This window comes from Aptenodytes patagonicus, chromosome 8 (genome assembly GCF_965638725.1).
Source record: "Aptenodytes patagonicus chromosome 8, bAptPat1.pri.cur, whole genome shotgun sequence".
NCBI classification, from domain to species: domain Eukaryota; kingdom Metazoa; phylum Chordata; class Aves; order Sphenisciformes; family Spheniscidae; genus Aptenodytes; species Aptenodytes patagonicus.
This window is the reverse complement of record NC_134956.1, coordinates 14,171,816-14,311,216: the sequence shown is the minus strand read 5'-3', so window position 1 is coordinate 14,311,216 and position 139,401 is coordinate 14,171,816. Positions and strand designations below refer to the sequence as shown.

Sequence of the window (139,401 nt, the reverse complement as noted above, 5' to 3'; positions counted from 1 at the left end):
GCAGGAGGAAACAATCCATCTCACGCCCCACATCACACAGCTGGGACTCTCACGGCAAAGCACTCGGTCTCTGGAGCGACATCCAGCTCCTCGGCCGCACGGGAGGCGAGCTCACTGGGTGAACGCTGACCGCAGCTGCGAACACCAGCGCCCTGCCGACTCTCCCCAGAGGCAAACGCACACCAGGCTGCGGCTGTTCCAGACGCAGGAGGCGGCCTCCTTCGGCTGCCAATCCCATCTGCTTGGCTGGTACGGCTCAGTACCAACTACCCAGTGGGGTACAGTCCTCGGACGGGCACGCCGGCAGGGAGCCCGGGGAGGCGCAGACGTTGTACTCCGCACCCACCCCTACCTACGGGAGGCACTACGGGAAACGAGGAACCCTCGCAGGGGAATGGGAGATAAGGGACTGCCCCCGGAGAGGCCATCTGCCCTGCTCCTAAGGAGGAGCGAAGAGCGAGGTGTGTGCGGGGAGCTGCCTGCACAGCCCTCCTGCCTCGGGAGGTGCCTGGCAGGGCAGCCTCTCCCCCAGCCAGCCTGTCCAGAGGTGATTCTCCACCGCTCCCCAAAACCAGCAGTATTCTGGAGGGACCAGTACCTTTGCCAGTCTCCTGGCTGCTGCTCTCTTCTGCAGCGCTGTCTGTCTGCAGGTCCTTCTCGCAGGGGTTGTGCGACTGCAGGACTCCCCTGGCAGAGGAGCCGTGCCGCTCCAGCCCGTCTCGGCCCAGGTCCCGTGGGTGAGCGAGTTTCCGCCGTAGGACTGTGATCTCCTTCTTGATCATCTTGGCCCGGCGGGACCGTCCTATGCTCTGCTTGCCAGCATTGACCTCATCCAGCCGCTCCAGCAGGATCTTCAGCTGCTCCTCCAAGGGCAGGTGCTTCTGATTCTCTGAGAGCAGCAGCCGCACATCTTCTGGGGGAACAAAGAGGAGCAGATGGATGAAAGAAATCGGGAACTCTTTGGAGCTCCTCTACGTGAAAGGGCATGGGGCAATCCAGGTTCCCCGCAGAAGGGAACCAGCTGACACGGTACCAAACACCTGTGAACATGGGAAGTTACCCTTGGACAGGCTGGATCGATGGGCCCAGACCAATTGTATGAGGTTCAACAAGGCCAAGTGCCGGGTCCTGCACTTCGGCCACAACAACCCCATGCAGCGCTACAGGCTTGGGGAAGAGTGGCTGGAAAGCTGCCTGTCGGAAAAGGACCTGGGGGTGTTGGTCGACAGCCGGCTGAACATGAGCCGGCAGTGTGCCCAGGCGGCCAAGGCCAATGGCATCCTGGCCTGTATCAGAAATAGTGTGGCCAGCAGGAGTAGGGATGTGATCGTGCCCCTGTACTCGGCACTGGTGAGGCCGCACCTCGAATGCTGTGTTCAGTTTTGGGCCCCTCACTACAAGAAGGACGTTGAGGTGCTGGAGCGTGTCCAGAGAAGGGCAACGAGGCTGGTGAAGGGTCTGGAGAACAAGTCTTATGAGGAGCGGCTGAGGGAACTGGGGTTGTTCAGCCTGGAGAAAAGGAGGCTGAGGGGAGACCTCATCGCTCTCTACAACTACCTGAAAGGAGGTTGTAGCGAGGTGGGTGTCGGTCTCTTCTCCCAAGTAACAAGCGATAGGACGAGACAAAATGGCCTCAAGTTGCGGCAGGGGAGGTTTAGATTGGATGTGAGGAAAAATGTCTTTACTGGAAGAGTGGTTAAACATTGGAACAGGCTGCCCAGGGAAGTGGTGGAGTCCCCATCCCTGGAGGTATTTAAAAGACGAGTGGATGAGGCGCTTAGGGACATGGTTTAGTGGGCATGGTGGTGTTGGGTTGACGGTTGGACTCGATGATCTTAGAGGTCTTTTCCAACCTCAATGATTCTATGATTCTATGATTCTACCCTAAAAGACCTGGAGAAGGAGCCCTGGGGGAAGCAAGCCAGTTGGGACTGCTGGGGAAGGCAGGCCGATCAGCAGCTTGGCGAATACCAGGGTTCCCATCGGCTGGGGCAAGGACACAGCAGGAAAAAGAAAGGGGGTTGTAACAGGAAAAACAAGAGTCAAAGGGATCCTGAAGCATTACAGAGCAGGGAAGTTCCCCTCACTGAGCCCATCCCGTGCTGGAGCAGGGAGAGGGGGACCCTGAAAGGATCCTTCTCTGACAAGCTGTTCCTGGCGGTGCTCCCCACTGCCCAGCAGAGACAAGCAGATCTACAACCACGGAGCCAGTGAGGTCTGGTTGAGGGGTATCAGGAGCTGTGTGGCAGCCAGCAAAGCCCACAGCTGGGGAGAGAGGGGGGAGCACACAGCTCTGACCAGGGGGAGTCAGTCCTTCTAGCCGGGCGGCACAGCAGGAGCCTCAGCAGCTCACGGCCAGTGCTGGGGACGGGGCGAGTGACGGTACCCACGTCCCAGGCAGCCCCCTGCTCTGACCAAGAGGAGGACGAGGGACCGAGGGACTGGCAGGACACACAAGCCACTGCCTAGAACCAACCTAATGGGGCCGATAGGTACCTGGCTAGCAAAGCCCCCACCTCTCTGGGGAGTGGGCACGCACCGCCCAGACATCCAACTGAACCTCCCGCGGGAGGCAGCTCCAACAGACTCCCAGGTGCCCTGACTCTGCCCAGGCTTTTCCTCCGAGTAGCCCTCGTACCCCGGGACAGGGTATGAGTACTCACCGTCCTCGATGTCTTGGACCTGAGCCTCTTCCACCGTTACACAGTGAGGGAAGTGCATGCCTGTCTCAAAGTCAATGCCCATCTTCTCTGCCTGCCGGCGAGCCTGCCGGAGAACGGCGCCTCCCTGCTCCCGCAGACGGATGGCTGCCCGGTAGAAGATTGTGTCTTTGGCATTGTATTTCAAACAGTTGTTGATAATCAGGTTGAAATCCTCCTCAAAGTCATCAAAATTCAGATAGCGATAGGCTTCCAGGTTTTGTTTCATTGTCTGAAAATCCATCGGCTTCTTGATGTGATCCAGGTAGTCTGGGACCTGCACGAAGAAAGAGCCAGAGCTAAGAGCCCGGGAGCCATCAGTTAGCATTACCTGCTCCAAGAAAACAGTCGTTAGAGGAATCAGGTATCGCTCCCTGCGCTCTGCCCAAATGCACATCGGGGAATGCCGTCTGCTTTTGCAGCTTGAGGAACAGTAACGCCTCCGGACTAGGGAGCCCATGTGCTGTACTCAACATGTTAGAGCAGATACGCACTCTGAAGCATTTTTAAGGCTCCAGCGCACATGCCAGCATCCCGTCCTCTCCTCCTGTCTGCGGGCAGCTGGGATCCAGAACGCTACACGGCATTCCCCGGGGGAGGAAGCCACAAGCGCAGCCCCCGGGGGCGAGGCTGAGTGCAGACAGGTAAAACAGAACCGTCCAGGCAGCAGCAATGGCTGCAGGTGGGACCGTGCAGCCTTCCTCCCCACCTCTGCCAAGACACCTCCATGCCGACCTGCTGCCAGAGCCGTGCAGAGCCAGCACGGCCTTTCCCCACCTCCCCAGGCGGGCACTCGGGGACGGTCTCAGGAATCATTTCCCTTGCCCCCAGCAGTGACAGTCTTGGGGTCAAACCCGTTTCTGTGCTGTGCTCAGTCTGTCGCCTAGCAGAGGCCTTCACGGGAGGACAGGTAAGAGCGTGCCGCCTGCCAAGGGCCGGCATTCTGCCTTTCCCAGCGGGGATCCCCAACCGCTCGCAGACGCTGGGGAGTCACCAGCAACATGCGCAGAGAAAGAGCCGAGTGCTGTGCTCCTGGCCGGCACCAGCTCAGCTGTTCCGCATTCAGCTCGCCCGGGAGGGGCATCGCTGCACAGCCCCCTTGGGTGAGTGGTGCTGGGATGCGCGAGCCAGCACCAGGCTGCCCGGGGGAGCTTCCGGACCAGAGAGCACCCGGGGCAGCCCTTGGCACGAGCAAGGGACAAGTTTGAGTGAAGTAGAAATCTGGGGGAGGGGGTTCTTACTTCGTAGATTTCTGTTACCTCAGACAGAGGGACCGGCTCGCTGAAGATGTTGCCCGTGTCTTTCTCCTGCAGCTGTTCAAGCGTCTTGCGGAGGAGGATGAGGAAGGGGGTCAGCTGCATTTCCAGTGCCACCTGCTGCACTTTGATCTGAAACAGAAGAACAGAGCGGGGCTGAGACCCCTGCCCGGCAGCGGGGACAGTCCCCAGGGAGCAGCAGTGCAGTCCTGTAGGACAGCGACACCTTTCCTGGCGCGAGGGGCAGGGACTGCACCTCACCCCCATCTCTGGGGAGCAGAGGTGAAACACCGGCTCCAGCACCTGCGCGTGCCACCTCAGCCTTGCAGAACAGCCACCTTTGCTCAGAGCCGCTGGGGCAGGGCGCAGCACGGCCGAGGGGACCCCGGCACATGCCCTACAGCACTCTAAAGAGCCCATGCTCATGCCCACCCCAGCAGCTCCCCAAGGAGGGGCAAACAATCGTTACCGTCTCTCTCTTGAGCTTCTCCCGCTTGCGTATCAGCTCCACCAGCAAGCGTGCACGCTCTAGGTCATGGCGGAGGCGCTGCCATGACTTCAGCTGCTCCTTCAGGGCCCAGTTCTTATCCTCAGTGTCTCTCTGCGGGAATATCAGAGACCATGAGCCGATAGGAGATGTGTTCCCATCCCCACCTTCCTGACTGTGTGCTGGGGCTCCTCCCTGGCAAAGGGAACCGGCACGCCTGACCCGCTGGTTCAGCGAAGGTCCTGGTTCCCTTGTTGTAACCAAGGCGGGTGACTCAGAAACAGTCTGACCTCTGGCCAGAGCTGAATACCTTGGTCACCAAGCCCTTAGGATGCCAGGAGGTGGACATCCCGAGCCTCTGGAAATACTCTTCCTAACGTGACCGACTACCTGCAGCTGCCCAAGAGCACAGATCAACAACACCAGGGTCTGTGCTGCTGCTCAGAGCTCCAGCAAAGGGCAAAAAAGGAACACGGCTCTGGTTGCTTTCACTTCAGGAGCACCAAAAAATGCCAACTTTTATTCTGCTGTAGCCAAAGACGAGCAGAAGCAGTCTCAACTCTTCTCCAGCAAGTAAAAATGAGAGGGAGCAAAGGCAGGAGAAACCCCTGCCCGGCCACAGTCCTCAAAGGGCTCAGAAAGAAAGATTTAGAGCTCAGACAGGGAGCCAGAAGAAAAATCTTCCTCTCTGGCACCAGAGACTTCACATCTGTGAAGTGCTGACTAAGGGCTGAGGCAGACAGCGGGCTGGAAGCAGCACCCACAGGGAGCGCTCCTGGAGTGGTTTCAGAAACTGGAAGCGAGGCCTTGGTTCCTTCCAGACTGTTTCTGGAACCTCCGGCCACCTCTCTCGACACTTGCTGACACAGCAGCCTCAAACTAGAGCCATTTCTGACAGCTTTGCCGCCGCCACCGGCTAAATGTGGGCACGAGGAAGGAGCTAACTTCTGCGCGGCAGCGTGAGAGGGCAGGATTCCCTTCCCATGGCAGGCTGCCAACGGCGTCACTGCCTGGCAAATCTCTGAATGCCGAGAGTGGAGGAGAAGGTGAAGCAGCAAAAGCAGCTGGGGCTGCCCTTTCCTCATCCGGGAGCTTGTACCCCTGGCACCCCTTCTGCGCCTGCAGGCACCGCATGCAGCAAAGGCTTTGAGCCCGCAGCTCCGAAGGCGCAAGAAGCATGCGCGCGCAGCCAGGATTGCCTGCAGCACCCCAACAAGCAGCCCTTACCTGGTCACAGTTTCTTTGTGACTGCAGGTGTGTCTGAAGGCGGCGGAGCAGAGGGACACCGTTGCGGGACTGTCTCTTCAGAGTCCAGTAGCTGTGCAGCCTCTGCATGAACTGGCTCTTCCTCTGGATGGTTAAACGGTTTGTAATCTTACTGAGCCTGAGGAAGGGAGAGGAACCACAGACCCCATCAACAAGGCAAGCCTGGCCACTGCAGGAGAAGCCCTGGCTGGGGTGATGTAGCAGCAAGGCCGCCCGAAGGCAGCTGAGAAGCTCCTCAAGCAGGGAACACCCTTTCCCATGGCAGGAATTTCTGTAATACCAAGTCATGCAGGGCAGCCGCCCCCCCGAGTCAGCCGCAATGGAGGATGCCAGGAAACATCCAGCCTTGCCTCTCCAAAACAGACTTTTCCTTTCTACCTCCTGCCAACTTTCGGGCAAAAGCCCGGGGCAGGCTGCGCCAGGTCAGGGTATAACACGGCCGCATCAGGGGCCAGACCTTTAACAGCTCCCACAGTCCCCAAGACTGCAAGCATTACGGCGCTGCTATCCCAAAACCATTATTTACCCGGCTGAGGGCCGCTCACGGTGACAAAGGCCCTAGCCAAACGTTACCAGACAAACCTGAGCCCCAGGCAGCCCATAACTTGACCAAACCTGGCAAAGCGTGAGGAGGGAACAGGAGGCACGAGCACAACAGAGCTCCTATCCGGGCTAATGAAGGACTACCCTAAACAGCCCAAGACACCACAAAAGGGATTTTCCTACTCTCTCTACAACAGCAGAAAGCCTGGAGGGGCTGGGACAGCCTCGTTCAGCAAAGCTGGACAGAGATGCCCTGCTAGCGGGGAGCCGAAGGGACGAACCCCCAGCATCTCCACGTCTCACAGGGACAGCTCTTCGCAGGGGATGACCCGACCTGCATCAGCCTCAGCTGAAGAGGCTGGGGAGAGCAGCCTCATGTGCCATCGCTGGCCAAGCACAGCTCCCACAGGAAGACATTTGGCATTCTGGCAACAGCCCTGGAAGAATAATTAATCCCAACAGGAAGGCCTGGGGAGAGGTTAACAGCTTCTAGCTCAGTGTGGGTTTCGCTGCGAGCACAATGATAGCAGCAAGAGCCTACAAACCGCCTGCCAACACGTCCACACGTAAGAAAAAGAGGCTCCGGCTATAGAGCAAGCCCCGAGTGAGCAAAAACATAAGGTTAGGACACAGAGCGTGGCAAAAAGCCAGCAGCCTTGTAGCAGAGACCTGCCTCCACAAGTCACCAGAACGCTGTCCAGAAAGCAAAGCCCATGGTTTCTGCGTGCTCCCCTCCGACTGCACAGGAGGTACTCTCGAGGGTCCACAGGGAAGCAGCTGTCCCATATCCCTGCTCTGTCACAGCCGTGCTTGACGGGCCGGCAGGTACGGTGCCGGGGTGACACAGGGTTACATCCCTGGCACAGCTCCCGCCGCGGGGAAGAGGAGAGCTCAGCTGCTCAGGGGTGGTGGTTCACAACCAGGAAAGCAAACGCTTCTGTGCCCAAGGTGACGGCAAGATCCAAAACCGTCCTAAGATGCTTCTACGTGCTTTTGCATGCTGCTGAGGACACCCAGGGTTATAAACTACACTGACAAATTCTGGCAAGGCTCTTAGATGCTCTTGTTTTGGGATTTGCACGCCAGCCCAACAGTCAGACCAGAGCGAGACAGAACGATCCGCTCCAGAGCCAAAACAAGCCCCGGGTTAGCCCATTTCCCAGGCCTGAATTGCTCCCACACTTCCCAGCAGGACCGTCCCTTTTTTCCCCGGCACAGTCCCAGGAGGAAACGAACCTCGGCAGAAAGGAGAGCAGCCCCCTCCTCCCTCCCCAGTTTACTCCAGCACCTGAGGTCAGCACAACAGGAAAGGAGCGCTGGGAACCCCCAGCTGCTTCCTGACGTGTCCGGCCAAGTTCGCTCTCTGCCGTTAAACTAACAGCAGCTATTTCCTGCCCCACCGAGGGCCCAGACACCTTTGCGGGGCAGCGCATCGCCCTGCCTCTCTGCAGGACTCCAGAGGAAACCACCAACAGCCCTCTGCGAGAACAAAGTGAAAAGTACCTGTGCAAAAAGCTACGGAGAGGAACAAGATAACGCCCGCATGGAAAGCAGGACACCAGGCACGGAGAAAGGGAGAAATTTCTCCACAGCCAAGGGAGGGCAGCGGGTCGTACCTGTGCGGGGGGATGCAGGGCACAGAAACCACGGGCGCTGCGGCTCGTTTCTCCGCCAGGATCTTCCGTGCCTTCTTCATCTTGATTCTAGACTTGGCCTTTGCTTTTTTCACTTTCTCGGAGCTCCAGCCCTTGCCCTCCTCCTCCTCCTCCTCGTCCTCCTCTTCCCCCTCGCTGTGGGAGAGGGCGGGAAGCCTGCGCACGGAGCCCGGCGGCGTGTGGATGTCGCAGTAGGCGGTTTTGCGCACGCTGAAGGAGGTACCATTGGCCCCCGTCTCCCGGACGGGCTCCATCTTCATGTACAGCCCGGCCTGCTGGGCACAGGTGACGTGGAAGGCAGTGTAGCAGTTGGCTTTGTGACACTGGATGCAAGCCCCGGAGCCACGCTGCTTGCAAATGTAACAAGTCAGCTTCCAGCGCGCGGGCGGGATGTGCTCGATGCTGTCGATGGGCTCCAGGAAGACGGTGTTGGCAAAGCACACCTCCGGGATCCAGAGGGCACAGACCACGTGTGCCCAGCGCCCGTCGTCTGTCTGCTTGAAGGCCCCCCCCTTGTTCGGGCAGAGGGCGCAGTCCACAGCTCGCGAGGGTGACTGCAGGCACCGTCTGCAGAGCCACTGTCCCTCCGGGATGTAGGGCACCCCGTAGCACTCCTGATGCACAGCCAGGTTGCACATGTCGCAGAAGAGGATGACGTTGCTGTTCTGACACTCCCCGTCATTGCAGATGCAACAGACGGCATCCTCATCCACCAAGGCATTTGGATCCCCCTTGTTGTGGCTCTCGAAGTAGGACTCCTTCTCCAGCCGGTCCATCAGGTACTCGAAGATCTCCTGGGGAATGGGACTCACGCCTTCGGTCTTCCGCCGCTCGTTCATGATGTCCAGCCAGATGTAATCTTCCTCGTCCATGTCGTACTCCACCTCCTCATCCAGCTCCTCTGCTGACTTCTCGATGTACCTGGAAGGACAGCACGGGAGGGTGAGAGCACGGCCGGCGGGGTCTCAGAGCTGCTGAACCTTAACTCCCACAGGCCATGGCTGAGGGAACGTTTAAATGCTACAGCCAAGCCGTAAGTCAAAATAAAAAAAACAGGGACAAGGCAGGAACGTGCAGAAGCGGGAGGTGCTGCTGCACCCCGAGCAGTGCAGCGACACAACAGCGCATTGGGCACGACACAGACAAAATAACACTCGTCTAATGGGCGAGGTACGGGCCTTGGAGACTCATCAGCGCAAGATGGGAGCCTGCACGAGCCACCAAGCAGTGCCAGATGCTCTGGAGACAGCAGCCTCATGCCCAAGACACAACAGCAACCAGGCATGGAGGCACCACGTTTTGTTTATTCTGGCGAGGGCAGCTGCGCCCTCTTCTCTTTCACTCCCAGTTGCGGGTGAGGGGATGTTATTTAGAGAGGAAAGAGCTCGAACCCCGAGGCTGCTGCTCCAGTGACTGACAGCAACCACCCCCCGCCATCGCCACGAGCAGCACTGCACACACCTCAGGGGGAGGTTTCTTTTCTAACACCCTGACACAAAATAACGTCATTATCCTGTCCCTAGAACACGGTGCCGGTTTCTCAGGGCACGTGGTGACTAGGAAGGCAGGGGTGACCACACAAGCCTTACTTTGGTTCAGTATTAACTCCCTACTTGAGGTATTATTTTAGGCCACTGCGCTTGCCAAACCACTCACGGAAAATCCGTAGGACAGCAAAGAACATTAAGCCCGCAAACACACACATCTTAGGGGTAAACCTTGGTGCTGGGGGGCTCCAGAGCTATCCCAGAATACCTCTGAAGAGCAGTGGGGAAGGCAGGAGGATGCATTTGGTTTTTGTTATAACTGTACCTGCCGTCCCAACAAGGAAGGAGCGTGGCAATCCAACTGCCGGCAATGACCTAAGCAGCGACCGAGCGCTCTCCAGGCGCACGGACCCCTCAAAACCGGGGCGCAACGCCAGACAGAGCTCCGAGAGCCTGAAGCCATGGGATGGCCAGCTCCACGGGACCCGGGAGAGGCAGACGGAGGCCATTTCCACGGGCCACGGACAAGCCGCCCGCACAGAGCAGGGCCAATTCTGCCTCCAGACCCAGGGCACAAGTTAGAGCTGCCTGGGAGCCTCCTCGCGCCCCGGCCACGGACAATACCTGTAGTAAGAGGTGGGACGAGGTGGGGCGTCGGGGGTGTCCTGCTCCAGCTCCCGGTACACCACCTCAGGGAGCTTGGGGGTGGTGCCGGCCGAGGCGTTGTGGTGATGGTGGTTGGAGTCCTTGCGCTTTTCCTTGTTCTTGTGCTTGCCGGATTTGGGCGGGACGCTCTGGGTCTCCGTGTTCTCCTTATTGCTCCCGTTCTCGGGCACCTCCTCGGGCACCTCCTCGTCCTCGGACACCACGTCGAGGTTATCGAAGATGCTGATGCGATGGACGCGGCCGTGCAGGTCCACCTCCACCATGCGTTGGGCCTGGGCGTAGGTCATCACCTCGCGGCCCGGCGACTGGGAGGTCTCGGAGGGGCTGGGCGACTGCTTGTTGGCGGCGCGGGCCTGGCGCCCCTTCTTCTTGTGCTTGCGCAGGGGGGTGTGCTGGGGCGGGGGGGGGTTGTCGTGGTCATAGTGGTAGAGGTGGTACTCGATCCCGCTGTAGCTCTTGTAGATCTTGCGGCAGGTGCCCACCGGACACTCGTAGGGGGGTTTGGTGGCCCGCAGGTTGTGGCAGAAGGTCTTCACGTCGAAGTCTACGCCCATGGCGTCGCCCGCCCGAGCGGGGCCGAAGGGGGCTGAGGCGAGGCCAGGCCAGGCCGGGCCCCCCGCCCCGCCGCCCCCTCCCCGGGCCCCGGCGGCGGCGGCGGCGGCCCGCCCGCCCTCCCCTCCCTCCGGCCGCGCTCACCGGCCCCGGGGCCGCGCTCAGCGGGCGGGCGCGGGCGGCGGCTCCATGGGCGGCGGCGGCGGGCCCGGGCCGGGCCGCAACAATGGAGGCTGCGGCGGCGCCTGGCGCGGGGCGGCCGCTGGGTAAAGCGCCGCGCCGCCCTTAGCAACCGCACTTTCGGCACGGCCGGGCCGGGCGGCGGGGGCGGGGGGCCGGATGGCGGCGGGGACGGCGGGAGCGGGGAAGCCCCGGGAAGGCCGGCGGGGGGCGGGCCGCGCCGCGCCGCGCCGCGCCGACTGAGGCGAATCTGCCGCCCGGAATCACAGGCGCCGCCGCCGCCGCCGCCGCCCGGGAGCCCCGCCCCGCTCCGGCCCCCCCCGGCCCCAGCACGGCAGCAGGCCCGGTTGGAGCAGTTTATTTACAGTCGGTAATGCGGTACAGACCCCGCCTGCCCTCCCGCCGAGCCGCCCCGGCACCCCCCGGCTGTGGGGCTCAGCCCTGTGGCACCCCCCGGCCGTGGGGGCAGGCTGTGGGGCAGGCTGTGGGGCAGGCGGGCCGGCGCCGGGGCACCAGAGCCGGAGGACCGGGGTGCTGGCGCTCTGCTGAGCGGCAGGGTGCAGGCAGGAGCAGGGTGCAGGCAGGAATGGGGTGCAGGCAGGAGCGGGGTGAGGCCCCCTGCCCCACAAGGAGCTGGCGGGGCTGGGACCCCCGGCATGTACCCAGCCCCAGGGTCAGCCTCCTCCCCGGGGAAGGGTGCCAGGCTGCTCTCCCGGGGCGGGGGGACACGCCGTGGCCCCCCAACAGCCTGTACCCTGCCGCCGGCCCTGCCCGCGCTGCCACGGCTGAGGGACGGTACAGTCCGAGCCAGCCCCGCTGTGCCGGGGCATTGCTGCCTGGAGGAGGGGGCGGCCAGGGACGTCCAGCCCCGTGGTCTCGCTGCCAGAAGAGGAGGGTCCCAGCCACCTTCACCAGCCGCAGCAGCCGATTATCGCCTTTGGGGGGGCTACATCTCCATGGCTAAGCCCTGGCCACAGGCAGAAGAAAGGTGACGCATGTCCTTGCCCCACCGGCCGGCCCCACGGCCCACGGAGGAGCTACTGGGGGTCCGCCCGGCGAGGCTTGATGTCGCGGGTCTTCATGTAGGAGAGCAGCTGCTCGGGGATCTCAGCCAGCACGTCCTTGGCCAGGCGGGCCATGCTCAGCACCTGGTTTCCCGAGTCGTCCACGTAATCCCGAAACGGCACAAACTTTTGGGGGAAAGAAGTTTGCAGCCCGGTTGGAAACAACCCTGCGGCTGCGGGGGTCAGCGAGGGGCTGAGCATCTCTCGCTCGCGGTGGGACTGGGCTCAATGCCGGTGTTACCTGTACAATGTCCCTCTCGGCGTAGCGTCCCCGGGAAGACACCCGTACTTCGTCACCATCCAGCTCCTCCATGGCTGGGGGGTGACAGCCGGTGTCACTGAGCCTCGGTGGGGTGGCCACCGGGGATGGAAACACCGTCCCTTCCTCCGGGACGCCAAAGGCGTCCCGGAGGAAGGGACGGTGTTTCCAGTCCCCTTCCCTGGTGTTCCCAAGCCCCAACTCACCCTCAAACTCAGCCGGACCCACTCCCACGATGATGATGGACATGGGCAAGGCGGAAGCCTGTGGAGCAGAGGCAGGGTGGCAGCCGGAGCAGCACCCAGCGTGGGGTGAACTCACGGCGACGAGGGTGCACTCACGGTGACGATGGCTTCCTTGGTCTGCAGCATGTCGGAGATGACGCCGTCGGTGATGATGAGGAGGACGTGGTACTGCGAGCCGTCGGTCACCTGGGCGGCTGCCCTATGGGGACAAGGAATGGGGTCCCTCCAGCAGCCCCACCGGTGCGGGGCAGCCGGCCCTGCTGTGGGACCGGTGGCATTTGTGGACAGCAAAGGGGGCAGAGGCCCCTGGCGCTCACCCAGCCACCTGGTTGATGACGGGGGCGAAGTTGGTGGGACCGTAGAGCTGGACAGTGCGCAGGCTCTGGAGGTAGGACTCCAGCACGCCCTCGATGCCGGCGCAGCTGGGGTTGTCCACGTTGTTGTTCTGGGGGACGGGGACGGGCGCTTGGAGGGGGACCACAGCTCCCGGTGTGCGTCCCCGGCTGCGGGATGCTGGGGCTGGATGCAGCCAGGGCGGGTGCTTTCCCCCCACTGCCAAGCTGCTGTGGGCACCCCCACCCCGGTGTTCCCCCCCCACCCCAGGGCGCACCAGGGGGAACTGGTGGGAGATCTTGCCGTCGGGTGGGAGTTTGGCGCCGAAGCCGTAGGCAGGGAAGAGCTTGTCGCTGTCGTAGTCCTGGATGATCTCCCCCACTGCCTTGAGCGCCAGGGCGTAGGCGCTCAGCTGGTAGGGGCTCGCGTAGTGCAGCGAGGTGGGCTGCGACGGCATCCCTGCAGCACAGCGCCCATCGGCACCCGCCCCACAGACGGCCCCACGGCCACATCGACGGGGACCTCCCCCCCCCCCCATCGGCTGCACTCACCGTTGGAGGCCGTGAAGTCAATGGCGACGGTGAAATTCAGCTGCGTCCTTGGGAGGAGAGCGAGGGAGGCTGCTGGACCCATGGCACAGGGATGCCGTCTTCCAGCCCCACGGCGTGGCGTGTCCTTCCCGCCCCCGGGGACCCATCACCTGGGCCCCCCCTTCCCCAGCCAGCACCCCATGGCCCAGGGCTGCCATCCTTGCGCCCCCTCCCTAGCCCCACCGCCTCCTTGTCACCCCCAGGCTGCACCTGCACTGTCACCGCCGTCCTCGCCCCGAGACCCTCGCCCGTGGGGGGTCTCGGGGAGCTGGGGGGCACCCGGCCCCCCACTCACCCGCCCCGGATGTAGTCAACAAAGGTGAACTCGGACTCGACGGAGAAGGAGAGCAGTGTCACCTGCGGGCATGGGGGGGTCAGACCCGGACACCCCCCCCCCAGCAGGCACAGAGGGGGGGTCAGACCCGGCCCCCCACAGGCAGGAGCCCCAGGAGCACCCCAGCCCCACTCACGGTGCCGGAGTTCACATATTTCTTCTTCTTGCATTTCTTCCTGGGGTTCAGCACCTGCGGGCGCAGGGGTGGGTCGGCCCCGGTGTGGGGTGGCCCCCTGGCCACCTGCCCCGGCCCCCCGCCCTACCTCGTACACCGTGAACTGGCTCTGCGCTCGGGAGAGCTCCCGGTAGCTGGTGGCAAACTCCCCGATGAAGTCGTGGCTGCAGGAGGAGCGCAGGGTCGGTGTGGCCAGGCACCCCGGTGAGGGGCACACCAGGAAGCAGCGGCGGCACCCCGATGTCCCCCGCCACCCCAGGGGCACGGCCTCACCTCCCGTCCCGGTCCCAGTCGTACACATCTATCTTCACTGTCCTGGAAGAGAAGGCGGGCAGAGGGTGAGCTGCCAGCCTGGCTGGCACAGCCCCCCCTGGCCCCCCTGGTTTGGGGACACCCAGCCCCGCAGCACCCCAGCAGTGAGCACCCTGCCTGCCAGCCGCCGGCAGAGCCGCCCCGCCTGGCTGGCCCGCGTTTCTGCAGGGAGGGAAGCGGGAAATTTGGGTCACGGCGGGGGCCCTGGAAAGGAGGGGGATGCCTTTATGTAATTTGGGTTGCAAAAGAGGAAAAAAAAACTGGTAAGGACCCAATTCTGAGCTGCCTGCTGCTGTGGAGCCAAACCCGCAAAGCAGATGCTCATACCCTTGCTCTGGCCCCACGGCTGCCCCTGTCCCCGTCCCCGTACCGGTCGTAGTCGCCGTTGCAGAGGGCGCGCACGGGGATGGTGAAGGGCTGCCACACCGGGTTGAGCGTGTTCTTCACCACCTCCGTCTTATGGCAGATGGTGAAGCTGCAGGGACAGGGCAGGGTTGGGGCGCGCCGTACAGTGACGCCGGCACCCTGCCCGCCCCGCCGGGCCCCGCGCTCACGTGCCGTCCTCGTTGCTGCGGTAGAAGACGAGGAAGGGGTCGGATTTTCCGAAGAAGTCCTTCTTGTCCAGCTTGTTGGCGCACAGCTGCATCGTGACGATGTCCTGGGGACAGGGACCATCACTGTCGGCCACCTGTGCCGGGGGGCTGCGCAGCCCCTGCCTTGCCGCTGCTGGGACACGGGCACTCACCCGGCAGTTGCTCAGCTCCTCGGCCAGCAGCAGGATAGTCCCGCACCGCTTCCCCGGGACCCCCCTGGGACCAGAGGTGCCGGGTCAGCTTGGGGACAAGGAGGATGGGACAGGGGCAGGAGGTGGGGTCGGGGTTGGGGCTCGTGCCCCACGGCTGGCGCTCGGCAGCGTGGCCAGTGTCCCCGGCAGGGGATGTGCAGGGAGGGGTCCTGTGGGGCGGGTGGCTGGGTACACGGTGCAGGACCCCCCTCCTCGCCCTGCCATGGGGTGTGACTCACGTGAGGGCTCTCTCCAGGCGGCCCCGCTGGGACCCGATCACCTCCCCCAGCGCCACAAACGCCTGCCCCAGGAAGTCCTGCGCCCCAAGCACAGCATTGTGAGGCCCCGGGGGCTCCTGCCCCAGCCCCCCCCCCTACACACACCCACCCCTTGCCCTCCCACTGCACCTGTGGGACCTGCAGCCACCCTGCCCCAGGCCCACCCCAAGTACCCTGAACCCACCCTGTGCCCCAAGAGCCACCCCCCCCAGCGCAGGACCCATTCTGCACCCCCAGGACCACCCCAGGTGCCCACTCCACGTGCCCTGGACTCATCCTGTGCCCCCCCCTGAACCGCCCCATGTGCCCTGGACCCATCCCTCCAGAGCCACCCCACGTGCCCTGAGCCCATCCTGCACCCCAAAAGCCACCCCCGTGGTGTGTCCTGGCCCCATCCTGCCCCACCAGGCACCCCCACGAGGGCTGGGTTCTCGTGGGCAGAGCAGGGGCTGGTGCGTGGCAGGCACCTACCTTCTGCCAGTCCCCAAGGGGCACGGAGAGATGGAGAGTGGGTTAGAGCCCCCCGAGGCCGGGGGCACCTGTTCCCCCTGACAGCACCCGCACAGGGTATGGCCTCGGGGCACCCCACCATGGCGTCACACCGGGGCGTCACCGCGCATCCCCCCGGCACGGGCTGCGCTCACCTGCTTTAAAATTGAGCAGCTCTTGGAGTCCACGTTGTAGCTGGTGATGGGAGAGCAGAGCCCTGAGCCAGTGCCTGTGGGGGTGCCTCGGCATGCAGCCCCGCTTCCCCCACCCGTCTGTGCTTTTTGCTGCCATATCCTTATTCATTATCCTTATTCATTATCCTTATTCATTATCCTTATTCATTACCGACTCGGCGCTTTGTTCCACCCCGAGCTGGGGCCGAGCCCTTCCCCGGCCGCCCCACTCACACGTCAAAGCGGAGGTTTTGCTTCTCCTCGAAGTAGTAGTCGAGGACAAACTTCCGGACGAAGTCGGGATTCAGGGTGTTGTCGATCACCTCGGTGCGCCCGAACTGCGGGGAGAAGGGTGAGGGCAGCCCCCCCTGGGACCCCTCCCCATCACAGCTGCCCCGGCGCTAATCCCAGCGGGGGGATTAGCACTGCCGGTGGGGCCAGATCATTAGTGTGGACACGGAGGGATCATTAGCGTGGACGTGGGTGGCCATATGGGCCCGTTTAACCCCACTGGGGATTAGCCAGGAATGGGGGCACTGGGGGCGGCAGCACCCCCGGCACGGGGCTGGGAGCCTCCCCAGGGACCTGGCGAGAGGGGCTGCGCTCACCTCCTTCCACTCACTGCTCCCTGAGCCCTGCACAAAGAGGACCACCACTGCGGAGAGAGGAGCAGAGCTGGGCGGCCGTGCCATGCCATGCTGCGCCCATGCCGTGCCACCCGCCCGGTCCCACCACCCACCTGGGTCAGATTTGGAGAAGGTGTCCATGTCCAGCAGGTTCCTGAGGGGACAGAGCCAGAAATGAGCCACCCTGGGTGCCACCCACCCGGCTCCGTAGCAGGTCCCCATATCCTCCCCCCCAGTCAGGGGACAGCACCACGCAGCAAGGCCATGCCAAGGCCAAGAGCCCTGGCACCCTGGGAGGACGCGCTGGCTCCCACCGCAAGGTTCAGTGGGACAGCGGAGTGAGCGGGGAGCAGCATCTCCAGCACTGACGATGATTGAACATGACAGGGAACCCATTTAGAGGATGAAACCTTCTCCCCGTGCTGCTGGCGCTGGCTCAGTGCCCGCCGCACCCCGGGAGCGTGGCTAATGGTGGGGTGCAGAAGTGAGAAGAAAGGAGACAGAGCAGGGGCTGGGCAGCCGGTGGGGACCAGCTCTGTGCCCCTGATGCAGCTGCTAGCAAGAGCAATTGATCCTCGTCCTTTGCACGCTGTGACACTGGGAAGTGCCGGGGGCTGCAACCAGCTCCGCTGGGATCCTTCCCACACCCCCCGGGTGGCTGCACAGGGTGGGCTGGGGCACGGCCGGAGGCTGTGGGGCTCAGCCAGCTCCGCTGGCCCCAGTGTGCAGGGCTGGGAGTGCAGGGGAGAGACCCCCAGGGCTCCCCCAGCAGCCCTGGACGGGACCGAGCTCTTGGGGGGCTCCAAAGGCAAAGCCTGCCCCTGCCCCTGCCCCGGGCCGTCTCCAGGAGCGAGCACCCGGCCCCTGCCCGGAGATGCCAGGCCCCACGGCCCCTCCGCCCGCTGCCCAGAGGGGCTGGCAGGGAGGGCAGGGGCTCAGCCACAGGGAGGGGGCATGGCAGCCCCTGGCCCAGACTGGAGTTAGCAGAGCTCGGGGCCATGCCAGAGCTGCCCAGCCGGGCAGGGGGCTTTGCGGGGCCGGCCACAGGCCTCCCCTGACCCCCCGGCACGGGGGACGCTGCTGCCCAGGAGGCCGCTGGTGCCGGCCCCTGCGGGCAGGATCCCCCCGGCCGCGGGCAACGAGGGCAGCGGGGTGCCTCTGCGGGGCTATATTTAGCCACCGACAGACTGGCTCAGCAGCCGCCGCTCGCCCCGCGGACCCCGCCAGGAGCCGGAGGCACCGAGCAGCACCTCTCCCGTAGCCCCCGTCCCGCCACGGGCCAACGCTGACCCGCTCCTGGCCCTGCTGCCTCGCACGGAGCTCCCGGAGCCGGGCAGAGCCGGGGAGCCTGCCCGCAGCCAGCACCGGCGCCCTGCGCTCCGCCAGCATCGCCCCGTGCCCCGCCAGCATCGCCCCGAGCGGGGCCGTCCCGCGTCCCAGCCCGGGGTAAAGGCAGCGGGTCCCTCCAAGCAGCCGTGCCGCGGAGCCGTGCCCGGTGCCGGCATCCCCCGGGACCCCGCGGAGGGGACGGGACCTCTCCCCACGGGTAGCAGCCGGGCAGAGGGGCGTTGGGCACACGCCGTGACACCGAGCGGTAGCCGGGGAGCGAGGGGGACCCGCGGCCCACCCCCCCCGGGGCCGGGGGCTGACCGGCGGGCAAGCGGGACGCTGCGGGACACGGGCATCCCGCAGCGCATCCCCGTGCGTTTCGCGCCCACCCGTGTCCGGGCACCAGCCCCCGCCCGCTCCCCCGCCCCGCTCCCGGCTCACCGGCAGGACACGGTGAGCTCCACCTTGGTGCCCGGCACGCTGCCGGCCGCCGGTTCCAGCGCTCCCGGAGACGCCATCCCCGCCCGGGCACCGCCGCTGCTCCGCGCCGCCTCCTCCCGCGCCGCCGAGGCGGGCGCGCCCGGGGGCGGGCACGGCACGGCACGGCACGGGCACGGGCACGGCGGCCCCGGCCCCGCCGGCAGCGCCGCCCCGGGCACCGGAGGGGGTCGGCCCCAGGGACCGGCCCGACACGCGACGGCTCGGCCCCGGGGGCGGGGGCGGCGGGGGCTCAGCCCCGGCACCGCGTCCCGGCCCGGCCCGGCTCAGTCCCGACTCCCGGCACGGCTCAGCCCTCCCGGGACCTCCCGTCCGGGGCTCAGCCTCCCGCCCCGCCGGGGGCTCCCTCCCGGTCCCGGCTCAGCCCCGGCCCGGTGCTATTTCGGTGCCGCCGCTCCCGGAGCGTGGGCCGGGTTATTTATAGCGAGCGGCGCCCCCGGCGGAGCGGCTCCCGCCGCCCGGCTCCTGCGCGCCGCCGCCGCCCCCCCCCCGCCCCGGCTCAGCCCCGCCGGCCGCCTCCCCCCGCCCGCAGCCCAGAGAGGAGGCAGGAGAGGGCACAGCTCGGGTGTCTTTACTGCAGAGACTCGCCGGAGCCCCCCGCGCTCCCCCAGCCCCAGGCAGGGGTGGCCGGCGGCGGGCGCTGGGCGCTGCAGGTGCCCGCACCGGGAAGGGGGTCCCGGGGTTCAGCCAGGGGGACCCGCCAGGTCCCACGGGTCTCCAGCCAGCGATCCGGGAACGCTGTGCTCAGAGCGTGCTGCTGCCTCTCAGTCCCACGCCCCGCACGAACTGCTCGAGGAGGCCGCCGATTGCCCCTGAGGGGCTGGGGGGCACGGCCTTCAGACCGATGGTCCGGCTGTAGCTGGCCAGAAAGGCGGAACGCACTTCTTCCAGCCGGGACTCGCGGTCGCTCGACGACACCAGCCTAGGAGAGAGAAGGGGGAGGTCAGCGACTGCAGCCATCCCTCTCCCCATCCCAGTTCTCACTCCTGACATGGGGCAGGAGGCTGGCGGCAGGGCTAGGGCTCTGTCCACGGCATCAGCGGGGCCGTGGTGTTCAGCTGGCTCCAGTGGCCGCGGCAGTGCCAGCCCCAAAAGGCTCCGGCTACAGCAGCTGGTGCCACTGCCTCCTTGCCCAACCCAACCCAACCCAACCCAACCCAACGCTCTCCCATGGAGCCTCTCACAGCCCCAGCTCTCCCCTAGGTCTCCTCCTTCACCCCCGCCCCAAGCTTCTCCCACCACCACGGTGCTTACGAGGCCGCGGTTCATACAGAAAGCGCTGCTTTCGCCAAGCGGGTGCTGGCTGACGTCAGCCCCCGTGCCAGCTTCCTCCCCTCCTCGCACAGCGTTCCCAGATGGAGCCTGTCCACATCTGCCATGCCTGGACAGTCACTTCCAACCTATTTGCGACCGTCCCTTGCTTCCACCGGCCCCAGCCTCTCGCGCTTCTGCCAGCACAGACAGCTTTGGGGAAGGGGGGATGAGAGGGGGCAGATAAGCTGACAAAAGCCCCAAGGAGCGCTCCAGCTGCGGAAAGAAGAGAGCTGAGCAGCGTTTTACTTCTGCTCCCCAGCACGGCTGCTCTCTGCAAGCAGGAGGGCTGCGTGCAGAGTAGGACATGGCTTCCCCCGGGACCTGCTCTCCTCTCCAACTGATCCACGCACCTGGTTAGAGGTGGGGGGAAGAGAGCAGAGGGAAGGCAATATTTCAGCCGAGGGAGCAGGGGAAAGCAAGACTAGGGTTCAGAGGCAGCTGTTCCAAGCGCTCCAGCCTGAAGCGGTCCTTGCTGTGGTGCCTCTGCGATGTCCCGGTGGTTCCCAGAGAGAATAAGACATTCCTCAAAGGTCACTCCAAGGGCACAGCGCGCACCTTCCCCATAAAAAATTCTCTTTAATCTCTCCCGCGCCTGGGCTGGCTATAAATTGGCACAGCTCATTTGAATGGAAGTGTTAACCACCCACAGCCAACAGCTTCGGTCCGGAAACAGCAGCAAGAGGATATGGTGGGAGGCCTATAAACAGCAAGCGATGCCGAGGCAGCCAACCGGGCCGCTGTTTACAGTGTCTGATAATAAAGAGAAGCCAGAGAGCAAAGGAAAAAGGCAACATATCTAAACACATTAAAAAGATGCTTTTTGGCAACCTAATTAGGACGTGGAACTCGCAAACCTGCTAGCATTAAAAATAAGCTACATGAAAGCAGGACTTATTTGCACCCGAGTACAGTGATCTTAAATGTCACATGCAGAGGTAAGCGAGGGCGTGCAGCCGTTAGGTCCTGCGTCTTCTGGCTCTCGCACCTCTTTACAGGGCAGGTTTTGTACTTAGATTTTTAGGTTTCTTTCATGGAGTGAGACACTCCAAGGCGCAGGGTCAAGCAGCCGGCCAGTGCCCGACACCAAGCCCTGCAGACCGGCTGCACCATTTCACTCTGAGCAGTTCAACCACGGAGGCAGGTCGCGCTTCCTTGCCAAATTCACGGCGCTCTGCCCCGCTACACTTCCTACAGCCTGCCCGCTCGTCTGCAGCTTGGGGTGCAGGATGAGAGGAGGCTGTCAAAGCCCCAGCTCAAAGTAAGCCCTGACAAGCCCCACACAAGCACAAGAAGTAGGCTGTGAAAAGCATACCTTCATCGAGCTGCTGCCAGCTGAGATGTAAAGTGGGAACTTAAATGGAATTTAATTTTCCAAAAACTCATACTGTGCTGGGCTGCGAAAAACTAGGATAAAACCACAATGGGCTCCTGAGCAAATGGAGCTGATGCAGAGCAGAGAGAGAGTGGAGGCCCTGGGTTAAGCTCAACACAACCACCTTGGGAACTCTTCATCCCTTCCAAACGGCGCCTGGTCCCAGCACCCGCAGTCGAGCGGTCCCCAGCCTCCGAGCACCCCGCAGCTCCAGTGAAGAGCTGAACAGGGCAAAGCACTCGCAGCATCTGCTGCACACCCGAGGGAGAAGCACCACCGCTGTTCCCCTCCCTTTGAACCCGGCTGTCCCAAGCAGCCGGACTCCAAGCCGCATGAGCCTATGGTCTCAGCACAGGCAGATTCAGAGCTCAACTTCAAATCACATTTCTCTCTACTGAATTCCCTACTCTGACGTTAGATCCAACCCCAAGAAGGGCAGCAACAACTTGCTGGTGACCAGCAGCCACCAAGCACGGCCAGGTTCAGGGCACAGTAAAGCAGTCGCTGCTTCAGCCACCCATCCTGCAGTCCCTTCTATTCCTTCAACGATCTCCAAACAACTACAGAAGCAGCACAGCGTGTCCTCGTGAAAGGAGGAGAGCAAATCTCAGCCAGGCCATGTCCGACATCCCTCGCAATTCTTCGATCCGCCAATTCATGGGTCTTGTAGCTTAATCATAACTTGGGAGCGGCTGCTCTGCTCAGCAGCACAGCGCACAGCCACATGAGAGGGCGAGCTAGGGCAGCTAGCCTGTCTCACAGGAGATGGTGGTTTTCTCACTGCTTGCCCTCTGCCTCCCAAGCACGTACTCAGACCTCGGTAAGGGACCTCAAGCGTTTGGCAGCACAGCTCTAGCACAGCTAGCTAGCGGCAGCCCCTGATCTGCCATTTCAGTTTCTTGATTGAGAGTTTGCAGCCTGAAGGCACAAGCCTCTTCTCTAACAGCAATTAAAGCGCATCTCCTGTCTTTCAAGCTTCCACAAAGGTGACTTTCTATTTGGGGAGGAACATTTGCCTCCCAGCCAGTTTACGTGGCAGGATGCGGCAGGATGCAGGGTCTCCGCTGCTCTGCACTGGCCAGACGCAGCGCCTGCAAATGATGCTCCACGTGGTCAGACAAAAATCGGGGTGACAGAAGGAAAGCCCCTCTCTTACTGCAGCAAGGATCTGACCCCAACGGGAAGATGGAGATGAGCGAGATCCAAAAGCAAGAAAATCTGGGATACCAGTCCTGTCCTGACAAGCATGCATCCTCAAATGTACTCAGTTATGCCCAAATTATGTGTCTTCAGGGAAGAGAGGAAAGCCTCTTCTTCCTACAGAAAGCAAAGTTCCCCCCCCCATCATTAGGCAGAGAAGATGCCGGTTTCTTTCTGAGTTCAGCATAAGCAAAGAGCGCTCAGTGACTGAATTTGTGGATGGAAAGCATCAAAGAAGGGAAGACGGGACAGCTTGTTACAGGCTCCCAGGCTTCTTCGAAAGTGCCAGGGTGATAAAGTTCCAGTGCTCGCAGCCAGCCGAGGGACCCAAGGAGAGATCCTGTGTTTGAGACACTTACAGGCAAGTGCTAGGGAACTCATCCGGGAAGCTGCAAGGGAGAGAGGCGTCTGCGCTCAGGATTGCCTGCTCCCGAATACTGCCACACCCTGTCACCATCTGCCAGCTGCCAAAGTCTGTGGAAACGGAAGATCCGGGCAGAGAATGGTCCGCCGATCTGGGGCAGAGAGAGAGGGAGACGGCGCGATCAGTCAGGTCATTCAGCCACGTGCCTTTCACTGACACTGGTGCCAGGGACCCTCTGGGCTGACCACCAGCAACGCCTGCGCCAGCAGCTTTGAGACTCGGGGACCAGGGTGCAACATGCAGCTCTGGCTGGGCCCCAGGCCAAGCCTTTCCTTTGAAAGCGAGGGGAGAGCCAAGCTGCCTGGGGCCGACAAAGCAGCAGGAGCGCAGCGGGAGCCGGACAGGACGTAGCCAGCAAGCAGCAGATGGCCATGCAGAACTGTGAAACCCATTAGCGAGATGCAACAGCATGTCCTGCCCTGAATCCCTCACAGATGTGGACACCGTGCTTGTACAAGGGGCATCCCCGTTCCTTGTTGTAGCTCTTAGCACATCCCAGAGCAGCGGCAAGGTCTGACGGAGAATCAAGGTTGTGACTTGGTTAGTGCTGAGAAAGACTTAGAGATCCTTGGTCTGGCAGCTGTTAGAAAGCAGATCACTCCTGAGGCATTAACGCCAGACCTGGACAGAGCCAGTCACTGCTCAAGACGTCCCCAGGGCAGCCACCCCCCCCCAGCATCTGAAGACCTTTTCATTCCTGTGTTAGAAGAATGGACTGCACCAGAAACCAGGTGGCAAAACATCTTTAGGATAGGAGAAACAGCCAAGGGAGGATAATTGTTTGATGTATGCAACCTCCCACCAGGAAAGGAGGAAGCATGAAATCTGAGAAGTGAATCTGAGGAGTCCATCCAAAATCTCAGAGAAGAGGGCACAATCACTTGAGACGAACCCAGAGCTCTTGGCTTCTGGGGAGCAAGCAATTACTGTGCCCCGCTGCACAGCAGAGTGTACATAGCTGGAAGCACAGCCTGTGGCAGAGCTACTCAATTACACACTACCAAGATCTTCTGGATAATTTATCTGAGATCTGCTGGGCAGATAGCAGTGCACCAGCTCCAGCTCTGCTGGGCCAGGTACTTGCACGCTGTCTTCACAGCTAAGAATAGCAGTGGCGCACTGCAGCTGCTCCCCAAGAGACCAGGAGAACAGCTAGAAAGACAGGATCTCCCACAGCAAGAAGGACCTCAGCGAGACTGGAAGGCAAGGGTGGAGGGAGATGCACAGTGGGAAACCTATTTGCAATCTCGATCTGATTCCAAGCCTGCCATTTAACTAGTCTGATCAATACCGCCAAGTTTGAGAAGTCTGAAATGCAGTCCTGAGCTGGCTGCACAAGCGGAGAAGGGGACGTCACACAGCTCCTTGCATGTCAGCTTCCCATCACAGTGCTAACGTTCCCGCAGCTGCAGCTTGGGGGTAACACCACTGTCTGGAAGTTCAGGCTCTGGAAAGGCATCACAGCAGAAAATGGGAAGAGCAGAGCTTCACCTGCCACGTATAGCTCTTGTTCTCTGGTTGCTCGATGACTGAGGAGTGAGGTTCAGAGAGGTGCTGCGAGCATTAAGTATTGGGAGAACGCCTTCTTGCAAAAAGGTGTTTTTCCTAGAGCATGTAACACTGTAGTCAGAATGAGGGCATTTCATTGAAAGCAGAACTGCAGCATACACTCTTAGAAAGACCTTTTGGAGATCAGACAGGGATAACCTTCCCTGGGATGCAAGGAATTCGTAAGGGAAAGGGCTCAGCTGTTCAGTGACATCTACCCCTCTCCCCGCCTTTGGAAGATAAAGCCAAGGAAGTCACCGTGATGGACGAGAACAGGCAGAGCATTTGGGCCCAGAGCACGGTGCCGTGCTGGAAGCACAGTGGGAACAGTGCAGGAAGCCAGGGAGAAGCATAGAGGAACACTGCTTCAGTGCAGAGGGAAGAGGAGGATGTCACCTCCCTGAGAGTACAGCACAGCCAGACAGGAAAAACAGGACTGTCACACGCAGTTACAAGAATTTGAGCTAAAACTGTAAAGAGGTCTGTAGGCAATGGGCTTGGGCTGAAAGTAGACAGGGACATCATTGCTGCCAGAAAAGTAATGGGTTGCTGAACAGAGGATAGGTTTGGGGCCAGGCAGAAACAAAGGTTTTGAAGAGAGAGACTCTGGATGGCAGAGGGGGGCTTGGACTATGGCAGGATCTCCAGGTGAAGGTGAAGAGAACCGAGCAGAGCTCTGCAGTTCTCGCAAAGGGAAAGTAGTATCAGGAGTCTGCCTAGGAGACTGTGCCCCCGTGGCAAGCGAAGGAACAAGACATGATCCAGGGCCCCAGGGACAGTAAAAATGTCCCTCTGCCCAGTATCATCAACCACGCTGGCCAGATGAGTCTGTGCTAAAGAAGGTGAGCAGAAAATTCTTTCCTGCTTTGGGTGTATAACCTCAGCTTCCAGCCGCTGGTCACCTTCCATGGTTGTCAGCTAAGATTAGACTGATCTTACACCGCCTCTTGGAGGTGGATCAAGTAATCTCTTGAATCCTTTCTTGGACAGGCTGATAAAAGCGTCATGTACCTCCTGCAAGACTGACTCTCAGAGGCTCTCTAGCTCTCTAAACCTTCCTGGGGTCCCCAACCCTGTCAAGCAGCTGTGCAAACTTAGTCAAGTTACATCTAACCTAATAGCACAGGAGCCTAGGAGTTCAAGGCAGCCAATTCTGTGGCTTGCCTCCAGGCAGCAGAATAAACACTTGTCAATTAATTGAATAAACTGATTAACTCTGCAATGAGTCCAGGTCATCCCTCTCCTGGCTTAGATATCTGAGCCTAGCCAGCAGAGCTAAGATATCGTGGCAGACCTTCCCCTCTATCCCCAACGCCGTCTCAAGGGAGGCCCCTGAGGAAGTGTCACAACCAACAAGCATCTTGAACAGCCTCGAGAGACAGCAGGGGCCAGGGCTGGGTGAGACAGGCAGGGAAGGCATGGCATGGGAAATCCTGCGTTTGCACTGCAAGGGCAGCAGAGCTTCTTAAAAGCTAAGCTTGGCTTGAGACCAAGACCATATCTCTAGGGTGATTGTATCCCAGTGCAATCCAGTAAATGCTAAAGGTGAAAGTCGTCTTGTTATTTCTACCCCTGAAGGCTCCTTGTAAAGTCTTGCTGCAGAGGCCCAAAAAGGGCTTCGGTGCAAGTTGGGGCTGCTGGGGCACCAGGACCAGTCCCCAAGCCTGTAAGAACAGGTTTGCAACACGTTACAGCCATGCCAGAGGCTGGCTAGCTGCGAGGGCAGCGTGGAGGGTCTTGGGAAGCAGCTGGACGACTACAGCAAAGCCGATGTGGTTAAGAGAGATGAGATACAGCAAGTCTTCAAGTCACTGTCTCTGCCACAGACATCTAATGGCAGACAGAAAGAGAATGAAAGTGAGCTTCACACACCCGCCTCTTCAGGTCCACGAGTGGGAAGAAACTCCCTCAAAAGTGCAAGATTAACAAAATTAGATTAGCAAAACAGAGATGAGCTGCAAGCTGTTCCTTCACACAAGGAAGGGCCTCTAGCAGGCCACAAACTGGCAACTCCTAGCCTGGAACGGTTCCTTTTAATTAGGTCAGTACTTCCCATGCAACATGCTGCACAAGATAGAGTATTTCAGAGCACACGAACACTCGCTTACCAGAGGAGAGCCAATACCGGAGGCAGAGCAACAGTCAGGGATCCTTCCCTTTCTTAATACGTAATTGAGACGAGTGCCAAGTGCCCAGCAGCTAGGCTCTCATCCTGCCCTGTGCCACCTCCGCTCACCTGACATATTTCTACACACCTAGGACTATTTGGGAAGCAGCTCATTTGCCAGCATATGCTCTGTGCCTCAAATTGAAGCGTTAAGTAGGTACTGTACGCGCAGACAGACTGTGGCAACCTGGAGTAAAGGGCAGCCCTTCCCACCTTTGCGTGGGAAATGTTGGCAAGGAGTACTTGGCAGAGCGCTGTACTGAGAGCCCTGGCTGAATCCCAGGCAGCTATCTACAGGCTGTGTTAAGTGCTGTAACAGCCTAAGCAGCCAGTCCTCTGCGAGCACAACCATTTTTGATTGCAGCACAGTCATGTGCCAGCCAGCAAGCACATTTTGTGGCATAGTCGTGCAGTAATTCCAGAAAACATTCCTGTAAACAATTCCTGTCCTGCTGCGGTCGCTATCCCAAGTTGTCACATCGCAGATACACCTTCCAAGCCAGGTGGCTGTAAGGAGCAAGACACGTAGTGCGCATGCAGTCTTATCACTACCAACAAAACACCCGAAGCCAAGGGACAGCAGCTTCCCTGTCCCTCTCTGCGCTCACTGCACTCCCTCCAGACCCACACCTGAACTGCCTGCAGCCCTTAAGGTAAGGCAGTTCTCTGTGACTGTTGACCAAAGGAGATCCTCCACAATTTAACTCTTGCAGATCTCGACTCTTCGGATCACAGTACTTTGGATTTCATTTAATTGACTTAGCGAAAGCACATTCAACCAAAGATTATCCAGCTGCTAATCCACATTAGTGCTATGTGCACACACACTAAATCCCTGACACAGATACAGGGTTTTTCTGCAGTCATGGGACGCTTAGACTATTAGTGTCAAATGCAAACACAGGACATGGTTTGCAAGCCGCTACCCACTTGCACACAGGGAGTTCAATTCAATGCACGCTATCTGCCATACTCGGAGCTCTCCGTTTGTAGAACAACGGACACCTTGTCCTGCTCTGCAAATAATCTATGCAGTATCTTCATGCATGTTTGCCCTCAGCAGATGTGATCTTACCATTGCATTGGGATAAGCTAGGAAGACTGCTAGGAATTTGCCTTTGTACTGCTTTGCCTAACAAGAACCATCCCGGGATTTACAGGTACCCAGGACCTCTGGATCACAGCAGGACTCAGGAGGCAGGCTTGCGAGGCGATGGCAGCAGCAGACTGCTGACGTGGCCCGTCCAGGAGAGGGGCTCGGCTCCCACCCGCTGACTCAACATTTGTGACTCCTTCCTTTAGGACACCCCAGTTCCCCTCCCAGGCCCTGCTCATCTCCCTCTGCCGGCTTGCCTTCCCATTCCCTCCAGAGCTCCCCTGCCTGCCAGCACACAGGCTGAACTGAACTTAACTACCTGAAGGGTGCCTGCTGGCATTTTACAAGCAACCATTTCTCCTCAACTGCTGCTGCAGTGGTTAAGTGTTTTGTTGCTATGGCCACACAGCCAGAGGATTAGGAAGTCAAGTACAGTAGTTTCTTCATCTTAACAGCCTTGGCTGTTAACCTGCCAGCAGCACTGTAGAGATAAAGGTATTTTTGGCATCCTGATCAGTCTCTGTGCTCCAGCCTTTCCATCCTAGTCCCACCATTTTTCAGGGGGTGAAGGAACAGAATTTACGTCTTCCTTCCATCACAGATACACTCCTTCTCCACCCAAAATGGGACTCTTCCTTCAGGATGGAAAATGGTGGCTGAAGGTACTGTGATAATCCATTACCTGCATGGAGCTCACCAGACAAATTCAGACGAACATAGTCCAAGCAGGGAGACCAAAGCCAAGTGGGGTGACATAACCTCTCTCTCTGGAGAAAACATACCATGTCCAGACCCCAAAAAGTGCAAGCCATGTCAGCGTCTGACAAGGCAACGCATTGCTCAAGTCCTTAGCTAGCAGAGCTGTTAGCAGTGTTACCCCAGGGAAGGCAGGCAGGGCAGTCTGACTGATCTGGCAATGGACTAGGAGGCAAAGGAGCATGAGTGTGCCAGAAGACTTGGTTTGAAAGAGCAGCTCAGTTCAGCTGTTGCCTTGACAATTCCACCCACTCCCTAGGGTGGAAGGGTCTAGGTCTCTATTATTATTTCCTCCAGCCTGCACACCAAGAAGAGCAGGGCAAACCTAGGTGACTCCAGAGACGGAGAGCATACAGGTGTATGGTCTCCACCCAGCACGAGTGTAGCAGGCTAACCATCTTTGCGTGCAGCTGATTTCACCACTTTGGCTTCACAACTCATTCCCTTCTTCTGTCCCCTTGGTTCCAGGCTGTGCAAGGGGTTTGCTCCCCCTTTTATCCCCTATTCCCCCATCATGTACTTTTTTCTAGCCCAGCCTTTCACAGCGCCTTGTTCACAAAAGTTAACAGGGATTGGGAGTGGACTGGTGCAACCTTGCTGTGTTGAAGGGTTATAAAGGCTTTGTGCCATGGTAGAAGATATCATAAAGGTCAGAAAAATGTTTATAGCGGAATTCACAGAACGTTTACCTCTTACAGTGACAGAATACTGCAACTCCTTCTCAGGGATATTTATTGGGCATAGGAAAAAGCCACCCCCAGGGACTCTGGCCTGGAAGTAACAAGCTTCCCCACCATGCTTGCCTGCTGCCTCAAGCCCTGGGGGTGCCAGTTCTGAACACCTAACACCAATGGGCACTAATCACCCAAAAGCTTATAGACACGTCATCCAGACACAGCCAGAGGAAAGATAATTGCTGGCTTTACCAACTCTGAGCCCCTGGAACGCAAATCCCAGGGACTGTGTGCTCAGCCCCTTCCCGTGGTGCTCTTCCGCCTACTCCGTTTCTCTTCTTCGCTCTCGCAGAGTCCGGCTGAAGCATTATAAACCGCTTCTTCCACAGCATTGCTGCAAGCTCACCACCAGCCCAGCACTGAACGGCCTCTCAAGTCTTGGGAATGGCATGAGATCACACACAGGAGTTATGGCATTACCGTCATGAACAAAAGCAGCCCCCAAGACAAGCTGCTTTCTCTGCTGTATTTTCTTCTCTTCTCGGGAGATTTATTTCATCTTACAGAGAATGTAGAGGTGGGCCCCAGCAACAACTCAGAAACATCCTATTGATCTCTTTCCCCAGGGAGAACAGTTAGCATCATTTATGAAAACTGTCAGACAGTGATTTTTCTTTGGAATCAAGAAACTTGGTAAGAAAGTCTTACAAATTTTCAATGCTTTACTTGTTTGTCATTTTATTTTCCATGTGATGAGAGAGTACTAAAATTTGGCTGGTGGCTGTTTTTGAAGGGAATCACTAGAAAAAGACTCATCGGAAAGCCTGCAGAGACTACACAAGTGTTTGATGCTGCTAACAGCAACCTCTTAGCTAAGAGCCTCTTTATCCCCTGTCGGCCTAAACACATGGTGTTTGCTCCACAGGCTCTGCTCTTTCTTCCCTAGCCTCGCTCACCACTCTGCTTTGCCCTACCACAGCATCAGACTCCAGAAGGGTGCCAGAATATCCTTTGTTATGGCATGAGATCAGGCTCAGGTCCAGGGTCCTCATTCCCCGGTTGCCCAGCGGGAACACACAGCCTTCCAGGCGAAATCCTTTGCGCTGGCACAGCGCTCGCAGCTTGCTCCCAACTTGCTCCCAGCGGATTCTACCTCTGCTTTGCCACCAGCACCCAGAGTTTTTCCACCCTGCAGCGTCAGGAAGGTCAGCAGGTGGAAAGGGGGACAGGATAGATGCAGAATGAGGTCTGCTTGGTTTGAAAGGCTTCCTCCCCCACACAACACAGCCACTTCAAACCCCTGTGGATGCATTTGACAGAGAAAGTGCTGTGAGCTCCAAACATGCAGGATGCAGAGATGCCGGAGCTCGTGGAGTTGAGGCATGCGCTGAGGACAGGCAGAACAAACACCTAGCTGTTATCGGCACTGTTTCTCACTCCTCTAAATGGGCTGAGGCAGGAGTTTCTGTGTTTAATGGCCAGCACTTCACACAAGGTCAGGCTAGACAGGAACAGGCGTCCTGAGGCCTGTTTGCAGATACAAACCCATGTGCTCCAGGGTTCTCAGAGCCACAGAAGTGCAGCCCTGCACTCTCCTTACCAGACACTCATTTTGCTGAGAAATGCTCTACTCCGTCCCATCTCACCTGGATCTGGGCACTTCCAGTGGGCTGCTTCCAATCCTCAGGAAGTTATCAGAATGGGTTGATGAGGAGGAGCTGGAGGACTTGACTTCGACCATCCCTGCAGAAGGCAGCCTGTCTTCAGACTGCTGTGCCCTGCTCCAGAGCATGGCTTGTGGTGATGATGCACAGCTCTTCCTCCTGTGGGATGGAGGACTTGGGTGACAAAGCTGGCTTTCCCACACACTCCAACTAGGAAGCCTTTCCACAACAGGCTGGATTTTACCCCAGAAGCTACAAGCTCTTGTTCCCAGTGAACCTGCCCTCCTCCCTCCCAAGGAACCATGAGTCACGGGTAACCGCTCAGTGACGGGGGTACACTGAACTCAACCCATCTTAGCCCATTCTTTTATAGAACACCATCCACGTGACCTGGAAATCAAGAGACAGGAGAATGCATCAGCCCACACACATACAGTGATTGCTTTGTTTAGTCTAGCTGTAAAAATGCCTCAAGCAAGGGGCCTCCCAGCAGGGAAAGACCATTTCAATCTGCTCTAAACTCTACAAAGTGTATCAGCCAAGGAGCTCAGCCCAGGTGGGCGTTCGTGCGCACTGATGAGGGTGACAGGGACACACCACCAGTGTTATTTTCCCTTTTAGTGATTCCCTTCAGGCACCGCTGACCACACTTCTGACCATGTGCACAGAGCTGACAATCACTCCAGATGTAGGCGCGTTTCAGCCCTCTCCCTGTCTGTGCCGACAGCCCAGAACTGCTCTGGCTTCTTTTCCAGCCAGCACATTCAGACTTGGGTGCGATTCACTGTCCATTGCTGCGTCAGGCCTTAGCTCACAGCACCATCCAGCTACATGCCAAACAGGCACACATATTTGGGACTAATTCACATCACTGCTGCTCCACGTTCAGATTTCCTTTCTTACATCAGTTTTTTTTGTGGAAGAGTCCCAAGAATTTTTCCCCTTCCAAAATCACAGTGAATTGGACAAAGACCTCCCTATGTGCACAAGTAAAAAGGAAAAGTCTAAAGCAGACAAACTCAAGGAGAAAAGATGCTGTTCTTTCTGGAATCTGGAAGGGCATCTCAGCTTTGACTGAGATCTCGAGCACTGTCAGCAAGTGCAGCTAAAGACAGGCTCATTGTACAGTGGAAAGCACGATATCCTCTCTTCATTTCTTGAAGGTGTCCACCCTCAAACATCACACCACAGCCTCTCTCAAGCATTATTTATCTCATGTTATCATAGCTGCCAACATCTCCAAGCACAGCTTGCAGAAACAGGCTTGTTTCAAGCTAAAAACCAAATGACTCTCCCTGCAAGGAGACCTCGAGGCCACTTGTTTTCAGGACAACACAATGAAGCACATCCCCTCCCCACTCACGCTACGCACAGTCCAGCTCACCCAGCTTGTAGCAAGCCCTACCTGTTCTCCAGACTACACAGCCACAACAGCCTGCAGCAAGACATCCGAGAGCAGTCCCCTCACTAAGCACTCGTGGCAAGGCTCACAACCTTCCCTTTCCCAAGCTCATGCCCACAGCATGGGCCCAAACCATCCCCATGGTAGCAGCAGCTAGCCCCAACACAGCCTGATGTCTCCAACAAGGAATGAAAGCAAACCAGAGTTAGAAAACACGTCACAAAATCAAGCCCTGATACACCCAAGTGCAACAGATCTCTTCCAGCATGCTCTGGCCGCTTCACATCTTGTGAAAATCACATGTAGGTTTTGTGCTGCAGGATCTCATCTGTATGTCCTGAGCACTCAGAGCAACGTAAACGCTTCCAGTTTACTACCCTGCAGCCAGGCAAGTGGAAAGTTGTCCTCTACTTGCTGCAGTCACTTTGCTGTGGATAGGTAGGGTCTGTGTGTTAAAAAGGACTCTGCGCTGCTTACTTGGCAAACGCGGTTTGGGACTCCCCATCTCCATTTTGTGATTCTGCAGAAAGATTCTCTCTTCCCCTCTTCAGCATTTTATAAATTGAATCACAATGTGCTTTAGAAAGGCTGCTGCCCCTAGCATGGCTGCAGGCTCAGTCCCAGAGGACTTCCAACTGCCTCCAGCACAACCCAGATTTAATTTAAAATAATTGCAATATAAAATAGCATTTTCACATGTGCTGAGGGAGAAGAGAGAAAAATTAAACTGAGAGGGGCAACCCTACAGCAAAGTTCTGAAATCCCCAAACAGCACCAGAAACTCCACAAGCAAGCACAACGCCCGCCCCAGAGCAGCAGAGTTGCCAGACACCTTCCCCAGTCCCTGCTTCCAGCCAGCCACCAACATCCCCAGGCAAGTCCTATGAGATCTTCTACCAATAGGGAGCACTGAGAATTTCATATTCTCCCCCAGAAGTATCTCTAAGCAGCGCTGCAGGCAGCAACCTGCTTTCAGCTCACACACCTCGTGCTGTTAGAGGGGCTGAAGTTTAGAGGGGATTCTTGGCCACCCAGCCCACCTACCACTAACTGCAGACACTCCCCTGTATAATCTCTTCCATAAACTGATTAAGCTTCATTTTAGGGCAGCTAAACTGCCTCCACTTTTCCCTGGGGAGGCTGATGCCAAATGTCATTTTTCTTGTAGTTTGGAATCATCTTTTAAAAGTAACGAAATCCTTTTGTGGATGAAGTTTAACAGTGAAACTGGTGAAAATGGAACAAAGCTGCTTTACTCTCATCAAGGGACAAACTTCAGGAGCATCCCCGCAGGAGCATCCCCGCAGGAGCCTGACAGTCTTTAACATGGGGCGGTCTCCAATTTTTGGTGCAGAAGTTCTGTAGCACAAGTTGCAGCAAAGCCTCTCAGCCAAATTCCTCTTTCCACCATAAGGAACCCATGCCAAAGAGAGCAGACCCGGAGGGCGAGGGACTTCAGAAATAGCTTTTCTACTGTGCTCAGAGCCTGCGCCTTTTGTTCTGCAGCCCATTGAGTGGTTATCTCCTCACCATGCTGCTTGAGCCTGCGCTCCTGCTGGCATCAGCTCCACTGCTTCATAGGTGAAGCTCCCAGCTGCTCCAGGGGAACTTTCCATCCCCAGGGAGAAGTCACTGCTCAGACTTGTGGTGCTGCCTCGGTCTCTCTGCTCTAGAGAAAACAAAACAGAGCTACCTGAAGACCATCTCGATCTTGCTCACTTTCTCTTCCTTTAAGCAATACACTTCCCACATGCCCTGGGGCCGCATTCTCGTGAGGCCCCAAGGAAAGCATACCCATTTGTAGTCACCTGATGCTGGGAACCCAAGCCCCCAAGCGATCAACCATTACCAGCACCCAGGGGTGCTGATGCTCGGCAGCAGCACTCACTGAGCATGCAGATCTCTTCCAGGGTGAAGCCAGGTGGCAAACTCTTCCTTCTGGGGAAGGAAAGACAAAGTTACCTCAGCCACGCTTCAGGGCTGCGTGGAAGCTGGCCATAGCCAGATCTCTGTAGCACCCAGCAGATCAGAGTGGTGGGGAAGTTAGCTGTGGAGGGGCAGAGGGGAGGGGATGGGGCTGGTGTGCAGTATCCGACCCTCCTAACAGTCCCAGCCCACACACCCTGTGCTTTGAGAGGGTGGCAACAGGCTGCCAGCAGACATGTGCTTATTCAGAGCCTCCAGGGTGAGCTTTGTTTCTTTCTGACCCTCCTGAAACAGGAAGGGGTTAATGCTTAGCGGTCTGTTAAAAACCAGCCACCCCCGCTCCCCCCAGCAGTGCCTCACGGAGCTTGCTGCGCAGCCTGCTTGAGCCAGAGCACACATCTCTGGGTTCATCCGTGCTACAGCAGCCACGGACAGTCATTAAGCAGAGAGCATGTTTCAGCATGGACAGTTTTTCAGAGCACAATGTGGCACCTCGCAAGCCTTGGCCCCATTTTGCAGCCTTCAGAGTTGCAGAATAAATTAAAGAAAACTGGGCTAGGACACCAGGGCTTCTGTCTCCCCAAAGGAACAGCACTAACAAGCTCCCGGGCTCTGCAGCCCATGCAGCAGCAGGCACAGGCTCCTTACCTCTGTAACTTCACAGCAGAGAACTCTTCAGAGGTGATGTGCTTCAGAAAATTGAAGCAGAAAAAGAAAATCTGAGCAAAGGGAGAGAGAAGAGCGGTTCAGGAATGAACCCAAGGCTCCATGCAGCCTCTTATCTTGCTGGGGAGGTGCTGGCAGGAAGGAGATAGCAAGAAATCTGCAGCTACCAGCCTCCAACGCGCCATGGGCTGCCACCATCCCATCCTGGGCCTTCTCTTACACGTTAAACTGACCCTCTGTTCCCTGTCACGGGGAGGCCCGGAAAGGAAGGTGTATGACAAGTCTCCTTATCAATGCCTTGCACACATGCCGCAAGCACACGGCAGGTACTTATGCCATCAGTGCAGAAGGGAAAAGAGATGGCCCCCAGCAGCTGCTTATACACCCAGGCAAGCAGCAGACCCAGCAGGACTATCAGGGTTAGAGCTGCATGCTCCACAGCTGTATCACACCTGGAAGCATGCGGTACCTGCAGCGTCCGTAGTTCCAAGCTCGTGCCCTGCCACGCACCAGTCTGCTCTGCGGCATTCACCCTGCTGTGCCTCTGCCACCCCATCTACCTGCACAGAGCTGAGCCCTTCTCCTCCTGCAGAGGGGAGCAGGGAGTGCTAGAGGCAGCCATGCACCCCCTCTCCTGTTGGAGCTACTGACTCCGCCCTTGGCCAAGCAGGCACCAGAGCAGAGCAGAGCTGCCAGGCTCGAGCCAGCAGAGCTCTGGGAAAGGAATGAATGGGAGGAACGATACTAACAGAGGGGCCCTGGACCCCTGAAAGATGGAAGATAGGCCAGGGTCCCGGCTCTGCTCTTCAGAGGCAGGGGATTCCCTAGAGAGGTTAGAGTCTGAGGAGCAGGGGATTAGCAACAGGGTTAGACATACTCCCCACCTCTTGATTTCTATCCAAAAATGATATTGCAGTGTACTGCAACTATAGTCAGAGCAATCATTTTTTGCTGTTAAACAATGAAAGATTTGAATACAGTTAGTTCCACTTATCTTAACTGCCTCCCAGACCCATCTGTGCACCCACAGATACACCCTGCAAATACACACACTGGAACCAGCACAAGCCATGAGCCTGCAATGACATGCAAGCCACATGCAGCTGCAGCACCCAGGCAGGAGGGCTGGCACCCAGGGCAAGCACACAAGACTGTACAGCTTTATTTCCACGCTCCCAGGAGTCACGCGCCTTAAGCACCCCTTCTCATTGCTGAGCTGAATAGCAAGTCCTAGCACCCTTTCACCAGGGGCCTGAACACTAACGGCACAGCAGGGGAACTGGCAGGACTGACACCCACCAATCAAACTGTAGCCTGACAGAAAAGCATTCCTACACCTTATGCATCAGGAAGTGACGGGGCAAGGCTCCTACCTCATGTTTCCAGCACCTGAACAATCTTTTTAGAGCCCAGCCAGACCACTGATAGTACCAGAAGCAGGCAGTGAATGCTGCCACCGTAAACAAGTACCCTGAGAACAAAAAGCAGTGCTCAGCCACTGCCCCAGACCAGACACTCACCTCTTCTCCTTTACTGAGTCGATCGACTAACATGTGCCTGGAAAGAGAGCAAGGGAAGCTCAGTCACAAGCTGGAAGCCAGAATCAGCAGAAGAGCACGAGCTGTCAAGAATGGTCAGATGCCTGAGCCTCCAGGTAAAAAAAGGCATCAGCCCCTCTTGTCACAGCTCATTGGGAGCTGCCCCAACATCCACCTTTGGTTGTGAGCAAACATCAAAGATGACCCCCTGAAGGCTTCTCCCCTGCTGCGCAGGGATGCATATGCAAGTAAAACTTAGTGTGCCTACCCAAAGAGAAACCAGTCATAGGCCACTGTCAGGTAGAGAATCTCAGATGGCTCCAAGGACGCGTGGATCAGCCCATCCTGCAAAGCAAATGAGAACAGCCTTCAGGCAGCAGCCCTGGGGATCAGGACTTGGGAATTCATGGTCTACTGAAAACTGTCATGGTGATCCATGGTGAGCATCTCGCTCTACCTGCCTGTGATACCGTGTCTGATGGCAGGACAGCATGTTGGGCTCCACATCAAAGCCAATCCACACCCTCTCTGAAGCCAAGATAGTCAAAAGGAACGTTAACTGTTCCGCCACCACTTCCTGGTGACACAGTCACTCACCCTCCAAGCAATCACCCCCAGAAGCAGAGCAGGTCAGCCAGGTACTCACAGCCCATAAGGAGAGGCGCAATAAGGAGATGAAGAGAGGAGTTCGATCCCAGCCGGATATACAGTGCACCAGGAGCCCGCTGTCATCTGTTCCAGGCAGGGGTAGGAAGGAGAAGGAAAAAAAGGATGTTGCAACAAGAGCAATGACTTTTCTTTATGGTAAATCTGTAGAGACAAGCTACCCTCCATCCCCACAGCCCAGGCTCAAGAGCAGAGCTCAGCCACCAAGCCAGAACATTTTGTCTTGAATAGAGCAGCCAACAAATTGCTCAGTGTCCTGGGTTGTCAGCAGCCCCAGCTGATGTGCTGTCCTGGTCCTGACACCTGCTCAGGACATGAAGTCACTAGGTATGAACATCACTTTGCTACCCAGAAGATATACCTACCCAATTGCAACCCACTATCACAATCTATCCCCACATCAGAGAGAAACCTGCTCCAACTGAACACTTTTTCAGTCTCACTGACCTTCCTACTGATACACATTGAGCAGAGGCACGCACAGGGCACAACCCCTGTGCTCTCCAGAAAATTCGCAGTGTGTCCCAACACAACTACTGCAGCAGAGTCTGTAGTTGGCCGTGCTGGCGGAGCCAGCCACGGCTCCGTCTGTCCAACAGTGCTAGGTACAAAGTCACAGTGCTCAGAGGGAACAGGGTGCCAACATAAAGCAATACACCCCCTTCAAGGAGCTGGCGTGGCTGTGATGACAGAGGGTGAAAGGGGCTCTTAAATAGGCACCTAATGAGACCCTGGGTTGGGGGCACAAAACACAGATGTCCAGTAAAATAAGAGCAAGAGTCAACAAGCAGAGGAACAAATGTTTCTTCTCTTCAGCTTTAAAGCAGTAAAACTTTAGGTAAAGTGTTCAGACATCCCTCCACTCTTGGGAAGAGAGGGTCTTCAAGGGATCAGCAAGTCCCTCTCTAAGAAGGGAGCTGGAGCCCTGAGATGCTAGGACCATCACCCTGTTTTGAAGGGAGAGAAGTGAAGCTCTCTACAAAGAGTGGCACTAATACCATCAGCTGTTCTTCTGGAGACAGCGACTGCTCCAGTTAGACCACTGGGAGCCAGGAGTTTGCCTTACCATCACTATTGATGATGGAGATCAGCAGCTTCAAGTAGTTCTGTGTCTGTTGCACAAGGTCCCAGCTCTGCAGAAAGAGAAATGTTGATGGTAAGGGTCTGCCCACAGCAAAAGGCTGCTCTGCAGTTTAGAGCCCACCATGCTCTTGGCTTCGCTATCCAGAACAAGAGCAAAGCAGAAATAACCCTGTGGCCATTCCTCAGAGTGACAGACTCCCTTGGTGCTCTAATCAATCCCCCCATCCCCTACAAAAGGCACTCTGGGACAAGAGACCAAGCAGGGGGAAAAAAAGTTTTTTATATATATATATATAAAAGGCCATCTCTCCTGCTGCCTGGCTGGCACAAAACCTGCTTGCCTGCAGCCCCAAAGCTCCTAGCAGACCATGCTCAGAGAGACTAACGTGAGCCAGCAAACACCTGCGGAGCACTGACCCAGTTCTGCAGCCCCCCCGCATGCGTGCACTTTACCAAACGGCTCAGCAGCCATCTTACAGCTGTGTACGTGATGCAAGTAGCATGATGGGGTGAGCAGGCCAAGGTCAGCAGCCTGTTCCCACAACCCAAGCACTTTGCTCAAAACTCTCTGGCCCTTGTAAATGGCCCCAGCAGGCTGCCTGCAGAGGGCTGACCCGCTCCCAGCTGCTCCAGACAGGCACTGGGCTTCTGCAGTAAGGCCCAAGTAGCAGCAGCACCACAGAAGGGCTCTGAACTCAGAGACCTCCAGCACTACAAGAGATGCAGGTGAAAAACATCAGAACAAGCTCAAGCATGTCACTCTTGACCACTGCGTCCTGAGAAGATGCAGGGAATTTCAGCGATCCGATCAGAGCCAGAACTAGCTCAAGGAAAACAGGATAGCACTGGGAAGGAAAAGGCAAGGAGAGGGACACATGTTTCATTGTGACAGTGTTAGTGGTATAAGTGACATCTGACCACCAGCAATAGAACCCTTGCTGTGTGCTTGCATGTGTGCACATGTGCATGTAACCACACTTAAGACTACTGTCAGACAAAGAACATACTGCTCTGCTGTGAAGCCTGCACAGCAACAAAAAAGTAGGGAAATGGGGAACACACTCAGCCTGGGGCAGAAAAACACATAATTCCAAAGCCTTTTATCTGCCCAATTCAACCCAATCTTGTGCTTATGCCAGAAGGAATTGACTAATCATCCAGTCTGATCTCTCTATACCACAAACCAGGAAGTTTTGTTCAGTTGCCCCAAATACAGCCTGAAGCTCGCACTTGGCAACATCTCTGCCCAGAAAAACACCTCAACTAGGGGTGACAGTTCATCGCTCCTTTAGCAGCATGTTCCAACAGATCATCCTTAAAAATAACAGGCAAGACTGCTTTTCCTTATTTGACGGTCTGATTTCAGACTGCAGATATTGCTTCCTGTGCAGCTTTTCTTCCCCAGATCCAAGAGTGCTTTAGAATTAGTATTTTCTCCCTGCAAATGTACTTACACATTAATCAAGTCAACCCTCCATCACCTTTGTGATTAGCTAAATGGACTGAGAACTTCAGCTTTAAGTGAAGCACCTTCTCCAGTCCTCAGATCATTTCTGCATCTATTTATTACACCCTCTTCAATTTTTAATATCCTATTTAAAATACTGGCTGCTCAGTATTCTAGTGAACAAGTCTCTAGCCATAAACAAGCTGTGGTCCCATTAGTTCTGCTTCAACACTGCAAGCTACTTTCCGTGATTCTGCTTATGCTGGCACTTAAACATTATTTACATCACTGACTGACAAACACTGGCCCAGCACGGGGAGCTCTGCTAGTTCTGTGGTGCTTCCAGCCACAGAGCATAGGAGTGTGACACGCTCCAGCACAGTCAATCATCACAAAACCTGGGGGGATTGGTAGGGCCACTGATGTGTGAAATGGAGCACGCTAATCAGCAGTATAAGGTGGTGCTCCCTGGTATGAACAGACAGAGGTAAACCTTGAAGCTTGGGCAAACATAAGAGTTCAATTATCATTTGTGATGCTGTCACAGTAATAAGGAATGGAGACATGCTACGGTCAGTTATGATTTTCTTCTCTCACAGGACAGGTACCTTGCACACCCATGAAGAAGGTGCCTAGTCACTTGGCTACTGCTCACATAAGGGAAGGCTGATCTCTCTCAAGACCCTCCACAGCCAAGGAAGTCTACCCACTGCAGGGACATGCCTAGCTAAGATTGTGAACAAGTAATACCGCTTTCCGTTTGCTGGCATGTTCCTTACCTTTGTTACTGACATATCTCCCTAATGGATTGCAAGCTTTACGCAAGCTACAGAAAAAGATTTGCTGTTACAGTCAGCTGCCTTGGGACACACCAAGCCAGGAAGCTTTTGGGTAGCGCATTTCCACTGCTATTCTGAACAATCAAGTCTGCAGCCCCACTCCCAGTGGGGTGGTATGAAGTGAGCCAGATTACTGCAACAGGAGCAAGTCAGACTTCAAATCTTTACTGATCCTTCCTGACTGAATCTCTGACCTCCCACAGAGAGGGAGGTTTGCTCACCTGGTACTCGCTCCAATCAATATTCAGAGACTGGGTCAGAGAGACTGGGATACTTAATGGAGCATCTACATAATCCTGAAAAAAACCCCAAACACAATTGGTCAGAGAAAAGCCATGACTTGAAGGCAGCGAGTTCCAGAAAAAAACAAAACAACAAATGCCAAATGGTGCATCTAGAAGAAAGCACCTCAGAAAAGCATCTTTGAATGCAAAAACCTGCAGTGGTAAGAATTAACTCATAGCCTCTTAGAAGGACTAATGGACAAGAGGAGCTTTTCTGTGCTCCCAACAGTGAAAGCCAGGGACAAGGCATGTTAGTTTCTGAACTCCTGTAGGGCTGCTCCACTCAACCATCTCCCTCAGCAGGAGACAGAATACAAAGACAGAACTGAGAACAGAGGCTATCAATAAGATATCAAATTCAAAAACAGGAGCAACCCATACCTCCCATGAGAGGCCAAGCATCCTGGACTTCAGGATAACGATTCATTTATTTTACATACGAATTTTACAATGAATGAGTAATTTAGTACATTCACTATCTGCTTTGTTTGTCCTGTTGGTTTCCTCCCTGTGATCAGAAATAAGCACATGACATACACGCCATCGCTCAAGAACTCTGAGGCAAGAATTAAGCCCAGTAAAGCCCACAGCTCTCCATTTTGTAACATCCATGTACCTGTTTCCAGTTAAATATGAGACCCTCAGCTGTATAATCCCGGTCTTTGTACTCCTTAAAAAACTCACAGCCTGCAAGAAAAAGAAATAATGAACAACCGTTCAGCTAACTGATATCTAACAACTGAAGTGCCTTGTGGGACTGGAAGTGCTGGCAGCTCTGGGCTCCAGAGCACCAAACCAATCAAAACTGCTGCCTGTGGGAAGAGAAGAGCAGTAATCATCAGTACAGTGTGCAGCACAGCCTCTCAGCAGCAACAACCCAGAGCACTCAGCAGTGAACACACTCACACAGCAAAGGGCAAACTCCAAACACACAGCAAATGTGGAGTTTGAGGGACTGATTTCATTCTATCCCAAACAAGAGGTTTCACCAAGGAGTTACGCTTTCCAGGGCCACTGGCTTTTGCGCAGATCTAAGGCATCAGCCTGGCACACTAAGTGAGAAGGAACCAGCAAAAGGAGCTGTTGGCAGAGCCCTGGGGAAAGCCAACTTTCACAGGGCATCTGCTGCAGGTAACAAGAAAGGGCTCTGTCAGAGGCGGCTGTGATTTCTCTCACATTTAAGTCTCCTCTTTCAAACACACAATTGCCCTATCTGAAGGAAGCAGATACATAACCACTTCCAAGGTTTCCCCCCAAGCCTTCCCATCCAAAAGTTTGTCCTTTGGCTCTGTTCTTCTCAAACAACTATTTGAAGTCTCTGCAGCAAACTGCAGTCACTTAGTCACAGCTGAGCACCACCATTAGCACTGCGGCTGCCTGCAGGCTACAGGGAACAGCCCTCCCAATGTACTGTGTATGCCCCAGCAGCGCCAGGGCACCCACATTACGAAGACACCCCTGTGCCAGGCACTGAACACAGGCACCGATTCCTGCCCAATGGCAAAAAAAAAAAAAAAAAAAAAAAAAAAAATCTTTGTGCAAAGACAGGACTAGCCCTCAAAAACACAGAGTCAGGAAGCAATCTGTCAGTTGAGATTTAACTCCAATTAAACAACGGCTTAAAGCAAAGAATGGGGGATTATGGCAGTAAGTATTGGCATCTACAAACGCCAACTACCAGTCAAATGGAAAAAAAGGTTTTTCTGCACTGAAGGGCACAAAAGCTTCTGCAGATACCCCGTTTTAACCCAAGTCTTTCACCCTAGACAGTCATGTCTGGACACTGCCTCGCTCACCTAAGACAACAGGATCCCAGAATAACTTTAGAGACAAATGACAAACCAGAAATTCTTTCAATGCAAACCTGGAAACATCAGTAAGAATGTATCACGGCATTTGGCCAGTCACTAGAGGGGCTGCTGATCCTTAGATGTGTATGCCTTAGATTTACTAGAATGACAACATTCCCCTGCGGACCAGCGCTGCTGAAATCAGACAACAGCTGCAGGGAGAATTTCCCGTTTTGTAAGGTTTACCTCTAGCGTGGTAAAACTCTCACTAGAGTGAAGAGCTGCTAAAAGAAAGCAGCTGTCCCAGATGGCAGAAGAGGAAGGACCATCACTGAATATTGCACACAATATGCAGATCCCCATACAGTAACAACTCTACAGCTTAACTCTATAGCGTCACTTCTTCCTCATTCTTTACAAACCCTACAAAAGACCTGTGTACACTGCCTCTCTCATGTTCTAAGTTTGGTGAGGCATGCGGCAGCAGCATATACCTGTGCCATGTGCTACAGAAACCAGTAATACTCTTATTTCTGTACACCTCGGCAATCTCCATGGCAAACTTGATAGAAATCTTCATGCAGCTTCTCTGAATTATCACTAATTTATCTATGAAAGGAAATACACCCTTTAAAAAAAAAAAAAGAAAGAAAATATGTTTAAGGGCAACAACTAGTAATCAAGGAAAAATCTGGGTTTGGATCATCCACAGTTTTGTTAGTTTTTGTTTTGGTTTTTTTTTCCTCCTCTCCCTTTCTTTGTACACAAGGGAGAAAGAAAAGTCCCTTTTTGCAGACAGAGCTCAAGCACAGCAGTCTCACATCCAATGCTGTCACCGAGCCTGACATCAGCAGGCAGGCAGCAATATTCAGCTCATCTTTAAGAGTGCAGCAAGTGACCCAGCAGTGGTTGCTAGGCACAGGGACTAATATAGCCAGGGAGACGGGCTGGAGTGGTCTGCATCTCAGCCGTACATTGCAGGCTCAGGTTAAGTTCTGCCTAGCACTGAGGATATCTTACAGTGGTGCTCTGGAACACTAGGACGAGAAAATACTCTTAAGAATTGGGGTTTTACATAACACAGAGCAAGACATATATTTAGCATCAAGTAGTAGTTTGGAGTTGCAGGGGTGTCAAAGGCCATCTTAACCCCAGCTCCACCTCTGGGACTTTTTCTCTGCGCTTGAATTAATTAGAACTGCTGAGAAATTATTTTACCACCTCAAAGAGTGCCTAATGCTGACTCATACCGCCAGAGCATCCAGATTCGTTGAATTGTTCTCAGTTTAAAAGAGCTTCTCTCCAGAGGGAGCATAGGAAACATTCAGCAAGCCACAGTCATTTCACCACACACACACACACACACAGAGGTAGTTCCCAGTCCCCAGAAACGGATTGTCACCTGTCCCTTGGGAGTCCCTCTGGACATCAGTCCTGTACCTGGATATGGGATGGAGAGAAGCGTGAAATCAGCATAACGTTGAGCTTTGTCCACCTTCTCAGAAGACGTCACACTGCACGGGACAAGAGGAAAACAGCACACATTTGTAGAGTATTTTTCACAGAGATACTAGCACTCAGAAAGCTACCTGTCACATCTCCCTGCACAATGACTTGACTCAGTAGTGAGCAGGGGCACAACTTACTCAACACATCCAAATAAACAGTATAGCCCCAAACCACTAAAGCTTTCCTCTGAGAGAAATCCCAGGAGAAACATCTCCCTCTGTTCCTATACGCAAGCAGAGGGCTCCTTTACTCTCCCTTTCTGAAGGGGTGACTGTCACATCACTGCAAGCTCTACAGAGAAAACCTACTCAGGGTGCAGAAGACAGATGAAAGCAGCTGTCTTGCCCATTGATACAGCTTTCTCTGGCCTAAAACCTTGGGGTTCTCTGTACAACATCGACTAACGGATCCTGCTGTAGGACTCTTCCAGGGACTGCTCCCAGGTTGCTGAATCATAGAATCATTAAGGTTGGAAAAGACCTCTAAGATCATCGAGTCCAACCGTCAACCCAACACCACCATGCCCACTAAACCATGTCCCTAAGCGCCTCATCTACACCTAATTAAATACTTCCAGGGATGGTGACTCAACCACTTCCCTGGGCAGCCTCTTCCAATGTTTAACCACTCTTTCAGTAAAGAAATTTTGTAATTTCAGTAAAGAAATTTTTTTGCAGTAAAAAATGCATGCCTGATAACAATTCACGTGTAATGGCTACACTAGCTGCAATCCAAAGCCTGCAGAAAAACAAATGAACCCAGACTCACTTCAAGCCAAACTTCACCTTCTTGTTTTCCACCATCAGGTCACAGATATATCGGACAGACAGGTATCGAAGCAGCTTGATGTCGTGCCCTCTGACCTTGTCAAACAGCTGGGAGTCTGCATTTCTGCAAGACAGAACAAGACAAAGCAAGATGAGCATGGAAGACTGGCCACGTTTAGTCTGATTCTCTGTGCAATACTGCCACAGTTCTTCCCCGAACCACTTCTGGAGACAGCACGAGCCTTGTCTCCACAGGTCAGAGTCAGACTCTGCAATGAACTGATACCACAAACTTCATGCTTAGGGTGCCTCTCCACGTCTCACTCTGTGTTGCAACAAGCACGTAAGACACAGACCAACTTCTCCAGCCTGGAGATGTACTTTTTGATGAAGTAAACACGTCTGTGTAATTCAAACACCTTTTTAAATGGCTCTATATATTCCTGTCTCCAGCCCTTCCCTCTGGCAAGAGATTAGCAGGCTTCAGTTATGCTGGGTTCAGCCAGCCATTAGTATTCAAGACTCTTTTTCAAAAGCAAGGAAAGTAAGACTCCGACCTTGGTGAGGGTCTCAAGCCTGTACCCAAAGCCCAGCCTAGGAAAGAGCAGAACTGAGTGGCTGAGCCAGTCAGCTTTGGTCCAAACTCCCTTTTCCCCACCCCAGTGATGCATAATACAAACCTAAGTGCAGAATCTTCCTCTGAAATGTCTTCTGCATCTGCCCAAGCATCATCAGAACCTCCTGCAAGGAAGGCATTAAGAACTGAAGCTTGTGTAAACCAACTGAATCCCCAATCCGACAAGACGTGCACACGCCCAAGAAGGTCATGGTTTGGCGCCCTCTCTCCACTCGTAAGTGCTCTCAGTTGTTCCCCACATTTCCCCTTCCTGGAAAGCCCGTTTTCTAATATAGCCCACTCTTCCCTTGTCATTGCAAAGGACCTAGGCAGGTCAAACCCATTACTGACAGACAGAAGGACACCCTGGCAGTGCTACACAGTGCTTTGTTAAGCCAAGCTTCAGCTCCCACACTACAGACACCCAATGCTCTCCTGAAGAGCTTTCCCTAGAGTTCACTATATCTCACCATTAGCAGGATTTGATTCCCAACGATTAGCCAAGCTACAGCAAGTTCTTATCCTCTTTCTTCCATTATTCCCCACCCCCGACGTTTGGGAATCAGTACCCTGAATCCTTTGGGCTGCCTTACTTGCCTACATGCTTCCCCTAACTCACTCTTCAGCCTCAAGTTCTTTTGTCACTGCTTCTTATGACCTATGGCACTCTGTGCTGGTGCTTGGAAACGGGCAGGAGATTTCAGTCTTTGCTCTATTATGCAAGGCCTGATGCAAGCAGGTCCATGCTAGAGCGCTGCATCGGCTCTCAGGAAGAGTTTGCTCTCGTGTGTAGGTCACTGTCCCAGCACTGACCAGCCTTACCAGGCAGACAGCGACAAATGGCTCCTCACTCACCTGAGAAGATATAGTTGTAGCCAGTGCGCCCATAGAGCTCTCCCCAGCCAGCCAGCGTTGCTGATCTGCAAATATGCTGAAGGAAGATTTTATTATTAACCACGTGTGCTCCAGGAGTCTTTCCCTTATCAGGTCTTTGGCCTATTTGCTGTCACGTTACACAGAAATGGTTGGTACCTACAGCTACTGCCTCTCAGCAGTCTCCCCTGCAACCCTGGTCCAGATCAAGTTCTCCAAACACATCAAACTCCCAAGTAGCTAGTCTTTGAATCACATTTTCATCTCCAGTTCTCCAATTCACTAATACAGTCAATTCCTGCCAAGTTAGCAACATCCATGCTCCATTAATACCCTGCTTGAGCCTTATTTCCACATTCCTGTGGATGAGATTATGGATGGTCCCAGTACGACTCCGGGCAGTTCGCTCCTGCGGAAAAAGGTCAGCAGGTTCAGCCCACGATGGCTTCAGTCAAGCTAGATTAAAATTGTCACAGGTACGATTTTGCTATTCATACAGTCTTCCTAAATTGAACTAAGAAAGCTGAATTAAGCCACTTAAATTCTAAATGAGACTACTCCTACAGGGCTTCAATACAGTTTAAGTAATCCACATAAAAATTAATCTAATTTCACCTTCTTACAGATCCCCTTGCAGATAAGCCCACACATTCATAAGACCATTTATGCAATCTTGCCTCCCCAGGGAACAGACAAGGGAAACTTCTCTTTAGAGAGAGAAGTTATTCAAAGGGAGCTCACTGCTGGGAAGAGTAAGGGGCAGAAAGTGACAATAGTTGTCTTTCCCCTCTCAAAGACCAAATATCTCTGGTCCTTCAGAAGGGACATACATATGGAGAAAATGTTAGCTCTTTGGTGCAATGCTCATGACATGGCAGGGTAAAATAGCCCAAAGTCCCCAGAGATGATTTATGCAGCCTAGACAGCAAATGCTACCTACTACTACAGGCTGCCTGCTTGTACCTAAGAACAGATTTTTACAGCATTCAGAAAGTGACAACCAACTGAAGATGTGGCTGCACAGTTCAAACGGCAGGGAGAAAGGTCATTTTCTAAGTTAAGACAGGTAACCCATGAAGCTTTACCTTTCCCTTGTACAGAATGACTGGGCAAACAAATCGTCCTCTACACCTCGCCATCTTACTTCGGTTGATAAGGTCCTGCAGTTTGCCAACCTGCACAGTGCTCTCAAACCTAGTGGACAGAGATTCGGTTCAGTACACAGAGCATCTTCTCACACGTCTTTCAGCGAAGCTGCTACAGACACGCTGGGCCGTAATCCCCATCCCTTTTGCCTAGAAGCCAGCTCTGAAGTTAGCGAGCAAGAGGACACTTCTTTAAGAACCGCTTCCGCTGCTATACAACATGTATGGACGCTTTTCTGTCTCCTTTTCTTTATTTTGAAAGACCAGCTGCACAGTACATGACAGCAAACATCTTCAGGGGCTGGCAATATGAGTACCGTCAGAATGGTCTGCTACAGACTAACGTTGGATTACTAATGAAGGACTACCAGAGTAAGCCAGTGTCTACAAAAATATATGTTCTGCCTTCCTCCCCACCACCTTTCCATCAAAAAGAAGCTCAGCACTACCATCAGAGTGAATTCGCTATCAGAGTGACAATTTTGCAAGGAAAAATAAATAAAATAGAGAATCAAAGCTTGAACACTCAATGAACCTTAGTTCTGGTCACTTGAGCATTTGTGTTGCCAGGTAATTAGACAACTGCCTGTAAATCAGCTAGTGGGTTGAGCCGGGTAGTTAGATTAATGTCAGCTGCATCTGCATAACTAAATTTCGTTTGGTTTTCTGGTTGAAGTTAAAACAGAAATGTGTTCCAAGTTGGAGACATTTTGGAAACAAGTTAAAATTGCTGCAATTTGTCCGAGTACCAGTCTACATTTGATAGGAATCCAAACTGACTTCTGAACTACACAGACCTTCAGGAGGAACCATCAATGCAGGGAGGACTAGAGTTTCCACAAGGAATTGGAGAAGCACCCAGGCTGACATAATAGAAACTAGATGAAGTCTGGACACACAAAACTGCATGGCCATGCACTTAGAGATGATTAACAAGAATTTCCAGTTAGCCCTTTCCAGTAGTGGAGCTCAGCAGAAGAGCCTAGATGAACTGGTTGATCGCCAGATGCTCGTACGTTATCAACACAGTAAGTCTTGAAAAAGGGACAAGTAAGATCACGGGAAACTCTCCAGTGGGATGGAGAAGAACCAGCATTACTGTGCAGAGCACAAGATCTCAGCTGAGATAAGGCATCTGATGCTAGTATCTACCCACGCCTGAAGAGGCACAGCAAGATGATTAGGATGGCCAGGGGACAGCCTACGCTGCAAGAGAAACCACCACGGACTGATCGGCAGAGCAGATGAAGATGAAGTGAGGACACAACAATATATGCATTAGGGTGAAGGAGAGAACTTACGGCGGGGGGGGGGGGAGAAGAACTCAAAGGTGAAGGACAATGCTGGCCTAAGAACAAATTAATACCCTTATGCTGGAAGTTAAAAGAAAGTCGCTAAGCTTCAGAATCAGCGAGAGTGTGGAGCAACCTACATGCAGCTGCCATTCTGGGAAGGATTAAAAAAATTAATCTATTAACAACATGGAAATTGATCTGTTTATGGAAAAGATCATACGAGGTGGTGCCAGCGGAAGCAGGGAAACAGCAAACGAGACCTTCAAATCCTACATTTTTTTTTTTTTAAAAAAAAGGATTCAATTCTCAGAATTCATAGTGGAGGCTTAAGATTTTTTACGTGTTTCCCTACACACACAACTATTTTGGCTGTCCAGCTCCAAAGAGCTTTGACATATACCAGAATTTAAAGAACAAGAACCCAAGCTAATCTTCTTTGAACGCTGTGGACATGAGGGTGCTAAGTGCAAAGACAGGAAAATGCTAACACAATATACTTTACACGGGAGTACGTGAGACTGCGTGCAGGCAAGAGAAGCACACGCTTGATCGACGCAACCCAAACTCCGCTCATCGCTGTCACTGCAAACAGCCAAGAGCTCCGCTCCGCAATCTGCTTCCCTCCTCAGAGAGCATGTGAATAACACACACCGCAGGAACGGCCTGTGAGCAGTTTGAGAAGAGATGCCTTCATGTATAATTCCCAATACTAAACTATTTTGAAACTTTGAGAGATTCTGACGTACAGATTTGGTTGTGGGTTTGTTTTTAAATGAATGCACGCAATTAAGGGACACGTCCTGCACTGTGCTCCAGCTGTCTTTACGTTTCCTTTGCAAAAGCAAATACAGAGGGAAACAAGAACTTTAATACGGTGTTACCAGAACAGCTCCGTGGCACCGCTTCTAAGTCCAGAAGATGGGATTCAGCAAAAAACAAAGGCCTGGAAGATCAGAAATTCTAAGAGAAGCACCTCCCCAGGAGCTGAGACAAGACAACAGGTTTCACCTCTCAGCACACGAACTGCGCTTCCCCGGAGAGGCATCACAGCACTGGGGAATGAGTCTGAGCAGCTCGGCAGGGACCTGGGACACGGGGCAAGCAGGAAGCCCAGTGCCCCACACGGAAGGATGAGCCCCTCTCCCAGGCTCCCGTGCCTGTTCCCTGGGAAGCCTGCACACGCACTGAAGAGACCCGCTCTGCTATCCATCACGGCTGTGCCACAAACAGGGCTCTCAGACCTTCTCGTCTCAAGAGCCATCATCAGTAAAGCTAGAGATAAACACGAGCTAGAGATAAACACGGTTAAGTCGTACCGAGACTACTGTAGTGAGGGGCAAGGCTGCTCTGAAGAACGGGTGCAACGCTCTTAAAGGGACAAGTGATTAAATGCAGCACAGGTAGGAGTTAAATCTACTGAAAAAGGTTCAGAAAACAGAGCGCTCTTCAACAGCAGCGTGAAAGAACATCATTCAGGCTGCTTGGGACAAGGTAGAGAACGAGGTGGAAGGAATAACGTGTATCTTAACTCTTTAATTTTTTGGACTTTCGGGTGTTTGGGGGTTTTTTTTCTTCAGAACTTTGTTTTCCAGAACATACTGCTGGGCAACCTTACTTCTGTATTAATTCCCCGCCCACCTTCCCCCCAAAATCAGACCCCAAACCTGAATTCATCTTTTTAAACACAAGGGAAACATTTCCTGTAAGAGCAAGCAACTGTTTTGGCAACGTTATATTTTATGCTGGCCTGAAGCAGCGATGCTTCTCTTTGGGTAGCCATAACACCATTGGAACCAAAGCATTCCTCTCACATCGTTAGACTACGTGCAACTGTGATCATATTTGCTTGGAGTGCAGACACATAACAGGATCGTCAGGTGAAACCAAAGACATGGCCCGTGTCTGAGATCTGGACATTTTCAGTAAGCGCAGTCACAGTAACCCTAAGACAGCAAGTAAAGAACCTCCGTTTCCATTCCCTGCAGCACCTGCCCACTCCTTCTGGGGGGACGTCAGAGTTCTCCAAGCACAGGGAAGGTGCTCCTGGCTGTCAGACGCACTCTGATACTTTCTGTGGCTCCTCGCAAGCAGCACCCGACCAAGGGGCGTACAGCTACCTTGGTTGATAGCCAAAAACACACAGCAAATTCCTCCCGCAACCTCCTGCACCTGCCTGGATTTGAGAGTACTGTTAGCAAAGTTTGATGAAGCAACATCCTTTCTTCCCCCAGCTGCCCAGCCACAGAATGAACAAGATCAGGAAACCGATGATCTGGGTTAAAAATATCCATTTTTTGCTGGTTCCCCACACGGCTTCAGAAGCAGCTGTACCAGCAGAACCGATGGGGCAGCGCAGAGTTTGCGTAAGCGAGAACTGCTTCCAAAAAACCCTGGTATTCTCAGAGGTGTGAAGTGTCCTGCGCACTTCAAGGAGATCTTACCAGCTGATTTAAGAACATTACAAAGATGAAAGGCAGCCAAAGACACCCGGTCCTAGAGGGAGTGTCCCATTCCCTGGAAGAGGTTCTTGCGTTCTGTAACACAAGAAGCGCGACAGTCTCTATTTCTTAAGTATTCCATAGAGTACAACGGCGCAACTAAAAACGGGATTGGTGTAAAAATTATTTAGCGGCTTTTACAGAGATTATCACCCAGAAATCAGGGGGAGGGGGATGAAGAAGGGTAGTCTCTTTCCGTGACTCCCTGGGAGAGCAAATCAAGACCTGGAAAGAATCAGTATTTAAAGTGTTAATTGCCACTGCCTGCTTGCAAAAGTCCTGGAAGAAGACGGGGCACCGAGTGCAAGTACACTTGTTTTGAATGCTCATCAGAAAAATTAAGCATTCCTTGCTCTTACAAGAACAGGAAAAGCCGAAACATTTGGTTTCTCTTCCCTAAAGACACTCCTAGTTACATTTACAGCTTCAGACTTCAGTTTCCCTTTTTTTGCAGCGAGTGGTTTAATCTTTTCTGATCTGATCTAACCTTCGAGCAGAAATTCTCCCACCCGACAATCAGTTGTGGCTGTTTTCCAAAGACCCCCTCCTACAGCACCCGGCCCGCGTGCCAGCATGGCAGCTGACCGTTTGCCTTCCTAGGCAAAGCAGCTGGACACGTCACTGCCACGAGGGGAACACGGTGACCACCGTCCTTTTGAACGTGTTACTCTTGTCATGGACACAGTTAAGACTGCAAAATTGCTTTATCTTTTGTTGGAGGAGAAAAAAAACACGAGAGGCTGTCGCTAGAGCCGCAGGGAGCGGCTAACGCTCAGCCAGAAGCGAGACCAACACGATTCTGAGCTTGTGGGTCAAAGTCCAGAAACGCGTTGGCTTAGACTTGCACTGAACTGCAAGCCAGCGTTTCCCGTTAACTCACTAAACCTCAGCGCCCACTCACCCGCATACCATGGCGGGGGCAGATTATTTCTGTCGAGGTTGCCTCGTCTGTCCAGCCCCTATCAGCCCCCCCCACCCCCGACGTGCTTTCCAGACTAAAATTCCTCTAATCGGAGGCCTTCCAGCAAGACCACAGGCACTCCATCAAGGCAGGGAGAGCATCGTGCAGGCCTGCTCCCAGCCACGAGCTCTTTGAGTCTCTGGGCGGGCTGCAGCGCAGCAACCGTTAGGGTCCGACGCTGTGCCCAGGTGCACTCGAGGACGGGGTGCAGCGGAGCTGGCGCTGCCCCGGAGCGCCCCGTTTCCTTCGCACCCCTCAAGTTACCGGCTTAGCCCAGCAGCTTCCACCGAGGAAACCCAAGAGACCTGGGGAGCTCGGAGGAGCCCCGCGGGAGCCCGGCGGCGAAGCGCAGCCCTGGCGGGCAGCGAGGGGTGCGCCCCGGGAGCGGCGCCCCGGGCGGCTGACACCGCCGGCTATAATTAGCCGCAGCGCAGCCTGGCGGGGCTTCCCCCGGCCGGCGGGGCGTAAGCTCCCCGGGGTAAAACGCGAAGCCGCCTCCGCCGGCTGTCAGCCGCGCGGGACGGGGGTCGGGGGGACCGGGGGCCTTACGGGTCGCGGCCGGCGCCGGCGTCGCGCTCCAGGAGGACGATGTGCCGCGGGTAGTGGGCGCAGACCTCGCCGTGCGCGTTGAGGATCACGCTGTAGCGGTAGTCGCGGCCGAAGAGCTCCAGGCACCGCCGCTCGATCCGCTCCGCCTGCACACAGCCACCGGTCAGCGCCCGCCGCACCGCCACCGCCACCGCCACCGCCACCGCTCCCGGTCCCGGTCCCGGTCCCGGTCCCCTCACCTTAGCGGCGGCGCCGCCGCCGTCCTTGGCGCGGTACTGTGCCCGGGAGAACTCCAGCAGCAGCTCGGCCAGGGCGCGGTCTCCGGAGCCCGCCGGGGGGCAGCCGCGGGCCGCCGCCATCCCCGCGCCGCTCACCGCCGCCGCCGGCCCATGGCCCCGCCCCGCCCGCCGTTTCCGCCCGCCGCCGCCGCCGCTTCCGCCCGGCCGGCCAATCACCGCCGCGCGTGCGCCACGCCCCTTCCGCCCGCCCGCCGGCGTCATCGGGATGCGACGCGCTCCCGCTCACCGCCCCCCGCGGGGTTCTCTCCGCTCCGGGGCCGCCGAACCCCTCCCCGCCCCGGGGGCCCGGTCCGGCCCTGTTCTGTTCTGTCCTCTCCTCCCCTCCCGCACCGGGCAGCGAACGGCCCCCACTGAGCCCCCAGCGGGTGAGGAGCCGCCTGGCTCTCGGTGCGACGGGAGGAGCGGGGCCCGGCGCGAGGGCTGGGCACGGCCGGGGCACGGCAGGCCGTGGGGCGCCCTCCCGCACCGGAGCTGGGGGGCGCCGGGGCTTTGCATAAACCGCGTTTAGGCCCGCAGAGGGACGGGGCAAACGCTGGCGGGCAGGGCTGGGCGGGCCCGACCGGGGCGCCGTGCAGCCGTGCCCGGGGCGCTGCTCTTCGTAAAGCGTCCCGAGGCGGGTGTCAATTAAAGAAGCCCCTCTCGGGGCGTGACCGCACGCACGGAGCCGGTCGCAGTGGCGGCTGCGAAGTGAACGGTGGCGCGGGCCCCCGCAGCGCGGCCGTGCGCGCCCGGGAGCGGCAGCGGCTCCCGTGCCCGGGATGGGAGCGGGGCCGGGGCCGGCGCCACGGCGCAGGCACCTGGTGCCGTTTGTGCCGGGGTTCGCGGGCGCCCCCGCCACACCGGCGGAGGCGGGGGGCGGACGGCTCCTTCGCCCCGGCGGGGGAATAGGAAGTTTTTGTCACCTCCATACGGCTGATTTGCAAATCGGCTGCGAACCTTGACAGGGCTCGGGAGAGAACGAGGCCTCCGGCCTCCGGCGCGCTTGACGAAAGCCGAGTCCAGCGGCGGCTGCAGCTAACGCGGTGCACCTTAACCGCCTCGGGAAGAAAACCGGCCCGAGGCGGCCCGGTCCCCGCCGGAGTTTCGGGGCCAGCGCGAGGCTGCCGGGGCGGGGGGAGGGCTGCGCAGGGCACCTGCCTCAGGCCGGCGGCCCGCGACGCCGGGCCTGGCGCGGCCGTGCGCCCCGGCCCTGCGCCGTCGGGGCACGCGAGAGGCGCCGGGTCGGGCCCCGCTGCTCCCAGCGCCTGTGCAGCCGCGTTGGCGGCAACTTACTTGCTCCGGCCCCGCCAAGCGGGTCGGGAAGGCCTGCTGCCCGCCTGGGGGGGCTCCTCCGCCAACCCGCGGGTCTCCCCCGGGGTCGCGGAGGGGCCGGGAGGATGAACGCCCTCCCCGCAGGACCGCTTCGGCCAAACGCGCCCACGCGTGTATCTGCTGGCATTGACCGGGGCGGCCTCGGGGGGCCGGGGCCGCGCCCAGGCGCTGCCCCGGGCGGGCCGGGCGCGGCACGGCGGGGCTGAGCAGCCGCCGCCGGGCGGGGGCGGGCCAGGGAGCGGCCCCGGCGGGCCGGGGTACGGGAGACGGGCCCTCCGCCGCCTCAGCCCCGCCTCGCCGACCCGCTCCGAACCTCGCCGAGGCGGCCCGAACCTTGCCGAGGCGGCCCGAACCTCGCCGAGCCGCCGTGAGGCGAGCCGAACGCTGCCGAGCGCGCTCCGAACCTCGCCGAGCCGCCGGGGAGCGGGCCGAGCCTCGCTCCGAGCGTCGCCGAGCCCGTCGCGGGGCGAGCCGAACCCGGCCGAGCCCTCGGCGGGCGGAGCCGAAGGCGGCCGAAGCGGCCCGATCCCCGCGGGGCGCGCGCGGCGGGCTCGGCTCGGCTCGGCTCGGCTCCGCAGTGGCGGGGGGCGCGCGCCCGCGCGCGCGGCGGGGGCGCAGAGGCGGCAGCCAAGATGGCGGCGCGGGTGGCGCAGGGGCCGGCAGCCCGCGGGCGCGCCTAGGCCGCGGCCCCCCCCCCCCACCCCCCCCCACCCCCACCCCGGGCGGGCTCCCCGCCGTCGCGGCCCCCCACCCCCCCCACCCCCCCCCCGGCAGCGCGGCGGCCGGCAGGATGCTGCCCTCGCAGGAAGCCTCCAAGCTCTACCATGACAACTACGTGCGGAACTCGCGCGCCATCGGCGTGCTCTGGGCCATCTTCACCATCTGCTTCGCCATCATCAACGTGGTGGTCTTCATCCAGCCCTACTGGGTGGGCGACAGCGTCAACACGCCCAAGCCCGGTTACTTCGGGCTGTTCCACTACTGCGTGGGCAGCGGGCTGGCGGGCCGGGAGCTGTCGTGCCGCGGCTCCTTCACCGACTTCAGCACCATCCCCTCGGGCGCCTTCCAGGCGGCGGCCTTCTTCGTGCTGCTGTCCATGGTGCTGACGCTGGGCTGCATCACCTGCTTCGCCCTCTTCTTCTTCTGCAACACCGCCACCGTCTACAAGATCTGCGCCTGGATGCAGCTGCTGGCAGGTACCCGCCGGCCCCGGCCCCCCGCCGGGCCTTCTCCGGGGCGTTGGGGCGGGTGATGGGCGTGGGGGATGCGGGACGGCGGCGTCAAGCGGGGGCAGCGGGCGCTGGCACCCGGGGAGACCCAGGCACCGGTAGCAGGGCCCCCGGCCACAGGGAACACCGAGGTTGCCCAAGGAAGCTGGGCTGGGTCCAAGCGCTGCGGGGCCGTGGTTCCAGGAACCAGCCCCAGGGCTTCCTGGGGCGCCCAGGCCAGGCGCTAGCGCTGACGGAGCATCAGGAATGGGCACCAGCTCGGGGCACTGGCACCCAGGGCTAACCCCAGGCACTGGTATCGGGGCCCCTGGCCGCAAGGAACACCAGGGTTGCCTGAAAAAGCTGGGCTGGGTACAAGTACTGTGGATCCATAGGACGTCCCAGCCGGGAACCGGCCCCAGGACACCCCAGGGCTTCCTGGGACACCCAGGCCAGGCACTAGCACTGACAGAGCACCAGGAACAGGTGCCGGCTCTAGGCACCGGCACCCGAGGCTCCGCGGGCAGAGGTTGGCCACAGGGAACACCAGGGTTGCTCAAGGAAGCTGGGCAGGGTACAAGCACTGCAGGGCCATGGGGCATCCCAGCCAAGAACCATCCCCAGGGCACTCCAGGGCTTCCTGGGACACCCAAGGCCAGGCACTAGCGCTGACAGAGTACCAGGAATGGGCACCTGTTCTGGGCACTGGCACTGGGGGCTCCCCAGGCAAGATCTGACCCCAGGGAACCACAGGGATCCCTGGGGCACAGTGTGAAAGCGGGATCAGGGACCCACCTCAGGGGATCCCAGAACAGGCACCAGCCCTGGGGCACCTGGACAGCCTGGAGCACCCCAGGACAGCCAGGCCGGGCGCTGGCCTTGGAGCACCCCAGGACACCTTGGGGCAGGGACCAGCCTCGGGGCACCCCAGTACAACCCAGTCAGGGACCAGCTTTGGGACACCCTACAACAAGGACTGTCCCACAGAGCCAAGGACCAGCCCCAAGGATGCCCTAGGACACCTGGACCTCAGACCAGCCCCCTGGGGACCCAGACCCCCCAGGGCACCCCACATCAGGGACTAGTCTCTCTGTCTACCCATCCCCAAGGGCATCCCTGAGCAAGCCTGCCCCCAGGGGATACCCACTTTAGGGGAACCCCCAGCCCCTGAAGGGACCCCATCACTGGCAGGAGCCCATGCATGGACCCCCCCAGCCCTGTAAAAGCACCTGCGCACAGACAGACCCTCCAGCTCCCCCTTAAAGAGATGTTGTGCCCAGGACTCCTCCCTCCCTCCAGCATCATGAAAGGGCTGTGAGGACAGACCTTCCCCACCTCTCTGCATAAAGAGACCCTGAGTACAGTGCTTCCCACAGAGGGACACCGTACATTTACCTTGATGTCTCCTCAGAAGTGACCACAGGCTCAAACCCAGACATTCCCCCCAAAAGTGGCCCTGTCTATAGATCCTCCTTAGCTCCCTCCACAAAAGAAACCCTGCCATAGATGTACCCCAACACCCACATAGACTCACTGCTCAAAGGGACACCATACAATAACCCAAACTTTTCCCCAGAAGGGGACCTGATGCATCTATTGATAAGGATCCCAAGTATCCCCTTGTGCACAGACCTCCAAGCTGTCCTCACACAGGGTCTGTCTTTTTGGGAGAAAGACCTTGAGAAGAGGTGCTGAGCTTCTCCCGGTAGTGGGACCCTTCACTTCCTTCTCTCTCCAGTTTTACCACGTGTGGAAAGACATTGTGTTACTCCCCACTGCATACAAAGTGTGAATAGACCCCGAGCTTCTACCAGAAGGACCCACAGCCCCCCATATTCCTAATGAAAGGACTCCAGTCCGCCCTCCCTGGGAGAAGGGCCCGAGTCGTTGATGTGGGAGGATACAGCCCCCCCATGCTAGGGGCTTGCAGCTAGCCTGGCTCTCTCCCTTGCAGCTGGCTTGCGCTGGAAAGCCTGACATCTCTTCACCCAGCTCAGGACCGCAGCCAGACCTGGAGCTGCCTTGGCTTATCGGGAAATTCCTTCATCTTTAATTTTCCCTGTCCTGAAGATTTATCCGTTTAAGGCAAGCTCAGAGCCCAAATCCTACCAATTGTCAGCAGCTTAATCAAGTGGCTTGGAGCGCCTGGCCAGTGCTGCTGCTGCACAGGGAGCCATGTGGTGGAGGGTGCTGCACCGAAGGCAGCCCCAGGCTTCCTCCCCGGTGCCGCCTGTCCTGCCCTGTCTCAGGCTTGGGTGGCCACGGCAGCACCCTGCAGCTGTCACCTCTAGGTGCCCCTCACCCTGCCCTAGGGCTTGTCCCTGCTCACACTTTGCACCTCGAGGCTACGCTTGTGTTGCTCACAACTGCGCTTGTGAGAACCCTGAGTGTGCGGCTTGCTGGGGCCATGGGCCAGCTCTCCCGGCCCCAGCTGGCCCAGGCTCGGCTCGGAGCTCTCCCAGAGCAGCACGGCTACACGGCCTTTCTGTGTCGGGGAAAGTCCAAGGCGGCATTAACAGAAACTGGCCATCCACCCTGCCCTGAGACGGGGCAGCACAAGAGAGCTTCTGTCCTGCAGGAGAGGCTAGTGTCACCATCAGGGAGGGCCAGGACGCAGAGGCAGTGGGGTGGTGCGTCCCGGCAAGAGGGAGCCTCCTCTGGGGGGGCCAGGCAGGGCTGAACTTTGCTGGGCATGTCAGAGGCAGCCACAGGTGGCTGTGTTACCTTGTGCATGGAGAAGAAGCTGCTCTGACCCATGGAGAGGACACCGTGGGCCAAATCCCATGGGTAGGGCAGGGATGTGGCCTGATGCAGGTTCCAGCACAGCATGACAGCAAGCTTTGGAGATTCACCTGCCTGGGAGGTCGGAGGGTCGTGCCAGAGCAGAGGGCTTGGAGGGGCAGAGAAGGGAAAGGCATTCCTCCTGCCTCAGTGAGGTTTTAGCTGAAGGAAGACTTGCACCACTACGGCAGAAGCAACAGCGAGGCCCAAAGTTTCATGGCCTCACTGGTGAAAACCAGGTAAACAAGGTGAGAGGCAGAGAGATGGGGCAGAGGTGGGTCCACCCCGTCCCTACGGGATGGCTGGTGCAGAATACAGGGCTGCTGAACGAGGGCACGAACGGGCTCTTCAGAGGAGAAAAATCAAGAGCAGGAAGGTGGGGAAGGAGGAGAGGAGGAGGATCAGGAATTCGGTATCTCTTTCAGAAAAAAAAAAGTTTAAATCGTCAATGTCTAATTAGTGGATGACAATCAAGGAAGGGTTTAATTAGAGCTTCACAGAAAGCTCCAGCTCAAAAGCCACTGCCCCCCTAGGAGGAAACTGGATCTAATTAAGAGGAAAGACTCTGCTTTATCGCAAATAGAAATGTAGCCATCTGCCCTGTTCGAAATCCCAGTAATGCAAAACTGGAGATTTTGCTAAATCCTTCTGTTATAAAACCAGAAATGGGCCTTTAACATGCGCACGTCAACAACTGGATGACTGACAGCACCCTGATGCCACCCCAGTCCTCAAAACTAGCAGAGGAGCTCCTTCAGAAAGTCCCATGGGATGATGCCTACTTGAAGAGAAATGGGCTGCGTGGGTGAGCCCTCTCGTCCACCCTCCATGGAGGGGAGGTACAGGAGCGAGATGAAGGCAGCTGGGCTGATTTTGTGGATGCCTCAGTTCCAGCGACCACACAGCAGTCATCTGCCGGAGACCAGAGCACAGGAATACACCACCACTACCACGCACTGAGGCGGCTGCCCAGGAGCCTGAGCATTTCCTCCGATGCCCTGATTCTCTGCTGTAACGTAAGACGCGGTCACCCTGTGAGTTGACTCTGAGCTTTGAACAAAGTTGTCCTGGTGTCCGGCACTAATGCCGGAGCGAGAGACCCCAGCCACCTCTGCGTGGCACCGCACCCACACGCCTCCCGTGAGGACGATCACTCCGAGCGGGTCCGGGGCTCTGTTTTCAGGGGAGCTTTGGTTTTGTACTTACAGTCTACTGAGGGTCAAAAGAGGCAGCCAAGCTGAGCACACAGCCCCTCTTGCGCGGAGGAGGTGACTGGCCACGTTTGAAGGCGTTTCCCCGTGCTTCAAGTCCGGCAGTCAGTGTGGTGAGACCTTCCAGCTCCCTTAGGCCAGGCACAAGCACGACACATGGGGTGCCTTTCCACCCGGGGCCGTGTCGTTGGCCATGGGGCTGGGGTTTGTCTTTATCAGTGGCACTTTGGAGTTAGTTATGCCATGTCCGGGCACCTTGCCCGATGGAGCATGTGATAATACATATCCATCTCAGCCCTTTTCTCCTTTGAGAGACCCTCTTCGGAGCTACACTCACCTCTCGGATGGGCCCTTCCCACCCACCAGCGCGTGAACCGGGACCAGAGGCAGAGCCTTGACCAGCGGCTTCATCTTCTGCACCTGAGCTGCGTTTGCCACCGTCTGAGTTGGGACCCCTCACACGGTGCAGCTGCACGGCGTCGTTTTGGCGCGTCCGTGGAGAGGGGTGGTTAGGAAGCCCGTTGCCAACTGCCACGGCTGAGCTGCGTGGCGTGGTGGTGTGGCTGCAGCCTTAAGGGAGAGCAGGATCTGGCCCGAGCGAACGCCGCAGTCCCGAAATGCTCCCTGGTGCTGGCGGCGATGCGGTGGCTCTGCTGAGCCATGCCAGGATGGGCTCGTCTTCCTGACTGGGACTTGCTGGAGAGCCAGCTCCTCTCGGAGAGAGTTTGAGGTTTCAAAAAAATTGTTTTGGTGGATACAAAAGTAATTTGTTGAAATTCTTAATGAAAAAATGAGAGACAGATACCACTGCTCCAAAGCAGCTAGGAGCGTAACTGGGATAGCTGCTGGGAATGAGGATGAAGTAGCCTCGAGCCCTTTCTCTGCCCAGGGGAGAAATATTGCCAATATACGATCTTCCAGGTGAACTGCTTCCACCTGCCGACCTAGCAGCAAAAAGAAGACATCACTGCAAAAAAACCTTTGCATTTGCTGAATTACCAGCTTCTGCCCGCCCCCCCCAAAAAACTTTCCTGAAGATTTCCCCTCTCCTTCCCCTGCCACTCCTGCCGTGCAGCAGGGACAGGAGCAGCGACGCAGCGCAGACCTTGCATCCGTCCAGCGCCTTGTGCTCGGCAGCAGCCAGCCCCGGGCTTTGGAAGGCAGCGTAACCCTCCCGTAGTAGCTGTTAATGGGCCTGTGGACCCGCAGGGAGGGGCTGAGCCAGGCGTTTCAGAGCCGCTTGTGTCCTGGAGCTTACATCCCTTAAGTGTTGTTCCAGATAAAGCAACTGTCAGTTCTGATTCATACAAACTCGTAACTCTATTCTGAATCCCGCTGATTTTCTGGCTCAGAAAGAGCCTGTGGAGCAAAATGCCATAAGGGAGCTCCTGTCTGTGTAAATGGCTGGTGCTTGCTGTCCCGAGCACGCTGCCTTTAATTTTCATTTATTTTTGAGGGATTTCTATTTTTAGGAGAGGGGGGCTGTGTTTGTTCCCTTTCCTTTTGGTGCTCAGCTCTCAGGAGGTTTCCTAATAAGAAGCAGCCACTGCAGACCCCAAAGGCATCTCACAGCCCCTGTTCCCCTGGGGGTTCGGGGCTGGTGTGCAGTGCCCGGGGGGACCATGTTGGGGATCATAGAATCATAGAATCATTGAGGTTGGAAAAGACCTCTAAGATCATTGAGTCCAACCGTCAACCCAACACCACCATGTCCACTAAACCATGTCCCTAAGTGCCTCATCTACACGTCTTTTAAATACCTCCAGGGATGGGGACTCCACCACTTCCCTGGGCAGCCTGTTCCAATGTTTCACCACTCTTTCAGTAAAGAAATTTTTCCTTACATCCAATCTAAACCTCCCCTGGCGCAACTTGAGGCCGTTTCCTCTCGTCCTATCGCTTGTTACTTGGGAGAAGAGACCGACACCCACCTCGCTACAACCTCCTTTCAGGGAGTTGTAGAGAGCGATGAGGTCTCCCCTCAGCCTCCTTTTCTCCAGGCTAAACAACCCCAGTTCCCTCAGCCGCTCCTCAGAAGACTTGTTCTCCAGACCCCTCACCAGCCTCGTTGCCCTTCTCTGGACACGCTCCAGCACCTCGACGTCCTTCTTGTAGTGAGGGGCCCAAAACTGAACACAGTATTCGAGGCGCGGCCTCACCAGTGCCGAGTACAGGGGCACGATCACATCCCTACTCCTGCTGGCCACACTATTTCTGATACAGGCCAGGATGCCATTGGCCTTCTTGGCTGCCTGGGCACACTGCCGGCTCATGTTCAGCCGGCTGTCGACCAACACCCCCAGGTCCTTTTCCGACAGGCAGCTTTCCAGCCACTCTTCCCCAAGCCTGTAGCGCTGCATGGGGTTGTTGTGGCCGAAGTGCAGGACCCGGCACTTGGCCTTGTTGAACCTCATACAATTGGCCTTGGCCCATCGATCCAGCCTGTCCAGGTCCCTCTGCAGAGCCTTCCTACCCTCGAGCAGATCACCACTCCAAATTGCCGGTGGGGACCCCGATGTGCCATCAGCGTCACGGCGAGTGGCCGTGGGCACAGCGGAGGATACTAGAGCTTCCTCCCCTTCAGCACAAGGTAGATAGCAGGGGCCAGGGGGGTCATTGAAGTACTCCTGGCAGAGAGGCACGTCTGCGATGAAGGTGGGAGTGATGTGCATGAGAGCAGGGGACAGACAGCTCGCTGAACCCGAGGGAGGGTGAGCCGCTGCCCACGGGGCCAAACACCTCGCTATCCCCAGGCCGGGTTTAACAAGCCCCTTTGGGACCCAGCAGTTGCTGGTTTTCCCCCCCGTTACCTCCACATTTTCCGGTTTTCAGTCCTTCCTGTGTCCTGTGGCAGTGCGATGCTCTGCCTGGCCGTGCTCAGGGGGAGGCCACGTCTCTCAGCTGCAGGGCATGGCCTTAACCCCTTCCACCTGCAGCAGGTGAGAGCAGTAAAAGCCAGTCTTCACCCAAACCTGCAGACTAAACTAGACAGCAAAAGTGATTAAAAAAAATCAGATTTGAATCCTGCAGGCACAACTGCACGGGACTGGGGCGGCACTGGGATAACCCTGGTACTTGACAAACACACGGGTTACTCAGACGGTCCAAATTAGCTAAATGCACTTTCTACCGGGGGATGTTATCCTGCCGGGGGGAGCCTCCTCATCTCCCTCTGCTAAAATCTCGCTCTGGTGTTGCAGCCTGAGTCGTAACATTGAAGTCCCTTCAATTAATTTCTTTTGCGAGGATATCAAAAGCCCTTGAGATGCCCATTTCATTTCTAGGGGACCGTGACAAGGGAGCGCCGAGGAGTGGGAAGCCATGAACCGGCTGCAAAACCAAGCCGAGAAACACCGGTTTTCCCCGGGGCCAGAGCCCCAGCCCCAGCAGGATCCCGTGGGCAGTCCTGCAAACTGCAGCTGGTTCATCTTCCTTCCACGTACACCCTGCCCCGGTGATCACCGAAATGCCTGTCTCAAATCCGTCTGTCCAACTGGGAAAACTCTGGAAGAGGGAGTTGGAGCCCAGGGCCTGGGGGAGGGATGGCAGCTGTGGGGTGTGATGAAGCGACCGGCTGTCCTCGGTGCCACCGGCAGTGGGGACTGACACCACACCCTCAGAAGAACGGGAATTAAAACCAAAGTGGATGGGAGTTGGGTTATTTTTTTCCTTTTTAATAGCGGCTCTTGTAGGAGTCATCACTTGGTGTTTTTCATGCGGTTGCAAGGTGTAGAAATAGGCTGTTTTAAACAAAACCCAACCTTTTTCTGCAGGTCTGCGAGGGACCTCGGGGCGTTTGGAGGCAGGTGCTGGCAGAACAGTGCTGCGGGCAGAGGGACTGGCAGGCAGAGCCCCGTCCTCGCACCCCTCAGACCTGCTGCGAGGGGCTTGTTGAAAAGGGCAGGGCCGAGGCCCGTTGACCGTGTGGGGATCCCCTCCTTGTTCTCGCTCTGCACTTCCATGTTGCTCCTTGCTGCAGGCACAGGAAGGTGTTTCCAGGACGTCAGGCGGCCTGGGGACACGCAGGAAAGGGAATTGCTTGTGACAGAGCAGAGGACTCGGCTTGCTTACGGGAACACGTAGGACAGACGGGAAGAGGAGAGCGCTGCGCTGCTCTTCGCTGGGAGATGACCTGCCTTCGGTGGCAGGGCCCCGCCACGGCCACTTCCCGGGGAGCTGCACAGCAGTGAGGGGCTCATGGGAAGAGGCCGGTCGCCCTCGGGCAGAGGCGTTTGGGTACACACAGTGGCTCAGGAACGCTCCTTTGCCCTGGTAGTAAATTTGTAGCTTAATTCTCTCTGGCAAACAGGGGCTGTGAGATCTCGGGCAGAGCTCCTGGAGCTGCTCCGCAGGCCAGGGCACAGGCTCCCCTTGCCCCGGTGCCAGTGCAGAGCGGGCACGTGGGGAGAGGAGGACGAGGGCAGGCAGGTGCAGGCTAGAGCCAGCACCGGTGGTCCTGGCAGTGGCCATCGCTGCCTGTCCCCCATGGCTGTGTTGTGACAACCCGCTGCACCGGTGGCTCACATGCTGTGTGTTTTTCCCATACCTTTTTGAGCCCCTCCCTGCTTTCACCTTAAACCCTGTCTCTCGTGTCCTCCATGAGTGCCGTAGCCCACCAGCACGTTAATCCACTGCCTCCTGCGTCACTGCCCTGTCCTGCCGTGTTTGGGACCTGCAGATGTCCTGGAGGACCCTCACCCGTGCAGCTGTGGTGTTTGCAGAGCGGCGAACTCTCGGCGAGCTCCTGCTTTACCCGGGCAGCCGGATCCACCTGGAGCCCAAATGAATGCCCAGAAATGCAGAGGAAATACTGATGCTTGCAGGGAAAGACCCAGGGGCTGCTGTTCCGCTCCTGCAAAGGGCTGACCGAGGGCCATGCACAAAAGCTGGGAGCCCACCCGAGCCCCTGCTGGCGCGGGTAAAATTGGCATCTGATTTTTGTTTTTCTTTTTTCACTTAAATTTGCCTTCTCCTACAGCCCTGTTCTCTTCTGGGATGAGGGGCTGTCACTGAGGGCTTGCTGCCCCCCCAGGCAGCTGGAGCGCCTGCCTCGCCCCTCGCTGTGCTTTCCTCTGTCCTCACCACGCTCTTTTCTCCTCCTCACCAGTTTTGGCAGAGCTGTTACAGCCGTGCCCGTTTCCAGGCTGGGTCGTGTCAGCCTGACCAGCGCTGCGGGGGCAAAACCACCCCCTCACCAGGGATGGCCACAGAGCACCTTAGCATTTTTCGCAGCTGCACTGCACGGGGAACTCAGCGGGGTCCTAAAATCCTCTCGGCATCTCTGCTTTCCCGAGGAGAGTCCCCGGCACAGGTCTGCCGCTCCCCCTTGCCTTTAATTCAGGCACTCAGCTGAATTAAATGGCGTCTGGCTCAAAGGTGCCCAGGTTAGCAGGCAGGCCAGCTTGCTGCTCATCATTTACTGTGCAGCACACAGCGTCAGCGCCGATTATATGTTTCCTTCCAGAGGGGATGGTTTTGGGATGGTCTGGTCCCAGTGGACAAGGAGTTCCCCCAGACTCAGCCGTGCTTGGCTGTGAGTCCCTGGCGATGGCGTGCTGGAGACACCAGCTTGCCGGCTCCTCACACGCGCACCACGCTGTGCAGGCACACGGTGCTGGGGTAGCACCAGGGCTGTGTGCGGTGGTAAATGTAAATCAGCTTGCAGGGCTTGCCTCTGCCTGCAAAGAGTCTTTTACCAAGCAGGTTTGTAACGTGGACAGAGGAGGCAGAGACCAGGCAGCAGCTGGTATTATGTGCTGGTGCATGGGCTGCCGAGGGTGACTCGCCTCGGCGTCCCTGCCCTTTCCTGGGGAGAGCGGTCGGTGTAGCTAATTGGGATGAAAGGGCCGTGCCGAGTCCTGGTGCGATGCCCTGCGCCAGCCCTGCGCTCGCTTTCCCCCCCTTTCCTGGGATTTCTCTTCCCTACCGAGAGCAGTTAAAAGCACACGTCAGCACGCTGAGAGCTCGCCAGCCAGACCGCCAGCTGCCCGTCCTCCGGGGCTGCCGCGGCGGTAGCACTCGGGCCTGGCAGGGTGTTTGCTGTCCCTCCAGCGATAAGGGACGGGGAGGTACCTTGTCACTCGTGAGGGCACAAGCCTCTCAGTTCTTTCCTAGCCCAGGACAAAAATACTCACAGCACAGCGCACCCCAGCCACTCTCCAACACCACTAATATTTTTAGTCTTCCCAGCTGACACGGGGTGAGGAGCTTTTGTACTGGCTGTACTTCGAAAACCTGTTGCCTCCTTACCTTGACAGTCGCGGGCTTTGTCTCGACATTTCCCTTCCTGTTCATCCTGGTGCTCCCTGACGTCTCCCTGCTCGGCACGGAGCGTGCGGGGGGACGGAGGTGCGCTGAGCGAGCAAGCCCACTGGGAGCCATGCTTGCAGGGGTGCAAGGTGGCTGGATGTGGGTGCTCCTGGGGACGATGACACTCTTGGCGGGCAGCATCCCTGCCTGCAGCACGCCCGTAGCTCCTGCCCACACACAGAGGGAGCCTGCGGCGATGAGGAAAGCCGGTGGGGAACCACTGATCCTGTGGCTGATGCTGGAAGAAGCCAAAACCCTGATGTCCCCGTTTGTGCTGGGGCCGGCACGTGCAAACGCAGTCCCCTGGGGCTGCCGGGGCAGTGGTGGCTGTCACCTGCCATGCTGCCCGGCTGTCGCGGAGCCAAGGCAGGCACAGGCTGCACTCGTGCATCAACCGGGGGGCTCAGCACCCGGCACTGCCACCCCCGTGTCCCCTCTGACGCTTCCCCCTCCTCTCCCCCTCCCTGCAGCGCTCTGCCTGGTGCTGGGCTGCATGATCTTTCCCGACGGCTGGGATGCAGAGACCATACGGGACATGTGTGGGGAGAAGACGGGGAAGTACTCCCTGGGCGACTGCTCCGTGCGCTGGGCTTACATCCTGGCCATCATCGGCATCCTCAACGCCCTCATCCTTTCCTTCCTGGCCTTTGTCCTCGGCAACCGGCAGAACGACCTGCTGCACGAGGAGCTCAAGACAGAGAGCAAAGGTGAGCGCCGTGCTGCCAGGGGTCCCGGGGCCCTGCACCACGGCCCTGGGAGGGATCCCGGGTGGGAATAGCCTGGGGGACTCGGCCCCTCCGGCAGCCTGCAGCCGGGCGAGGGTCCCGCAGGCTTAACTGCCACCTGCAAAGCGAGGCAGGCCGGGCAGGGTGGGGGCGGGCTGCCGAGCCCCCGCCCTGCCTCTGATACCCTCTCTTCTGTTTCCACAGATTTTGTCGGCACTGCGGTAAGTCCTGAGTGTCACTGTCCCGTCCCCTAGCCTTGACCGTGCGGTGTGTCTGGGTGTGACCGTGCTGGGCAGCCCCGTGTGGGACGAGGGGGCCCCCAGCTGTGCAGGGCAGTGGGGCTGGGGGCAGTGGGGACAAGGGAGCAATGGGGAAGGGAGGCAGCAGGAACAGGGGTCAGCAGGGGGGGGGGACAGGCATGCGTGTGGCACATGCTGGTGGCACAATGGTGCAGCCGGGCCTGCCCTATGCCGGCCCCGACCCGCTGTGCTCTCCCCGCAGAGGATATAAGGCCGAGCGCCTGCAGCAGGACCCTCTTCCCGCGGCCGGCAGCCTGGGTGCTCCCTCCCTGTCCTGCCCTGCCCTTCGTCTGCTGCCAGTGGCCACGCAGCATCCCACGCCGCCCCCCCGGGCCCCGCCGCCCACACCGGGGATGTGCCGGCCGCCTGCCGCATCCACAGCCACCTCCATGTCCACGCCGACACTGCCATCCCACGCACCCTGCCAGCTCTGCACCCCCCACCACCCGTGGGCCGCCGCCGGGGGAGGATGCCCCAAACCCGCTTCGTTCAAGAACAGCGTCCAACTGCAGTTTTGTTTCGAGGAAAAAACAGTCTCAGAGTTTTTAACAGATTTCTACATCCCCAGGACTCCTGACCCGCCACCTCCCACCCGAACACGCGCCCGGTGACGCCCTGCGCCGGCTGCTCCTGGCCCCGGCCCCCTCCCCGCTCCCATTTTGTACAGCTCCGAGATCCTGTCTCCACAGCCGGGGGACCTGGCGGCCAGGACAGGGCCCAACCCCTACTTTTACGTGTAAATTCATATTCTCTAAACAGGGTAAAGTGACTTGAGCCCCCTTGCCCCCTGCCCCGGGAGCCCGGCCCCAGGACATGGTGTTTCCTGGTGCGTGGCCGGGGCCGCAGGCTGCCGCTCGCTCCCCCCGCAGCATGGGGACCACAGGGGCCTCGCTGCCACCGGCCACTGGGACACCCAACTCGCGCCGCTGCTGAATGTAAGCCCTGGTAAGTGGGAGCAGCTGAACATGCAAAACCCCCTGGGTGGGCACAGGAGGAACCCCCGCCAGCCCCCTCCCTGAACCGGCCACGGGCTGTTGCCAAACGCCTTCCCTCCCCATCCCCATACGGTGCTTTAACTCCACTGGTGACAGCAAGGCTCTCCCTGCCACACGGTGTGGCTGGGGGGACCTGGGCACCGCTGTGCCCACCCCAGCACCCGGCATCCTGGCCGTGTCCCCCGGCTGCACCTCGCTGGCACATGGTGATGGCCCGCAGGGAGCTGGCGGCAGCTTCCCGGGTCAGTGCTAAGCCCGGCAGCCTCCGAGCACGACCCAGCCTCAATCGCACACACAGAGCACCCAAGAGCCGGCACCGACACCCCCGGCACCCTCCCCGGCACAGGCGGCCACGGCCTGGCTGCGGCTCTGCTGGCCAGACCAGTGCGTGTGGGCTTCCCCGGGTCCCGGCCGCGGGGGGGCTCGGGTCGCCGCAGCCCTTGCAATGCAATAAAGTCCTCAGCACTGGCCGTGTCTCAGTGCGAGTAGCCGGGGGCTGTTTGCAGGGCCCCCAGCTCCCCGGGGAGCGACAGGCCAGGGGCTCGCGGGGGCCCCGGCAGGGCTGGACCTGGGCGCTGGGCAAGGCCTGGGAGCGGGGCCGAGCCGGGCACAGGGAGCAGAGCGGGACCATGGCCTCAGGATGGGGCAGCCCAGGGCAGAGGAGCCACTGCCCATCCACAGGCAACCGGGCAGGGCCACGGCGCGTGGAGGCTGCTGGGGGACGGCAATGAAGGGCTCTGCAGGAACCATCACCCAGCCCGGTGAGCTGGGGTGCCCGGGGCTGGTGGGAGCCGGTAAGTCGTGCCCTGAGGCCCTGCGGTGAGGGACAGAGCCCTGCCGAAACACCTGCCGGGAGCCAAAGTCACCCAGGACGGTGTGGGTGCTGGCACTCCTGTCAACGTCCTCTGCCGGCCACAAGCCCGGCAGCACCTGCATCCCTCCGGCAGCCACCGCCCCGGAGCGGGGCCGGCAGGAGCCCCCCACGCCCGCCCCCAGCAGCGCCCGGGTCTTGCCAGCTTGTGAGTGCTGTTGCTGGCTGAATTGGAAAAACAAAGGAAGAAAAATCAGTGGAGAAAGGAATACAGTAGCTGTAATATATCTGTATTTTAGTACAAAGTTTGATACAGTGTTTCACAAAACCTTATTGAAAAATATAATTCAAACCAGACGAGCTCGGAGCCCTGTGGTGTGGGGGGGCTGGGACGGGCTCCTCCGGGCACTGCTGATAAAGGTGAGATGGTTTGCATGGAGGTTGTCGAAGGACCCTGTGCGGGCACCGGCCACGGCACGGCTACGCGGGGTGGGGAGAGCGGCCGGGTGGGCGTCAGGGCCGTGGTGGGGAAAGGAGGGTGGGGAGCCCGCCCCGCGCCCCGTAGGGCTGAGCCTCCGTCCACGCAGGCTGGCACACGAGGGGGGCACTGGCCAGAGCGAGTCCCCAGGGAAAGGGTCTGTCCCACCCCACGGCAGGCAGGAGGGGGGGTGGGGGTCCCATCTATCCCTAGTACTGTTTCAGCCCGCCCCTTCTGCCCGTCCACAGGTCCCCCCCAGGGCTGGGGGGCCACGGTGCATCACGGGCGGTCTGTTGGCTCATGGGCTGACGTGGGCCAGCAGGAACCTCCTGAAATTCAGCAAAGTCCTGCATCTCAGAGAAAAAAAAACAACCCAAACTCACATGGCCCTTCAGTCCAACGGCGCGCTCTGGTAGAGGAGCGGGGACAGTGCCTTCTGGGCTGTGCGAGCGCGAGGGCAGCCTGGCAACCTCTTGACATCTGCAGAGCTTCGTCCGGCTCCGGCCTCCCCAGTACGGGACATGCCCATGGCCCGAGCGAGCCTGGTGCAGGCACACGGCATGGAGGGGAGGCCGAGGGATGGGCTTGCTCAGCCTCCAGGAGAGGAGGGGAGAGTTTGTCGCTGCCCACAGCCGCCTCGGGGGAAGGCGTGGAGGAGATGGAGCCAGACTCTTCTCGTGGACGCACAGGGACAGGACAGGCCACAACAGACACGGTCCCACGAGGTGTCGGGGGGGGGAACGTTTTCACGGTGAGGGCGGTCGAACACCGGGGGCGTTGGGCACCTCGGGTGTGCCAGCTTCGAGGATCAGCACTTGGAGGCCCCACTCCAGGCTCAGCCCATCTCAGGCTTCCTAAGGAAAAGGCAAGCAGTATCAAAACTAAAAGCCCCAGGCACCAGCGCACCAGAAAACAGGTTTTTAAGCAGGTGTAGTAATGCAGGGGACATCCTCCACCCCATCTCCTCCTCAGATGAGCTTGGGCGAGAAGAGCAGCAGTGCAGCCACAATCTCACAACCCCAGCCAGGAAGCTCGGGGAATTTCCCTGTCCTCAGGAACTGCAGCCCCCGGAGCAGCCCTTGGCTTCACCCGAAATGCTGGCAAAAGGGCAGGATCCGCAGGGCTGCTCCTGCAAGGTTTCATTCACCCTGCAGGGACAGGGAAGAGACTCCAACATGCACCCCCCCTCGCCCCGCGACCTGGGCACCAGCGCTGAAGGTGGTAAGGAAACAGAAAGGGACTTCCACAAATACTGGTTTTCAAGTTAAGTATTTTTATTATCAAAATTATTACATCTCTTGTGAAAGTTCAAATGTTACAGCATGGTGTAAAAACTCCACTAGAGTAAGAAGCTACAGCCCCCACCTTTCCAAGAGCTTTCCAGGGTCCCTCCCTCCTGCCCCCCTGCTGCGCCCAAAGGTGCCGGAGCCTCTGCGCAGGGCCCCCCCCGGCCCCCTCCTGCCACCCGGCAGGGCAGAGCCCGCCTGCCCCGTGCTGTTCAGAGCACCCGCAGGGCTAAGCCGAGTGAAGTTTACACCTATTTTATACAGTATACAGACACCCAACTGCGGGGTGACAAGTTCCATCCCAACACGCTCACAGCCAGACAGTGTGAGAAAGTTACTCTTTGTTTCAATATTTTAAAAGTCTCCCCTAGGTTGAACAAACACCTGATTTCAATTGTGAATTAGAGAAACCTGTAACAGTCCTAAAAAAGGAAGAAGACTGTGCATCTGAAAAGACAGGGGAGACAGACTCACAGCATTATGTTATCCAAGAGAAAGGAGAAGTTCCACTGCAGCACCAGGGATGACACCTGTCGTATATTAGCTAACCTACTATGGTTATAACTGAATATAAAATTAGATAAATAAAAACACGCCCGATATTACAGTAAACAAGTGAGAAAAAAGCTGGCAATTGTATGGAATTGAACAGACAGCGCACTGTGTCTGGGCTGGCTCTGCTGCCACGCTCGGCGGGTGACGGCGGCTGGGAAAGACATCCCGCGCAGCGCTGCACGGAGAGCGCCTGGCTCAGCACAGACCGGGGTCCCCACCAAACACCTAACCACCACCTCTCTGCAGCCCCCCTGCTCCTCGGCCAGGCAGACCCCCGCACGCCGCAGCACCACTTTGCGTATCAGGCCCCCGGTCACCCCCCCAGCGTGTCTGCGCACCGGCAGCCCCCCGGCGCGGTGGCATGTGGCAGCACCGCCCCAGCAACGCTCCCGTTCACAGACCTGCGACGGACGCGGCGATCGCGCGCCGTCAGAGCGGCACGCGACAGTGCCTCCCAGATCCTTTGCAGCGACAGGCACACACACTCCAACCCTCCCCGTGCTAGTTCACATTGTGGAGACTCTGCTGTCCTGGAAAAAGCTCCGACCGCGGCAGTCATGACCCAGGCCCAAAGGCAGCCGTGTGCGCTCGTCTGCTTGTGACTGGAATGATCGTAACGGATTAAAGCCCTCCCCAGAACACACTGAGAACCTGACCTATAAAGAGAGCTTTGGGATTGGAGTTCAACTTCCCCCAAGTTTTCCTTAAACTGCTTTCGTATTCAAAAAGATGTCCGTACTGCATGAGTGACTATGGCCATGGGCACGGACAAGAGACAGAGGCTGCACCACAGTCATTGCACTTGAACCATTTGCTTTTTTTTTTTTTTTTTGCCTTTTTTTTTTTTGTTGCAATGTACCCACGCGTCAGGGAACAGCTTTGCTACAGTCTCTGCCCCAGAGAAATCTGCGTTCTCCTACAAGGCCAGAGGCCAATACTGCTCACAAACCTCACCCGTGCATTTCAGACCTCAGCCTCTGACCCCTGGCACCCCAGCATCAGGTGCAAGCTCCCAACACTGGCCCAGGAGCCACTTCCAGAGGTGACTGGAAAGAGCTATGGGCAGTTTTGTCCTCCTGGAGTCCAGGCAGCCCTAGGAAAGTCCTGTCTGAGTCTTTACTCCAGAACCTTGAAGCTGCTGAAGTCTGTACTGATGGACACTGCTTCCCCCGCGGTGCGGATAGTGTTGTGCATTGGAAATCACTGCCCCCCGGGAGCCCTGGTAGAGAACAGACTGCCCAGAATTCGGTAGACTGATAGTCCGCAAGTCTGACTGTAGTGACCTAGCACTTTGGGGAGCGGAGGTGGAGCCCGACGTGCCTGTGCAGGGCTGGGAGCCCGACTCGGAGGAAAGAGAGTCCACAGCCGTCTGCTGTGCTGGGCTGGCAGCAGCAGGGCAGCTCTTCTTCAGGAGGCTGCCGCTGACGCTGCCAGAGTGCTGCTGGCTGCTGTAATACCCCGAATTCCCTGCAAACAGGGCAGAGGAGTCTGTGGAGACCGAGTGGGCAGGGCTGGAGTACGAGGTGGAGGAGAGGGATGTTTCCGAGGAACCATGAGAGAGGCTGTGTCCTGTCCTCTGTGCTGCTGCTCGATAGCTGTACCCAGGAGATGGAGTAAGGTGTCCTCTGTAGGGGGAGGAACTCTGCTGGAGAAGGGTCTGCGATTCTGCCTGGGGACTGTCAGACTGCAGGAGCTGAACAAGTCAGTGGGGAAATAAAACAAAAGGCACGTCAGACTGACTTTCCCGTTTCCTACTTCCCTCTCGTGCCAAAGGTGCTTAGTGCAGCAGGATTGGGAATAATTGGCAGCCAAACGCAGTTTCCCCCCTAATCCTGTTAAAAGCTTTATTTCAGAATGGGCAGATAATATATGAAAGAATTTACCTGGTAGCTGTATCGAGAAGGACTGTAAACTGCTGGTCCTTTGTGGGCTTCTGGAGTGTCTCCTTCTGCTGTGTCTGCAATGTACAGGCAAGATATTAAACCTCACCCTCTGGACTGCGGCCACAGCAGTTCCCTCTCAAATGACACCTGCACGCACCCCAGCCGTCTCGTTCTGCATCCAGCTACAGCTGAGACAAGAGCGGCTTCTCCAGCCATCAGCAGTTCAGAAGCTGAAGAACCCTAGCAAAAGGCAACTGGAAAACCTTAACATGCACAAATCAGCCACACACATTAGGAACTGCTGCTTCCCTTACCCCAGCTCTCTCCGGTTTAGCACAAAGCTCACCTGCCTTGGACCAGCCTATCTGAACGGCTGCACCCGGTGACACCACACAGACAGCTTGTGCCCCCTTGGCTTTCCAGAAGGGTATGAGAGGCAGAAGGCAGTTTCTAAGGACTCAGCAATTCCCCACTCAGCCTTGGTCACAGGAATCCACATTGGCTACAGTTACAGCTGGGGAGATAGAACTGTCCCTTCTTAGATGGTCGTCAGCAGGATCCCGCTGCAGGTTTTCCTCAAAGGCAGATCCAGACACTGCCGAAGACTGAAGTCCCGTGCTGCCAAGGCTGACGGCACCGCTGCTGCTGTTTTGGGGGTTATGCTTTACAAGTCAATTGAGCTGCTCCAAACGGAGTCGCTCTTAGACCTCAGAAACGCCAATTTCAGAAACAGGGCAAGATGATGAAAATGCTTTGAAGTTTGAGGGGTAACAGCAGCACAGTACACACTGATCCGCCTTAGCTATGTGAGAGATCAAGAGGAATAAGCGGCTTCTTGACAGAGCAAGCCTTTCTAGCACTCGATCTTAAGACGGTGGGTGAGCTTCTTGTCCTACCAAATAACTGAACCTGAACGGGGGTAGGCAAGAAGTAACTACTGCAAGTGACCCAGCCACTTTGCCACGTGTTTTTCAGTTGCCAGTACTGTAACACGGGGTTACAGTTTCTTTAGGAGGGAGTGAAACTGGTGGGACTAGAAGATTTCACATCAGAGTTATGTTGCAGTCTAATGAGACAGAGCTGTTTATCTGCAGCACCTCAGGGATTCTCAGCAGCTGCGTTTGAAATGCCTTGGTGAAATAGTGTTAGTATTAGTATCAAATTTATATGACAGATGTGTCTCAGTCATGAAACAGGACGTGCTGCCTTAGCCTGCTCTGTACTTCTGCCAGACAGGTCTGGCTTTGCACCAGATGCACTGGCACGAGCATCAGTGTCAGCAGTGCCCATGGCTTTGCTGTGGTTATCCTCTCTGTGCTACATCACGGTTGCTGGCTTAGCTAAACGGGAACCTGGATGGAGTTGTCTTGTCTGCTGTTGAGGTTCAGAAGCCTTCCTCCTCAAGGCACAGGACCTGCACAGAGACCGGGGCGTGAAGCTTCCAGCACGTGTCCTGTGCCGCCTTCCATTTTCTGAAACTACATCTGATGCATCAAGTAGCTGTTTGCTGTGGGTCACATTCCAAGTGCTGCACTGCAGAGAGGCAAAACTTGAAGTTTGGGGCACGTTTTGTTAAGCAGTCATGCACAGAAGAGACTAACTGTTCAATCCAGGAGATTGTTGTGATTAACGGGAGTGTGAGAATCAGAAGAAATCTAAAGACTTCTGGAAGAAATTGTTTCTTAAAAGGCCAGGCACACCAGCAGGGCTGCACAACTTACTGGCAGTGACTGTTCACAGAAAAAACCTTGACAAGTTAAAGACTATCAAAAGACTCTAAATTACAAAGGGTGAATAAACTATAACCTTCCTGAATTTGCTTTATGTAAACTTAAAAGATAAAGCCAACATTTCCCTCCCCCGTTTCTTAATACCTGCACAAGGAAGGACATAAAGAAGAACTGCTTTTCTTGGCAGTACTGGCCTGTGTCAACCTAAAGCATATATGAACTGACAGCTTTAACTGAGAGCAGCTGCGATTCTCACAAGTGTGGCACACACACCAATTCCATTTCATTCCTACATGCCCCATCAGCAAACCATCCACGTTTGGGGTTTTTAGTTCCCCTCATATTGTCATCCGTTGCAGCATCAAGTAATTGTGTATCTTCACAACTCCTACAGGTGATACCAAGAATGACAGGGACTCAGCCACTCATTTGTTTCGCTAAGAAGCGGACCAGCAACTGGGGGAGGGAACGTGGCTCGCAGAATCTGAACAAGCTACTGAAGAAATTGCCAGAATATACAAAAGAAGAAAAAAATATTTTGCTGTGCTAGGATGAAAGAGACAAAAGGACTTTTGTCAGCTACAGCATTAAGTTTTCACAACCTGGAGTGGGATGGGTTTTATGTAACAAGGAGGAAGAACAGATTGATGTAGCTGAAAGTCGAACTCAAGCTTAAGTCTTGGGTGACACTGAAGAGCCAGAGCCGTACGGATTACAGTGGGCAAAAGGCCTGTTGCGAGTCTGGATTTTGCCTCCCCTTCTAAAAAATAACCACCGAGACAGCCATTTCCACTGGTATGAGAAAGACAGGCTCCTAGCAGAGTCCCATGAAACCAGTGAAATTTTTGATAGGGTAGAGCATTCCCTCTCAAGACTACATGAAGAAAAGGCGTTGAGATGTGCTTAGGAATACAAAGATAGCGAAACCCCAGGTGAGAGGCCAGTTTTCAGAAAGTGCTCCCAAATACACCTTACTGCAACCGGGGAAAAAGTCTGACTTGGAATGAAGTGAATACCTACTCGCCCTAAAATGCTCAGAAATGAGATACCCCAAAGGCAAAAGTTGCTGTTGCTGCTGAATTACCCAAAGAGCGCTCTGTGCTAGCCTGGGTTAGAGGCTCTAGTCTTTCCACGTCTAAAATACCACACGACTAGGTTCTGGCTTCCAGAGAGATTCAGATCCCTGCTACAGATCATTAGCAAGCTGTAACCGTATCAGCCAGGAGTCTCTAACAACAGTTCTCAGCTATGAGGAAGCAGGGGCTGATGGCAACACACAGACTAAGTTATTTAAATATGATGATCCATCCCTCTAAGTCCCAAGTGCCATCAGGGTTCTGAGGGCACTATCTGTTAGAGAAAAACAATCATGTTCAACAGAGACTGCAAAATAAATGAAAGAAAAATAACTCCATTTCACAGCTGAGAAATTAGGCAATGATGAAGTGATCTGTCCATCTCACAGCAAGCCACATCTCATCTTTAGACCACAGATCGGTAAAAGAGGGGCATAATTTCAGCTCAAATTACAAACACTCACTGATCCTGCATGCTACTTGGTGAGGACAACGCTTTATTCGGAGAAGAAAGGAACTTCAACACAGAACTGAATTCATCTCAGTAAGGAGGTGCATTTCACAAAACTGACAAATATCATAACTCAGGGAATCAAGTAACTTCAAAAAGAGCTGAAGTAAGGCTTGGAAGCTAAATTAGTTCTTAGCACTGCCTAAAGCCTACACCTGCATTTTAGTGTGGTAATACATTTATCTGGATGTTCAGCCAACTAGAATTATTAAGTGATAGCACTTTCATTCCCAAGACACAGGGGCAATTGAGGCAGTGCTGCTTAACTCATCTGTCCAAGAACAAAGAAGCTGTCCCTGCCAGAGCCAAGATGCAGGTAGTCTTGAATCCAAACCCTGGAGAAATCTGGAGCTCTTCCAGGTCTACCAGAAGAGGGGTATAGGCTCAGGCAGTATCTGAATAACAATAAAGCATGGTTTGCAGAAGGCTCTCATAAAGCATTAAAGATGCATGGTACATGTTAAAGATGAAGGTACAACTAACTTCATAGACAAGTTTGCAAAGTTATCTGAGCCCATCATTTCCCACCAACCAAGTGTTCAAAAGTTTCATCTTCCTACCTGCATCTCTCTCAACAGCACTGTCACAGGTAGGTGAGGACTCATTTCTCTGGGATACCTTTGCACCACTTCGCAGCACCTTCTCAAGTATGCCTTGGCCCTCTCGAAGCCTCTCCACTGACGTTGGGACCATCCTGCAACAAAAACCCAGTAACAGCTGAGGATTGCTATTACGCAGCCAAGAGCAACGTGACCAACGCACGAGGGGGCTGTGGGGTCCTCGGTATAATCACAGGACAAGTTTAAGTTTCTGCTTAAATTCACTGGTATGATGTTAGTGCAAATGCAAACCCCTACCACAGAAGGGAGGGATCAGAGACCACCAGCTCTCTAGACAGATGAGGAATAAACTTCTGAACTGCTTTTGCAATGCAAATAGCCTCCTGTGGGATCTTACACTGCCAGTCACCGGCTACCGTGATAGCGCTGCCCTCAGAAATACAAAATCTTTACTCTTATCAAAAACGTGGTATAAACATCCACTTCAGTAGATCACCTGATTACAAGGACACCTTCTCCCAGAAAAATTGTTTTGAGATTCAACAGCATTTTGAAAATCCTGGTATTGTTTTCAAATTAGATGCAGCTATTTTGCATAGGTTACTTTTATTCAAACTAAAAAGAAGCAAACCCAATACCTTTATGATAATACAGTGTCAAGATAGTACAGTCAGGTAATGCAACGTTCCTGGAGCAGAGCTACGTTGGCCATTAATGCTACTTTATCCCATTTATTCTGTAATGTGAAAACTCTCCGCTCAAGATTAGTGCTAGATCTTGTTTCATTATACAGTACAAGTGTCTAGTCTGAGGGTGAAAAAACAGGTGAAGTGGCTTTCCTAAAGCCAATCTGTAGAAGAAAAACAGCCACAGACAAACCCCAGACCCTTGGGTCAATATTCAATCTCCCATGCACAGGACCATCCAAATCTCTTTAGAAATATGTGTTTTAACCTATAAGATAGTAGCACCTTGATCAGGGATTCACAATGCCTTTACCCTAGACACTGAAGAACACGCGCCTTAAAAATGCCTGAATTTAAATATTTAGTATAATATTAAATGCACTGCATATCATGTAAGCACGCAGCTTAACACCGTATTAACAGATTTCTGTATTTAATTTTTTTCTTTTTTAAAGATATATTAAAAACTGTGCTTTGCATTAGCTTTTTTCGTTTTTTTAAAAAGAAAAAAAAAAATAGCCCAGACATTGAAGTTCACCCCTCACTGAAGCAGAAGGGAGAAGGGGCCAGAGTTCACACCTCATGGAGGTGAATGGGGTGAGGGGGTGAATTCACACCTTCGTTGCTGCTATTGTTTTGCTGGAGACAGTTTTCTGCAAGGCTGGGTTTACTGGGCAGCAGCACATCTGTTTACATTGTGATGGCTGTATCTTGGCAACTGAAAGAGACAGAAACTTAATTTTTTTTAAATGAAAGCTATTGGCAAATATTGTAGAATTCAGCAAAAATCTGGACAACTCTAAAAATTAAGGCACGTAATTTTAGTTCCCACCATTTTCTTCTGTCCCTAATATTATATAATTGTGAATATTTGGAAATGTATCTGAAATGTAAGCACTCAGAGTTAAAGGTGAAATTGGGTCACAACTTTAACTCAGTAACATGCAGTTTCTAATATATTTTTTAAAAGTAGAAGGGGACTGTACGTTTGTTAGTCTTGCCCACTAAAACACAGAAGAACAAGAATTTAAAAGGCAGCAAATCTGCTTAATCCCATTTCAAAATGTATCAGCACAGTTTCAACTTTATATCCAGTGTCCCATAACAATATGGTCTTTATTCCCACACAATACTTACTCATGAAACTGTGTGAGAAACTGAATCCAGAGCACCTGCTGAGAAGCAGCAGGTGAAGCTCACAGAATACAAAACATCATACTAGAGCAAGGTTGCCACACTGACACCTCACCCCGAACTATTTTTTTTTTCTTTTCAATCAGCTAGGTTTTTCTTTTACCCTTTTGCAGGCAGAAGGAAGTGGCACAGGAGGAGAAGGGCATGGGACATCAACACTCGCACAGAATAATATTTGATTATAAAATAATGATTATAAACTAATCATCAGCTGACGGTCTCAGCTGTGGCCAGTCCCAACATCTGGCAAAAGGTCACCTGGCAGACAGAGTACTGTCAGAGAGGTACAAGACAAATTATTTCTATAAATTTCCACTTGAAGGGTAATGGAAGATTGGAAAAGGGAAGGAAACAGATCTTATTACTCCTGCAAATTCACCCAAAACAATGTTTCTCAAGCACTTTCAACACAGACTTCATACTTCTCACTACCTTCAGCATTGCTTAGCATCTCTTCCCTTGCCATCCCCCTGCCATTACATGAGCAGTGACACAGCTGCGTACGTGGCGAATCAGCATTAAGAAAGGTATGCCTTTTTGATTGCGGTGTCCAAGAACAGAACTTGAATACAAAGCAGCAGAGCCAGTGTACTACATAGCTCCCATCAGCAGAACACCCTAACCATCACTGCGCTGACACTGTAATGCAACACTCCGCATTTCAGTGCTGCAGTACTTTATTTTTTGGACCAGACATTACTATCAGGTTCAAAGTTTTTGAAGACCAGCCTTTCCCCTTATCAAACCTTCTCATGGTAACACGATAAAGGTGTTTTTTCCAGGCCTTTGGCAAGCCACCGACTGCAGTCTGGTAACTGCTCTTCAAGCTATATGTGCAAGGCATTAGAGAAGCTGGAGTTGTTTCACTGTCCCTGCTTCTCACATGCAAAGTTGCAGAGGGCTCTGTTAGAGCTTTCCTTCTGAATAGATTTGACTTAGTCACACATGTCCAAACAGAGTGGAGGCTCACCGAGAAAAGACCTGGATTAAATTCTCATCGCAAGAGTAAGACCTTGAAACCTGAGACCTTAAAAGGAAACTGGTGGAAGAGATAGACAACTGTTTAACTTCGTATCTTTCAGGACAGATTTTTGGTATCTAAACCAAGAACTAAAGGGCAGGCTGAGAAGGCTGCTGGTATCATTCATGGTTGTTTAGCGATTACAAAAGAGAACAAAAAAAATCCATCCAACTGCACTTATTGTTGTGGAAATGCCCCCTAGAGAGTTTGGTCCTTCTCTGTGGAGCAATCTCAGGCTTGCTTGGAAGGATAACACTCACCACCTACTGCTGATGTTCTCCTGGGATTTGCTGAGAGATGTTGAGGAACTAGCCCCCCTCGAGTCTGGTGGGCTGATGTCCTCTACATGAGGCAGGGAGGGATGAGAAGGGGAGAAGCCACTTTGTGGGGAGGACGGGGTTCGTACTACGGAGCCCAGCAGGCTGTTGCCATCTGTGTCAGTCACAGAACTGCTGCTGCCCTGTCGGGTAGGAGTCCCTGTACATCGCACTGAATCGCCTCCCTCCTTGGCTTCTTGTTTCCGCTTGCGATATTCTAGTAGAGATACCTGGGAGAGAAAAATACAGCCATGAGTCAGGGAACGCAATGGACTAGGACAGGGGGAGGAACATGCCCACGCACCATTTTTAAAATCTATTTCTCTGGGTTTGCAGATAAAACTTTAAAAGGTATATTGGGATTATAAAATCTTCCTGAATCTGCAGGCACTCTGGAAAAAGAGCTAAATGGTACAAATTTGGATCACTCATCAACTGCCATGCTCACCCACATTTTACTATTTATGACCAATACTTCAGCGGAAATATCCAGCTAGTTTGCTTCTCCAACAATCTGGAATTTCACATCAGTATATGCTCACATATTCAAGTGTCAAGCCTCTGTATCCTCCTCTCAACACCCTTCACTCCCTCTCTCTGGTTTGTGACATTATATAAAATGTGTATCAGTATCTGTACATCTCAAAACCAGAGAATAAGAACCTCCTTCACAGAACTGGTATCTTCAGAGAGTCCTGTTCACCTGTACTAGTTCAGCCACATTAATGCTAAAAACTTGGTAAGGCCTCACACAGAATTTTAACCTGCTTAGAGCAGGTTCCTGCTATGGTGGTTCAGCAGCCAGTATTGCAACCTTCCAGCACTATCACCTAAATAAATTACTTTTAGAAAAGGTATCATGTATTTTGTGCAAAGCAGTCTCAAATTTGTCAAAGGCACAGATCAAAAGGTCCCAGATAATGCAGTCTCGTAACACAGGGACAGCAGAACCAAAAACACACAAGTATTTCCAGCTGAGCGCTTACCTTTCACTGTACCTTCCCTTAAGAGTTATTATGAGGCACAGACACCATAAAGCACTCGCAGAAGGCAGCTCTGCTGAAGAATTCATCAACTATGATTCAATGCCTGTATAGAAGGCTTTGAACAGGATATTTCCAAAAGTAACTCAACATATGAAGGTTTTAAGGTAAGTGTAACTTTAAAAGAAAACCAAAGGAAAAAATCAAAGCCCTCCAGAAATGGAATGGAAATAAGATTTTCCATCCAGCTGGACACTTATACAAGTGATCTGAGTTACCACACTCGCAGTTAAAAAAAAAAAAAAATCCAAGTACAGGAAAAGGCACCAATACACATCTCCACAAGTGTATGTTTATTTGTCCCATGAGTACCCATTTTTATCATAGCAACGCCTCATTTGTCTTTTTCACTCAGTTTTAGTCCCATCAGGGTCACTGGCCTGCTTTAGAACACGCCATTTCGTGTTCTAAAGCCAACATGCATTTGCTTTCTTTAGACAATATACCTGCGGTTTTAGTTTCAAAGAGCTAAAATTTAAGTAACAACCTTCACCTACTGTTCTGGCAATGTTACTATGTTTCTATATTAATGGAACTGTTCTAATAGCTTCTAATAAACAGCCTGTGGTTTGTTTTTTGTTTTCGGGTTTTTTTTTAAACATTAGACCCTCTTTCCTAGTAAGGACCCTTTTCATCCTGGTAAGTAACACCTCCACCAACTAGTACAGTTGCACTGTGTTACTGTTCTGGGTCACGTCTCAGTTTAACATCTGTTTATGAAAGCTGCAAGCATCACGCTCTCCTTTCTGTGCTTTCAGAAGAGGTATTTTCATTGTGGTCCTTTTCTTCCACCTCTCACATCAAAGTCTTGCCTAAAGGGTAGCTCGCTCTCTTTTAACAACTTCTAGACTGTTTTCATCCAGGCACTGTTGCCCAGCCTACATTTTAGTTGTATTCTGCTCTCTTTGTTCTCCCTGTAAGTCTTTCCCATGGTGCCGACTGTTCCTGCTCAGATTCCTGCAATCTTAAGAGTTTCTTTTACAAGAATACTTGCCTTCTTCCTTTGTGGCGGATTCTGGGGAGCAGATCTGACGCCTTCACAAGCCTTCTCGCCGCAGGGAGATATGGATCCATGCACTGTCTCTTTAAGCAGCCCTGACTCGTGTCTGCTGAAATATCCTTCGGCAGGAGAGCTACAGCATCCCGCTTCCGAATTCATTGGCTTCCTCTCTCCCAAAGGAGCAGATCCCCGCAACAACCCATCTACACGTGGCATAGCGTTCAATGGGGAGAAGGCATACATTAAATTAAACTCTGTCCGAAAAGCCTGATCAGAGCTTCGTAGCAGCATCTGTGCTTCCCCACTCTTCCCTGGGAAGTTCATCTCTGAAGTAGAGTTTATGGAGGGTTGTGGAGTCAGATCAGAGGATCCGAAGCTGAGCAGCGATGGTCGTTCTGGGCAGGTGTTTGCACCGGAATCCACATACCCACCCTTCAAATCCAGGTCGGATCGGAGGCAGAGCTGGAAAATCCAAGAAGGATATAGGAGGGGGGTGGGAAGTCAGGAAAAGGGTCAGGCAAGGGTAGGGAGAGAAACTTAGTCAGGAAGTACTCCGTACAATGCTAGCTTACTGCTTTCCTGTTCCTTTCTGATCACCCCTTTGGCCCTTCCCTGCACTGTTCTGCTCATTCTACAGGGGAATGACTAAGACCGAATAATAATCAGTTTAGCTGTCCAATACGAGATGCCCCTTCCCCTTTAGCAGTCTTACTGCAGCAAGAGGATAAGGCTCAGCACTATCCCCGGGCAGTCAATGAAGAAAAACCAGCATTTTCAATTGCCTCATATGTCCCAAAGTTGATGTTAACACATAGTACTAGCTAGGTTCATTATGGGGAGAGAACAGAAAAGATCTGCTGTCCATTTGCTGGTTTTATTAGCCAAGTTCTTGACTGTCCCACATCAGCCACTACTAACTTCCTAACAATAAAACGCCCAGGACCTCCAAGCCATTTGTTTTCACTTATTGTGAGCTTTGGAAATCTCTAACAATAGTACATTCATTTAATTTATACTGCATTTCTACATTTTACATTCTCTAACAAAATCATAATGGCATCATCTTTGCACTGTCACAGTTTCTGAAGCACTAGGCACTGACACAATGGTATATCCATTTATCTACTTTAAGTGCCAAAAAACCTCCAGGGCAACGGCATAATCGTCTCCTTCACCATGTTAATATGTCAGGATCTCAGACAATGAGCATAACTGACACGATTTCATCCTCTTTGCAGGACTACAGTGCTTAGGGAAAAACACAGCAGCACCAGGCACCAGCTCTGCCCTACTGCTGCTGCTGAGAATGTTTCTTCTGCTGTATTACAGCTCCAACTAACCTACCACATTGGAGATGAGTGCGTATTTTCTGTTATGAAACAGTCTCTGAGCAAGGTACTTCCACTCATAGTTTACAATAGGCCAGCAGGCAAACAAAGCACTACTTTCTGGTATCTCCTCAACATTTTAAGTCTGCAAGTGAACAGGTGATAAATCAAGGCTGAAGAGAGCAGGTCAGGTGCCCCACTGTGTCCTCGCAAGTCAAAACTCATAGCGAATGCTTTCCCTTTTCTTCCCCCATAGTCATTTTGCTGCTTCTGAGTAAATATCACACACCACTTATCTGCTGGGCCGTGGCTGAAGTTGATTATGGTATTTCAAACCCCAGTCCTCTTGCATTCAACTCAGGAGCTGAGACATACCAAGTCTTCACACTGCTTGTTTCCCACCAGTGTCAACAAGTGAATAAAAAATTCCAGTCTTCAATTTGTTTGCTCTCTTGTGATAACCCTGAAAACTCTCCTCAGCCTTATTGTGACTGATGCTCCACCTTTATTCCCACTTGCCCCCGCACCTCTCATCCCTCCCCTCCCACCATGGCCTCAAATGCACACACAAGCACACATGCTCCCGACCTCAGATGCAATTGAGACGGTGTGATAACTACCTCGGGTGACATGGACTCAGGCCTATGCGCAGGGGAACTCTCAGGGGAAGATACGTTCTAGAGGAGGGAAAAGCATCTTGTTATTCATCTACTTAAAAAGTCAAGAAGCAAAATAAAATCAATTAAAAAACAAGCAGAGGGGTTAGCAATGGCTATTCTAAAAAAAAAAAAAAAAAACCACACCACAAAAAACAAAACGACTATCCCATGAACTGGCCCCAGCCTGGATGGCAACTCCCTTGGTTAAGTAGTTTCTAAAGCTTCCTGGAAGCACAGAGACAGGACTGGGTTACTGTGTTTCATGCTGTAACTTAGTACCCAAAACAGAGCACATAAATGTTAAGAAATGAAGCATCTTATTCTTTATATTCCTGATGCTGTCAGATGGAGTTTGCACCTTGAAATACAGAGACAGCCATTTATGGTGTTTAGTCTGAGAACACGGGAGAGATGGAAAGCCTGGTTTTGCCGAAAAGGTAAACTAAGATCCCCCAAACACTATAGTGAACTTTCACAAACTTTATACTAGAAAACAAAAATGTCTCCTTCAATCCACTGTGGGCCACCTTTCCAGCTAAAGTCAAGAGAAGAGGTGTGAATGGACAGCTTTATGAAATGTCGTAACATATCATCTGAGCACCTATCAGTGGAAGGCAGCGTTCGCACGTGATGGCATGGTTAAGGCCTCCTTCCCAAGCACTTTCCTTTCCATGCTACTGAGCAGGCCTAAAACAGAATCAGAAAGGAAGAAGGTTTCCCAGAGGTACGTTGCCATCAGAGAAATATGGCAGGAGTCACTGTCCTCTGCAAAGCAGAAACACTCAGAAAACTGAGGAATCTCAGAAACTTCTTCGCTAAAAAAGCTTCTGACAAACTCCACAGAAAAGGTAGATGCGTGTCATCACGCTTCTAGTCGCTCCTATGAATATAGGAGGGGCTAAGCATCCTCCAATTTGTTTCCAATCTGAAGTCCCAAAACAGTCTGAAAAAACTCAGTCTGTAAAAACCCGACCAACCAGAGCTTCAGAAGCTTATGATACAAGCTCCTCAGAGAGCAGCTAGAAAATTAACCAAGAAGGAAGTTTCTTAAAAGCCAGAGCTTTCAAAAATGTGTTCCTTGGCAAGCCAAGATGTCAAGCGACATCTTCCGCTCGCTTGAGGAAGCTTGGGAACTGATGGAAGAATCTTTCTGTTGTTCTCTTCCCACAGTGCCATAGGACTGAAGTATAAAGCTTTATACGTGGGGAGATGCATTCACTCAAGGTGGAATTGATGGTAGCTAAATGAAACAGGCATGACATTAAAATAGCAGTATTATGAATGAGCTGCATTGAGAGAAATAAAAAATTCTGAACACAGAAGCCTATGGTCTACTGAGCTGTTAGACTCTTTTCAAGGGGAAAAAAGGTAAAAGGGGCAAGTAAGGTATAGATGCCCAGTGAAATCCAGACTTCCCACGTCTTACACATGGCAACGAAAATAACTAACGCTAACGTGGGACAGGAAATCAGTGACTGGACTGTGAAGGTCCATGGCAACACTGCCCTGATCTGCCACCTCAATCAGAGCAAAGGTAAGGATCATTTCCAATCAAGCTCTGTGCCTGAAACAGTCTTTCATCTCTCTCCTCAATGCTCCACAATCTTCCCTGCTAACCTCTACAGATCTGCCTCAGACAGCTTAGAAGAAAGGGCTGTCAAAGAAAATAATCAAAGCACACTAAGCTAAAAATACCACAAAGGACTGTTTGCCCTGTTGCAAAACAGATGAGGGATTCCTGCAAAACAGTCCCTAGTATGGAGCAGTCTGTCACTGCACAATTTTTTTTTTTAATGGTTTTAACTGGCAGAGTGTAAGCAGCCAGCCTGAAGAGTTCAATTTTTTTTAAATGAAAATATGCAATACTAGAAAATAAAACTAAAACTGCAAACAGCATGATCCTTATTCACAGGCACAGAGCAGCAACACAAAGTGGAAGGTCCTAGCTGGATGGATGCTGTTAACTCTCCCATAGAGTTTAGAGCAAGGGAAACTACCTACACAGCCTGCTCAGCACTTCTGCAGATTTTTGCAAAAAGGAAACTATCAAGAAATCAAAGGTATAAGGTATTTTCCTCCTACCCAATCAAGGGAAAGGAAAAACAAAGGATATAGTGGAAGCTGATGTAAAGTATTTCTACCATACTTGGGGTTACTGAAAGCTGTTTAGGGAAAGAGGAACCAAGGATGTCAGACAGCCTTTGAGAAGTGGAGCACTGTTGCACCCTTTGGAAGAGGCAGGGATTGGAAGCCACATTGGCACAGAGATCTGAAGTGGGGAAGATGACTAAAGAACACTGAAAAGTCTGCAAAATTTGGGAGCTACTGTGCAGAAATGGAGAAAAGAATTAGACTAATGTTACTGATAGCTACAAAGTGAGGGGAGGCTGGGCTGCAGCAAGGTTTAACATTTAATAGAGCAGGAGATTTGGCCAGAAGTGGAGTAGAGGAGAAAGGCAGTAGTGCTTGAGTCTGACATGCTGCTGCTGCTCAGGAATATAGCCACATACTCAAAAAGGAAGGTGTCCTTAGTGCTACCTCTGCTGCAAATATTCTAGTTCCTCTCTTCTTAGCACTCCCAGTCCCTGGTCAGATTTACCTCAAACTGTAGTGGAGTATTGCAGCGACTAGCAGCCAGAGAAGGAATTGGTGAGAACATCATGCCATAACCATTGCGACTCTCCTCCTCTCCTGGCAGCGATGAGCAGGGTGTAGTCAGCTGTGGGCTCACTGAGCCAGGAACTGAAGGGATGGGAGGTGGAGGGGTGACGGGAGACAGTGGCCTCAGCAACTTCTTAACATTCTGCTCCATCAAGTAGCGAGACTTCCATTTCTTCAGGGGACTCAGCAAGTCTGAAAAACAAACTGAGCTGAGGATGGGGCTGAACCACTAACTTTAACCATGTGCAAATCACATGCTGTCTCCTTCCCCCTATTCCCAGCCCAAATGGAGCCCATGAGTCTCCAACATGACTACGAAAGATTCCTAAAAATGAAGTAGCACTGAAGTACTTCTACACCAGTCTTGAGACATGTCTAGATACTGGTAACAGAACAATACATAATCAGGAATGTACAATGAAAGGAAATATTTCAACTAGAAGAAAGTAAGCACAAGAGGGAGCTAGGGGAAAGGGAGCCAGGAAGGGATAAAACAAGGAGAGGAGAGGGATCAGAAGGGCACGTCACTGTCACTGCTATGAACAAACCACAGACAGCTCAGTTTTTATTACCTGCGCCTAATAGTTCCCTGTAGGCTACATCAATACAGCCCAAACACATTTCACTCCCACAAAGGATCAATGTCTTTCCCTCAGGCCTACCCCTATTCAAAATATCTTTTTTTGATGCTCAGTTTAAAATAATAATAAAAAAAGTATTCAGTAAATTCTGCAGTTCAGTTGTTTGCTTCTTCAGGTCTTGCTCGGGGACATGCATTTATTGGTTCTGGCACTCTGTTCATTTCTTATTCATCTAACTTTTCAATAATCAATTCTGTATTATGTGTGTGTTGTCTAGCTTCCTGTCTGTCGTCCTTGGAAAACTGATCCCTGACTGGGCAGATCTTCACCCTCTTTCTCTGTAGAAAGATTCAGACACAATATTTAACCATTCTGCTGCTTTACTCACAGATTTTAACTTCTCCATCTTTGAGACTTACTTAATCATTCGCTTATTACATACGTGCCTGTGAGACTTTGCTATATCTTCCTATAGTCAGCAGATATTTAGTTGTCCATCTAACAGCATCCTGCTGAAAAGAGATGATATTGTACTCTTTTTTTCCCCCCTATTGGACAAATGATCACACAGCACTGAGGTTGATGATGCAAGATAAAGTGATTATCTTTTCACAGGAAAATACTGAGAAGCTTTACACATGCTCAAGCTAGAATGGGTCTGCAGAAATTTGAATGAATGGCAAAGCAACATTCTCACCTGCCATAAAGCTGTGCCATCAAGCAGCAGTACACATTAAGACGTCATCCTGTGCAGCTGCCTTTGTTATTCAGCAGATTCCCCAGTTTCACTCAAGCGCCCACGCTGCCCTGATGGTGCTGAGCACTCACCTGTGTCATCTTTGCAGATGCTGGAAGAACTGCTGTTCTCATTACTTTGGTATAGACATTGGGTTCTGTTCTCTTGCGGAGCTGGTGAGGTCTGAGTCATCCCCTCTTCCAGGGCTTGTTTGATCCAGCGCTGAAACAGAACGAGACTACATAAACGTGCAACCCCTCCGGTAATTTCCATGTAATCTTGCCGGATGTACTCAAACTCCTACACTTCTGTGCAGCAGGGCAGACTGCTCAGAACACTGATATTACCTCCTTCGCGTGCGCTCAGACAGGAACCCGTTAGAACACAGCTGTTAGCACTGTGTAGCTAACACCTACTATGATGGGGATGACTATGTGCTCTTGATGAGATGTATTCTGGGGATCAGCAGTCTTCAGCAATAATACAAAGATAAGTAAAGAGCAAATTATAAATAGATTAAATGCAAAACTCTGGCTTAAAAGCAATCTTAATTAAAAGAAAAGGGAGATAAATATGATGAACTATTTTAAAACCCTGATTTTTGCAAAAAAGCTGTCTCCTGCCCAGGAGCACAAACACTGTCCCCCTGCTCCACTAAGGCATATTAGAGCTTAACATAGATTCTGCTCTAATAATTCCAGCAGAGACATGGCTGAGTTTAATCACGTAACAATTCTTCCAGGACTGTGCTTTGCTGCCAGAGACAAAGAGCAAAAAAATCTGATAAAATGCAAGCAGCAGTTTTCAAGAGGGCTAAACGAAGAAGAGAATAATAAAGGCAAACCTTTTCTTCAGCTACTAATAAAAGAGAGAAAAGTCACAGTGGTCTTCTGAACACAGACAATAAAGAATGTTTCACATCTCAGTGCAAATGAACATGAATTGAAGTCTCAGCAAATCAGCTACTGCAGTGGGTATACTAGCCCTGTATTTTGATACAAACTGACTCCTGATGGCAGGCAGGAAACCTTTGCTTACTTTACTATAAAAAATAACTGCCACAATATAAGGGAAAACACCCAGGTGATTCAGTAAAATGACAGCAAACTGCTGAAAAAAACCAAACAGTAATTTGCATTTGCGTAGTTTACCCAAGGGACTCACTTTACCAGCCTTTTCTTCTCCCACAGAGGTTTAAAATCCTAAGTTTACTTTTCAGTAACCCACAGTTCATCTGCATGCCAGCAATATGTATCCTATTAGAGATACACGTACATGCCTTACAATGCCTCAAAGCTATCATGAAAGTGCATCAGAAACCCAGTGACCACAATCCTCAAAGTGAAAACTTCAATGCGAGGATGAGGAGTAGGTGACAAGATCTATTTTGATGGCTTTCACTACTGTACAGCAAATGCTTCTTCTCTGTTCAAATTTAACTCAATGGATTCCGCTGCGGCCACCAGGAAAAGCGAGAAGTGCCAGCCAGTCTGGAGCACGGCTACCTCAAATGTGGCATCCGATCTGACAGCCAAGTCACTGTACAACGTGTGATTAATGTGAGCAGGTTACATAGTTCAGTTTCCCTGCGAGGTTCAGACATTGGCATGCTTTGGATGCAAACTGAGATCACAGCTGAGGTTTTTTGGCACAGTCCTCAGTAGTTTAAGGAAGAGGCCTGCTGACAATCCAAGAAAATATGTGATCTATTTCAACAGCCTTTATAAATCAACCTTCCTGACTGAGTAGTCAGAAGCAGACAAGACAGAAAGATCAGGTCTTGAGAGAGCAATGTCATCAAGTTCTGGACCATTTCTAGACCTCAGCTGGCTGAAAAGGAGGTCTTCCCTGTCAGAGTTTTCTAAACATTCCTGAACATGAAAAGCAGACTTCTTCTACATCTCCAGACTGTTAGTGATAAAAACACTGGATGCTACCAAGCATTTTCCATGAAAAAGCTGGGGAACTCCTACAAAGTGGCTGAAACCCCTTACTAGAACAGTTATCGATTATTTACTTTCAAAAAGTAGATATCTAACAAATTACTTTCTGCAACATCTGTTCTGGACACAGAAGCTTTCAGTATTTTATTAATTATTTAGATAATGGAACAGGCAGTGTACTTAAGTTTGCAGATGATACCAACCTGGAAGAAACAAGAACATGCTAGAAGACAGTATTCAAGATTTTCCTACTAAATTGGGAAATGGATGGGGAAAAATAGAACACAGCTCAGCACAGGCTAGAACAAAGTACCATATAAAGCCAGAAACAATCACTTCTAAAATTACAGGCTAGAAAACTAATGGGTTGTTCTAACAAACATAGTAAATCACGAACTGAACACGAGTCTAAATCAACCTGTCAAAGAAAACTCAGTCATCATACTGGGATGCACAAAACGGGTATAGGCTACAAGACACAGAGCAACTTTCTGCTTTGAAAATGCCCCAGCTGCAACGCAACATCCAGTTTTGGACACTCAGCTTCAGGGAAGACGTGGACTAAATGGAAGTCATCCATAGTCCATTCCCTCTCCAGAAGTGAAAATTATCATATGACTAGAAAATAGCCAAATGTAGCAAGAGATTGGAAGACTTGTTCCATGACAACAGTTTTCGCTGAATTGTGAGCTTGCTGGCTAGTTGTACAGCAAATGCACCAAGCAGAGAACTCGAAATAACTCTGCCAGTTTTGCTCTGGATGCTTCTCTCTTCCCTGAGGCTCAAAGACACTGTTAAGGTTCAAAAAAGCACTTTGAACCTTGCAGTTCTCAGCTTAAAGATGCATGGGGAGATTGCCCAGGCACATGGAAACGAACATGGTTTTGTTCATATGAGTATATGCGAACCATCAAGAGCTTTACCTATGAAAGAAATACCCAAGAGAGACCTTAGCTTCTTTTTGTAGGTGCCTGTTAGGGCATGACAACAAATTGGCTGAAGGCGGAAACAGTAAAGTCCAAAGCTTCTCTCTAGAAAAACTCCCTCAAAGGAAGGGAAGAAGAAGCCAGGACATGGTACCTGACCTTGAAAGCTACCAAGACTGGAAGATCAGAAAGGATTTCCATAAAATTGTTCTCAGGTAATCGCAAAGGAACTGGAAGAACCTCTGAGCAAAGCTGACAGGCGATAGGCAAGATGGATTCTGATAGAAATCTGACTGAGCAAACTAACCTGAACTACTGTTTCCCTGTGGATGGGTAAATGCTAGCATTTCCTGGCCACATATCATCTCTGGAGGAGTGAAGTCCTCAGCTGGGTTCAGTTCAGGCTTCCTGCACGGCCACAAGTATCTGCTGTAGATAGACAGTCTATGATCCCAAACAAAGAGCTGTGGGCTTGCTCTTGTAAACAGGCAAACTCAAAGCTTTGCTAAACAACAAAGGCTCTCCAAAGACAATGGATCTTGACTGAGGCACTGTATTCTTGAGGTCTTTTGCAACACTGTCCTATCCTCACAATGCCAACCATCCCCTGACTGTGAAAGTAGTAACATAAAACATTCTAAGGGCAACAATTAAAACTCCTTGAATCACATATGCTGGATAACAAACAGCCACTGCAGATTTGAAAGTACATGTTTCTAAGAGGAGTCACAGAACAGTTGTTCTACCATGGTAAAAGGCAAGGATGAAGACTGAACCCCGGCTAGGAGAGGGTCAGCAGACATAGCTTGGAGACTGCATCGACACACCAGGCAAGGCCAGCTCAGCAGGAATACATGGAAATAGGCTCAAAGAGAACACAACAACTTTACAAGGTGGCAGTAAGAGCTTGATGAGTACATAGCCCCTGAATGTAAGACATGAGCAAACATACCTTTTTACAGGAGCTGTAAATTCCATCCAACAGAAAGGGCCTTCGACGTCTCTCGGGGTTGAAAGGTGAACCAAAACGAATGTAGTGTTTAGGTGTAGTACAAATTAGCGGGGAGTGGATGAGACCTGGCAACATATTTAGGGTAGTTGCCAAAACTGTTGGGTCTGTAGTAATGCGCAAAGGGCATTCAATAGGGCACTCCTGCTTTTCTGCCTTGTCATTCAGCCATTCGGTAACAAGATACTGAAGGAGAAAACACACATGTCAACGCAACTAGCACAGGTGAAGAAGAAAGGCAATATGGCACAAAGGTGTATGGGGAAGCAATGCTCAGGTCAGCCCGCATGCTAAAACCTCCCTCCTCCTCAACAGGAAGGAACACAGCCAGGGCTTCCTGCGTCAAACCCAATTCTCATCTGTTGCAGGCACAACAGGTAATCCAGTTTTACAGAAGTAGCTCAATTTTATGCTCCATTGATCTTATTAGAAGGTTCTCCCAAAACTTGATCACCTTGTTCAAAACTAGTTTCTAGCTGCAAACCTAAACGTAATAATGGCTAATTTATGCCCAGTATGTGGCAGCTGCCACTAGCTTCTGCAATTTTTCCTCCTTTCCCTTACAAGTTTCTCCCAGCTTGTACATTATAGTCCGCAGTCACATTCCCTCTTGGTCTTCAATTCTAAGCTGAAAGCTAACCCTCTTATACTTTGTCCTAAACAAACACGCCGCAGCCTGCCATCCCACCCCATCCCAGAAAGATACCGCCACTGATTGCCACACCAAACACATTTTTATGCCATTCTAAATTTATTTTTAAATTTCAACTGATCTTTACTACATAATGGCTCCACTTTTCTCTCTTTGTTCTCTTGCTGGTATACACAAGAGAACCTTTGTTTTACTATCCTTCACAAGATGCAACACCCTGGTTATTTCAAGGTGGTTTTAGTTTTTTTAAGCAAGTTTCGCTACACCTCTATGCTGCTTGATTTAGGGTAACTTTCTTGGTTGACAGTTCTTTTCCCCTTGCTCCTAAGACACTGGGATTACGCAGAAAACTTCTTGAGATTGTATGCATCCAAGCTTTTCTAATAAACATCCTTTCTTTTGGGCCCAAAAGCTAGTGCTCTTTTCCAAACTATCAGCGTCTAGTTTTTAAATGCCAGCTACCCCATCAGAGTTGTAACAACCACTTTTGCATGCTGCCGCCAAAAGCTTTTGCTAGCTTACGGTGCATAGATCCAAACACATCAGCTCTCCCCATCTTTCTATTGGTACCTTGTTCCCCTGCAGGAACACCACAAACAGCTTGTCCTCGTGGCCTTTGCCAGCCATCTCCCAAGCCTCTCACTGCCCTCCACACCAGTACTGAAACATCTGCTTTTTGCTTCCCTCACCCAGGGCTCAGCCTCCACCACCCAATTCCTTATGTTGCCAAGCCCCTCCGACCCTTCTCTCCCAGGGCCCCTCAAGCTGGAAACAGTTTCTTCCCTGCATACACAAAGCTGTATAATTTGCCTCTTTCTAGACTCTTTGCCATACCCAAAAGTGAGACCCTTCCTGTTGCAGCTGTACCACCCTGTCGATATCTAAGGTCTATGTAGACTTGTTGTAAAGATCAGCTAATTTCTTTTTCTGATCTTTGTATGTACAGGGCTGAGCAGCCAGGTTCTGAACCATGATGAGGGCTCTTAGCCACTACAGAACAAATAATACAGTAAATATAAAGTCACACAATTCCAACTATTTTGAAGAACTGTTTCCCCTGAGCCAACTTTTCCCCAAAGGCCACACAAAACCTCTTTTTTCCCCTCTCCAGTTTGAGCACTCGATCATATTTACCTTTTTAGTTTTGGGGTACTTTACTGCAGCTCGATTAGACTGAGATCCTGCAGCCAGGATAGCAGTTGGGTCAGATCCCGTCAACTGTCTGCCTTCTCCTGGACCTTCTACATTGCTGACATCTGTTGCGGTTACCAAGCTGGCAGTGCTTCCTTCCTCTGGGACAGCCTGTGCGAGTTCAGCTTGCTGGGAACTGGCTTGTTTCTGCCTTCTCAGTCTTTGTGCTGAACTGGTCCGGTATCGAGAGAAGCGACTTTTTGGTCGGGGCCTGGAGGGTTTTGCTGGAGCTGGCTTAGTAACTGTTTTTTCAGGGACAGCATCCTACAATATAAACTGTCGTTAGTCCGAGCACCTCCAAGAGTATTCCTTTTCTCTGCATACAGGATCAAGGATTGAGATTTATTTATTGACACTACCTGACTCATAAAATCTGGTTGGACCCTGTTTGTATTGGCTCATAAGATGGCTTTGGGGACCCTTCTAAAACACTGGCACGTTATCGTTTTGTCTGCTGTGTTCTTAAAGGGGTCAACCAGAACATTGGTCTTAAGGAAGAAAGCAGCAGTATGAAACTTGTACCTTGTCTCAAGGTAACTGCTCTTAATCCTGATCTGAGCTGACATGTATCATTCCAGGCAAGTATCTGGGCCCTGCCATGTAATGGGAACACATGCATCCGAAGTAGACCAGGCCAAAAAACAAAGAAAAAGCAAAGGAATTCCTCAATCACTGCAGTTATGCATCCAACGTAAGCTCACACCAGTACAGAAGGGGCCCACTCGGTGAAGGAGCTGGGCTCGTTCAGCCCAGAGAAGACTTAGGGGGACCTAATAGCAGTCTTCCTACATCCAGACTGAAGCCACCAAGAAGATGCAGTGGTGCATCAATGTACATACACTGAAATGAGAGGTTCAGACCAGATATAAGGCAAAATTTTTTCACCGTGAGAACGGTCATGAATTGGAAGAGGTTTCCCAGAGGCGCTGTGCAATCTCCATCCTTGGAGGTATTCAAGACAAGACTGGGTAAAACCCTGGCCACCCCCGTCTGACCTCAGAGCTGACCCTGCCTGACGCAGAATGGATTAGAGACCCCACAAAGCTCCTCCCAACCTGCATGATCTTATGATCAGATATGCTGCATCTGAGCTTCTTACAAGCTATTAAACAGTCCTATCTTTGTCTTACCACTACTTGTGAAGACCGTCGTGTGTTCACCCCAGTACTGCTGTTACTGTTAGAAACATTTGGAGCAGCAGCACTCAGTGCTGAACTTCCGTCTTCAGTTTCAGGAGCCTCTGTTTTTATTTCCTCCAGCTCAGGAGCTTCAGAATTGATGTTGATTTCAGCATCAGTGCTGTTACGGTCTGATGGTTGCTCTCGCCTCCTCTTTCTCTTTTCCAAGTTTTCAAACATGTGCATGATGGCTTCTACCTTTCTGTCTTCCCGGGACTAGAACACAAGAGTAAATTTAAGTCAGCACTGCAAATTATGCAAATAGGAAGAGGCAAGAATAGATACGGGATGCAGCACAGGAAGGAGAACAACTGCCAAATAGCAGTGACAAGAGCCAGAAAGGGGACAGAGAGAAGCAGTTCTTTTCAGATATTTGCATTTTTCAACATGGCAAATTTCCCAGAACAACAACAACATAATCATGTGTTCATAGAGTAACTAGAAGAACTAGACTTTATTCTTAAATAGGAGCACTTGGATACTACTGAGTTATATTTATAAAATATCCACAAGGAAACGCATAATTTTTAAGAACTAAAAACTGTAAGAAAGAATAAATAGAGTGAAGAGACGACTTGGAAACAAATAGAGCTACTTGCTAATAACTAAACATTAGAAGCAAACAGAAGCCAGAGGCAACAGAAGCAAGTGAATCAGTAATTTGCAGCAAGTATAACACACCACACAAACTGACTAAAATGATCCAGATTCATTCCTTCCCTGATGTCAGGAGATCACCCAGCTCAAAACCAAAAACTTTTGTCTAAGCAGCTTACATAGTGGCTAAGAAAAGCAGAACATGAGAGGACAGAGAGGCAAAACAAAGGTATTTATTAGGTAAACAGAAAGGACAAGAAATCTTTATCACCTAGCTGTGTCAGAAATAATTGGTAATTATGCATGTAAAAGGCCCAGTACAATAATGCTGCAGTGACTGGCAAAACCCAGGCTGAATCAAGTGAATTTTAAGAAGTGGGGTCAAGTGCCTTCCGAGACTTTTTATGGAGGAGAAAGTATCTTGAAGCACACAGCAATACTCAGTCACAGCAGTCTGGCCTTTACAGTTTTCTGTTAAAAAATATTCGATACACAAAAAAAAATTAGAAACTGGGGAAACTATAGATACAGGTATTTACCTGGCACCAAGTATAGAAAACTGAATCTCATTAAAAGAGATTAACTGGTGCAACGTACAGGAACAGGGCTTACAGGCTCATGGGAAACTAACAGTTCACTTAGTCTTCTTGAACTATACTGTCCCAGAAAGAGATCAGCTTCCCTGCATTAAAGCGAAATCTTTCCTCCAAGCTTAAGGCCAGTCTGATGGAAGACTGCTCCTCTTCAATTTTCAATAGAAACTGACTGCTTTATCTTGCCTGTTATAAAAAAATCCATGAGGTAATCCAAGGATCTTTCCACTGGATGGCCCTGAGCTCTGCAATTTGCTGCACTATCTTAACATCTAAAGCATTCTCAGGAAATTTACACATGGAAGATCTATATCCAATTAGAGAAAGACGGGTGTTTGAGATATTTGGCAAACAAATGAAAAACAGGGAACTCCTAGCTCCAGTACATTTGTTGGCTGGTAGAGGGATGGGAGCAGTTTTTCTTTTTTTCTTCCTTGGGTTTTTGGTTGGTTGGTTGTTTTGTGGGGTTTTTTTGTTGTTTTTTGTTTGCTTTGGAATTTTTTTTTTTAATTAATGAATTAAGTAGAGCCTCCATTCACATGCATAAAACATTCTAATCCAGGGAGCAATCCCAGGTGCCATAAGAAGCACAAGAAAAAAACCCAGCTCCACTCAGTACAGAAGAAGGCTGAGAAGGGACTGTGTTATCAAAGATCCAAGAGCACTAAGAAATATTTTGATCAAGACGACTGATTAAGACGATTTGGGAGCACAAAGGGATTTCCTAATAAAGACCACAGCAAATTTTGTTGACTTGTGCCAATAGTGCTGTTGGTCGTCTACGCCTCTTACTAACTTTTGCCACTTGATCCTACCCTTTTCCCACATGGCAACATGTTTATGAACCAGTACAGGGAACAGATACATGTTAACAAACCTAACCCAGCAAAAGGGGTCAAGTTTTAACAAAGATCAGGTTCTGGTTCATCATATGATCTAGTTGAAGATGTCTCTGCTCATTGCAGGGAGGGTTGGACGAGATGACCTTTAGAGGTCCCTTCCAACCCAAACTATTCTACGATCCTATGATTCTTGTACTGGCATTAAGGAAGGGAAGCAGGAACATAAAAAGGGTGCAATTACCTTTTTTTAATCTGTTGCTGATTGTCTTGTTAATGGTATGTTTTAGACTATAGAATAGCCCTGAAAGTAACAGTTAAACCTTTCAATCAGGAAACAAATCTGTCACATACCTTCTAATCTGCAGTACCCTAACAGAAATTCTGGGATGTGGAGTCAACCTGGGTGTTTTTTGTTGTCGCTGTTTGTGTTTGTTTTGTTTTAAAAATCAAATTACTGAAGACCACTGACAGTTGGAATTTGCGTTGAAATAAGTGAAATAACCAACCGGACCTACTGGTCACTGCATGAAGCAAGTCCTAAGGAGGATGATACCCAGACTGAGAAAGGTACTTGCCCGTCGGCTGTGGACCAAGGCTCCCTGTTCATCTACAGGCTCCTCTTTCTCCCCTTCTTGTTTCTCCTCCTTCTCTGCCACCTGAAAGAGAAGCGCAGCCTTAGCATGTCAAACAAAATCCGGTACTGTTTTAAAGTTATCACGATTCCTGTGGTTATCTAAGGTGCTAAAGGTTTAAAAAAGGGCCCCTGCAGTTTCTGTTCTGAAGATCCCAGTGCTGTATTGGATCAGATTCCACACCACTGAATGATAAAAATATATGTAAGTGTCAAGGGTTTTACCTCATTGTCACTGGCTGCTGCAGGTCCCTCAGGAACTTCCTCCGTTTGTTGACTGCTGTTCTCATCCGATGCAATGCCCTGCTGTTCCATTTCTAGTTCCTTTCGACGGGCTTTTCGCCGGCGTGTTTCTGCCCCAATCAGTGTGCCTAAAACAGGTGGAGGTAGGTGTTCTGCAGCATTTGGGCTACGTTTCTGCACAGGGCAATTCCGGTTCCCCTTGTGACACGCACAGTCCACTTTATAGTTGCTGCTCCAAAACACAAACATAATTCGTGTCACTCTTCATTTCTCAACCCTTGTACAGAGACATTCAATGCATCTCCTACTAAACATCTCACCACGTGCCAAAGCAAGGACAGCAGGCTACCTTATGGCCTCTATTGTAGAATATGCCAGCAGAACTGGACAGAATAGCCGGAAAATGCAATTCAGTAGAAAACGGAGCAAAATGTAGAATGCGAGGAAAGGGCTGGAGGAAGATGTCCAGTCCAGGAGGGCAGTGGAGAGCTCCTGGGCGAGGTGAAGGACTCACCAGATGTTGTACTCATAGTCAAAGGCGATGGTAACCTCTGTGTCCTTGGCAATGGTGGCAACAGCATAGATACACAGGTGGATCATCCCATCAGCAATCACATGACGAACCTTGTTAAACAAAGTAGAGAGAAACTAACATCTCCACAAGTTGCACTTCTTACTTCCAAGAGGGAAGCCTCCTTCTGCAAAGTAGCTCTTATCTATTCCATGAATAATTATCCCAAATTCTCCATAGGGAAAAGCCTGCTTCACTGCTCTTGTCTCATCCTGTGCTTTTCCACTTAAACTTACTACCACCTGCTTACCCTATCATTCTGCAGCCAAAGCAAAGCCATAAAAGAAACCTTTTCCTTCCAAAGAAAAAACTCATGTTCCCAAACTTTCTCATCTTCCAAGTATAAACCATCAAACAAGAAAGAGATTTACCCCATTTACTGCATTTTAAGTTTGAATATTTATAAAAAGGGAATGCATTAAGCCTGTGTAAAACATGTATTTGCAATTACAGTGATGGTGAAGTGAGAATTTACCTCTGCATTTGGAGTGCAGGAACGCCTGATGAACCTGGCATCATTACCAAAGGTGCGGGCATCAACACACATTTCAACGCCATTAAACTTGGAGTAGAACAGCACAAAGGGATATGGCCTGGAGAAGTAACAGAATGTCTCAATCCCAAAATACCCAATTCCCATGGCACTTATAACAGGTATCCCTCACTTCACTGGAAGCAGCGCTTCCATCAGTGCTATTGCTCTGGATGCTTATGCACTTCCATCATCACAGTTTAACAAATCTACTTCAGAGGGTTTTAGTCCATAAGCAGAGCATCAAGCTGAGGTTGTATATTTGATTTCACGTTTCTATGGATGGCACAGCTGACAAGGGCCCTGTAAGCGTGCATTATCCCATAGAGACACTAGTCTCTCCGTGCCATGATGCTCTCATACTAATCACTTCATAGTACTCTTACTTTTTGAAGAAATGCCCATTGACCTCGAATTGCTGTCGTAACATAACCTTCCCTCGATACTCAATTATAAGGGTATCTAGTGCCAAGTCTCTTGCTGCCCTCAGGATCTTCCGGTGCTTCTGAACCCGAGTCACTCTTCCCAGCTGCAGCTGTAACAAAAGCCAGAGCAAAATATGAGAATTTAAACCAAAGACCTCTAACTCATGAAGAATATTTTACCTACATGAAAAGAAAAATTACTCTAGTAGCAACACACAGAAACTCTGCCAGGAGAATATACTGTTTATTCTGTAACATTTTAGTAATGACCAATGACCTTGATAATATTTATCAAAAGAAAAGAGTACTTATTCCTTTCCTTCAACAGTAAGTCTTACAAATGTATCAGACCAAGTATTTCAGTCTTGCAGCTAGGAGGCATAACCAGACCTGTCAGTTGCTGCTAACGGGGAACTGCTCTGCAGTTATGGCCACTTTCACAGCCAGAATAACTCAAATCTTCCCTAAATTGTGGGTTGTCACATATTCAGAGGAAAAACCACAAGCTTTTCCTTCTGCAGAGGATGGTAAATCCTAGCTAACAGGCCAAAGACTTAAGCTGGCAATTTCTGTCTCCATCCAGAATCTTCTCTTCATCTGCCTGCTCAACTAGTGCTGTGGATTTTCTTTTTTTAACATGAAGAAATACATTTTTAACTAAGTAGTGACAGTTTGCTGAATCTTCTTTATGTTAAAAGTCTACAGCTCTATTACAATGGATTTTCACAACAATGTGTCTTGACAGTATGAAACCACAACATTCTTTAAGCACAGACATCCAAATACGACACATTTTATGGAATAATGGAAGGGATATTATAAGCACTAGGGCATAGGAAAGACTTCTTCCATAAAAACAAAATACTCTTCTTGCTTAACAGATTGAACCTCTCTGCGACTAAAAATTATGTGAAGATGGCTGGCTGCCTCACCACAAGAGCTGCGCGCTGCTCTTTCCTAAGCATGCTATTCACTGCTCATAAGGACCCGGTTTTGATACTTTTCCGGAGTGAATTGAGGCATAAGTGTTCTTACTTCAGTAATAATGACAGTCATCTATCTAAATTAGAAGTAAACCACAAGATTTTATTAAAAGCAAGCTCCCAACTTTTCCCGATAAAACTCTCTTGTTAGAAACAGCTACTGAGCAGTCTGCTCAAATGGATAAAAATCACATTAGCTTAAGAAGGGGCTCAGTCTGGACAATGACAGAACGCATGACATTCTAACCTTGTGAAAATAAAGTTAATGCCTTAAGGTAGCACTCAGCACTGGGAACCAAACAAAATCCTCCGTACTGACCATATGAAAGTATTTTTTTTTTTTTTTGGTAGCAATCTTGTATGTGCTCTGAATTAAACCTCTTTGGGAAGATGATGACTTTCGTTGTTTTAATGTGACATTATACTGTGCGATCTTGGATCAGCCAGTAAAGTAACATCTATTTGTTGACTTCTCTCACTCAGGTCCAGGATAAAGATAGCTTTATAAAAATATTAATTTGAAACCTATGCAGATGGGAGTAATGGTCTTGCTGTTCCAGATCTCCTCTTTAAGATATATCCAGTGCTACATTTATCATGCCTATGGGGTATATCTCTTTTTCATACCACTGTATCTGCCGGCAATTGGAAAAACCTGCATGTATGGAGGCTCTGAAAAGCCTTGCAGAGTGTCATTCATCTCTTCATATCTCAGGTCCTGATAGGAGCTCACAGAGGATTCCCCAAGTCCACTGAACTGGCATAAAAGAAACATGTTATTTCCACACTAAGAAGCCACACTGCTGGCCCTGATTTCTGATCGACAACCCCATGACACAAGTGAACTGTAGGATAAGACTGTTTACACTGCCGAGAATAGTGGCTAAATTATTTTGAAAACATTGGATACACTTTGTACTATCCAGCTGTGGTAACAGAGAACAAATAAATGGGACTAGATTTGTTAGTGTGTGACAGAAGGAGATAAGGAAAAAGTATCTGAAGTTAGTAGACAAATTAGGACTGAGACATAAGTGCATATCCAGTTGAATAATTTTGTTTCTACTACCACTTGTTTGCTGTTATAATCAATTTCTCATCTAAGCTGGCCCTACGCAGGAGGGTTGGACCAGATGACCTTCAGTGGTTCCTCCCAACCTGAATTATTCTACTACTCTATCAAATTCTCTTCATATCTTTCAGAGATGCAAGTTAATGTCTGGTAGCCTTCACTCTCAACTTTTGGCCCATGACTGTCTTGTATTACAGTTCACCTGATGCTGGAAAACAGCTTTTGGTTTGTCAAGCATCTGGCAGTAGCCAGCACTAAGATGATTTTATTCATGACGCTGAACAGCTTCATATTTTCACAAGCTTCCCTTTGCATCATTAGGACAGTCGAGAATTGGTTTATCCAAAACATTCCAATGATCAAAATACCATATCCTGCATGTATAACGTCAACCCATCTTTCCCTACTCCTCCTGGCTTGGGGAAGCTTCCTCCTTCTATCTTTTTTTTTTTTTTTAAAAAAGTATACACTTGCATCATTGTTTACCCAAGTCAAACAACTCTCTCAACTGTGAGAGTATGCAGGGCATATAAAATATTTTATTTTTATTCCTTTCTCCTCTCTCCAGAGTCTTCATGGCCAAATAGAGCAGTTACGATAACCACCTTCTACACACAGCTGCTATCTGCATATTGGCACGACCTCCTTAACTTTTTTCCTAGCTCGAAGTACCTATTTCCTTATCTCCCAGAAAAGCTATTTTTACGTCCAGTAATGACATCTAGATAAAAGACAACTGATGCAAACCCAGAAGCCTTCTCAGTTTGTCTAACAAAGATGAGACAAATGAGTGGAACAAAAATATAAAGCCCAGGATGAGAGACCAGGCACTCCACACCTGTGCAGGCTATCCTTGCCACACTCCACAGCCATCTGCTGAGCAGAGAAAACAAGGATGTAAGGGCTGACAAGCAGCAGCCCGGGACAGCCACCTGGTCTTTCCTCAGCATCCAAGAAGAACTGCAGAGCCACTAAGTCCCTTTATACTATCCCAGCACGCGCAATGATAGGTACCTACCTACAGCTTGTTTAGAGTAACTGCAGCTCACTAGGAAGTTTTGCAACTTTCTATCTTTTTGTTTCTTTGGGATATATCGCATTTGGAGTCTTCTGATTTGGAATGCTGGCCACTTTTCCCTGTGGGAAAACCTATGTCTGTACAGGGAAGGGAGAGGGCAAGACAGCATGACAAGAACAAGCACATTTATGTATGGTATCTTTTATAATCATCTGTCCTGCTGTACTCTATGAAGGTGATAAAAAGAAAGAGCATATGTTTTATTACTTATTTCAGGACTTTTCCTAAAACTCATGTGAAGGAGACAGAAGAGTTTACATTTAGACTCAGAAAATATTAAGATTTCTAGAGAAGCAGAACTTTTTCTTCCCTACATTTCCCCAGTTGCTCTCTTTAGGAAGGCTACTCACATAGCCAAGTAGAAGTGTTTCTCCCCAACCCCCAGAAGTCTTATTATTGCAGAACTAGAGGCAAGAGTGGAAGGAAGTTGGGTCCAAAGTCCTCTTTCTGCACTCTCCCTTACTGGCAATATCTGTGCTCTGCCTGATGTGCTTCACCTACATGAAAGCAGAGAGAAAGATGGGAAGGAGCACATGAACTTCACAGAGTGGTGAGTCAGCTGATACAAACAAGAATGATTCAAGCACAAACATATACCTGATATTCAGGTTTCTGACTCTGCTCCGCTTCTACAGAAGAGGTGCCCCACATCTGTTTTGGAGCCCATCCTTTTCAGTTGCACCTATCTCCATTCTCCTGGACAAGGAAGCCCTATGTCCATTCTCCTGGACAAGGAAGCCCCACAAAGCCTGAACTGAGTGGGAATGCTGCTCTCTGTTCAATAAAGCACGGACCAGATGAAACATCAGCTGAGAAGAGTAGTGGGGAGGACATACAACACACAAACACATCCTCTTCCTGTTTCTCCTTGTCTACATGCACTCCATAAAGCTGGCAAGACAAGACACCAATCATTGCACATCTTGGAAGAGAAAAGTTAAGGAGGGACAGTTCCCTAAAATCAACTGTAGTTGTGCAGCATTTGAAAGTTACCAGAGTCCAAATAATCATCCAAAATATTGAAATAATGTTGAGAGGTTCTTTAAAATAGATTTCCACACAACATGAGCCAGGAAAAAAAGAAAAAAAAAAAAAAAAGACAGGAAAACTCAGCTGGAAAGCAGGAAATTTCCTATCTCCAGCAAGTGATAGATCTGGTTCTGCCTCAAGCCATTCAGCGACCAAAACTATTTATGGTAAAATACCTGTGAACCATGCCACAGAACTGTACAAAACATCCCCAACTTAGCAACACTGGTTTGGTTGAATGCAAGTGTTTCTGAATCTGTCTTGGTACTGGCATCTCTTCTGTTCCCTTTTATATCAAATCTATGCCTATTGGTCCGAAATTATATGACCGGCTACGATATCGCTCACCCATGCCCACACCTTACATCCAGAAACCAGAGGACCTGACCTACCCCACTTCTGTCACAATGGTTCTTACCTGCATCTGGGACCCAATAACAGTATTATTGCAGGCCAACTCTGTTTTGTTGATTGTGTCTAGCATAGCAGTTTTGCCCACATATTCTTTATTAGAGTTTAGATGACGCTCCAACAAGTTCTGTACATCAGCGCTGTACTGGTTAGTAAAGGCTTCTTCGTACTGATCTGTCCAGAGTCGTATTCGATTCTCCCACCCTTCAGCTGTGTTTTCATCCAAGGCATGCGCTTCAGAAGGGGAATTCTGCACCAAACAGCAAAGGGTGAATGGCTAGCACACAATGGGAAAAACCTATCCACAGTACTCTGAGCATACGAATATGCTACGAAAAAAGGGCAAATCTATTCCAAGCTAAGAAAGTGTCGGTTATGAGGACACGTTTTTCAGAACCTGCATCCTCCAGAACATTGTACAACAGTGCCACTCAGGAATCTACGGAGAACTCTGTGCAGGACTAAGACCTCTTGAGAGTTGGTACTTGGCACTGCTACATACAAGAAAATTAAGCTAGTACATGGCCAGAAGTTTTTTAAGTCACATTGGAAAAATAATTAAGTAGATTAAAAAAGCAAAGGAACAGAACACTCAAAGGCAAATAAATCTCATGTAGGCTTGTCCTACAGTCAACCCACTCATGTCCAACATAATGCTAGATGATGCTGACTGCATTTCCATCTTTGCAGTGACTGATCCAAAAATACTTCTGAACCTTCTAGCTAAACGGTCATCAGGGTTTCAAGAAACTGAATGTAGAGCATAAGCTAATACCCAGAGAGTTAAAACTGCAAGTCCTAAGCAGTGTAAAGAAGAGAGGGCAAAATCAGGTAATCCATTTATACCATCTTGTGAGGGAGGGGAAAAAAGAAGCTGGTAGGGGAGGAAAAAAAAAAAAAAGCTTCATTCTTTACTTGACAATAGTTGAAGTAATTCAACAAATAATATTCCAGAGGTCAGTAACTCAACTGGCTTCATAAGGGACTGAGACATATGTGACACTGAGGTATTAGTGACAAGGACCACTGAAGAACAATCATTATTTTCATCATATATATTAAAAGCATTAAGAGTTTTCATGCATTTTTACCCTCTCAAGGCACTTGTGTACTATGGAGATGGGTACACACAGACAGACACACCACAGGATTGTCCCATTTCCTCTGAGCCACCTGCCAGAAGCAACTGTCAGCTACAGTACTGGGGTCAGATGGAATTGAGTGAATTTTAAGGCACCTCTTGTATTTCCAGGAACATATTTAGGTCAAAGTGCAAGTCTACTTTTTTTGTCAAATAAACGTTCTATCAGATAGCCACACCTACCGGTACTGCAGAAAGTCAGAGATAAAAATATCATCCCATCCATCCCTAGTAAGAGGATGTGGAGAGAAACAAGGCAACACTGCTAGGGACTCCCAACATCAAACTTGTGTACTACTTTGATGCCCAAGCTTAAAATAGCTTTGATGCAACCAAATGATAACTGACCTCACAGAAGAGTGGCCACAACCAGTTCTACATCCCTTACATCAAACACCCCACTCCCAAGTGTCATGAATCAGTCATATCTCTTGGAACTGGATGACATTACCTTACAGAAAGCTATCTGAAGCAAAAGCAAGGTTCAAGGGGCAATTCCTGTGATACCCTTTTGAATAGGCCTGCTTGTGGTGCACGGTAAGGCTTGAGATTATTCTAAGGCTGGTCCCACAATCAGAAATTCCCCAGGCAAACCAAGAGAGGCACAAAATACAGGACAAAAAACCCACCACCATCACAGAGGGTTCTCAGTTCTACTCACCTTCATCCTCAGAGACTTTCGTGAGCCCTCTCGAAAGGCCTGTCCCCCGAACAAGGAGAGAGGGAGGGAGAGAGAGAGAGAGAAAACCCAAAGTATTATATATTTCCTCAGAATTAGCGTCCCAGAACCACACTAGATTTTACTCCAACAGACCAACCCTTAACAAAAGATGGCAAGAATTACAGGAAGACCTACATAAGCAGCAATGGACTTGAACAAAAAGACTCTGCAATGCAAATCCAGTGGAAACTGCTGAAAAGCTTGACGGCCAGGATTTCTGAACTAAAAAGGCCTGCTTCGTAATTAGTAAAAATCTCAAGATCAAAACCAAAACTGTCCCAATGAACCCCACTTGCTTTGACAGAAGAAAAGGGCCAGCAACAGAGTCAAGGTGGTTCACAACAAAAAACCTGAAGACCTCACATGGCTCCTGCTCCCAGTCTTTTATTTAATCAGTGCCTACCGGAAGAACTTCAAGGGAAACCTAACCTGGGGAAAATCATGATAAAGCTAGCAGATGATGGGAAAGAACCAGCTGCTCACACACTTGCATTCCAATATAAGCAATCCAAAATAATTTCAGTCCCCAAACCCTCACAAACCAGACAGTAAAGTCATCCCTCAACAAATGTTCATCACTACCTACATAGTTTTCCACACAGGCACTATCTCTGTCCCTGAAGAACAGTGCCAAGAAGCTCTGCAGCCCAGATTCCTTAACATAGCCTGCTAAGAAATGCCATGCTCCCTTCATTTTTCATTTCATTCACAGACTGCCCCTTTGCTACAAACAGACAGACTCCAAAAGCTATTTCCCCAAATCCTAATAGAGCAGAAGGGTAAATATGTAATCGAATCCAAGCTCCAAGCATGAACGGACAGTGTTGGGAAATAAGGGTGGAGTTCCAGTAAGGTAATTTTAAACCAACAGCCATGTACTCTAGCAGGTCACAAATACAAGGCATCACACTATTACACCAGAAAGAGCAATTCCTGACAGGACGAAAGTTTCTTGTCTACTGCCAGCTTGTCAACCTGCTCTCAACAACACTCCACAAAGCATTTGGTAGGAACTGCAGCAATCTTGTCACACTCGACATACCTTGATCTTTTTTGCCTTTGGAGCAGTGCGAGCTTTTTCTGTACTCCTCTTCCTCTTCTTAGGTTTGCTTCTACGGACGCGGTTGACGGTCAGTGTGATGCTTGTAGGGGTGTGCTGCGTAGCTGTGTACAGCACTGTAGAGGGAGATAGTTCTTCATCCCAGCTCTCAGTTGCACTGCTGTCCCCACCTATAGAGAGAAGTGCTTCATAAGCAATGTTTTTATTAATCCCAAAGAGAGCAGCTTACCCTTATGTCCATTTTCATCAAGACAACTTGATGACCCTGCATAGCTCTTCCCTGAGAAAACTATACCACCTCAGTTTTCCCACCCAAACTGGGAACAGGTCTCCCAAACTTCTGATATCTCACAGAATGGCACTGATGAACATTTCCCTTCCCTGTTCACAAGATAATCTGATTTTCCCCAAGAGCTAACTGAGGTGAGGCAGAAGGAGAGGAGAAAATCCCAGTGGTTGGGAGGCAAAGAACATTAGTGGGCAAAAGACAAAGGACTTGCAGAAAGAAAGCAAAAGTCACTATTATCAGAATTACAACCTCAAGCTCACCTGACACGTTGTCCTGCTTCCGCCGGCGGAGTCTGATCACCTTCCCCCTGCTCATTCCTCTGCCAAAGGAGAATGCACAATTGAAGCTGGTTTGTAGGAGTAAAGTCACTTGAAATTCAACAGGATGTCACAAGATGCGTGCCCTCAGTGGGGCCCAGGATGATAAGAACATCGATTTAACATCCTCATCTCCACTCCTGGTGCCACCAACACTTGTCAGGCTGACAACGCAAAGGAGGAGGGTCAATACTGGGTAAAGCACTGGAAAGAACGCTCCAGTTAGCAAAAGGAAGTCCGTCCCACAGCCCAAAGGTGACACGGTTCAGTATGAGAAGTCAACACAAGGAGCAGTCCGGATCTGCACTGCACCAAAGCTTACCTGCACTTTTCACACTTGAGGAGGAAACCATCTTGGGAGACACTGCAGTGGCACCAAGTGGGAATTGATTCTCCTTCTGAGGAGCTTTCACTGTCCCCGGAGTTCTCCTCATCAGGCGAGTGCAGGCCGTTCAGTTCTGCACGAGGTATAATGGTCTGAACAGGAGGAGAGGCTGGCGGCGTTGGAGGAGGAGGGGCTCCATAATTATGATCCTGAAAATGAGTATTTGCAGTACTACTTTTAACGTGAAGATATGATGCCTAGAAACCGAAGTCCCAAATCCACAGTTCCCAGGTTATTACTTAACAAGAATTATTTAAAACAGTAGTCTGAATTCCTCAATCTAGCAAGAAGGTAAAGCAATAGCTCTGAAAGATGTGAATGGTTTTCCTCTGCACCAATGAATTAAATTCAAAACCTATGAAAACAGCTAGGCTATTTCGAAATTAACTGTTGTACTGCTAATAATCCCAGATGACATCAGTGGTCAAACACTGGAACTGGTTGCTCAGAGACGTTGTGGAGTTTCCGTCTGTTGAGATATTCAAAACCCAACTGGACACGGTCCTGGGCAACCTGTTCAAGCAGAGTCAGCTTGAGCAGGGGGGTTGGATTACGTGATCTCAAGAGGCCCCTTCCAACCTCAATGATTCTGTGACATCCTGTTCATCTCATAGTTTCAAGTCATGTTCCCACTCTTCCTGACTGTTCCTTGTTTCTCATAGTTGTAAGTTACCTATATTAAAATCTGCACAGTTGAAACAAGTAGTGCACAGTAAACCAAACAGGGCATAAAATTACCACCAGGAAAATATTATATATTCATATATATTCACACTTCATTCATATACTTCATTCAGTTAAAAATCTATCACCTAATAAAGCTTGCTATAGAGTATGCAAGACTTCACAAACAATAAACACACAAATGCAAAATGTATGGCAGAACTCAGCTGTAACTCAGTGTTCCCTAATAAGTAAGCCAAAACTCCTAAGGATTAACAGGCAAAGAACTATGGAACAAGGAGAAAAGAGTAAAGTAGACAGTAAAGAGCTGATTCACTGCAGAGAGAGTACTCACTGCGTAAGGCAGCCCGCGATAGCTGTGTTTCTGGGTGGCCCCATAGCCGTGGCTGGAGTACACATTCTTCTCACTGACAGCTGGACTAGCTTCCACAGACTCTGGGCTGCAGAAAGGGCCAGAAGTAAAACCCATCAATACAACATCATTTTTTTAGTGCCAGTATTTCACTGCTCTTTTCTATTCAACACATGAGCTCAAAATGAAGAAACTTCATGAAATCGAGGTGTTACTATGTGCTTCACCTGGCATCATGTGTGCAGAAGTTGTACAGGATGAACCTGCTTTCAGAAGGAAGGAACTGAGCAAGGGCCACCCTGGATAACTCATTAAACTGGGTCTCAATCTGGCAAGTTAAAAAGATAATTAGCATGTAAGCAGCTTGGTTTCCTTATAGTTGAGGAAGTTGGGTCTAGTTCAGGATTCACATCTGAACTCAGCCAGCCTAATCTCAAAGCCACTGATTGAACAGTACTGCCATGTTATCTCTGCAACAGCTTATTTCAAACAGCAGCTAAGCAGCTTCCCTGCATCCGCGCTTGTTTCTCTCTCCCTCAGATACTAATTGTTAGCTGAGTCCAACGTCCTGTGATAAAGTCTGCATGAAACCTGTAGCTGTCCCGACAGCAACTACCAGGAGTTGGAGATTCCTGTTACAAAGAGGCAACAAAATTCATGACCTGGACAGACACTGGCCACAGACAAATCAGATTCGCCCTGTGCTTTCTATACAGCAACATGGAGTGCAGTGTACTGAACGGGAAATTTGCTGCTGAGGTACGATGCACTCTTCCACCACATGGTGGTGGAAAAAACAGCTAAAAATGAAAGGTATATCCTTAGCAGAAAGCTGCAGAAACCCTACTCAGAGAAGGGACAGCTGCAATTCAATGCAGGGAATATTAGATAATGAGGCTACAGACAGAATACTAGCAAGGAAACACTGTCTGTCACAAGCAGAAGATACAAGTCAGCTAACCTCTGCACAGATCAGAAGTAGGGCCCATATCAGAATACAGCAGAATATTACTGAATCATGTCTGCAGGTGAAATCATCTTCAAAATTACAGCATGGAGCTGAGCAAGCAGGAAAGAAAAATACAGGAAAGGAAAACTTTACCTTGGACCTCTGCTGCTCTGGTGAGATCTCTCAGGATTCTCAGTGGGTCCTACATTGTCAGTGTGAATCGGGCAGTACTCAGACAACAATGGCCAGCGGTCACGCGTGGGGCAGTGTTTAGACACCACCCAAGAACACTAACCCCTGTGCCCTTTGGACTTCCTATTAGCTTTTGAAATCTCTGCTGCACTGAAGTTTGCCCCACCCTGCCACTAAACCCGATATACTCTCCAACGCACGAACCTTCTAAGCTTCTGGCTTATTCTGGAGTAAGGTGGATCTGTCTTTGCAACATAAAGGAGCAATAGTTTATTGTACAAGGAACTGCAGAAAGCGGAAGACCTTAAACCTATGCAAACTGCACTTCTGTAGCTCAGGATTTAGGAGCATGACATGATAAATTCAGTTGGTTTTCAATGTAACTACAGTCAGCTAAATTGTCAAAAGCAGGAGATATAGGTGGCGATACCTCTCAGAGGATATGCTTCTTAATAAAAGACACCATGTAGAGCTTGTCACATAATCCAGCCTTGCTGGATCTTTGCAGCAGTCCTTCAGGACTTCCGGATTGGTACAAAGTTAAATCCATTCAGGTTTAATCGTATTTTCAGAAACAATACTAGAAGGAAAAGAGCCTAAGCAGCAGATCCATCCTCTGTCCAAGTCACCCACATTCCTAACTACAGTCAGCCTGGAATACCAGCAATGCTGCCGCAAGCATTAGCAATAAAACTTCAGGATTGCTGGTGCAATGGTGTCCGGGGCAACAACGCTGGGCCCATGCTTCCTCAGCAGCAGCCCTCCAAGGAGCTTCAACAACGTCCAATATGTGGTCAGACTAACACAGCAAAGCTACTCTGCAGCCTCCATGTCACCCTCAGATGAACACAAACACTCTTCAGCATTTTGACCTCCCCTCTGTATCAGAGGCCAGGGGAAGATGCTAAAGCTCAGCCTGCAAAGAGGGCCAGCTAGTTTTACTTTTACCTTCCCACTGCCTTCATGATGCACATCTTTGAAATCAATCCCTTATAAGAGACAAGAAGCTCAGGTACCCCAGACTTCATGCATCAAACTAGTAGAGTTTCAAAGGAGAAGTGGAGGATAACCGTAACTTTGAACAGACTCATGAAGGGCACTTCAGCAGTAAGTAACAGCGCATCAATGCAAAGCCTGGAGAATAAAATCCTGGCATTCCTAGTTTTTAGAAAACAGAGAAACCAATTCAGAAATCTTCAAAAAGCCTTTTTTCAAATCACTCCAGCCTAGCCTCAAGTTGGACCTACAAATATCTTGCAGCCAGGGAAAAAGAAAATGCTTTGCAGAAGGTTTACAGACAGTCTTTTTGATATTTCAGTGTTACAAGGGACATGCGTAGATATATCTGGCTCTCCTCTCTACCATGCTCAGCTCTGAAAGCAAAGGGCCTAGTACACGAGTAAACTATTTAGCACTCTTTCTCCTGTCATAAACAGTTTAAAATTCCTGCATGTTGAGTCTTTAAAGTGCTGGTGTGGGAAAAGCATGGTGACAAGCAATACTGAATGTTAAATCTTGAAAAGTGAAGGATCATATACCCACTGCAGATGAGTGACTTACTAGATTCTGACTCCCTGTCTAAAAACAACATGTAAAAATATGGGCTTTAGGATGGAAATGAAGTATCACGAAGAAGAATGCCTAGAATGGGGCCAGTGCCAAGACAGACAAAAAAGAGCATTAGTAGTCTTGCAGAGAGTGCGACTGTGCAGTCAAACTCTGTGCGTAGTCAAATCAGGGCAAGGTGGAAGGGAAAAACAATGATTCATATCCTAGCCCACTGCTCTTACAGCTCAAAATTAATAGTCTGGAGCAGTATCTCTTCTACACTGATCAATCTGACATGCAGGTATTTGCACAGTAGGTGCCTTTAAATAATACATGGGGGAAATCTATCTCCAAAGTGCCCTTTGTAAATTTTTGTAAAGAGATGCTACAGTCTGTATTTCAAAGGAGGATGCAGGAAAGCAGGAGACAGAAGCACACAGAAATAACTTGAGCCCTCCCTCTCGCCCCCGACAAAAACATAGTACTCATCTGAGCTGACATCATTCTAACAAGGGTTTTAAGAAAAGATTGCAATGCAACGTTTTCTGGATTTGAAACGTTCCTGACTCCTGCAGAAGCAGAGTCTTTTAAAAGAAACGGTAAGTCCCCTCCAACAGGCCTCAGAGATAGGACTGCGGTGACAGCCCTGCACAGGGTCCTGTGGTGGGGACCCTGAAGGATTGCCCACTGAGGTGTGCTTCTTGGAACCTGCTCAGGGGCAGAAACAAAATAAAGTTGTCTATACAGGCTGATGCTGTATAGCATCTCTGCCCAAGCTCCAAAGGGGTCCAGAAATCAGTCATTTAAGATTGGTACTGAGTCTGAGATAGTAAGCTCTACTGAGAGGGAGGCTCAGCACACTGATCCCTCATATAACACAGCTTTTGGAAAAGGAGCTGGCTCGTACCTTGCCAACGTCAAGCATTGGTACAGCAAATGACTGCACTTGAGAACAGACTTACTAGCCAAGCTGATATAAAACCCATGGTTGAGTGCCTCATACGGTTGGAATTCTCCTTTTCCCTGTCTCCTGTGTCAAACTTGCCAATTTTCATAACACTGCATTTGTTAAACACTCAGAGTCTGTCTCTGCATTCACCTCTCACATAGCCAGTGGACCAGCATGCCCTTCCTCCCAGGTGGAGAAAGCACTGTCACTGATCCTGCAGCCCCACTCCAGGGCAGCCCTCTGACACCCTCCCCTTCTCCTCCTCCGTGGGGTAACACTCACTCCGATCCTGCAGCCATGTCGGAGTAGGACGTATCTGGTGTGGTGACTCCCAGAGGGATTGCAATGCTCATGACGCCCGTCGGGGATCACGGAGTCCAGAGGGCAGCGACTGGCCGCTCCGAGGGCGGAGAGGAGCCGCAGAGCCTCGGCCAACACGTCACGGACATGGGGAAACCTACCGGGGTAGAAACAAAGCATTGCATCTCCGTTACAGGATGAGGTCTCCCTGTATACCCCTAAAGAAGGCTTTCACAGCAAACGAAAAGCAGAAATAGATTTCCATCAGTGACATGCCACATCATTTTTACTTCATTTTCATATGTGGGGCCAGGGGAAAGGTAGATGGTAGTAGTTTGGTGGGGTTTTTTTTGTTTGTTTGGTTGTTTTTTTACAGTCTCGGATTGACATGCAGTGAGCTGCTCTGCCATAAAGCCGATAATGACAGTTTCCCCCCTCCCCCAACTAAACTTGGGACTAATTATCAGATAAGCAATCTATTAGCTCCTTCTGCATACAAGCAGCAGCTGTCACCTATCACCCACAGCCCTTCATCAGCATTTCCTAACTCCTTCCCCAAACAAGTTGCAGGCAAAGCCCCATCTGGGAGGACAATGAGACAGAGCCGAGGTGGACTGAGCTGAGACCTCTTGCTCGAGATCAGCTTGTATTTGCACTCACTGGGCGCACAGCATGGGCGAGCGCGACCGGCAGAGCGGCTATCCCCACGCCACCGATAGCCTCTCCTTGGCAAGCGAGGCCTGTCCTGGATTCTGCACCGATTACTCAGTCCGGCGAGCCCTGACGCAGCGGGCCCCAACTTTCCAAAATCCCAGCTGACACCTCCCTGTGGCAGAGCCACGTCAGATGTCTGGGCGCTCGCGCATAGGCCACTCTGACGAGAAACACGGCGGGGCCATTGGCTCGGCGCGGGGAGCCGGGGTGAGTCAAGGCAGCATCACAGGGCGCAGCCGCCGGCCGTGCTGGGGTCGGCAGGGAAGCCCGTGCCCAGGCTCCACCTTCCCTGCTGACTGCAGTGTTTTGCTAAGGCAGTGAGCGAAATCGCCGATAAATGCAAACTTCCAAGGGTTGGACGGCAGCCGGAGGTAAAATGGGATCAGCTCCTTGTTATGTAAATAACCTCAATAACACAGACGTTCATAAAGGAGCTATTATTCTACGCAGCTCTGAAGAAAACCCTCACGATACAGAGCAAGGCTGCATTTCAGCACATAGCAAAGGTAGCTCCAAAACCAAAGAAAAACGGTGACAATTTAGCCATCCTCTCTGCATATTAAACTTTAAGGGCAGCCTTGAATAACTTTCCGCAGTCTTCCCCCAGCTCCGGCAGCGTGGATGAGCCAGCCTGCGCTCACAGCCGGCTGTCACATGCTCCCCGGCATCTCGGGGGCTCTGCCAGCAAACCTCCTGGGCTACAGAGAGGCGGTGAGCCAAGTTTTTCTGTGGGTAGTGAATTTCTCACAGGGAACTGCCTTTGGACACCATAGTCCAGCCATTGTTTAACACAAAAACCCCAGAAACACAAAAACACACACTCACTATGAGGGCAAATGAAGGAAGAGTGAGAGAGTCAAAAAGTTTAAATGCCACACACTATATTGCCTTTTCCTGTCTTGAAAGGCAGGCCACTTCTCTTAGCACAAGGAAATATTTTCCTCCTTCAGTATACATCCCTAAGAGAAATCTTTCTGATAGTATGACAGGCATACAGCGACTTACAGAAGTAGCACGTAAAGATTTTTAAGTGGTCTGTGGCAATTCCCTGTTATGCCCCAAAGCAACGGTCTCGCAGGGAGGTGGGAGATGAAAAAGAAAACAGGCAGGACTCAGCTCACAAGCAGCTCAAACCCAAGACAGCCCAGGTGTCCTTGAGTGTGTTTTTTTGAAAAATAAAAAGAAAAATAAAAGGACCTTTAGGAAGCATCTCATTTATCCTTTCTCATGCTTGTGACATTGACACCAGATGAGACAAACTGCTGCTAAAATACAGCTAAAAGCTACGGACATCAATCCCTGCTTCAACCCAAAGTCACATAAAACTCTGGCAAAAGGTTAAAAGAAACAGGACATGTTTCTCAGTGTCTGAAGCGCCCTTCCCCCTTTTAAGGGACATAGAAACCTTTTTTTTTTCCCCAATAACATTTTTAAACACTTGCTTAGATTCCCCCCCCCCCCCCCTTGATCTCTTGTCTTTGCCATGACCATACCCAGCTGGCAGCAGCCCGAGATTTCATCAGGACAAATTCCAGCCTCCTGCCTGCTCGTGACTCAGCAGAACCGGAGGATTTCAGGTGCGGCTTCTGGACTCGAGAGTCACAGGGTATCTGGTCAGTCCTGGGGTAACTGGGACAAGTTTTCAGCCACCTGTCATAGGAAACCCTCTTTCCATCAACGCTGTACAAACACCAGGCTGTTTCAGTGCAACAGTAACTCCCACTTTTGGGAAAGAGATTACCGGAGAAATGTGAAATACTAAACAGAAAGGTTAGACAAGGCGAATTCCAGTTCAGTCGCTTTTGTGTTGACCCAGCAGTACTTGCCCAACCATCACCTGCGCTCGATTTTGCTGTTTGTTGTTGCTGTTCTATGCGTACTTTCAACGCTGACAATGTAACATTCAAAATGAATTGCTGAGACCAATCTCAAGTGCTGTCCAAGACCACATCACCTTTGGGCTAGATTACAGTCTGGTCTTCATGAAACTTGGCCTGGTAACACCCAAAACATTAGCCTGCACAGAAAATACTGGGGTTGAGATCAAAACGTTCACCCATCGAACTGGCTAATTTCCTGTATATACAATCCCCAAGCTCCACCCTACCTCCTCCCTCCCCCCAAAAAATATACAGCTGTATCAGAGAAAAGAGTCACACCATATTCTCTCCCGTGCCATTGGAGAAGTTTTCTTAAAATTCAAAGTCTTAATGAAAATTTGATGAGCTTCAGACCACAGCACAAACCTGTCTTCCTTGTGATACAATTCTTCTTGAAATCAAATGGAAACAGGAATTTTGATGTCCTAAGGTACATAATACTTAGCTGGTTTTGAAAATGCAAGATTTAAAGATTTATTTTTCTCCCACGTTTGGCACCTGCACTCCTTCCTCCTTAGCCAGTCATACCAGTATAAAGACACCTGGTCTTCCCCAACATCATGAAAACAGCCCAGATGAGCATCCCCCTGCACCGCCACCCCAGCGTTGGTATCCCTGATTCTCACTTGGCACGGGTCACGCCAAGAGACTCACCCACCTTCAGACCAAAAACTTAAGTGGTTGCCTTAGCTAAAATGTAAATATATGCTATTCGATTATTTCAGGTAACATCCTGCATTGACGGAAAGGACTGTAATAAATCTAAGCTGGCCAAGCGAAGGTTAGGCAACACCTGCTATAGCAGTGAATTTAATTTTTGAAACTCTGTTTAGGATGCAACAGCACAGCGCTGCATCGGTTCACTTCCACAACCACTGCTGTCCATGTTACAAATAAAGCAGATGCAGAAAATTTACTGCTGGAAACTCTTTTCAGTACTTATGGTGTTAAAAGTCAGTATTAATAGGGACAATCAAGCATGGTCAGTCAAACAGCTCGCTAGAGCCTCCTCCTTCAAGATGTGGTTGTTCCTGTTTTCACTACTGATCTGGTCTCAGACACCTCTGGGCACCTGTGGGGTGCAACACTTGGTGACGGACTCTACAAAATATTTGTGAGAGCTGTGAAAAATTCACCCCCAGACAAAAACCGTGGGCACAGCCTCACAGACTGCATGTGTTACCTAAATTCAGATGCCCAGACTCCATCACCATTTGGTGCTGCTCAGGTGATGCTATACAATCTTGGTGGGGGGCGGGGGGGAGGGCACAGCACTCCCCTTGCACCTTCCCACGGTCACAGGCTCAAGGGGAAAGCAGTTACCAAGCGGTGGAGGGGACAGAGAGATTCAGCCCATTTCACTGCAGTGTCAGTGCAGGTCTGTGAGTCTCTGTCTACAGAGGACTTGAAATATTTCTAGCATTGTGCATCCAGTGTCTCATGCGTTGCCGAGAATAAGAAGGTAACGCTGGTACAAAACACATCGTGGACAAACTGAGAAAAGCCTTTTCTGATTATATACAACTTCAACACGTGTGCCAGGGCAGGGAGGATGGGGAAATTCCCTCTGCCTGCACTGATGATGGCCACTATCTCTTGTTCGCAGACAGCAAAGGACAAACAAGTGCTTTCTGTACCACTCCCCACACCTGCCAACAACTCTAGTTATTGAATTCCCAAAACTGGACGCAGACCCAAGACTTCTGACAACCCAGGATTGCTAGCATCCAAATGATAACCACCATCCTCTTCGTGCTCGGCGACAAGCCTGCAGGTCACCTATATAGGATGAGCTCCATGTATAATGAGCTGCACGTCTTTACACTCCCAAGCCATTACCAGTCACAAAATTCAAAGCACATTTTTCTCCTGCATCTCACACTGCCATAGGCCAGAGCTGGGGGCAGACTAGAAATAGCAGCTCTGCCATGCAGCCTTCCTTGGCATCCTCTCCAGCAACCTCATCTGGGACAGAGCCAGCAAATTCTGACTAGTTCATACTTACGCTGTCATCTGCATCAGTAGCAAACCTCTCTGCAAATGGAGCAGTATAGAAAATGCTAGCAGGCTTACAGATCCTATTCATTCATCTTTTCCCCTGGAAATTTCAGAATAGCCAAAATCTATGGGGCATCTAATGTAAACGTGAAGTGCTTCAATTACCATACTGAAAACATCCCGTCTCATCAGCTGGTGCCACCCAAATACAAGTACAGTCCACCCAAGTCCGATCAAGCACTGTCCGTTCTTTCCAGCACACCCATAAACCTCACGTCAAGGGCAGATCCTCACAGAAGAGCAAGGACCTTTAGTGCAAACAGAATCAGATCAAGGGTTTTTGCGTTTAAAAAGGCTAGCTCAAAAATGCATCAAATTCCCGGAATTTCAAAACGCACTGTTCCATAAGGACATACACCTACACAGAGGCGGGGCAGAGCAGACAAATCCTTAAGTCACTTAGATTCAACTTACTCTAAAACATACAGATTCCTAGAAGTACTTGAATTGTGCCTCAATCTACCAATACAGATGCTTAGCTCTGCTCTGAAAACAAGCTGAGTTCACTAAGCAGCAAGGAAACAACTGTGCCAGTTTTAAAAGATGAAATATTGACATGAGTATTTACTATTATCATTAGTACCATATATCATCTGCTAGCTGACTGACAAAGTGAGACAGCAATCCATCCATCCCACGGGGTAAATGCTTGTATGTATACATTTGGTTCAGATTTCATCTTGCTCTCTGGGATCTGGAGAACCACGATAAAGCACCGACAAGCTCTTAGAACAAGAATAACAACATTTAAAAATTGTTAAGTGTGTCAAAAAGCAACAGCCCAGTGAGACCTGATCCTGCTCACCATGCTGCACAAGACCTGGAGTCAAGGATCGGGGAAAGGTGAGACTGCTGCTTTTAGGACACAGGTGATTTCAAACAGCTTTTGGTATCCACGGGCCTATGCATCAGTCAAGTTGTTCCATACAAGATACAAAATCACATTAACAATTTCCATTATTCTTAAAGTGCTTTATGGAAGCACTAGAAACTACCCCAACACATGTCTACGAATACACCTATTTAGCTGAAGCCAGCGTAGTAAAGTAGCTCAGTGAAGGCTATGTAAGCCACATTTAAAACTAAGGTACAAGCAAGTTAAACTGAGTTTGATACAATTTGGTAAACAGCTGGAAACTAAAAATCTTTTGATTAAATTTACTTAAATGAGGTTTAAGCTATTTTAAGGCAATTTTCATCATGTCCATCTATGGGATTCCATCATTTTATCTGATGAAGAAAACATCAATTTTAGTTAAACTCCTCTGCAAACTACACCCTAAGGGACTACCAATGATGACAGTGAGCAACTGAAAGAAATTAAACCATCAAGCAGAGAAATTACGAAATGCATAGTCAAGTATTCTCAGCAACTGACCCAAGACTGTGGAGATTACTCAGGAAAGCAAAAAGAATAACCTCAAAACTTCGCTGCTGCTTCAGCAGTCAAGAAGTTATGCAAAACCTCTGTTTTGCAGACAATTAAAAAAAAATTCCTGTGTTTTTCTTTTGGAATCTCTAAGGATTTCAGGTATTATGATAAGAAATAGAAGAAAAATTTAGTAAGAAATAAAGGAAGGGCAGATAAGACTTTGCTTCTAGAAACACCTTCTACTGGACAATTCAACCACATTCTTTACAGTCCAATACACTCCGGAGGTGGAGACATCGGACAAGGGTTTGTTTGGACTTTCTTAAAACATCTAATTTGTATCACGGAACCTTACTGGAAAGTTTAATTTATATTGATTTGAAATTGGTTGAAGAGTCATACATAAGGATAATTCCATAAACAAATACATGCCAAATTAGAAAGGGGAAGCAAATTACAGAGGAGCAGTGATCCGCAGTAGAACAAATTATTCTGAGGTATGTTTACGGAGAGGTGGCAGGCAGACACCAGGAAACTTCGCCTGTACCCCAGGCTGATGAGAAGCTGCATTTGTGTGGTCTGCACACACAGTCTGCTGAGCAGGACAGTGATAGGTATGATGTTTTAAAGGAATAACAACCTCAATGTAAAGGGAAAAGGACTATCCCAACCGAGAACTTCATATCAAAGTCCTCATAACTTTAAGGGCCATAAACAGAGGAAATCTTCAAGAAAACTTCACAAGACAGTATTTTGAAAATCTAGCAACCTATATGAAATGCTAACACCTTACGTTAATCATCAAAATAAAACTTAAAAAATAATGGTAATAGTGGAGGAAATTCAGAAAAATCCCACAGACTCAGAGAGAATAATTCTTGGCCCCTTTCTACATTGTTTTACATTGCCTCTATCTCACAGCATAACAAGTCATTGGTGAAGATGACAATTCTTCAAATACTGAAGCATTTAAAATTATATTTTCAAAAATGAAAGGAAGGCGACCCCCTGAAAACACTTTTATTTTTGCAAATACTGTTTTCTATTCTTTCCTGAAAGATATACAGCAATACAAGAGAAAAAAAGAATTATACATGATACCCCACAGAAATGATCATACAAAAATTACTAAAGTAAATGAAACAGGAAAGAGGAAAAACACCCCTCTTTTCTTTCAGTTCTACAAACTTTTGATTTGGGACAGTCGTGGGGGGAAACTATTCTGCAGTGAGGGGAACACATCCTAATTGCTGTGCCAGTTCTATACTCTTGAGATAGTTGCTCTCTTTTCCCACGGAGTGAAGGAGAACAGTCAAATGTCTGTATGTCACAAAAATAAGAAATTGCAAACAAAAAGGTTCAGAACCAGTATTTTGAGATTAAGGGCTTCACAACTAACCTCCAGTGAATCCAGCTGTGGCAGCTGATGTTACTGCTGCGACTGTGCCGTCTAAGTCTTTGCCAAAACAGCTGGCAGGAAGGAAATGTTGCCATGTCTCATCAAGTGCAGTTGATGCCAAGAAGACTGGACTAAAAGCAGAAGCAGGTAAAATACATATTCCCTTTTAGATACGGTTATAGGGGCAATAAATTTCTGCAATGGGGCACAACAGACAACTAGGAACAGCAATACTGGAAAGCACCACTGCTCAGTCCGCCGCACCTTGTCTGTATAAATCCTATGTTTCCAGATTCAATTTAAGAGGCCTCCCTACACCAGAAAATGGCTACAGTTAAAATAAGACTCAAGATTAATTTAAATAATGTAAATGACACTGGTTGAATCCTAGCAGACCAGAGTGTTTCTTTGTTCTAGATTTTGTTGCTTGTGAACGTAATAATATTCACATGAATGGTTGTACCCGTGTAACTATTAAACTTTCCTAAGTATACAAACCCTAAATTAAAAAGGCTGTCAGACAACACCCCCCCTCAAAAAATCCCCCACCACCTCTAGACCTTGAAATTGTGTTTTGAAGGGATTTCAGAGAAAAGCTTATACCACATGCAAGGTCAGAGGGAAACGGAGCAATAAAGGCAACAACTAGAGTCAAATCCAAACCCAGAGAATTACAGTTCCCATGAGAATCCGGACAGTCCAGAGTCACGGGAAGTCGCTGAATATAGAAGGGGAATCAGCAGAATTTACTGGCACGGAGCAGCGTCCCGAAGTTGCAACCAGTGGAAGGCTAACCACAAACAAGTTGCCAGGAGTAGGATTGCAACCTCCAGTCCTAGAATTGGAAAAAAGATTTCTCCGTAATCCCACTAAATGCTCTCTGCCTCGCAGGTCTGGCTGTACGTCCTTTCTACATCTATTTAAGGCCCCCACGTGATGAAGGCTGCCTGCCTGGCCACTCCCAGCCAGGGCAAACAACCCAGCTCCAGAGGAGACTCCAGCAGCGGCTTCCAAGGCAGACGTTGCATCAGCCAGGTGTGCAGGAAGTGGCAGAGATAAAGCAGCTGTTGACGAAGGGGCTCTCGGACGGAGGCCGCTTCAGGAATCCCGTGGAAAGGACGACAGGAAGGAGAGAGACGCTCCGCACACAGAACAAGCTTCATCGGCTTCAGAAAGCCTTTGTGCTGGGGCTCCGGACCTGGCCTTTCTCCCAGAGATGATGCAACACTGAGGAACAAGGTCTGTGCCAGAGAAAACTATTCACAGGCTATGCAGATGGCAGTGCGGCCAAAGGATCTCGGATCAAAACACGCCGGAGCCCATCCAGGCCCAGCGAGCCTCCCCAGGCCTCCCTCCGTGCCCCCCAGGATCCTCCATTTCACGTTGCCACCTCACTCCTAGCACGACCACGGCTTCAGGCGGAACGAAGGACATTACGATAGCAAGAAAGAAGTAAAGAGGGTTTTTAAAGTCCTGCAAAAATCACAGCTCATCCTCTGATCTGGATGGGGGGAAGAGATGGGGGAGAGACTGAGCTCAAAGCCCCGTATCTCCCAGCCGGGGATCCTCCCATCACCACGGCTTGCCAGTGCACGCCTGAGCTCCCCAAACACGTACAGCAGCTCTCCGCTCACCGGCAGCCTCAGCTCTGCTCTCACACACCAGGAAACCATGCAGGGACAGCCCAGGCAGCCATGGCAACATCACACAGTGTGGCAATTATGGAGCTGCGGCTCCCAAGCGAAGGTTCAGCCTTGCTTTCCATTACAGGACTCGTTTTGGCCCTTCCCCCCCTGCCCAAACCATCACCGAGTGCCCTCCTGGCTCCAGCCTGGCCTCTGCGGTTTGTGACCGGCGAGTTTTGCAGCCTTGCACCTGGGCTCAAGATCATGCAAATACATTTTTCTCTGTGTTGTAAGGAAGTTACTCCAGGCTTATGTAATGCTTGTGTGCTGCGTCCCAGCAAACACCGGTTTGTCCAATGCGCCTCGAGTGGGAAACCAGGCTATGAAAACACCTGCAACCTGCACCGCACACAGCAAGAGTCGGATCCATTTACTAATTGAGCTATATAATCACCGAGAAGCATTAAAATCCAGTGAATTTTACATGGTTAATAAGAATTTCAGCAATCTTCCAGCACTGTGGCAGGTTTCAGAGCTCAGCTCGCTGCACTGCCCCACCACATCCCCTTCTTAGGAAGGTCTTTGTAGGAAACGCCACCAACTGTAGCACTTGCCCAGGCACCGGTGCCCAGTGGCACTCTTAGTCATTTAAGATGGTTCTGGGACTCCTAGAAAATTCACACATTTCCTGCAGATCTACTTTTTCTACTTAAGAGAGCAGACAGAGTCAGTAGGACAGTGGTAGAGAGCAATCACGAAGGCCCAAAGGCAGCACATCAGCCAAAAAGCCTTATTTCCCCTTCCAGGGCTTCTACCCGTTTGCTGATGCTGAATTATGTTCAAGACATGTTCTTCACTGTGGTTCGCTTTTCTGGCTTACTTGCATCTCGTGTTATATTGTATTTTGGCACTGGCAAGATACGTGCTGATCCCAAAATGCAGGTACTACTGACATGGCAGCATCGCATGCCCCAGCGCTGCATGTTGGATCCTCTGTGCACAGTGGATGTTCACCCAACTGCAATGTTACATTAGTCAGATTTACAGAATAAGCCATCAGCAAACATATTGGACCATCAAGCTTTAAGGAATATAAGTTTTGATAAGTTATTTTGATAAGTTTTTGATAAAACAAGAAAATCAAAGACTTGCTTTTACAACAACAGAGCTGAAGGTGTGACACTTATTCGGGAAGCTCCCAAATACCTACTTCATATCTGCTGGCAAGAAATGCACAGCTCAGCGGTACAGCTAATGCTGAGTGCCACGGTCACTTTTGACTAGCCCATTTTCTGTTAACAAGTGAAAAGCAGATAATCCAGTTGAACACACTTTCAAAGTAAATGCAGATGACCAGAAATCAGCAGTCACAAGCCTGCAACTGGTGACTGAATAAAGACAAAAGTCACTTAAACCAGATTTATTTCTGGTGACATGCACACTTAGTAATTTCTTCCTTTGAGAAGAGCTTCTCTATAAGCACACAACACTGTAACCAACCAACTTAACTGCATGTGGGTGGTAACAGTGGAGTACTGACATCAAACAGTTGGCCAAGAGTGCTCATTGTGGAGCTCACACGAAAGCGATGCTGAGCAAGTGGTTCTGTAACACATCAATAATGAAATGCTATCTGCTACCACAACCGCTGGGTTTTTTGAATGTTGAATTATGAGCAGAGTAATATATTGAGGACTTTTTCATGATTATCGCAGACACAACTAAGCACAGGTACGTACAACCACACGATGAAACCAAGAGGTTGAAACGCAAGAGTTGCTCATGCTGAAGAGGCTGACAACCCTCCTCCAGCAGGTCGTCTCCATCGGCCTCTCAATGCTGGGGAAAGGGGGATGATGGCACAGCAAAGAGGGAAGGCAAAGAAGGGAGAAGATTTCCTTACTGTTAAGCCTTCACAACTTCTTTTGTGTGTAGCACCTTCCGCGAGTAGCTTCTGCAGGTTAAGACAGATAGGACTGTCTGGACGAGGTGAGTAGCAGGGATTGCTGCACTAGATCTTGAAGCTGGAGGCCTTTGCTTTACACTGTGTATTGCCCCAACACGTTTCTGCAGTCTACTATCCCTTAAGCCCTAAGCAAGGAAACTTGCAGTTGCTAGACAACCTCTTTCCCACATCAGAAATAGCTTGATTTATGTGACAAATCGATAGGCTCAATGTTCAAAAAGCTACAGAGTTTTGAGCTGCCTCTTCTTCCTTAGGACACAGAAGTCTTTCCTTACTGCACAGCTGCAGAGATGAGAGCGATGGGGCTCCTCCCTGGCCGGACCCGGAGGAGGAGAGGAGAGGCAGGAATGCAGCTGCGCAGGAGAAGAGGCGAGAGCAGCCCAGGTGGCTCCACGTCCTCCTCTGCGCAGGCAAGGACAAGCGTGCGCACAGGCAGGACCGACCAGGAGAGCTCTACCTGCACAAAGCAGCAGATTTTGAGAGCTACCAGAAGGGAATTTAAGAGCTCTGAATGTCTGCAAAGGCAGCTGGAACAAGGTAATCTATGGAAATATAGAAACTTGGCAGCCATCAAGGGAGTGGTGGAATGGACAAACGCAAATAAAAAGTAGAAGCACGATCTGGAGCCATTACCAAACTGAGTCACTCAATTTCCCAGGTGAATTTATAAAGTGAGGGAGGAGCAGAATCGCTGAAGTACTCTCATTTGGATGGCACGAAAACCAGCAAACAAGTGCCATTAGAATACTGCTTCTGACAATTATTTAATATTGTTTCAAACATGAATAAACCTTCCGACTAAGTCCAGTTAACTTGAGAGACAGAGAATATCCTACGTTAATTTAAGAATGAAACCTACCAGGAGAGCTTGTGCTTACTTTGCCTCTCAGAGGAATTGTAAGCATATTGCCATTGTGCAATTTTTTGTAATACTGTTTCTAAAAAAGGATGAAAAAGATTTTCAGACTTCTGCTGCGGTCAACTGGAATTCAGAAATGCTCATCTGAATACAGTGAGTGTACACAGTTACATCGGGGCTTCTCTGTAGAGGCTTTCAGAAAGCCTTAACCGTATCTTAAACATCTGAAGCAACGCAGTATGGGAAAGAACTGAGTTCCAACGATGCAAGCCACAAAGCATTAAATTTCAGAGTTCCCTTCACATCTTATGTGTCTTATGCAAGGCAGTATTCTAGCACCAGGTTAACTATTTCTCCTCTAAATTCACCTTAATTTCATGATCTTGGCTTTGACTGCGAGTGTACATATCTGAACTTGTGCCAACTGATCATGGCACAAAACCTTTAAAGATTCTTTAACTCCAGCGTCAGGAAAGGAGTTTTATCATCATTTTAAAAAAAAATTTTAAAAAATCACAATATATTTTCTCCGGAAAGAAATGAGTTGGGCCTATTTTAAAAGACTAAGATGAACATTTGCTCCTTTCCCCTTCCCTGTAAACCATTCCAATATTTAATTATTATCATTGCTAAGAAACTGTACTTCAAGATTGAATTTGTCTAACCTCAGTTGATATTACTATGCCTTTGCCAGCAAATCTCACAAGTCCTTTTAGAGAAAGATCAACTCCTCTCTCAATTGTCTTTTCAATAAGCTGAGTAAGTTGAGCTCCTTTAAGCCTCACATCATGAGGCTTATTTTCCAGTCCCTGGATCATTTCTGCAGCTGTCCTTTGAATTCTCTCCAAATACACTGGCATTCTTCTTGAAGCATGGAAACCAAAATTCAATTCCAGTATCAGTCTCAACGTTGCTGTGTTTATAAGATTACTTATTTTTGCTTCACATTCCTTTCCCCCACTTTTTTTTTCTCCTCAATATGCCCAAGAATCACATTAACCCTTTTAAATAAAATACTAGCCCAAGTACCATGTAGAGATGACTAGCTGTAAAGACCTTAAAGCCCTTTCAGCTACTGCCTTCCAAAATACTGTTTCACAATTTATAGGTGGGTTTGCAGTTTTGCTAACAAATGCATCACCTTGCAACCGGATGGATTCATACCTTTTGTTAAAACATGGCAAAACAATTCAGAGCTCCCTAAACATACTTTATTATTCCACTATTCTGTCTCTCTGACAGAAGCTTTATCAAATATTTTATGCTATTCAGATAAAAATACTCTAAAGAGCAGTAAATTAAAAGCTGATTTCATCTCACAACCTTCTATAAAGCTAGGTGTGTCCTTTCCAAGTTACAATCCCAGATATTTTAGATCTCCACTGTTAATGCAATTTCTCCAGCACAACTATTTCTAGTGTCAGAGTACCCTGCCTTCTTCCTCCTAACTCTTGCCCTCTCCACCCAAAACAGGCATGCCCCCCACACCTCCTACACCCAGTCCAGCTTCCACAGAACCACAGAATAATCCAGGTTGGAAGGGACGACTGAAGGTTAACTGACTGAAACCCCCTCCTCTCCCCAAAGCAGGGCCAACTTGGATCAGGTTGCTCAGGGCTTTGTTCATTTCTTCTCCAGGGCCACTAAGTGTTTGCGTAACTATGCTTTTTAAGGCCAAAAATAACCGTCTGATGATCTGACTTTCCACCTAACAAAGACTGGAAAATCTCACCTAGTCATTTCTACACTTGGCATCGCAGCTTACAACCAAGCTAGACCATGTTTGTCAAGCACAGCCTAAAAACCAGCATATGGATTTACCACAATTCTTTGGGGAGAATTTAAAATCATGCAACAGACTGCAGCCTAGAGGTCCCCAGGCAGCACCAACCCAAGCCATTAAGTCTTCAGTGAACACAGTACATTTATAGTTTTTATGAAAAAAGTGTAAAATTTTTTTTTTTTTTAAACTAAAACTACATCAAACACTTTCTTGGAAGCCTTTGAAGAATGCTTCAAGCTACCCAAGTGAAGCTCCAGCTCTAACTACACCTCCAAAGGAGACTGTTCTTCCACTGCATACACAGCGTGACTTAAGATGTTAGCTTCCCCCCAGTTTCATGAAACATGGATTAGTGGCAAATGTATTGATATAATTTTAAATGTTATCTTCCATGTTCACAGTGGTAAGATTCATCAGCACCTATCTTTATCAATACGTTTGTTTAACACACTCACAGCACCTGTTTCCTCGACTACCTAAGTAAGGATGTCCATCACTCCTTAACTAGCACAGAATATCTTTCAACTCACACAGGCCAGTTCCTACAAAGCTTACCAGTTCTTACTTCAGTCACTAACAAGAACCTCCACCACCCCTCCAAAACCCCCATAATTACATAAACAAAGGATTAATGTGGACAAATATTTATCCATACAAAAACATCTCATAATAGTCAAGTTATCCCCCTTTCCTTAAAGAATAGCTATGTGAAAGCAAAGTGACTGAGAGCAGGGCTGGATTTAATGTAACAGCATGAACTACTACACTGAAATTAGAGATGTTAGCCAAGATCCTGTGATCCTCTCACCTTACATTCTTCCCTAAGCATCAATTTTTGGCCCTGTCAGAGACGAACAAAACCTTCAGTCTGACTCGGGAGAGTCACTCTTGTTCTCACGTTACATTCTCTACTCTCCTGTCTGGGATTATCAGCGCTGTATTCCCTGCCAACAGCAAGGAAACTCTTTAAACTTGAAAAAAATGTGGAACAGAATAAAAAAAAAAATCCTATCACATGAGTAAATGAGGCTCGACAGCATGATGGATGCTGCAGGTTCACAAGTATGAAGGCACTCCTAAGAAGACAGCTTGCGCCTGTTACAGCTTCACATAAGCATAAAAGACGCTGGTTTGCCGCATTCAGAAGGGAGATGCTCAACTATTTAGATTGGATGCATTTTATGTAAGACTGAAGATGACTAAGTCACAGCTGGACAGATTATGTTCTAGAAGCAAGCTACGTGCTCCTCCCTGTACCTTAAACACCAGCATTTCCTAATCCGCATCTTTTCTCCCTTCCCTTTCAAACACAAGAAGCTGAATTCTCCCAAGAAAAAAATAGCCAGGAAATATTCAGGGCAACGTGCTTTTAACTGAGAGGAATTTCACATGCACCAGTCATCGCAGGGCTAATTTCATTTTGTCATTATGGAAAAACTGAGAACTATCAAGACCTCAGCTGGGTAACAGTTGGATAGGAGAATGATCTCAACACGGGAGGAAAACAGCACAGACACAATTATCTTCCTGAATAATGCAGATGGACTTTGTGTGCACCAAGCATCCAAACAGTTTGCCAAGATACTCTGAAGGCCCCTTCGCATAGTTTGTCAGTCCTGATGGCACAAATCAGTACCAACATTGTTCTTAACCCAAACTATCTTGTAGCATTACAATGCTAGTGAAAACAAGCAGGAAAAATACCCTGGCTCGTACTACCACACTTCCCCATCAACAACTCATACAGGAGATTTTTTCACCTGTATCCACTACACAGTGTACCCCCCACCACACCTATTAACATCAGTATTAAAACCACTGGTTGCTTTACTGAAAGAAACCAAAGGTATATACAGAAGCAACACAGCACTACAGAACATGGACATGTGGGAAGAGGTGAGGATTGGTGCGGGTGAGATGGTTACCTAAAAAAGTCTGAAAGGTAATTTGCACCACTAGACCAGGAGTAAAAAAAAAAAACCACCATGTTTTACCTTCATGCTGCCTATAAGATGTCCTATGCAAGCTAATCGGGTTTTTTGTGCTGTAATTTTCCTATCAGTAAAATCAGATACTACTTCTGAGATGTCACACACAGTGTTGAGCCACACACATGATAGCTAGGGCTAAATTAATAGATTTAACCAGAACAGGACTGGGGACAAACTGCCCTGGCAGAATTGCATCTTGAACTTTTGAGTGGAAAAAAACACCTGAAAAAAATTTAAATCACTGTGGCCATTTCACTTGTTTCATTCATGGTCAGTACAGGCTAAGGACCCACGCACGCATCCCGGTTGAGAAACGGCAGCCTCCCAAAAAGTGGGGATGATCAGTTTAACCAGAGAGATGTTAACCTAAGCTAAATTAAACCTTCTCAATACTAACAGAACTCCATAGCAAGTCCCATTGTTCAAGATGAATTTTTACATTTTAAACCCACATACCATTTCAGTAACCATCTTTCTTAACAACTTAGGTAATTTTGTTTTACAAAATGCTGAAGAGTTTCCATCATTTTTCAAATATGTGTCAAGGCCATTTATTTCCTCCCTCACAACCTTCTCTTCACGTAAAACTGAAAATATCAGAATTCCTTGCAAATGTTGCCCCAACACAGTGACTCTCACGGGAACAGCCTACTTCACTATCACTCAGAAAAAGGAGTGACGTCTTAAACTCTGACACTGGAAGAGTAACAGAAAGCTACAAACTTTGCTCGCAAGAACAGTCTGCTCCTAAATCACTCCCATCCATCTCCGCTGTGTGACATGGTTTAAAAAAAAAAGAAGGAATTTTCAGTCAAAGGATTTCACCAAAAGGGTCCTGGTTACATTTTCATAAAGTTCTGCAAAAACCAGAGAAGTTACATCAACATTTGGAAATGCCATTTCATTCTCCCTGCTCCTTCAAGGTCCTCTTCTCCACGTGCGATTCAACAAATTTCTGCTGACCAGTTTCAAGCTGAGAGTCCCAAGCTATGCCCAAGAAGGGCCTAACTAATGACCGCAGGTTTCAATGTATAGTCTCACCTTTAGAATATGCTAGCGCTTTATTCTTTATTAATTTATTACTTCCATCTGCGTATGTAAGACTTAGAAATACAGGAGCAGGAAATAGGAACTGTGACACATTAATTTCACTCTTACGTTCTCTGGCAGCTTGAGGGGAAAGTCTTTTCCCAGTTTGTGAATTTTTCATCTTCTTACAAATTCTATATTTGAACTTTTCCTAAAGGATACTCTAAACCCACAGTGGCCGAAGAGAACCCACCAAACGGTGGACTTGTGCCGCCAGACGCAAGCACTTCTATGTTCGGCTTCTTGAATTTCTCCAACTGACCCACACTGTGCTTCAAATGTTTCAGGCGCTAAGCTGGAAAGGTAACAAGCACAGCTCTTCTCGCAGCACTAATGGCGATTTCCATAGGTGTGTAAAGGATGCCATCAGCTTGGGACTTTGGCATCCGAGTGCCTCCCACCTCAGGCAGAGCACCCAAGAACAGCCTCTCCCAACGGGACCATCGCAGGGCAGCATTAAGGTATTTCCTTCACATATCTCACAAGTCGTAGTTTTAACCTCAGCGGAGATCTTCCTACTGACAGGGCACTTATCTAAAGAGACAGGTTTGGGATGGCATACCCCAAAATACAACGTCTATTACTTAGTAAAACTTTCCACCTTCTGCCCGGCCAATGTCAGATAAAGGACATGTCCCAACCCTGGGTACTTATCTGAGTGCACGGGCGGGAATGGACACAACCGTTCAGATGAAGTACTTAGGAACTCCACCTACATGTCACCCTACTGCTCACCTAGGTATTCAGCTACCACGCTGCAAAGTCAGAACAACCGCTATCGGCTGTGAAGCATAACGCAGCAAATACAATCTGCTTAGTTCCTTTATTGCAACGTGATTGATTCGGGGCTATTTGTGAAGATTTTCATTAAATAAAAGATTACCCTCACAACACATGAGATTTCTTGCTTATGAGGCAGTCTGCTCACACCCAACATACATTTTTTGCACAGCAATATGCATTTGGAGATGTCATGACATGCTAACATTTAAATAACTTCATTCAAACTCACATAGCCCAAATGCTGCCTCAAGTCCTACTAGACCAAATAGTCTCACTACGTACAAAACTAAAAGCCTCAACTCGCAGTGAGCAGACGGAGCAGCACACACTGGCATTTGCAGTACACAGACAATTGCTCTATTTCAAATATATGCTGCTATAACCAAGTTTTCCATACTAAAGAAATAGGATTCAAGTTTCTGCTGCAACTGGCCTTGGCTGAATTAAATTTTTGCATTGTTCCAGTTGCACTCATGTCTCTATACATTTCCAGCAAAGCTATATGGAATTCATGTTATGGCTTTTTTACTACTATATTTTTTTATAATTTGATTGACAATGTATCCTCAGTAATTCATAATTTTCTGCATGCCTGGATATCTCACAAGTCATAACGACTGGCAAGTAAATGCAAAATAAAGACTTTCTAATTACCAGACAAAAAATAAAAAGGATAAGGAATATTGTGTGGTACATTTATTTACACAGATTTGTAATAATTGTATACTAATTAACATTTTGCCATCTTCCGAAATGAGACATCACTTCAGCTCTCTGCTGTATTTATTTTCTGCAAATATATACCTACAAGAATTCGCTATTTTGAAACAGTTAAGCACCATGTGTAGGTTATAACACCATTCCACCACCACAGATCGAGCCTACATTAAAACTCACATCTGACCAGCTTCCCAAGCAAACAAGAGCAGACGAAGGAAAGACTACACCACCAATTTTCAAGCAGAAAACTAAATGTTCGTCTGAAGAAAGTACTCCATGCAAAGCGTCCAAGGGCACAAACCCACAGTGTTTCACAGATTGAGCTACCATCCACTGTGTGGTGAGCCCTCTCCTTTAAAAGGAGTGTGAAGTTCCAGGGGTCAGCGTGAGCTGGCCGCACCGTGTGCTGCCACCGAAAGGCAGAGACCCTGCTCCCCTTCTCCGGTCCCCACCACATCCTCCGCACTTCCACCCATATGCTCTCCCCTATTTATTTTGAGAGGGCTCTGGACGCTTGTCAAATCTCTTGGTGAGCCAATTCTGTTCACTATCTTGGCAAAAAAATAATCCAGCAAAACCCAAAACATAAAATAACCCCAGCTTTCTTCTGGGTTAGCAAGCTGAAGGAGTTCAGAAAAGGGATCCAGCAAGAACCAGAGCTGGCAAACAGAAAAGGCAGAACTCCCTGTTGGGTGGGAGAGGAAGGGGGAGCAAAACTTCCCCCATTCAGCAGCAGAGCTGTTGGATGTACTCAGCTGTCTCGTGTAACTTCACCCGGAGTAACCTCACTCGCAGGGTGCAGTTCTGCAATAGTTTCAAGCTGACTTCAGTTGGCACAGCTTCAGTGCAGCCTCCCCATCCCTTTCTGCACTGGTGCTAACCTGACCCCACAGTCGAGCAGTTCAGGCAGAAGCCAGCAGAAAACTCTTACTTCCAAAAATGAAATGCACTTGTTTTGTCACGGTAGCCTTCCTGAATAGTTCACTACTGGGGCAGGCACGGGCCAGAACAGAGGCAAAAGTGATGGTGGGAAGGAGAGCAGGACTGTGGCAGCAGCATGTCAGGTCAGGTCAGCTTGAATTGCCATGGAACCGTATCACTGGTGCGCACCAAAAACCTGCACAAAGTTATACAAAGAATATACAGTGCATCACAAACACCCATTCCAGTTTAACACACAAATTTCCATATACGAGCAAACCCTGAGGTGGATATTAGGAGAACTGCACAACAAAGCGAGTTTGTGGCAAGCTTAGAACCTGACTTTCACCCTACAAGTATCCTTGTTCCCTGTTAACCTCCAGGCCATCTTGAACCCCAACATCCTTGAAATTCATGAAACTGCAAGAGAACTTTGAATCAGAAAGCCAGTCTCCTCTACAGTCAAGCAGAGCCTACTTAACTTGATCAAGCAGTCATCTTTTCTTCAAAGGTTCACTTTAACTGTATTTATGCAGGAAGCTTCCAGATCTTTGCTGTGGCAAAAGTTAATCTACAGCCACATTACTGAAAGCATTCTTGCAGCATGATTATAAGTTATTCCAACCTAATGCCACCAAAACACAGGAAATAATTTGTTTTAGTGTCTTTAGTTAAAGGCCACATGAATGCAAAAGGCTCATATATTCTTCCAAGTATCTATAAATTGATACTGCAACTCAGGTTGAGACATGCTAACTATTTTAAGGGCTCCACGCTGAACCCCCAGGGCACTTCGGTTTCCTAAATCACTGGTTCTCAAACTTTTCCCAGTATATTCCTTCCTGCCTACAAGCAAGGATACATTCTCAGCTCCTCACTCTTTCCCATAAAAACATTTGAGAATTGCTCCTTGGGAGCAGCTTCCACACCGGGCATCCTGAAGGGGTCCTAGAGAGCGACCGAGAGCATTGCCAGAAAGATGTAATTTGGGCAGAGGCACAGCTAGGAAGTAGGGCCACACTGAAAAATACTCCTCTGCCCCCATTCTCTGCACTACCTGGAGCTGTGATGAGAAGTCTCGGTCTTCCCAGGGGCATCCTCCTACCAGCTATCACCTCTGCAGCTCCCATATTCTGCTCCCAGAAGCAAGCTGCATCTTTCCCCCCTCCGGTCGGACCAACACCGTCTTACATGGGTTTCCTTATCCAAGCATTTCCATGCAACACAATCCTCAAAAATCCTCTGGCCGCTTATTGTCATGATTCGAAGTCTATGCAAAACCAAGAGACTGCATTGTCTGACAGCAACAAACTAAAACTCCAAGTTGCATCCTGACTTTTTTTTTTTTTTTTTAACTGAATCATCATCAGCAGGCATGTTCTGTTAAAAAGTTCGATGGCGGGGTCTCACACTCCTTCCCTATCAACAACTTGCATTTCAAACTACTCACTTCAAAGTCAAGAGGATTCTTCTCAGTATCAGAACTTCAAACTGTTTTCTGGGCTGCTGGCACGGTCACTGAAAAAGTTTTGTCTTGTAAATCAACAAGGCTGCAGAAGAAAACCCTGGTATGAGCTCCGTAAGGACGACAGGAATAAGCCTGAGTCACTAAATGAGCAGCTACCAAATCCAGACAATATCTTCTTGTCAATGTGTATGATTGCAATTGTAATCACGCTCTAAATATGAACACATCAAAAGCACCGTGACCTTTCTACTCTGAAATTACTTCGAAATATTTTAGGGCTTAAGCACTTTGGTTTTAAAACTGACTCACATTCTGTCTCAAAAGGCTGCTTGTAAGTGAGAAAAATAACTAAGCTCGTTTAGAACAGGATGAATAAGCAAAAAAGTTTGCTGCCTTGAAAACTGCATAGATCTGACTGCTTGGGATACCTCCCCTTTGCTAAACTTAGCCCTTCCGTGACCCTCGGGGAGGAATGCAAGACCTGTCTGTTATCAAGTTTATAAGGATTAAACTCTAGCATAAACAACAGATCACTTCTAAACTTCACTCTAAAAGCCAAATTCCTGACTATTTCTCAATGCCACTCTTCTGTGTTCCTCCCTCTTCGTTCCCCCTTTTTTCTTCATGTTTGGTGAATGTGGGACTATTAGATTCCTGACCACAAAAGAAATTACTTCTCCTGCTCACTAAAAGCTTGCCACTCAAACTGCTGACAAGTCCTCCCACATTTTTCCACCTTGAAGTCTGAGCACATCAGTACACTTTTCTATTTCCCATATTGCTCATTAAAATAATTGGGTTTTGTGTGTGTTTGGTATGAGGAAAATAAAACTCACCAAGAAAGCTTTTCTTTCTCAAATTTATTATTTAAAAATGTAATTTGTTTGTTCTACTGTTCAAGCATTTAAATTAAAGGATCAGAAAGTTGCAGATTTACAATTTAAACAACAATATTGACGCTCCTATAGGGCTTGTGGCAACAAAAACTAGCATTAGGGCTATTATTCGCTGCAGATTTCTTCTTTTGGGCTACAGCTTTTCAAGTTCAGACTCATCAGTTGAAGTGAGGGAAAAATCCCTTTTGCTATTTTTGTTACAGGAAAATAATACTTCACCACTAGCTCGGGCGCGGGGGAAGGGGGACGATGAACAAGAATCTCCTGATTTGTCGCGTAGATCATCCTCCGAGACAAAGAGCATCTTTACTAATTATAGAAGAAAAAAAATTTACACTAGGAGCAGTTGAAAAACTGTTTCTCAGCATGCTCAGTGGGCATTAGCTGCGATTTCAGCAGCTTAGCAAGTCCCACCCCTGCGTGAGCTCAGCGGGGAGGCCAGGAGCACTGCACATTCTCCCTGCTCAGCAGGGACAGGGGCCGCTGCTCGGCTGATTTGCTACAGGAATACTGGAAAATTGCCACCAAAATAGCAAAACCTGTGAAAAAAAAAAAAAGAAGAAACCCCCAGCAACTTCAATAAAGAATGAAGAAAAAAGTGGAAAAAAACCCGTCAGCTCCCAGTTTCAAGATGTTGAACTCTTGCTGCATTACGGTCTGGGGCTTTTTCCATGATCAAAATAAGCAAAAGGTTTAGGCTAAGACAGATTTATACAAAACCGCCTCTAACAATATAAGTGCAAACTTACTGTGCACTAACTCTTGCCACAAGTCAGTCATGGAAGCCAAAGACTGGCTGTAGAATCTGTAACAGCTTTAACATCCAGGGTTTTTTTTTTTATTTGGAAAAGAAAAAACTAAATAGACAAGTAAAATGCAACAAAATCTTTATTTTAAAATCAAACAGCAGCTTAAGTTTCATAGGGGCAACTGAGAATATCTCACATGCTATACATTTAAACATACATTTAATGCTTTCAACTCAGGTACTGCTACTGCATCTTGTATCTATATAAAAAAACCTTTGCCTATTGCAACCTTTCTTACATACTGCACATAACACGAGATTTCACTGGCAAGATTTCACAGTTGCCCACACAAGCAGCACCAGAGTAAGAACACAAATGTGCATCTGTAATACAGTAATATTGCCACGAGACCAATGATTTTTGAAGTTTCAAACCTCTGAACACTCATTATGTGCGTTTGTTTTACTATTGCCAGCATAGATAGAAACACTTTTATCTCATCACATCATTCAAAACAAGTTTGTAAAAGTCTGATCACCCAAAATGGAGAAAGAATAGACCGGTCAGACTAACAAATTACATGGCTGGGACATCACACATTTAATTCTCCCTTGCATGCTTTGCACCTGGATGCTGGAATTAAAAATGCTTTTTTTTACTTCAGGGAACATCTGGAAAATTTAAATCAGCAGTTGTTGTTGGATCCCCCCGCCCCCAGAAAAAGAGCATAAACTTTTGCACATTCTGAGATGCCAGTTCAATGCCATCACTTTCCTATGGATTTTTTTAACTTTGACCTATTACTTTTCAAAGTAAGATCTGGCTGTAACTGAGTCCTCTTTCTAAAAAGGAATTTAAATGTACGTGGGATTTCACTGCCTCACCTTGGGGTGGTGAAATCTCAGACAACATTAGCTAAGGAATATTACTTTCAGGTCACTTGGGATATGACAGTAAAATGAAAAGCCAGGGCCTTGTCAAAGCGGTGCCAGTTATTCAACATGATGCCAGGCAGCGGATTAATTCCCCATTATAACATAAAGACTGTAAACAATGTACAGAGAGACTGTAAACAAAGACTAAGGGGCCATGAAGATCACTTGCTGTATTTTATTAAACCGAGGAGCTAGTTTTTGTACTCACAAAATCCTAAGTTCATTACTGTTGTCATGTCACTCCATGCTAGGCAGCAGGTACCACATTCAGCCCCTGTGATGGATGCATTTTAGGTGGATTAAAAGTTGCTCACCCCACTTTGTGAAACAATTTGGGTGCTACAGATCCTCAAATATAAGAGCTGCTCGGAGTTTGGCATCTACCACATGATTGCTGCCAGTCAAGCGGATTTAAGAGTGTACTTTAATCTCTCCCACATTATTCTGGTCCTGGAATTTTTGCTTCAAGCTCATAGTAATTCTGAGTTTGGTAACTCAGGCCAGGGCAAGGGGCTCCCCATTATAGGTGTTAGTTGACAAAGATGGCGGTTGTTTTCTAATGCTAATGTATTCCCATTTCCCATACTGCATACCTCAACTAACAGTTTCATCTTTAACAAATGCACTAGAATACACCAATAGCTCCAAGTCGACAATACAATATCATACAGACAGCGGCCAGTGCCAAATGGTTAGTTAAGCAGATAAGAAAGGCACTCATTCTTCCTTAAAAAAAAAAGGAAGCTATTGCAGTCAAGTAGACAGAGTGTGGGGATAGAAGCTGGCAGATTCCACAATACATAGTCACGTCAAAAATGGCCTCCTGCAAACTGTTCCTTCATCAAGCATTTGAGTCAACTGAAAGAGAGGAATCTTCCCCATTATTCACAGGAGGTCTCACCTCCCTATTCCACAGCAGAGCAGCATTTTCTATACACTTTGACATACAACTGCCTAAGAAGCACAGAGGATAAATTTTACTCTGCAGCAGAGGGAAACTCCTCTCCCTGCTTTCTGTTTGCGGTCCCAAAGTTGAGCCGGGCCTTTATTTTGACTGTTCCCTGGTCTGTGAATGGAAAATCCCTTCTCAGCACCAGCAGGCTGGTGTCTGCTGCACACACCCACTGCACACAGCAGAAATTCCAGTCAATAAGGCAAGTGGGGCCCAGGCGATGGAAGGGGAGGAAGGAGACATACAAACAATAAGAAAAGCATCTGGCTCTGTTACTGGCTGGAAAGGAGACTGGAGTTCAAAAGAGACACGACGGCAGCCTTCAGTTAACAGGAAGATCATATCAATTCTCGCTGTCCTACTTTTCACACGGACCAAAATATCTGGAAAGGGTAACTCGGGGTTTCCAGCCCACACTTTAATACAATTCCATTAACTCAAGAATAACGATGAAACCCACCTTGTAGGTTTTTGTCTCACTGGACCAAAACACCCCCCGGCTTCTGCTTTGGACCTGTGGAAACAGCCTGAAAAGTAAAGCCCTTTGCTGAACGTGAGCCAGCCATCTCTCCACCACCACACTAATGGAGGCTGCTCTGCTGTCCTTCCCTGGAGATAGCAGCCAAGTCTACTGAAGCTTCTCTCATAGCAACCAGAGCTCCAGAGCCAACAGCAGCTGCTGTCACTGCCTTCAACGCTTACCCACAGGATCCAGAGCAAAGCAACACCCTCCTCCCTGCACCTCTAGAGCAAAAAAACCAGAAGGCTGGCGACAAGATGACTTCCTGGGTCAACCACAAGAAGAAGAAAAAAAAAATCCTAGTATTTCCTATCCAAGTGAAAAGGGGAATCTCCTATTTCTACTGAAGAAATAGGAAATTCCTTTCCTGGGTTTAGGTTTTGCCTTACGGCAGTAACACCCAGTCAGGGTGGGGGGGGAACCGTCTGAAATCCACGATGTACCAGCACGCCATCGGACACCAACATCAAGTTCTTCGAGACCCAGCTGCATCCTTCACGCAAGGAGAGGCATTGGCCCCCTCACCCCGGCCCGACCGTACCCTCAACGCTCCCATTACATCATGGCCAGAGCCCGCAGCAGCCACCGCAGCCCTGCAGCACCCCGTGCCCTCCACAGACCCGCAGAAATCCCACACCACGCACACACACCCACCCCCCGCCAAAAGCCCACCCGGGGATCTGGTGGGCAGAGGAGCGCGGAGACACGGCCGGGAAGCGGCTGTGAACCCCCCCCGCCGCTACACCCATTTCCCCGCTTCCACGGGGCCACACGCGGCCTCGCACCTCGCCTCCTTCCCTCGCCCCGGGGACGGCGAGACGCTGCCCGCCGCCGCTTCTCCGCCCGACCCGGCGGTGAACTCCGGTCACCGGCGCCCAAGGACGAGCCGCCGGGCGACAGTGACCTTGCCGGTGCCTTCGGAGAGAAGGCGCCGGGGGTCGGAGCGGGGCCGGGGCGCGGGCAGGGCGGCCGGGAACCCACCCCGCAGCGGCCACGCGTGACGGAGGAGGAAATGCAGGAGAATCCGCGCTGCAGCCCCCGGCGCCGGGCGGGCCGGGAGCGGGGGGTTACGGGGGAAGACGCCGCACGGGCACCATGAGAAAGCAGAAAATGCAGGTCAAACACCGCCTCCCCCGAGGCCCGGAGGGGCCGGCGGCTCGGGGCGGGCAGCGGCGGCGGGGGCAGGCAGCGGCGGCCCGGAGGAGGCTGCCCCGAGACAGACGACGACCCCCGAGGCCCCCCGGGACAATAAGGGGAAAAACGGGGAGCGGAGGAGGCCAGCCTACAGCGGGGCTCCCCCAGCGCTCGCCTCCACCGACAAAGCCCCGCGGCCGGGCCCGACCCCAGCCCCGGCCCCGCACCGGTCCGCCACCACCGGCCCCAACCCGGCCGCCGCGGGCGGGCGCGCACCACCGGGACCGCCATGATGGCCCGCGCCGCCGGGCCGGGCCGGGCCGGGCCTCCCCCGCCGGGTCGGGTCGGGTCGGGCCGGGCCTCCCGGGCCGCTGCCCTACCACCGCGGCGGGGCCCTGACGCCCGGGCCCCCGCGGCGAGGCAGGGCAGGGCAGGGCAGGGCAGGGCGGAGCGCCGGCCCACGGCCCGCGCCGGGAGCCCCCCGCGGCCGCCCGCCCTCCCGCCCGCCCCAGCATTCCCTCCCGCCAGCCCCGCCGCCGGGCACGGCCGGTCCCCACCCGTCCGCGCCTACCTGGCCGGCCCGTTCCCCGGGCCCCCGCGCGGCACTAGGCCCGGCTCAGCGCCACGGCGTCTCCTGGGCGGCCGGCGGGAGCAAGCCCTCGGCGGCGGCCGCGGCGCCAGCCCCTCCCCCTGGCAGCAGTAGCGGCAGCTTCTCCCCAGGCCGGGCGGAAACGGCACTGGGCGCACGGGGATCCCCGGCGCCGGCGCCAGGGGCGCCCCGGACACGCCCACTCCCGCTCCCCGTTGGCTGCCACGGCGCTACGCCCCGCCCCGCCGGGACGCCCGCCGCGGCCAACGCCCCACCCACCCACGCCTGCCATTGGTGGCCTCGCCGCCCGGCCCCGCCCACGCTCCCGCCTCATTGGGAGCCGCGCGTCAGCCCCGCCGCTCGCCTCACGGTCCTGGGGTCCCATTGGCGCGCGGAGCTGCCAGTCGGCGGGGGGAGAATGGGACGGCCGCCAGCGTCGACGCGGTGCAGCCGGGCGGGCTGCGACAGTGCCTGCCGGCCGAGCCGCGCTACGTGCCGAGGGGCGGGGCTGGCGGGGCCCGTCACCGCCCCCGCCGAGGCGCCGCTCTCCGCGGGGTAACTCCCGCGTCGGGACACGTGGCAGAAAGAAGGGGCGGCGCGGG

At 51.0% G+C, this 139,401-nt stretch overlaps 5 protein-coding genes across 13 annotated transcripts in view; 1 reads left to right on the top strand and 4 right to left on the bottom strand.

The window, feature by feature from the left end:
* Positions 1 to 10,669, bottom strand: part of BRPF1 (bromodomain and PHD finger containing 1) — a 13,369-nt gene extending 2,700 nt beyond the window's left edge. Inside the window, exons 1-7 of one of the 5 annotated variants that reach the window (XM_076346450.1) lie at positions 10,018 to 10,669; positions 7,868 to 8,827; positions 5,670 to 5,826; positions 4,425 to 4,556; positions 3,941 to 4,087; positions 2,664 to 2,976; positions 599 to 913 (exon numbers count right to left, since the gene is read on the bottom strand). In XM_076346450.1, the coding sequence (XP_076202565.1) occupies positions 599 to 913; positions 2,664 to 2,976; positions 3,941 to 4,087; positions 4,425 to 4,556; positions 5,670 to 5,826; positions 7,868 to 8,827; positions 10,018 to 10,613 (2,620 nt within the window). In that variant the 5' untranslated portion in view covers positions 10,614 to 10,669. The remainder of the gene's footprint in view (positions 1 to 598; positions 914 to 2,663; positions 2,977 to 3,940; positions 4,088 to 4,424; positions 4,557 to 5,669; positions 5,827 to 7,867; positions 8,828 to 10,017) is intronic. The other 4 variants (XM_076346451.1, XM_076346452.1, XM_076346453.1 and 1 more) reach the window with 4 other exon arrangements.
* A 464-nt stretch (positions 10,670 to 11,133) lies between these two features.
* On the bottom strand, positions 11,134 to 18,312 carry CPNE9 (copine family member 9). 2 transcript variants are annotated; one of them, XM_076346468.1, is made up of 21 exons: positions 18,224 to 18,312; positions 16,567 to 16,607; positions 16,436 to 16,482; positions 16,062 to 16,165; positions 15,810 to 15,849; positions 15,637 to 15,639; positions 15,127 to 15,203; positions 14,849 to 14,912; positions 14,658 to 14,761; positions 14,474 to 14,578; positions 14,065 to 14,106; positions 13,880 to 13,955; positions 13,753 to 13,806; positions 13,578 to 13,639; positions 13,244 to 13,290; positions 12,970 to 13,151; positions 12,677 to 12,804; positions 12,456 to 12,558; positions 12,321 to 12,378; positions 12,097 to 12,170; positions 11,134 to 11,981 (listed from the first exon to the last, which is right to left on the bottom strand). In XM_076346468.1, the coding sequence occupies exons 1-21, from the start codon at positions 18,298 to 18,300 to the stop codon at positions 11,829 to 11,831; spliced, it is 1,641 nt and encodes a 546-aa protein (XP_076202583.1). In that variant the 5' UTR covers positions 18,301 to 18,312; the 3' UTR covers positions 11,134 to 11,828. The 2 variants fall into 2 exon arrangements, with proteins under 2 accessions (XP_076202583.1, XP_076202582.1); XM_076346467.1 differs by lacking the exons at positions 13,578 to 13,639; positions 13,753 to 13,806; positions 13,880 to 13,955; ... (9 more) ...; positions 16,567 to 16,607; positions 18,224 to 18,312 and adding an exon at positions 13,493 to 13,511 and having other exon boundaries at positions 13,244 to 13,312.
* A 521-nt stretch (positions 18,313 to 18,833) lies between these two features.
* Positions 18,834 to 52,708, bottom strand: MTMR14 (myotubularin related protein 14). Of its 2 annotated transcripts, XM_076346448.1 has the most exons (19): positions 52,589 to 52,708; positions 52,350 to 52,495; positions 46,987 to 47,095; positions 45,884 to 45,959; positions 45,093 to 45,153; positions 44,414 to 44,536; positions 43,577 to 43,650; positions 40,963 to 41,033; positions 40,284 to 40,358; positions 37,760 to 37,826; positions 36,674 to 36,759; positions 36,296 to 36,372; positions 36,010 to 36,046; positions 34,472 to 34,542; positions 33,786 to 33,835; positions 33,428 to 33,566; positions 30,478 to 30,654; positions 22,526 to 22,681; positions 18,834 to 19,202 (listed from the first exon to the last, which is right to left on the bottom strand). In XM_076346448.1, the coding sequence occupies exons 1-19, from the start codon at positions 52,706 to 52,708 to the stop codon at positions 19,025 to 19,027; spliced, it is 1,893 nt and encodes a 630-aa protein (XP_076202563.1). In that variant the 3' UTR covers positions 18,834 to 19,024. The 2 variants fall into 2 exon arrangements, with proteins under 2 accessions (XP_076202563.1, XP_076202564.1); XM_076346449.1 differs by lacking the exons at positions 22,526 to 22,681; positions 52,589 to 52,708 and having other exon boundaries at positions 52,350 to 52,418.
* Positions 52,709 to 54,742: 2,034 nt separating this feature from the next.
* On the top strand, positions 54,743 to 68,655 carry LHFPL4 (LHFPL tetraspan subfamily member 4). Its single transcript, XM_076346446.1, has 4 exons — positions 54,743 to 55,155; positions 65,939 to 66,175; positions 66,398 to 66,414; positions 66,695 to 68,655. Exons 1-4 carry the CDS (start codon positions 54,750 to 54,752, stop codon positions 66,701 to 66,703), a joined length of 669 nt encoding a protein of 222 aa, XP_076202561.1. The 5' UTR covers positions 54,743 to 54,749; the 3' UTR covers positions 66,704 to 68,655.
* A 1,374-nt stretch (positions 68,656 to 70,029) lies between these two features.
* On the bottom strand, positions 70,030 to 138,902 carry SETD5 (SET domain containing 5). 3 transcript variants are annotated; one of them, XM_076346443.1, is made up of 24 exons: positions 138,782 to 138,902; positions 112,379 to 112,553; positions 108,441 to 108,546; positions 107,360 to 107,571; positions 106,981 to 107,039; positions 106,414 to 106,601; positions 105,312 to 105,350; positions 103,517 to 103,759; positions 98,898 to 99,046; positions 98,455 to 98,572; positions 97,923 to 98,032; positions 97,391 to 97,637; positions 97,110 to 97,190; positions 94,455 to 94,718; positions 93,268 to 93,588; positions 91,425 to 91,667; positions 87,696 to 87,825; positions 86,225 to 86,478; positions 83,587 to 83,643; positions 81,633 to 82,100; positions 79,539 to 79,825; positions 76,378 to 76,511; positions 72,501 to 72,574; positions 70,030 to 72,310 (listed from the first exon to the last, which is right to left on the bottom strand). In XM_076346443.1, the coding sequence occupies exons 2-24, from the start codon at positions 112,447 to 112,449 to the stop codon at positions 71,711 to 71,713; spliced, it is 4,455 nt and encodes a 1,484-aa protein (XP_076202558.1). In that variant the 5' UTR covers positions 112,450 to 112,553; positions 138,782 to 138,902; the 3' UTR covers positions 70,030 to 71,710. The 3 variants fall into 3 exon arrangements, with proteins under 3 accessions (XP_076202558.1, XP_076202559.1, XP_076202560.1); XM_076346444.1 differs by lacking the exons at positions 70,030 to 72,310; positions 72,501 to 72,574 and adding an exon at positions 74,703 to 76,212; XM_076346445.1 differs by lacking the exons at positions 70,030 to 72,310; positions 72,501 to 72,574; positions 76,378 to 76,511 and adding an exon at positions 77,719 to 77,781.
* Between the last annotated feature and the right edge of the window lie 499 nt (positions 138,903 to 139,401).

Bases quoted from the DNA above. Each gene is read 5' to 3' on its own strand.
- CPNE9 (XM_076346468.1), bottom strand. From the start codon at position 18,300: ATGGCGTCTCCGGGAGCGCTGGAACCGGCGGCCGGCAGCGTGCCGGGC. The intron at 14,913-15,126 runs GTGAGTCACACC...CTCTGGTCCCAG, and splicing joins CGCCTGGAGAGAGCCCTCAC to GGGGGTCCCGGGGAAGCGGT. The intron at 13,807-13,879 runs GTAGGGCGGGGG...CTGCGCCCGCAG, and splicing joins GCCAGTTCACGGTGTACGAG to GTGCTGAACCCCAGGAAGAA.
- MTMR14 (XM_076346448.1), bottom strand. From the start codon at position 52,708: ATGGCGGCGGCCCGCGGCTGCCCCCCGGCGGGCTCCGGAGACCGCGCC. The intron at 52,496-52,588 runs GTGAGGGGACCG...GGCTGTGTGCAG, and splicing joins GCGGCGGCGCCGCCGCTAAG to GCGGAGCGGATCGAGCGGCG. The intron at 36,760-37,759 runs GTAAGGCAAACT...TGCCTGGAACAG, and splicing joins CTCCATCATCAATAGTGATG to ATGACAGCGGGCTCCTGGTG.
- LHFPL4 (XM_076346446.1), top strand. From the start codon at position 54,750: ATGCTGCCCTCGCAGGAAGCCTCCAAGCTCTACCATGACAACTACGTG. The intron at 55,156-65,938 runs GTACCCGCCGGC...CCCTCCCTGCAG, and splicing joins CTGGATGCAGCTGCTGGCAG to CGCTCTGCCTGGTGCTGGGC.
- SETD5 (XM_076346443.1), bottom strand. From the start codon at position 112,449: ATGAGCATTGCAATCCCTCTGGGAGTCACCACACCAGATACGTCCTAC. The intron at 107,040-107,359 runs GTAAGCTTTGGT...CTCCTTTGGCAG, and splicing joins CTCAAGTGTGAAAAGTGCAG to AGGAATGAGCAGGGGGAAGG. The intron at 105,351-106,413 runs GTATGTCGAGTG...TTCGGGGGACAG, and splicing joins CAAAGGCAAAAAAGATCAAG to GCCTTTCGAGAGGGCTCACG.